At 41.2% G+C, this 144,179-nt stretch overlaps 3 protein-coding genes and 1 long non-coding RNA gene across 5 annotated transcripts; 2 read left to right on the top strand and 2 right to left on the bottom strand.

Annotated features, from left to right (window-relative positions):
- Window positions 1-6,141: 6,141 nt before the first annotated feature.
- fhl3a (four and a half LIM domains 3a) lies at window positions 6,142-16,836 on the bottom strand. Its single transcript, XM_042424295.1, has 5 exons — window positions 16,664-16,836; window positions 15,455-15,629; window positions 8,441-8,610; window positions 8,095-8,281; window positions 6,142-7,667 (listed from the first exon to the last, which is right to left on the bottom strand). The coding sequence occupies exons 1-5, from the start codon at window positions 16,817-16,819 to the stop codon at window positions 7,516-7,518; spliced, it is 840 nt and encodes a 279-aa protein (XP_042280229.1). The 5' UTR covers window positions 16,820-16,836; the 3' UTR covers window positions 6,142-7,515.
- Window positions 16,837-38,811: 21,975 nt separating this feature from the next.
- LOC121905788 lies at window positions 38,812-91,968 on the top strand. 2 transcript variants are annotated; one of them, XR_006098471.1, is made up of 4 exons: window positions 38,812-39,056; window positions 54,886-55,134; window positions 82,904-82,953; window positions 86,859-91,968. It is a non-coding gene; the product is annotated as an uncharacterized LOC121905788 (long non-coding RNA). The 2 variants fall into 2 exon arrangements; XR_006098472.1 differs by lacking the exon at window positions 38,812-39,056 and adding an exon at window positions 39,075-39,211.
- On the top strand, window positions 49,410-52,472 carry utp11 (UTP11 small subunit processome component). Its single transcript, XM_042424296.1, has 8 exons — window positions 49,410-49,649; window positions 49,845-49,906; window positions 50,039-50,141; window positions 50,288-50,407; window positions 51,299-51,392; window positions 51,556-51,686; window positions 51,908-52,018; window positions 52,179-52,472. The coding sequence occupies exons 1-8, from the start codon at window positions 49,590-49,592 to the stop codon at window positions 52,260-52,262; spliced, it is 765 nt and encodes a 254-aa protein (XP_042280230.1). The 5' UTR covers window positions 49,410-49,589; the 3' UTR covers window positions 52,263-52,472.
- On the bottom strand, window positions 79,397-82,064 carry pou3f1 (POU class 3 homeobox 1). The gene has a single exon (XM_042424294.1). It carries the CDS (start codon window positions 81,201-81,203, stop codon window positions 80,076-80,078), a length of 1,128 nt encoding a protein of 375 aa, XP_042280228.1. The 5' UTR covers window positions 81,204-82,064; the 3' UTR covers window positions 79,397-80,075.
- Window positions 91,969-144,179: the final 52,211 nt, after the last annotated feature.

Raw genomic sequence — 144,179 nt, 5'->3', positions numbered from 1 at the left:
GAGTAATGACACAGGCCAGGGGAGAGCATGAAGAAACCATGGAAATGTATAGCTGAGGGTTACATTTCTCCATTTTGACAGCTGTGGTTGCCACATATTTTTTTAAAAGTCCTAGCTGGATGATTTGATTTTGAATTCCCACGTGACTGAAACTTCTCACTTGCGCAAACATAAAACAGAAACCGAGTGATGAGTCTGGGGTAAAAGTATAGACCTTGCCCCCTGACCAGCTATTTTTCAGTTTTCTGCCATGTCATTGCTGATAACAGGGATGTGACTCACACACTTCCAGTTACACCCTTTGTGGTTGGATTATGCCTTACATGAGATAGTGAAGCAATATGAAACCCTGGCAGATGGTGCACCCAATGAACCCCTAATTTATAAATGACAAGCAATCTACTAGGAATTTTTGCAGTCGTAGTCAGTGATTCAACATATTCTAAGAAATGCTTACGTAACCTTTCATAGTTTTTGCTAGCCTGTCATTAAAGAGGTATTTATATATCATAAAATGTTGAGTCATAGATCAAATCTTAAACTCAACTCAAGGATGGAAAGTAAAAAAAAATGTCAGAGGCTGTCAGTGTCAAATCTTGAACTGACATGTATGATTTGAGTGAAATTATACGTTGATATTTGGATGTTGTTGTGTTTTTAGAGCTAATTTAACAGTATGAAGAATCAGAATTGAGGGTGTTTCCCATAGTTAATCCCCCAAACCCTAAAATTCCTCAGTCAGTTGTTTGTTCAAAGAATCATTAATTCATTGCAACATTTTGAACCTGTTGACATTTTCAGGCTGCGAGAAGACAAAATGACACGCCTCGCTACTTATGCACACCATATCACTCAGCACAGGTGTGTTTCCCAATCAGTAATCAACAGGTGAGACAACAATGATTGCTCCTTCTAGGTGTGTCGGTTGCTCTCAAGCCTGAGGGCAATCAGTGCACTAAAAAAATTCTGTGGATAAATTATTTGTCAAACAAGCATTATTTTGACGCACAAAGAATACAAGGGACCACTTCTTAGTCTATGTCCTCAGCCTAATAAGAAAACCTGTTAAGATGTTTGACATGTATTACCTGTAACACTTTACTGTACACTATCGGTACAACTGTACAACTGACTCATGCTGTCTAGACATCAAACAGGATCTGAGCTCGGGGTTGCTGCAACACTCACCACTGCTGGCTCAGACTTGATCTAGTTTCTCTTAATTCTATTTGCCTTGATCTTTTACAAATGAAAAAACAGGAGTCAGTGAATTCATTCATTATTTCATTCATTTACTCATTAGAAGCATTTACTCTCCATTCAGGGTCAAAGGAGGCTGGACACAAGCTGAGCAAGTTGCCAAACTCACAGACTGGCCAACATAGACAGACAATTACAATCACATTTTGACCAGTGGCAAATTAAAATTCAGGTCAAAGTTTGCAGTGATGAACTCTGGAATAAGTGCCTGAATAAAGGCTGAAAAGGATTATTTAATATACAACAGTATATGAAGTTTCCATTAATAATCAATGGAATATCTTGTCAGAGGAGTATTATTCAAGTCAAGCTGAAATTCACATACAACATGATACAGTAAATGTGTATAAAACTAAAAATGTAGTTTATGGTAATTTGCATGTTAAACATATAAAATTCTCACCCTAAAATCCCAGTTCCTATTCAGTTTGATACTTTTTGATTTTGCTCTGCATACCCACACAGGTGTACTCACTTATTCTAGCTTAGATTAGGCCTCTGCTCAGGTTGATACTGAGGTCTCAAAAACTTCATAAACTCATAAGAATAGGCCTCTTCATTGAAGACATTTTGACATGTCAGTAAAAGCACAAGTGTAAATGATACAATTAATGATGGCTGATTCCATTTAGCTGCTTTGGGTTCAGGATCCTGGTATCACTGTCCCACTTTCATGTCTTATTGTGACAATCTAACAGAGCAGAGCCATCATTAATGTTATCAGCAACATGCTGCTGTGAGAAATGAATAAGTTGTCCTGTCATAACAAGTCAACAAAACTAACAGCAAAGTCAAGGAGATGTCAGTCTAGGGATATATAGTTCTGAAAAGGTCTAATCAAACAAAATAATTTAAAACACCTGCATGGGTGTACAATGGGCATGTAGGTGATTTAATGAAGGACTGAATTGGGATAACAAATGATTTTGATTACAATTATTAATAGTTATTGAGTGAAGATAGATAAAATGTTTTTAAGATATATGATGCAGCTGAGCTAAATGGTAAACATTCGGTATTGGCAAAATTGTTTCTGATGAAGGAACAAACAGACATGTGACATATTAAAGGAAAAACCTGAATAAATGAGTGGAGAAACATAACAAATGCAGATGCTTCTGCATGGTACAATTAAGCAATTAATGGTATGTATAAAAATGCTGAGCAGGCCCTGATTTTGTATCAAGATGGCTACGAAAAACTCTAAGTGACTTTGAAAGAGGGTTCATTGTTGGGGCACGGATGGCAGGAGCTTCAGTTACAAAGACTGCTCAATTGGCTCATGTTTCAATAGGAACAGTGACTAAAGTGACATCTGCATTTAGATCTATGGGAAAGACATCAGTAAATAGGGTCAGAAATTGTGGTCGACAGCGCACATTTGATGACCGTGGTGCTTGGGCATTGGTGCGATATGTAAGGAAACAGAAGAGCAGAAGAGCACTGTAGGGGTCTTCTTGACCCCTACAGTGAAGGGATCCGGTGGCTCCGTTATGCTGTGGGGGGAATTTTGCTGGCATGGTTTGGGTCCATTTGTCCCCTTAGAGGGAAGGGTCACTGCAAATGAATACAAAGTTGCTCTGAGTGATCACCTTTATCCTATGATGAAACATTTCTATCCTGATGGGAGTGGTCTCTTCCAGGATGACAATGCCTCCATCCATAGGGCACGAGGGGTCACTGAATGGTTTGATGAGTATAAAAATGATGTGAATCATATGCTATGGCCTTCGCAGTCACCAGATCTCAACCCAGTTGTACACCTATGGGAGATTTTCGACCAACGTGTTCGACAGCACTCTCCACCACCATCATCAAAACACCATATGAGGCAATATCTTTTGGAAGAATAGTGTTCATCCCTCCAGTAGAGTTCCAGTTGAACGAATGCAAAGGCGCACTGAAGCTGTTCTGGCAGCACGTGGTTGCCAAACTCCTTACTCATACACTTTATGTTGGTTTTTCCTTTAGTTTGTCACCCGTTTTAGATACAAAACATTTAAATAACACATGGCGCCATAATGCCAGATCATGCCATGTGTCTGAGCATTCAGTTAGAAACACAAGATGCTAATACATTTAAAAAAAAATCAGTCACTCCACACAAATATCTTTCAGCAATGACAGACTGAAACAAAAGTGTTTCTGTGTGGATGGCTCTCATTCACCCATTCACATACACACACACACAAGCGCTGGCCACTCCACAACAGCCACCCCAAATCTGTGCAGATACACATGTATTCACTTTTATTATTGATTAAATCACATAATCAAGAAAATGCATGACATGGATTAAGCAAACTATTTCCTCATATCATATCAGGCATCAGTTCAATTAGGCTCTTTACAGTGAAATTTGATTAGTTTTTGTTTTCAGACAGCAGCTTTTTTCAGAAGTGTTTTCTCTGCCTTGTGACGGTATAAAAGATAATAATATAAACCAGCTGTCACTAAAATACTCACAAATCAGTTCGATTTAATTTATTCTAAATATGTAAACATGAAAGCCTTTGAAGCCTTTGAAATGAAACACTAATATGATTCCTTATGTGACCTGGAATCTCTAAATAGATGCTGAATAGTCAAAGTGACCATGAATATACCAGATATCCATATATATCTACTGTATATACAGTACATACAATATTTACATACTCCTAAATTATACAAATCTTAGAGAGGGCCAAGACTATTAAACTGACTGCACACAAAAATAATTTCAACCCATCACATTTACCTTGGATTCTGAGAATTAACTTTACTCTGAAACAGTGATAAGTGCTTCTGATTTTAGACTGAAAAGTGATCCAGCAGGGTGAGACCAGGGCAGAATAGACATCTGGCAACGATATGGATGGGGTATGTGCTAATCATCCCTCACTGCTGGTTTCATGGACCCAACTTTCTTTAAACCTCAGCCTTCACTCCTGTACTGATACTTTTTATGGACATTACGAGTAGCCCTAACCTTTTCTATTCAGGAGCAATGATTCGGTCAAAACTGTGTGTTCTTTAACTGCCTTGTGATGCATTGTTGGGTAAAGATAAGAGAAATGTTTGTCTATAATGCAGTTTTCATAGTGATTGGTATTATTTAAACCACTATACCCAATAGATGTTGCACTGGCGCTCTTGAATGTCATTGTCTTCTCTAAGCACATGTTAATGCTGTTTATCAAAAAGCTGCACAAGGTAACCCTACATACGGGGGCCACAAATGACCACAAGAGCAAACTGAATGTTTGACCTGACCTTAAATCATGAGATCCTGTAACATGGTGTCAGTATGAACTGAGCTAATCTCTGATCTCTTAAAAAACAAGGACACAAAGTGATGCAAAGAAGTACATGGTGAGTTCAGCACTGAGTTGCTATTTATGATTCAATGTGTGTTTTACAAAGAATATTTATGCGGTCATCGAGTAAATCTATGCATGAAATGTCTCAATTAGGATGGACGACATGCTCTTCAGCTGCGATTTTCCACATTGTGATTTATAGGCTGATATGGTTTTATTTTACATGCAGTGTAAACGTCGACATGCAGTTTTAATGAACATAAATATAAACCACATTGAGTGTGTGAACTTCATCTGAGTGCCCTCTTAGTAAAACTGTAAATGAAAACATTGGCTGAGCATATTATATCAACAGATGGGTGATGGAGTCTAATGTCTACTTGTGTTGGTTTTGTCCTGTTCAAATCCTCAATAAAAATCAGACAGTTTTTCAGTTGAGGTTGATGTGTTAGTGAAATGTTAGGCCTGGCAGTAAGATTGCATGCTTAATATTTTTGTGTGAAGTGAGCAACCTCTTGTGAGAGAGTGTGAGAACTTACGGTGCTGTTTTCAAATTGGCATCATACACTCTCAGCACCGAATGAAAGGCCATGCTTTCTCTCTGTTCTGTTTTCCAGAAACTTTTCAGAGTGAAAATGTACTGTTGCTGGAAATCAGAAAGAGATCAGGGGCCAGTTTAAAAGTGCATATAATCAGTCAGTTTTTGAAATCAATAAGCACATATTTCCCCTCTTACTAGTAATAGCTGTAAAATGCAACCTGCTCACAGATTACATGTGCTGAATGATACAGTTAACATCTCTGCAGCTCTCCCACTGACCCTTCCTGCTAGCCGTCACCTCCCAGCCTGTCTCCTTCTTCCCATAAATCCAAAGGGGCCTTGTGTGGAGCTGACCCCCCAGTGAAAGTGCCATGGAGCAACTCCAGATGTGAACATCCTCCCTGTCTTTCTCTCTCCTCTCTCTCTCTCTCTCTCTCTCCCACACTCTTTTCTCTCTCACTTCCACCACCAGTCACCCCCCCTCCATTCCCTCATGCAGCTACGAGTTTTCCATTTCCTTTTTTGGTGAAAAAATCTGAAACGGAGGCAGGGAGGAGGATATTTCACCAATGCCGACAGGAGAGTGTATCTGGCGGTCTGTATATGAGTGCTTCATCAAGGCGATGAAACAGTCGACTCAGCATAAACAATAGTGTATGTATACACATTCAGCCACACACACTCAGATGTGAGCTTGCTGTCCTTTTCACTCTCTCTCTCTCACACACAAAATATCTTATAACCACAGACACACACACACACACACACACACACACACACACATTTTTTTACACTCCTTCTTTATTACACATGTATGGTTTGTCTCTCTTAACACTTTCTCACACTCACACACCATCTTGCCCTTCCCCCAGTGCATTCAGGACTTAACACGCACACACAGCAATCTTTCCTAGAAAGACTTTTCAAACACACCAGAAGGGTTTTCTCTGGCTTAGACAGTAAACACAAGCCCACAGAAAGCTATGACCTCATAAACCAGTAATGGATATTCCACTATAACCACAAAGACAGAAGGAATATAAAAAAAACTGTCCAGCAAAGATCAGTCAATTTATTTCATATGACAAATAAAACTAACCATTGTAGCGTTTTGCCATATCAATTATCATCTGATTTACAGTAAATTCATACTGTTAACATTTCGATGACCTCTTAAAATGCATAGTTGCCAACTCTGACTCGCCAGCATCAAAGCTGAAATAATGACATATAGGTATTTTTTTTATAATTTGTCATTACATACCTGTTACAAACTAAAAATTAACAAAAAAACAAAACTGGAACAGCATTAACAGCAACAAAATAAAAACAAGGCAAATCAAGACAGAGAAAGACATGCATTATCCTGCATTACACAAAGGTAATGCATTTCAGCTTCTTTTGGGTTATAAATGCTGGCTCTTTAAGCAATGGTGATAAAAAAGATTTATTACAACAAATGAAAAAGACAGAGACAAGATTAAACTTAATGTAAAAAATAAGTGTCATTGCAAAGTTTGACAAGCAGATAAATGACTAAAAAGTGGTCTTTGTGTCTTGTTCCATGTCTTTGAGTTGTGTTTTTATGTGCACATTACATGGTAGCAAGAAAATATCTTATCCAAAGTGCAAATGACTGTATTGATCATTATTATAATAAACTTATGGAAGTGTAATCAGTAAAAAAAAAAAAAATCTGAATTTTCTTCTTGTTTTAACTTTGATGTGTTTTAATTTAGTAAAACATTTCTAATTTTTGCCACTTTTTTACAACAGTGTCGCACCTCCTTCTATGTCATTACATACAGTAACTTGTTCAAGATGCATAAATCTAAATCAAGACATACATTATAGAAAGATAACTGACACGTGAGGAAAAAGCAACATTCAAAATGCATAAAACTGCAGTTATAAGAGCATTACAACAGTTACACCACCATATTTTGAAAATACAGACTGTGGTTTACATACTAAACTGTCAGTGTTCTGTCTCTTCGTCAGAGCCTGACCTCTATCTGGAGTGGCAACTTATTTATATAAAATATGAAGGGTTTTTTTTGGCAAAGTGACTAGCATTTTGCATTTCTTTGGATTAATTGTACATAACATGTAAGATATGTTATTCTAAGGCACTCCATAAACTTTGTTTCACAAAATCGATTTGGTTAAGAGGAAATCTTTGTGGTGGTTGATTAAAACAATGCAGCATCAAAACAGCATTTTGCGCTCTCCTGGATGAAAAAGTTAATCCAGACAGGGACAACGAGGAACTGATCTCGAAAAATGACCTGAGAGGCAGCATTTGTTAGCCTTTGTTACCTTCCTCGGTAATGACTTGGGGTTCTTGAAATGCTGTGATGGAGGGTGAACGGTAAGTCAAGGGAAGGTTGCGGGGGGGGATGAGTTGCTACTCTATAGGTTGGTGTGGCACTCGCGGCACAGGATCCTTTCACCGTCAGGGAAGAAACCGGCGCCCACCAGTGATACAGAGCACTGAGAGCAGGTGAAGCATGGCTGATGCCACTGGCGATCCTCAAATGAGATGTACTTTCCTCCTCCGAAACCTGGAACAGGAGAGCAGAGAGGCAGAGATGAAACTATGTTGAGCTTTAGAGGGCTGACTGAGTTGCAAATCAGGCATAATTCAAAACATTACAACTCAAAAGATGTCTTTAAAATATTAATTGTGTTTAAAAATGAAAAGACTTTTAAAAAAGACTTTTTCCATTAACCTTTTGCTTCCTGGAATGGAAATGGAATAAAAATGTGTATCGTCCTTTAATATGTTGTGTGCTGTACATAAATTTCTAGTGCTGTACTAAACTCTACTAGAAGAGTTTGAGAAATCAGTCATGGCTGCCAATCTTATCAACAATCTTGTTTAAAGTATTTTTTCTAATTATTAGTGCTTAGTCTTACTCCAATATCAAAAACCGTAGCACAAATTTATGAATCAACATTTAAGAGTTTAACACAGTGACATAATCTTGCCTGTGATTGGTTTGCTGCAGGCTTCGCACTTCTTGGCGTACAGGCTGCCGAAGCACTTGAGGCAGTAAGGGCTATCGTCTCGGGAGGTGAAGTGTTCACCGGCCAGCTGCATCTTACAGCTGGTGCACACAAAACACTCCTTATGCCATGGCTCATCCCGGTAGGTCACACCACCTTTAGCCAGGGTCTAAAAAAGAGGCATGAAAAGATCCTTTTAATTCACTTCTATAATCTAATCCCATGCACCTTCCTGCAAACACGGGATTAAATCCCATTTAGTGTAATACGTGTAAGTACTATGTGAGTTTGTTTTTAAATCAACGATTTTTTTGATTGTTTTACTGACCTTTTTACAGCGCGTGCAGCGTGGAGCGAACTTGTCCTCGTAGCAGGGCACACAGTAGTGTTCATCCTTGTCAGGGATGAAGGACTTTGAGCCAATCGGCTGCTCGCAGCTGTGACAGATGAAGCACCCCTCGTGCCATGTAGAACCTGCGTACTCCAACTTCCTCGTACCTAACAGACGGAAACAGAGATGGCAGGAGGCAGAGATAGAAAGAGAGAAGAAAGGATGGAAAGAATGATGGAAAGCAGTTCAGTTTTTTGTTAGACATCTTTTACCCTCCTTCATAGGATTGTAAAGACCATTTTGGTATTTTTGGGGGGTAATTTTATTGAAGTAATGAAATAATACACTTGAATTTCATGAAGGCATATAAAACTCATTTTGTTTCACTGAGATTTATTTTACTTTAAATCATAATACCACAGGCCCCACACTTCTTTCCCACTACTGGAAACTGGCGACAGGCCTTACGGAAAGGGATAATGTCATTTTCCTCTCTGTGTCCCCAACCAATCCATCTTCTACCCCTTGGCTGTTGAAATTTTTATTATACTTGTTGGTTTATTCTATGGTGACGCAGTGGTTGGTGCGGGGCCGGCATTTCGTACAACTGCTGTCTGCAGTTTGCTAACATTTCACTGCTTCAGGCTGTGTGCTGCAGTGTTCTCTAATCAAAAACTGCAAAAATCCCCCTCCAAAACATTTCAGGTTATAAGCTCACAGGAATTATAGTGGCTCCTGGAGGACAATATTAGCATTTAGTTATGAGTATTTGGCAAATACAGAAACATGAATAGGCTGAAATGCAAAATACACTACTTATAATTAATTTACAAGCATTCCAAAAAGTTAAAAGAGCTCTGAAAGTCATTTGAAATTATTAAATATGTGTAACATAGAATGGAATGTCAACAAATCACAAAACCTCTGTGCAGAAAACAACCTTTGCACACAATTGAAGTCCTACAATGCTCACTAAGTATTTGTATCCAATTCATCCACTCTACTTCAATACTGACATCATACCTATCTCTACTACAGCTGGAAACTAAGCCTGCTTCTCCGACAGTCTATATGCTTTTCACTCTCTTAACCCTACATGTCCTCTTGTTCTTGTAGCATGTACTCTCATGTATTCTGCTGCTGCAGTATGAGCAACAGAACTGTCTGTGTCTGTGGATAAACTGAGCGAGAACAAAAGAAGACCATTGTCTGGGAGAGCACAACACTACAACATCTGCGTGACCATCTCTGGCAGTGTGAGCATTTCAGCAGTTTTATCAGATTAATCTTGGAAACAAAAAAGGCTTATGAGGAATCCATTTGCATGGCTTTGATATAAAGTTTCTTCTAGGGATGCACCGATCTGACTTTTTCAGTATTGATACCAATAGCGATACCTGGGCTTTGGGTATCAGCTGGTACCAAGTACCGATCCGATACCAGTGTTTAATTAATAAGCTGTATGCCTCACTGTATGGAAGAGACTGGGATCATTCTTTTATGTGTAAGGCAAAATCAGGCTTGACTTAAACATTGCTTTCCTAACTTTGTAAAACAAAATGTAACAAATAAACACATAAATATACATTTACTGAATTGTTATTTACTAAAATAATGGTATCTGATACCAGATCCAACTTTTTGAGTCAGTATTGGGCGGATATCCAATATCAGTATCAGTGCATCTCTAGTTTCTTCTCTCCTTCTGTCACCAACATACACCACTTCAGCTTAGCATCCAGTTATTAAACAAGGATAAGTGTGTGTTTTTGAGGGTGTACATATTTTTGTATGTAAGCAAAGGATAAAACTGTTAACTCTATTATTAGAGGAAGCAACAACACAGTCATGTTCAGGAGTGTGCAGTACTGTGTAACTATAAAATCCCATGGGCTGTCATAATTACTATCTGGCCTAATGACAAGATATCTTTGATCTGATCACTCCCTACAACAATTTTTACTTCTTAAGGTGACTCCTTTGTGTATAACTTACACTAAACACTGCATTGCAAAATGTGTGATCTTCACAAAAATAAATGTGATGACCTACAGGTGAAAAAAAGGGGAATGTTGTACTCTTCCTGGAATGATTTGCTGCTCCATGAGATCTGTGTAAGCTGCTACAGGGTTGCTGGAATAACTGACTTGCTTATCTCCTGTTATCATCAGTCTGCTGGCAGCCCGCCAGCCGTGGGGATCTGGCTTACAGACAACAAGTCAAGCAGACTGGCAATTACTCTGTCACATTCAGCCCTGGCTGCTGCTCACTCGCAGACCCTCGCCTTCATCATCTCAGTCCCTCTGTCTCTCTCTCTCTTTCTCGCCTCCCTCTATTTTCTTTTTGTATCTGCTTGATCTCTTACTCCAAACTTTTCAATTGTTCCTGCTTCCTGGAGTTTGCCATGTCATCATTTTCCAAAGTTATTTGCCTATCTGTCTTGAAACTTGAATTTGTATACTACATGGAAAATAAAATGTGGGACAGAGAGGCTAATGCTTAGTGGGCAATTTAAGTGCCTTAAAGGACCAGTGTGTAGGATTTAGTGACATCTAGCAGTGAGGTTGCTTGTGGTGCAACAACTGAATAACCCTCCCCCTCCCCCTCTGCTTCAAAGCGTGTAGGAGAACCTGGTGGCTGCGAAACTTGTGAAACATCCGAAAGGCCCTCTCTAAAGCCAGTGTTTGATTTGTCTGTTCTGGGCTACTGTAGAAACACGATTGTGCAACATGGCAGGCTCTGTGGAAGAGGACCTGCTCCCTATGTAGATATAAAGGGTTCATTCTAAGGTAACGAAAACATGACGAAAAAGCGATTCTTATTTTCAGGTGATTATACACTAATTAAAACATACTTATGAATATTATATTGCATTTCTGCCAAGTGTGTTCCACTAGATGCTGCTAAATTCTACACACTGCACCTTTAATATATGGCACTGTCAAATGCATTATGCGCAAGATATTTATTTTTTTTCTATTTTAATTGCAAGACAAAAGACAAAAGACTGACAGACCACCACAAAGAAGGCAAAAACGTATGTGTGTGTGTGCGTGTGTTTTCCACACTGTCAGTTGGGGATGAAGTGTGTATGATAAATGTTAGAGACGGGTGGGGGGGCGTACTAAGGGAAATCATAGGAGAGAAGGAAAAAAACAAAATAAATGCATACTAATGCTAATACTAATACTACTCCTAACTCTGTCGCCATCATTCTTACCACTGCTACTACTACTACTAATAATAAAAACAATAATAATAATAACCAAGTCAGGGGGAGTGCTGGCAGTACATCCGCCCCGGCCACTGGCAGTGAAGCAGGATCAGGGAGCCCCACAGCGGGTCAGCGGACTCAGGCCGGCAGGGTCAACAGGATTATTGTTTCCTTTTGTAATTATTGGTATGAATTTAAACTTTTTTTTGCCATTACTACCATGTTTTCAATATATATGGTATTGGTTGAGAGGAGGACTAAGGTGACCAAGTGTTCCTTCCCCATGCCACCCGTCCTAGAGAAAACCATCAGAGTGCCCTGGATGAAGCTCCAGCTGCCAGGGACAAGGCGGGGCACAGCCTTGACAGCTCCCATGTAGTTTAATAATGTTATGGCGGCAGGGGAGAATGAATATATATATAGAGAGAGAGAGGAAAAGAAAAAAGAAAAGAAAAAAGTGTGTGTGTGTGTGTGAGGGGGTGACTACATTAAAAAAAGAAAACAGGGAAGAAGATAATATAATATTGATGACAAATACCAGTATGCAAAAAATAAATAAATAATAAACAAATAACAAAAATTAATAAATACATTGGTTGATGAGCAGATAAGAGGATGTCAGTGTTGAGGCAGTTGTGGGTGTATATTTGCAAGTTTTTATAATAATAATAATTATAATAATAATAACAGTAATAATATCAATAGTAATAATACTGTTAATATGGTTGAAAATAACAACAGTAATAATAATTAACAAAAAGACATTGAAACAACAATAATTAAATAACTTAGTACCCCCCCCCCCCCTTTTCATTTCATGTTTGTATGTATGTATGTATGTATGTATGTATGTATGTATGTATGTATGTATGTATGTATGTATGTATGTATGTGTGTGTGTGTGCGTATGTATATAGATTTCAACGGAAGTGCAGGTGTAGATACTGATACCAATGTGAGTGTGTTCAAATTATGATTGGTAGACAGGCAAGAAAAACAACAAGTTGGATGGAGTCAGGTTTGTAGGAAATTAATGAGAGGTGACCAGATGGAGTGGGGTTCTGTTGCAGTGTTTTTGACGGGGGAGGATAAATTTTCCATAGAGATTTAATCTATGAGTAAGTTTTTCCAGCGTGCAATATGTGTGGTGTTCCTTGATTTCCAGTTCATGAGGATACTTTTGAAGGCAATAGTGACTCAGTGATTTCTTTCCAAAAGTGTTTAATGGGTGCGCAGTGCCAGGTGCCGTGAACATAGCTATCCTGGCTGTTTTGTTTGCAATATGAACAGATTTCTGATGAGAATCCCATTTTAACATATTTTGCCCAGTGAAATGAATTATGTGGAGTATCTTATACTGTATGATTTGTAGATTAGCATTTTTGGACATGAAGTAGATGTTTTTGCAAATTTGTTTCCAGAAACTAGCATCAGGAGTGATGGATAGCATTTCGTCAGACTGTGATATTATTCTATAGTTTTTGGAAAGAAGTTTTTTCGAGGAAGGGATGTTAATTCAATCTGAAGCTGATGGAGGATGATCTAGGTTGGTGGCCATAATGTTAAATTTCGATTGAACGGATGATTTAAGTTGCAGCTATTCCAAGGATTGTTTACAAGGATGCCATACCTCAGGACCAAGTGGGAGAATGAAACCAGGGTATTATTATGGAAGATATGTGTAAGATGTGTGATGCCTTTTTCAGTCCATGTGCAGAAATTTAGTGGTTTCTTGTTACTAAGAAAGTCAGGATTGTTCCAGATGGGAGTAAAATTAGATGGTGCAAAGGTGGTGTTTGTGATTTTGCGGAATTTCCACCAGGCTGTCAGAGTTGTAGCTATTGTTACTGTTTTGAAACAAGAATGGTGTTTGACAGCCTGGCTGAGAAATGGTATATCTGAGATCTGATTGTCTTTACAAACTGTTTGTTCTATATCTAACCATGTGTTATCTGATTGATTGGGGTGGATCCATTTGTATATATATTGAAGCCTGATTTTCCAGAGAATAATGGTAAAAATGTGGACTTTCCAACCCTCCTTGTGTGTTTGGTTTTTGCAGAGTGGCCAGTTTAATTCTCAGTATCTTGTTTTTCCAGTAGAATTTGGAGATGATTAAATCTAGAGATTTAAACCAGGTGAGGGTGGGTTGGGTTGGAATAATTGAAAATAGATAATTTATTTTAGGAAGTATTGTGTTTGGCACAGCAGGACTTGCAGACACAAAACACAAAACTAAGAAATACAAACAAATGGAGACACAAAAACATAAGCAACAAAGTAGGCTACAAAAAAAAAAAGAACAGAACACAAAGGAGAGTGTGGTACTCATAGGCACATACTGTAGTGTGCATTGAGACCTAGGTGCAATAATATATGTATAATCTTGGGTATAATATAATTGATACTTGTGTCTTCAGTAGAGTAAGTTGGAGAGAGAGAGAGAGAGAGAGGGAGGGTTATCAGGAGAGAAGAGGTGATTGTGTGCATTTGGGGGGTGAGGGGGTCACACAGGGATCTAGAGGAGCCAGGGGCGTTATGTCCTTATCCCTGTGCAACTGTCCATCGATGTATAATTTGTCCACTGAGATTATTGCTTTTTTTTTTTCTTCCTTCATCATCTGTTTTCAGATTGGAAATAGTTGTTTCCGTCTCTGTAGGATTTCTCTTGGATACTGGTCATTGAGTCCATAGTCCTTTTAGCTCTCTGCCTTGTTGTTGCACTAGTTCTTTTGTTTGTAGAGCTCAAATTTCGCGACGATTGGCTGCGGTCAGTTTTCAGCATTCTTTGATCCCATACGTTGTACGCGGTGGAATGTGATGTTGTTGACGGTTTCTGCGGGTAGTTTAAGCTGTTTGGTCATGAAATCCTTGACTGATTTTTCAGGATCGTCTGTGGGTTGTTCAGGAATGCCGGTGAAAACTAAATTGTCTGTGATGCTGCATGCTTGTATGTCCAGAATAGTTCCTTTCATGGTTTTGTTTTCAGCGATAACAGAGGTGAGCTGGATGGTAATAGCGTTGACAGATTGTTGTAGTGATTTGTTTTCTTTGGTGAGTGTCTCTCTTTGGTCCTGACTGAATTCCAGGCTGTGACACAGTACCTGAAATTCCCTGTGTAGTACTTTGATGAGTGCAATTCTGGCGTCCAGTTTATTTTCGATGGAGATGTGTACGTCGCTCACCTATGTGTAGTATGTTGGCTTTGGAGATGTGGATGGTGTTGTACCTGGGCTGGAGAGTGAATCCTCCAACCAATGTCTTTTGGGGTTTGGAGTGGAGTTTTGCTTTCCTCTTTTCTGCATTATCTGTTTTATCTTTGCTCATGATGCAGAGTCTGTTGAAACACTTGTGTATGTACTCTTCCAGATGGTCCAGGTCGCTTGATATTATAGTCTGATTTTTGAGTGGATTAAGGTAAAGAAAAAGAAATGGAAAAATGGAAAAAAAGGGTTTTCTGTCCGAGGAGAGATGTTTGTTTGGATCAGTGGTCTAGCAGTGGTGGGCTGCCATCTTGGGTCTCACACCGTCTCGTGAGAGTTGCATTCACAGTGGCATCAGAGCCCTCAAGATATTTCACAAGTCTTTTATTTCATTTTTAATCAGCTCTCTCCTCCCGGATTTTAGCTTGTTATTTCAAAATTCAAAAAACTGTCTAGCTAGAACCCTACTTTTCTACCGAGAGAATATTCTATACACATAAAATAGTAAAATGAGTAATTCAGAGAGAGCTACAAATCTCAACACCCAAGTTCCTGTGAATAAATACCTTGCCAAGGCCCTGTTTCCATCCTTACCTGGCATGACTATCTTGTCGCAGGCGACACACTTGGATGAGAACTCATTACAGTAGCAGTCATTGCAGAGCAAGGCGTCATCCTGGCTGGTGAAAGGCTCATCTGCCAAAGAGCGATCACAACGGAAACAGCGGAAGCAGTGCTCATGGTAATGCCGGTCCTCGTAAAAGAGCTCCTGGAAGTAGGGCAAGAGGAGACAAGGATACTGGTGGTCATTTCATACTGGTGTAAATACATCACTAAAAATGATAATGAGTTAAAGCTAAAGAATTTTTTTATGTTTTACAGTTTCAGAATGGTCAAGAAGAGGCAAAGAAGGTAAAGACTGCAAGACAAAACACCAATAAAGGCTTCTGGTTACAACAGGAGCACAGGAGTATGGGATTGTTCTGGGTCACAGTGACATGTCATGTCTGCATAGGCAGTAACAAGTATGCGATTAGTCGGTGTGCGCACACATACTGTACTTATGTGCATGCCTCTGTTTAAAAAAGGTCTTACAAAGATGGGAGTGAATTGAATGTCTACCAGACACAAAGCCAAGAAAATGCTGGCTTTATTTATTATGAGGGTGTTGATCCTTAGCTAATCAAACTACCCAGCAATGTAGCATGCCATATTCTGTAAACTCAACTAAGTAGCATATGTTGGTCTCAAATGATCCACTTCATGTTAGTGTTTTCCATTAAGGGATGATTAAATTTTAACTTGATTGTGGGGAAGAGGGAGATCTTCCCTCATGCTGCATTTTCACAATCATAGACAAAATTAGCTCATTGGCTTGTGTGGACTTAGTGGAAATTGCCTGTATAACTAGATGTTAAATTAGCCTTTACTGTGTCTGGCCACACAAAACATATAGAACACGCCTCATTTAGCATGAATTATGCATCATTAACATGACATAACTTCGGTTTTAGCTATCCAAACCCATGTCAAAACATGGTAAAAAATGGCTTAAAGCTAATTAGGGGAGATCTTTGATGTGCTTTATCACAGTTTAAACTGTTAATATGTGGCTCACAGTGTGGAAAACCTGAGATCATATGTGGGGTTAATTCCAGTGTATGTATTACAGAAAATAAATGTTACCAGAAACATTTAGGTATAGGCCTTAATGTTGCAATGTTCTGTTGACTCCCATTGTCACTGTTGCTGTGCAACAGATAGCTGATCGCATGTCTGATCATGTCAAAATGGATGCCTTACCCTTGCATCATGGCCGATCAGCTCCTTGCACTCATCACACGTGTTAGAGAACAGGCTGTCATAGCAGGGGATGCAGTAGGGACTGTCATCTGACTGGATGTACTTGCGGCCATACAGGGACTCTTTGCAGTTGTCACAGTCAAAACGGTCAGCCATTGTACTTTTCTGTAAGCCTGAAACACAGAAAGGAGACACTCTTGTTAGTAACAATTTAAAAAACAAATGCCAAGAAATCAAAATGAGGGCAAGAGATGAGGACAAGAAGAAAGGGCTGAGATAACTAACAGGGGAAGAGAGGAAAAGGAGGTAATCTTGAGTCACCTTCTCCAGCATGGCATTTGGACATCAGTATAGACTTTCACTGCCAATATTTATGCTGTAAATACTTATGCTTGTACCAGCAATGGAGCTGCGCTCAAACAAAACACACAGTGAAAGTGGGAGCAAGTGGAAAAACGAACGAGAGACAGTGAAAAAGAACGAGTGAGAGTGACATGAGAGGCAGTACAAAACGCCTATTAACTTTTACTGCTGTGCGATGATAGTGTGGTGTATGCAGAAGGAGGGGACAAGAAAGGAAGCTGTCACTTTGCGTTCTCTCAGTAACTACCAGACTCCTTCCTGTTGCTGTCAACTGCTCAAAACCTGCAACTGGAAGATTAAAGCGCTATTACAAATTGAGCGAGCTGTCTTTTTAAGATTAAGCTGTAATAAAGTAGTGAATCCGTACATGTGAAGCCCCCAGACGGCTTACACACCTGTAAATATTTATGAAGCAAGAATATATTTGTGAGCAAAGCGTGGACCACCAACAGATACAGAAACCCCCATGAAGCGTGCACATTTGTGAGTGTTTGTGTGTGACAAATGAGCAGACAGTTGAAGCTGTTTGAACATGACTCCCGAGCAAGTGGCTTCCTTTCAGCATGAAGATTCAACTGCAGTACATGCATATACAGATACAGGAGGTATACCATCAAAAACATGGTTTGTACTGTGTGATAGGCCCCTTGATCATGACTGAGCACACAACAAAGTGACAGAATAATATTGTGAGAGCATTATGGCAACAATATCAGGTTGCCAAAACATTACAGCATGGCTGGAGGAAAGCCCAGTGATAAGTGATACAGCCCTCTGGCAGGGTGCACTGCTGGCTATTCATTCCCACCACCCAGTAATAATAATCACCTCTGATATAATAATCAATTAAACTTCAAACTGGGCCTGTGCTGCCTGTCTTACACACACACACACACACACACATGCACCTATGCTAGCGCACAAGCAGCATGCACACAAAGAATATGCACATAGGAGACATACGAACACACACACACACACACACACACACACACACACACACACACACACACACACACACACACACACACAAAGACATAGGGTGACACAGAAAAAGGAAGACAGACTAAAAGCCAAATCACACAGGATCCATCATCAAAGAAAACATTAGTCCCAGACTCTCATGTTTCATCTGTCTCAGCCCTTTGCGAGACAAAAGCTCTTAATGAGCTGGGGTGAGAAAGTCAAGATCCAACAGACCTCACCTGCTTGCAGTCCTCATATTTAACCCAGTGACAGGCTTTTTGTTAATACAACACCACTTCCCCAAACTAGAGAGGCACTCTCAGCCACCTTCAATGACCTTAAGACATAAATTAGAAAGTGTAAATGCTCGACAGCCCTGCGGCAATGTGTATACACTGGCTCGCATCACTATAGTAGACTGCTATATTTCTCTGTCTAATGACGGAATGGATACATGTTAAGTATCTTATGTCTCACATTATAGTATCCATCTGAAGGTTATGGCAAAATATCAGAATAAGCAGCTGTGGTTGGCCTGCATAACCTATGGTAAGGTGCTGAACTTTCAAGTCTGCATTTTAACATCAATTTGACACACCATCTGTCAGAAAATTCCAGCCACGTTACCATCAGCCCACATAACCACAACATCGAGATTAGATCAACAAAGTATAGAGCTGAAAATGAGCACTATGACCTTAATGTTATCTGCAGTGCCAGGTAGGTATGTGCTGCCTTTGCTTGCCAGGTAAGAGAACGAGACGAGGCATGACTCACAAAACTGGGAAGCAAGTGCTATGACGTCTGATGTCAGCTTCAATTTCCAAAGCAAATCAGGCAGCTGTTTATTGCCCTCCCCCAATTCATACGTATCATCCGCATATCCACATACGAAAAGGCTGCAGAAAGTAGGTCAAAGAACCTTTTTAAATAGGCAGAAATATATATCTCCTGTGAAAGTTTGAACCAGGAACTAGCCAACATCCCTGTACCTGGAGTGGATCATTAAGGTTGCACTCATGACTAGTGAGGAAGTGTTTTCACGGTCTTCAGGGATGTGTGGGTTTGAGCAAAAAATAACCGGTTTGCCAGCAATCAGGTAAAATTAAGTAACAGAGAACTCACTAGAGCATAGATGGAAATGTTACACTCAGATTCAAAAACTGATGCATAAACATGTATTACTTTCGAAATTAAAAGGCTTGTTTTGACTTACAGGTCTTGTAGTGTTTCCATCTTAGAGTATCAGTGTTTGAGTGGCCAATTCAGAGCCTGAAATGAACTCCTGACGGCACATGATCTCACAGAGAGCGGCATGACGTCAGTGTATTGACCCCTGGGGCGATGGACTAAGACGTGACTGCATGCAAAAACTGCTGAACCAAAAACCCTCAGTCCACAATTGAAGAGAAGAGAAGAGGAGTGGAGTGGAGTGGAGAGGAGAGGAGAGGAGAGGAGAGGAGAGGAGAGGAGAGGAGAGGAGAGGAGAGGAGAGGAGAGGAGAGGAGAGGAGAGGAGAGGAGAGAAGAGAAGAGAAGAGAAGAGAAGAGAACAGAACAGAACAGAACAGAACAGAACAGAAGAGAAGAGAAGAGAAGAGAAGAGAAGAGAAGAGAAGAGAAGAGAAGAGAAGAGAAGAGAAGAGGAGAAGAGAAGAGAAGAGAAGAGAAGAGAAGAGAAGAGAGGAGAGGAGAAGAGAAGAGAAGAGAAGAGAAGAGAAGAGAAGAGAAGAGAAGAGAAGAGAAGAGAAGAAAAGAAAAGAGAAGAGATGAGTAGAGAAGAGAGGAGAAGGCATTGGATCTGGGTCACAGTGAACTCATCCAGATGCCAGTTCTCACAGGGCTTTGTATCTACTACTGTATATGCTAGCTTCCCGGCAAGGATCCATCTCCTTCATGTCCAGAACCCAATGACTAAGAACCCCACTCCGGGTTAATAACATTCCCAAATACCAGAGCTGTGACTGAATTCAGCCCGCTGGGAAAAGTGTGGGCTTTAAGGAAATCACCACTGACTCCACACGGGACAATGGTCCAGAAATATTGCTCTCAGTTTAATCATAGTATTGCAGCACAAAGTAGGGATCTCTGTGTAATATAGGCAACAGTGCATTCCATTCTCCATAATGATCCAGGGGGAGTTCATCTGAGAGGCTGAGCTATATGGGTCAGTGTGATTGACTCTGCTGAATGCTGAGCTGGTTTTCTTAACACTTTATAGTCTGTTGGATAAAAGGACAGTGTTGGTGTATTGGTCAGTCTGTCTGTCCAAAGCAAGGTATTGCCAAAACGGATGACAGAATTTACATGACATTTACTGTGAGTATTCATGGTCCCCAGAGGATGTACCTTAATGTTTTGCCGGCCCCTTTGACCTTGATGTCTATCACCACCATCAGGATAAAATTTCCACTTTTACTTTAAAAAAAGTATGAAAACCTAATAGGCATGTTGCAAGAAAAGAACACTGATACTCCCCTGAATATCACTCCCCAAAAATTCTACACAAGTCAAGTTTGCCACAAAATTTGCCAGGCTCAACCATGCTCAAAAGGGGATAACCCCTTTCAAGTCATGACACCATGGTCTTTTATTAAGGACAAATGTTACATTTTTAGTCCTACCACAAAGGCTCAATGAAAACCAAAACCTTAGTGTGTTATTCATTCCTTACAACTCTTTAATATTGTGGGGTATGACAAACCCATCTTCCTGGGGCTCCAAACAAGCCTTTAAACTATTCATTTGTTTTCACACATCCGGCTATAAGATAGGTGAGGAATGCCAAGGCTACATTCTACTAGTCATCACAACCCCTCCTGATTGGCATACTGAGGGAAGTTCAGGGCCAATTGTGAGACACCACAGAACAACAGACCAATGCAAGCAAGCAGACTGTATGCTGTTGCTGAGCAACATAGTCATGGTTGGTTACTGAAGGGCTAGCAGATACCCTGTCCAGTCCGGTCCCACAGGCAGGCTTGTTAATCCCCAGCCCAAACTCTGCTTACGCTCTGGTTGATTCCAAATGAACAGTCCGTATGCCCTGCTGGGAACAAGCCTGGCTGCTCTTCCCCCCTTCCCTGCTGTCTATTAAAAGAATCTGCTTGTAAAATATGTTTTACGAAGACTAGACAAAGCACTTGACATCATGTTACATCAACAGAGGAGCAAGATCATCCTGACCGCAGAAAGCAGATGACTGTGTCCTGCACCAGCAAATGACTACACACTTACTATCTTCTCTATTGTTTCTCTGTGCCATACAGTTCTAACTTATGCTAGAGGAGAAAAAGATTACATTACTCTGTAGTGCTCTAAACATCTTATGTGTGATTAGTTTAAAAAGTTTATTGGTTAATCACAGGTAAGATGTATTGTGAAATGCTGTTAAACAATTGTATTTAAAATGCTCTGGAGAATTATGATCTCATTGTAAATGCCACAAAAAAACAGACTGACTTCAGCGTTAGAAACTGGTTCATCTCTAAATATCTGGTGAAAGGTCAGATGACACCTACTGTGTGAGTCAGAGCTGAGGAAGGCAGAATAACATCGTAAATGTGAATTTGAGGCAAGAGCTCATCGATCATTATGTATATTATAAACACACAGTCTCATTCATGATACATTCAAAAAACAAATGAACTCATCATGCTGATCAGCTTAAAGAGGAATAGAGTGTTTTCTTGCAACCTTAGATGATTATTTCCATTTTAAGTTTTACAATAAATAAAACTTCAATTCTTACTTACTACTTACTAATATGTGAAATGTGTATTTACTACATTATTGTATTGTTATATTTCATCTAGCATTAGCTCCATGAAGTGAATTATTTTGTTCACAAAAGAAACACAGAAAAACACTAAAGCTAACACTCATGAATACACACATACTATTTCCAGGAGACAGAGACAGAGAGTGCCACAGTGAACATTTTCAGCGTCAAATTATATAGCGATTTGAAACTGAAAATATTAACTGAAAGAAAATTTGAAAGTTTAGGCTTTTCTATAAGTCCATACATTCACTCTCAGTTACTGTCATTGATGCAGCTGACACAAAAAAGAGACAAAAAGACAAAAAAATAAATAATGATCATAACAAAAACACATTTTTTTGGTTGTTGTTTCTTCTTTTTTTTTTTTTTCAAAACAAAAACCACATTTTGTGGGAACTCCATATCTCCAACATTAAAAAAAGTCACAGTGCGGAAGTGGTGCAACTGTATCTACCCTGATAAGACAACATGGGAAATGGTACAAAAGTTTGGCTACGCTGTAGTATCTATCTGGCCTATAACACTCTTGAGAAAAAAACATTTTAATACCAGAGCACATGCTTTATTTGTTAGGTCAGTGTTTATAGGTCTATTGTGACTAGTGTGCTTTTATGTCCAAGTGGATACATTCACAAGTGTGGATTTTACTGTTCGTATAACAGTTTGATTTACCTAAAAAGTAGCTGCTTCAAAAGCTTCTCAATCACCTTTAACTGTCTGTATCTTTTGGCAGCAAACGGGCTCACAAACCAGACCAAGGAGTGTGTTGTTGAGCAGGTCCCCTTAAAGTACACATGATTCTGTTTCCTTTCACACCAGTCACAGAGAGAGTGATGAAGGAACAGAGGAGAAATCAAACACAATAGTGGGACAAGGAAAAAGAAAAAGAAGTCTATATGAAGTCTTAAATCAAATTAGATGAAAAGTGAAACGGCTGCATTTGGATAAACACATACCATCACATTGCGCTCTGTCTGGTGCCTGGACATCTTCCAGACACAGTAAAGCTTCTTGGCTGACTTTGAGAAGAGGGAAAAAGTACAGCACTGGACACTTAAGTATATCATTTGAAGGCCTGGTCGAGCATATCAAAAATAAAGCACAAATGTCAAAAACACACTTCAGAAAAGTTCATTTGTGTTTCAGTCCAGTGGCCGTTTGAAAGGAGCCTGATGGAGATGCCGTCTGATATTATTTATTCCAGCGCCTCATGACAGTGGAAGATTTTCCATTTGGTGACTAATGCGAAGAAGCAAAGGCATGAATTGCACAAGAGTTTTTTAATGGCTCAGATCTTATGTTTATGACACAATGTCAGAGGGATTACATTTATATTATTCAAGATATTGGCAACCAAGTTCAGGTCCTGTGGGAGAGGCTTCCAGATCCGCATATTCTTTGAGACTAGTCATTCCACAAGCTAAATTACATCAACATGACTAATTGTTTTCGTGAACATTAACTAAAATGGCTCAAACTATTCAGGTCACAATAAAACAACATGAGTTAGACACTGAAATATATTTTTTTATATTTTAGTCAAATGTTTGTTGTGCTGTTGCTGCTGGCTTTCCCTGCATCAGATAAATGAAGTCCAGTAATCGAAAGGACCCGCTGAGGCAATGAATCTTATCACAGGAAGAAGAGGAAATTGCTCATGAAGGAGAGATAATGCTGCAGCCCCATTCATAAACAGATGTGCTTATTTGAACAAGCCTACAAGTCCTGGTTATGGAAATACAAAAACATTTTAATTGTAATTTTAAGAAAAGATTTTGCTTGCTGGTAATAAAGATCTGCTACAACACAATTCCAGTTTAGTAAAGTATCTTCATTGTGACACTGATTCTAAGCCAGAAAACCAGAACTGCAATCATCTTCATGGCATTTAAGCTTCTGAGCAATCTGCGGTCATCAGAGTTTATACCATGGGGTCGGCACTCAGTCACTGCTAAGATGGTATTGGTAAACAACCAGTGGCTCTAGTGCTGCTTTTGTCTTGCATTAGAACAAAAAAAAAAAAAAAAAAAAAAACCTGGGCCACCCATATTCTCAGGACACAAGGCATCATGAGTGTATGAGCAGGAAGATACAGCGAACAATTTAAGTTACTGAGTGTCACTACGCAACATCAGAGAACTAGTTGTGGCAGGGTGGAGGGGAGTAGGGGCGGGGGTTGGTGCGGGGGCACCTGAGACTGCGCCCCTGTGGGAGCCTGGGTCAGACTTGACGACAGAGTACAGGCTGCAGGACCAGACACTGGAACCCTAACCTGTTATTGTCCCTGAGCGTTTAAACACCGCCTGGTGTGGAGTGGGAGGCAACAGAGGGCTCAAATGAAAGCCAACATCATAAACATAAAAGAGGAAAATGACTACCTGCAGCGGAAAATGTCACTACGGCCTTTGTAATTTGTCCCTTCTTGGCAACTTTTAATGATCATGCATGCGTAGGATTATGACTTGATGTCTTTTAATATTAGTCTTGATTCTGTTGTGTGGTACACACTGCAGTGATCGAGGAAAGCTCTGGGTGAATAGCAGCTGGCTTGAAAGAACTGTGCATCAAACCTTCTGGACTCAATTATTAAAAGGATTTGATAAAGTGTACAAAAGAAAAACAAAATCACAGCACAAGCTTGCACTGATGCATGTTTAGTCAGACTTAAAACATAAATTTGTCATAATCTGACACTTACTTGGCACACTGAGACCCGACGACGTGCTAGCAAGGGGGACTGCATGTGCATATGAATGACGACTTTCTGAAGAGGAGCACAGCTGAAAATGCTATTGTCACATCTCATCTTCCCTCCTTCCACAAGCCTGTCTCAATCCCAGTGTTCAACAATACTCTACCAACACCAAACAATAACATCGCAATTACTCTAAATCATACAGTACTGTCCTAACCGCCATGAGGGAAAGTTTGGAACTCTGGAATGAATCTGAATTTATTTTTATATCTCTGTGTGCGGATGGCCAAAAGACTACATTTTTGGCCTACATTTGTCTTCCTTTGAAGAAAAAAAAAATGCTGCCATACATTAGTGTTTCACATCTGGTTTGCATTGGGGAAACTATGCAGTCAACTCCTGTGTGCCAGTGGAGGTTTTGGAGAGTCATTCTGCCTGGAGAATGCAAGAAAGGTTGTCTTTTTTCTTCCTCTGTGCTGGTATTTGCCGGTAAATGTTTAGATGGCAGAGGGAAAACTGGAGCGAGAGTGAGAAAAGAGAAAGCAAATCTTGAAAGCAAGCAAGAAAAAAAATAATCTTGACAGTCTGCTAGCTGATCTTTGGATACACTTTGAGGTGGTAAACAGTGTGGTGAGAGGAGAGGAAGGTAAGGAATGCAGAAACAATGGAGTTAAAAAAAGAATGTGTGATAAACAGCCAATATTCGACAAAAAGGATTAAAAGCTGATGCCAGCTGAAAAAAAACGTACTGTCACAAAGATAAGTATATTGTATATAGTAAAAGGAAAACCAAGAAAGGTGCTGAAAGATCTCAGGGTAACAGTTACATTTTCTGGGGGTCTCACTCAATGCTTTGGTGGGGCTGCTGGTTTTAGAATAAATAAGTTGAGCAGGGTTGTTCTAAGGCCTCTGTATAGCCATTAAGAGGAAGAGTATATTATTTCTCTTTGAACAAACATGGCCATTAATCCAAGGAACCCGTTTACTCCCAAGTTTCCCAGGGCAGATTTGTGCCCAAACATGGCTATCTCAGTCACTGTCCTGATATCTTCACATCCTCCCTGTCATCCCTCGCCCTCTGATCCAAGCGATATGGCATCCCTTTGAACTCTGAAGCCTTTACTGTTAGTGGAGACTCATCTCAAATTTGACACCTGCTATGTTTTGCTGAGAATGTGAACCTGCGCATTGTTCAAATTAATATATTCAATTTTAAAGCACCCAGTGTTGCACAGATACTTACAGTACCAGTCTCCATTCAAATCTGAGCAAAATGAGAAGTATGCTTAGTGAGGTCAGGGTACTTTCACTTGCAAACTGGGTGATTCAGTTACAGGTTTGCAAGCCCCTGGAGAGGATGTTGTTTTCACAAAACCAGCCAACAGAGGGGGAACAGAGAGAGCTCTTCTGATGCAATATCTTCAGCAGCAAAACTGAAATATCACTTTTGTCTGTGTCCCTGTGACTTTGCAACAGGCCAAACAGACAAAGCAAATGTCTCAAAAGTCATCACAATGGAAAATTATCTCAGGACTGCGCCTATAAATAAAAAAAACTGTTTTAAACTGTCAGGGCTAAGATATTTAGGGGCCAACTTGGCCTTCTTTAATTTTACGCAGGCCCTAACATGGATTAGAGGCACCTGCCTTTGAGCTGTTGCTATGGAGATTTGGACCATGAAATCTGATCACAGATTTTGATGTGATGGAATATTGTTCATGGGGTCATTTTCTGTTTTTCTTGTCTTTCTGCTATGGCTCTGTCTTTATTGTTGAACTTTGATAGAAGTGTATGTTATACTCTTCTTTAGTTTCTTTGGTGGAAATGGGGAAATTAACACTCACATTTCATGGTAAGATCTATCTCAAAAACTAGAAATGAGTCCATCAACCAGTTGTGAAGAGAGATCAAGAAAAAAAACATTTAACCTCTTATTCTATTTTAACCCAGCTGATAACTTTTGCTCAAATTCAATCTATCCTGGTTACAGTGGGATCTCAGTGGTTCACAGCAGTGGAACCACTGCTTCATATTGCTACAAAGTTAACAAATTATATACAGTAGTTGTAGAGTACGTATGTTTATTTTTAAATCTACTGGTTAAACATAACATAACTGCATCGTCATTTTGACTTAAACGTTTCTTGACCGCTGCTGTTTACACACTAGCTCCGTGGCTATTAGTAACCCACAGGGAATGAACACCAAGGCTAACTGTGAACCAAAAGACACAAAATGGCTCCTGCAGACTGGTCATTCCCAGGTGGTCTCCTAATGTTGCTGAGTCAGCACAACTAGCCAGGACATCAAGAGGCTGGGCTTAGGTTTCACAGGCCGCACACTCAGCAATCTAAGCATGCCACACACAACTGCGCAGTGCACACCCACAACTGCTAGCAATTATTTATAACTCATTCAGACTTGCGGCTCGTGGCTGCAGTGATGGCACCTGACCCTGAGGTTAATGCCTAGACAAGAAGGTTTTTTTTTTCTTTTTTTAAACATACATCCCAACATCCCCAGACATGAATATTCAGCATGTTGTTATAAGCAGGTGGATGTTTCTAATCTCTGTGTGCAGAGGACTTTCATGGGTATTATACATTATAAGCAGTTAGAACAATCCACATTCTTGACAACAGCTGCACAAATTATCTTCCACAACTGCAACAGACCGAAATACTCACTTCTCCCCCTGTCCGGCTCTGTAACCCTGAGAAGATGGGTTCATATGAAGAAAAATAAAGGCATTACGTTGGCTATGAAAACCGAGGGGGACCTGCCAAATGTGAAACGACTGGGATGAATATCTTAGAAGTCATTTCCAGTATATGCAGCCATTTTTTCCCTTCTCAGGCACATCTCCCTGGCAACGTGTAAACAGTGCCCTCATTCTGCAGGACCATAAACCTCTTGGCAGTGAGGTTTAGCTCTCGTTTCATCCTGCGCAGCGCTGAGTGAGGGCACAACCCAGCATTTTATATGGGATGCTGTGGCAATGTGCAATTTGATGTGTTGTGCCATAAAAAATATTGAACCCATCAGGGAACCCAGATATCATATTAATACATCCCAAACTGAGGTCATTCAGGATGATTTTAGACTTTCTGACTATTTCTAGTGTGGAGCCAGTGATGCATATGTAGAAAATTAGGTCAAGCTCCACTAAAATAAATGTGTCAGTTCACCAGTACAAACAGTTAAATATATATTATATGTGTATTTTAAATCACCACACTGTAAAATACAACAGCATAAAACCAACAATCTAAAAATAGACATGATAATGTGGGTTGACCTCTGAAACATCCCTGCACACCATTTTCCTGTCATAAAAACATATTGTCTTCGTCCTTTACTCTGGTATTTGCTGTGAGAACAAAATGTGGGTTCATTTCCTACTGGCCAATGACCCTTGTGACTGGTGTATGGTTGACAACAATGAGGAGTTCAAGTCAGTATGCACACACACTGTGCTTCTTCCTGTTACCCCAAACAGAGACATCTCTGGGACTTCTCAGAAAGATGGTCATACACATTTGCAAAGTCACAGTCACAATGAAAAACAGGCGTATTATGTCTAAACACACTGACAGTCCTGCAGAAGGACAGTCGCAGAGACAGACACCTGTGGCCACGTGCATGAGTAGTCACACACCTTCAGTATTATTCATACATGTGAACACACAAAGCAGAGGGTAGATAGAGAGATCAAACAAAAAAATAAACACAGCAGCCAAACTGGGGGACAATGGGTGACTTGTGCAGGAAGAGCAGACATCGTGAGCAGCTGCATACACACACCCGCAGTTTGTTTAAGTCCCTTTGTGGGGACTTCCTGTTGAGTGTAATTACAGCTCATATTCACAATCCCTGGCTTTTCTGCTTGCACAAATGAAGCTGATAAGATCAAACAATTTGATGTATTTAGGAAATGAGTTTCAAACAAAGCGGGAAGATCTTGGTAATAACAATCCAAACATATCGAGTAGATGATGAATTCAAACCGGACTGACACACCGGGACTGACTACTGCCAAGCCAGCCTCTTTAGTCTTCAATCTTCACCAACAGAACAGAGGATGGAAGATTTACGTATTCAAACAATGATGTCATCACTGGTGAGACTTCCGTAGAGAAAGATTTAAACTGAAAAAGATGATAAAAATCAGTTTCCATTCAGACATGACTGGAGATACTATAAAGTACCCCTGATAATTCTGCATACTGAAGCGAAAAGGGAAAACTAGCTGGAACATATCCCTGTTGACCTAATTTTTATGATCCCAGAGAGAGACCACCTCCTTTTCCTCTTTGTCATTCTCCCTGTTTGCTTTGACCTTCAAATGGGTTACTGAGGAGTGAGTCACGTGTCCATTGGATGCCTTGGCAGTTCATTTTTGCTTGTTGGAAACCAAACACACACTGATGAATTGTGGCAAAATCAGGACATGCATATGCGAGTGGTACACTATTGGAGGTCAGTGACCTCTGGGTCATTTATCCCCCCCGCCATACCGTCAGGAGAATGTCCCAGCTCTGAAATGCAGCAGGCAGGCCGTGTGGCTGGAATGAGCTCACTTCAAAGGTGTCCATAAATCATGCTGCCATGCATCCCAGGACTGCCTCCACCCTCCACGTCCCCCAGCCGTGCACCCACCTACCCTTTTCTCCTTCTCCTCTGTTGTCCTCCAGTCTAGGTTCAGACCTTGTGCCTTTGTGCGTTCACACAGACTTTACTAGTTCTTACTTGTTATTTGTGTTATGGGATTTTGCATCCACCCACATTGACATGATAGTTCAATCAGTCATAACAGACGAATGTGGGAGTGGTGGAGTGGTTGTGGAGATTGTAAACATGTACTGACCTAAAACTGATTAGTGCTGTATTGCTTTTTGATACTTTTTTTGGACAATGGATCTCAGTAGATTTATCTGAGGTTCATTTAAGTCTCAAGAAGAGCTGCAAGTTCAGGAATCCTATAGCTAGTTTCTCGACTTTGCCAGAAGAGAACTGCAATCCGTCAGGTCCTTATCTCCCAGTGTCACACACTGGGATCTCTTTATCATGCAGCCATGCAAAACACCATTCATCTTCCCCACCTAATTCATTATCAGTGATAAAATGCAAAGTCCCGGCTGCAGTTGTTAAATGGAGAGGCGACGTGAAAACAGGTGCTTTGGTAAACACTGATAGCATGGTTGAATTATGTTGCTTTGCAAGCAGACCTGTCTATCTCTTTCAATCTATTAACCACAAGACTAGTCCGACTCTTGTCCGACCTCATTCTGCTTTTATCCCGCTCCTCTTTCCTATATAGGAGAATTTCTGGCTTCGAGGGATGAAGCAACAGCTCTGAACAAAAACAGACACAAACAAAGCGAGAAGCTAGGTGAAGGCACAAGGTTTTCGTCACGGCTCTACAGCCTCCTCATCGATCAAGTGAAGTGTAAATGTATGTCGCACATCATGTAAATCAATAGGATATATTGCTCTGCCTTGATTACTGGACTAGCAGGATCGACTGGCACTAGTAAATGAAGTTTAAAAGCTACATGGCAAAGACTTTAATACAGTGATGAGCAGATGCACTGTAATACTCCTCTGAACAATCATGACAAGCATGACGTGGTGTGACCAATGACCACCATTATGCATGACCTTCCATACTATGGGATGCTTTTTCTTCCGTTCTTACTTGAGCAATCATTAAACCTTAAACAGTTTCCACTCACCAGTGTTGAGAAAGCGTGCGATGGGATGAGGGATGGGTTTTTTAAGGGGGGTTGAATACTTCCACAGTGAAGTCATGGTGCTTGTGTCATTGGCCCTCTGCTGTGCTTTGCTCACCGTCTGGCCCCCATTTTACCCATTGATCTAATTTCCATTGCCAACATTGGATGTGGTTCTGTTTGAAGCTGGATGTTTAGGCCCATTAAAGCAGTAACAGAATTGCTAACGTATGGTGGACCTTAGAAAAAGTAAAGGAGAAAACAACTTAGTGATGTATGCCAGACTTTCAAAAGGAATGAAGTAAACAGAATGTACAGTTTTGAGCAGCGTTCAGTAAGAAAATCTACGACCCAATTTACACCTGGCATTAACGAGCTTCTTCCATCCTGATAGTAGCTAGCTCTGAGCTGGTTTTAATTAACATTTGGCATTAAAAGCAAATTCTCTCTCCCTCATGAGATCACATGTAGTGCCTCTTCTTGTATTATTTAAAACTGAGCATTCACTTGGCCTATCTGAAATTCTTTTTTGATGCTATTTTAGTGCCCCGTTTCCTGTTTCCTGTGTCAACATAAAACAGTCTATGTCATTTGTATAGCTCCTATGTATAGATCGGTGGCAGAGATGTGTTACATTCGCACTTTGCTGCTGCTAATGTGGTCAAGCGCCATCTGTGTGGGTGGTTTGGCTGACTGCCCAAGACATACACACTACATCAAGTTGCCAGTTGTAATTGGGGATCTGTAGCTGTCACATAATTTCTCCAACATTACAGAGACGGCTTCATTTGTACACATAATGGCAGAGAACTATACAGGAACTCATAGCGCCTAGAGAAGACAAAGTACACCACATTATAGTTAACTGCATGATTAACCTAAAGAATTGAAATCCACACCTGACTGAAGACTGCTGAATCTCTTTTGCTTCTTAAGGTGATGATCAAGAAGATAAAAAGGTTTTAAGTGGAAGCTGTAGCTACCATTGAGGACAGACTTCTGCAATTTCTCCCAGTCAAATGAAATTAAATTGCTACAAAAGCACAGCAAGTCACTGCTCTTCTACTTCACTATACCATCTGTACATGTATGCTGTACCACATGCACCGCAGCAAGTGACTTTATGTGTGCCCATCTATGCTTTTCCAGCTGTGGCAGAGACAGAAGGGCTATATGGCTGCTGTTTGGAATTGTGTAGGATTCAGCTCATAAGCCAGCCCATCTAATAAAATATATATTAGTAATTATGCATGTGTGTTTTTTATAATTTCAGTGAAATGGGGTGACAGCTAACGAGAGAATGGTAGCATCACGGGGCTGCATTTCTTGAATATGTAGCTAATAACAGTAGATATATGTTAAAATGTATTTAAAGTTGTTAAGTACACACATAATTGGTTTGAATATGAGCTCATTTATAGCCTTAGTGAGTTCCATAGTTTAGAGGTTTATTCAAATAATTTTAGGGGATTACATGGATTACAAGATTGTCAATGGCTTCATGTATCTAGAACTAGAAATATAAAGAAAAAAAGCAGGAACTAGAATTGGAAATGCTAGAATATTCTTGGGGAGGACCTCAAAACGTGGACTTTTAGAGCTAAGGAAGAAAAACATCAAAAACAAAAAAAAACAGCTGGGTCTGGCTACAGCCCTGATGACTTTTGTATCTAATGGGGCTTCTAACACCAGATGATTATGCTAAATAACAATCAAATCAAAACAACTGTCATTTGGCAACTGTGTTGAATGCAAATGCTCTGGTCTCCCACTGGACTGAGTTATGTCCGATTACTACAAACATCCTGAGCTCAATATGATCTGCTAGTTGTGAACACACTGTCAAACAAAGCAGTAATTCACGGTAATGCACCAATTTCAAGAACTGTAATTGCATAGAGTGAGTGAGAGCTGACGCCAGATGCGTTGGGGAGTCACAACATGTTCTTTCTCTTGTGAACATTTGTTGTGATAAAAAGTTGATGGAACCTCTGTAGACTAACAGAAACCTTTCCAAGGTGGAGAGGTGGTACACACAGAATAAACTATACACACTATGGACATGCATTTGTCTTGGATTAAGCCTTTCTGTGACAGCCTGTTGACAGATGCGCCAGCGGGCAATAATGATGTTCTTGGGCCACTCCTCTCCCCAACTCATCCTTACATTCTCTTTCTTAACTTCAACTGATGAAGCCAAGAAATCCCTCCTTAGGTCTCTATTACTTGTCCCTGTTGTAAATCACTGTCATGTTCCGATTGAGGTGCTGACATCCTTTTATAGCCACACCAAGGACACTTTCAGCCATTTATGGCTCTGCCACAGCACTGTATGAGACCCGGGCAGTATCCCATGAAGGTGAGAGAACACAGGGAAGTAAAGAAATCCAAGAACCATCCTTTCCGCTTCCTCCTCCCTCCTCTTTAAGTTAACTTTGACAGCTTTACAAATTAGTGCCAAAGTGTGCCAGTGCCAAGTGCACTCTATGTTCTCTATGTACTCTGAAAAGGGGCAATTGCTGTATACAGTTCGATTTATGCACCAGTCACTGACATAAATCCACACCTCAGTGTACTGTATGTAGCAAGCCTGGCTTGTCTCAGCCTGTCTCCTCTTGTAGAGACTATTGTCTCTCAAACAGAACCATAGAGACGAAAGTGAGAGGGTGAGACTAAGTATGTATGCCTATAAATACTTGAAGGAAAGAACGATGATGAGAGGGGAAGAGATGTTGTAAGCAGGACTCTGCGAGACATTCTGGGTAAGGAGTCACATTCTTGATCGTTCGCTAGTTTCATCATGTAGAGTGGGGTGTTTACTTTCAGCGACGGGAATGCTCTCACTCACAGCTACACTCCAAATAAACAGTCTTGTATTTATCAGAGACAAGATAATACAAATCTAATCGGAACAACTAGCAGCTTTTCATGCAGTCCAACAGGTCATGTCCTTCTGGTTCATCCCTGGAAGACAGTTGCGCAACACAGAACAAATCACAGACAAAATAAAACACAAATGCACATTCATTAAAAATGTGCATGTACTAAACACTACCACCTTGCCATACTCCCACATTCTCATGACTGCACTTCCTCTGCCATGATGTCACAGTCTGGGTTCATTCTTTGCAGATGTGGAAGCCAGCACTATTAAGTGTTTGGGAAGCAATCAACACTAACGCAGTTGGCATTGTGACAAACTAAAGTTACTAGCCATATAAAGACACAACTGCCCAGCAGCAGGGGGTGAAGGTGGGGATACAGTAGTGGCACAGTGGAACAAACAACGCATGTATACACTGCCAAGGCTAAATTACCTCTCCAAAACATCTGTTATGAGAACAGGGTCCTGCTAGCATGCTGTTGTGGAGAAATATTTTGTTAACAGCCCACTCTCTCTGGGATTTACATGTTTTGAAAGGTGACATTTTGAGCCTTGAGTATTGTTGCCTTGTTTGAGGCCTGCTGTGTATCACTGCGTGGTTAAGGACTGCATGCCACATGGTCTCAAAGTATTGCCCAATTAAACCAGTGTGCAAGAACATCCAATGGGAAGGATGACGACACTGCAACTCCCATAGAAATAAAACCGCTCTGTCAGTTCTATGTAGGCGGATGGTTGCTATTAAACGATGGAAGACTTACTCATAATATAGCTAATCTTTCTTACAAGTCCCAAATCAGGATACTGTGTGGGTAGGGGTGTCAATCAGCCTCAAAATGTGGTATTAAATTCTTCTCCGAGTCTACAATAGCGATCCATTTCTGACAGAGGCCATGATAATTGTAGGTCAGAGGACCAGTGATTCCCTCAATAACAATGTTATACAGAAGATCACTTTTTTTTATCCAAGATATGAAGATGTGGTGTGACAGTACGAAGTGTAAGCCTTGGTTCTTTACTTTATCATCTCTCTTTGCAGAGATGTGGGTGAAATTACATCTTATTACTGTGTGTATTGAAGAAATTCTCCTCACCCAACATTCTTTTTCTCCATTAACCATAGGTTATCCTATGATTTAGCCATTAGCCATAGCCCAACATGACCATTAGTTATATGAATTCATAATACACATCACATTACCAGTTGTATAAAAACCACTGCAATTTGTCCACAGACTTTAAATTTGTGCTTCCTTCCTTATCCTCCTTTCTCCCTGCTACTTGATGTGACTTGCTTAAATGGTTTTGGAAGCCACTTTGCCGACAAAATATGCCCAGCTGTCATGCTTATTTATGTCCTTTTACGGCATTTATCCCCGTGTAAAAATGTAGTGTTTTCCCAGGATAACATCTTACATGAGTGCCAACGTATTGTGCAAACAGTAACATTAAGCAATTCTGGAGACATTTGCACAAAGGTAAGGCTGTCAAGCTATAACAGGAAGTGAAGGACTTCCTGGGAAATACAGGTAGGTTGGTAACCGCCACAAATTTTGCATCATAGCATTCCTTTTATCAGGTTCCATAAATTTGTACGTGTCGCGTACGAGCATGATCTTACTCCCATCCCTTTAGGCGAGGGTGCAGGGAAACAGTCATGTCTGACTCACAGGTTTCCTCATCACAAGTTCACAATGTTGACAGAATGTGATGATGCAGCAATGAATCGACAGGATTCCTGCACCCAAACAACATCTGTTTCATGTGAGACAGTGCATGGGAAAAGCTGATAAGGTGCAAAGGGGGCCATTAATTCAATGTGTAACAAATATAACAGACAGGCCAGGCAAAATGGAGAAGACCAGGTGAAAGGTGAAGTGAGTCAAAGGACAGACTCATTCTTTCATTAACATATAACAAGTTTGTATTAAACTAGTAAGTCTGCAGACACAAGGCATCTAAATTCTATGCTTGCAATTTGGTATTTCCTTTGAAAACAGCATTTCCTTTGAGAGGAGCAGGTAAGTGCTAGGTATAGGCCTGTAATTGTATCCCCAAAGAAATGTAATTACCCCATTAGTATAGAATCAGTTACCTTTTAGACTCCTTAGCTGCCTATATAAAGTTTAGGTTCTCTTAACATAAAATTATTACGTGAACACTGTGGCAGAGAGTGTACATAGAGTGGGAAAGAAGAGTTGGAAAGAGAGTGGGGCAAGATGACTGGATTGCGAAGGGGGAATATTACCTCCCACAGGGGCCCTGGCTCAAAGGATCAAGTTTCTGACATTTACCAACAAAGCATCCATGGAGGAAGTCTTGCGCCCCTCACAATAACACCACAGCACCTGGCCATCCCCACGCAGGAAACCTGAGGTCACTTCCCCCCTTTCAGGGAATGCAGACACTCCTGCTGCCAGCCACGTGCCTCCACAGCCCATTGAAGAGGGAGCTGATACAACAAACTAAAAAAGAGGAATTAATGTATATTTAGAATATCTGATTAGGAATTATGACTGAGCCCATATGATTTTCTAAACTTCTTCTACTGATCGAGTTCACCAAAGTGCAAGAGAGTTGTGTGCCAGACAAGTTTTCTTCACACCAAAGCTCAAAGGCTTCCAAATTCCATTTTTTTGCTCTCACATGTAACACAGATGTGATGTTTTCTAATCAGTCTGAACAGCTAAAAGCTGGATTGGGTTGCATTTTTTAATTCTGGTTGGAACCACATGAATAAGAGGTTGGAAAAAAAGGGTATGCACCCTAATTGCTGTACTGGAATGTCCAGATTGTCAAAATTAAGACAAGGAGGACAACAGGACACAAAAATTAAAAACAGGATGTGAAAAAGGAATTAGTGATTAAGGAGACACTACATTGGTTAAGATTTGACAACTTAAATAAATTTGTTTGAGACAAGCGGAGGATGAATTATAATCTGGTGTAAATATCATCAGATGTGAGCAGCAGTTTGGAACTCAGCGTGAAAAGCAGCTGCTTGACTGTAGCCTTAGACAGAATGTGACAGAAAGTAATGGAAACAAACAGTGTCCAGTGTCCTCTTAAAACAACTGCTGCAGAAAGTCAGAGGAGAACTGCTTCAACACAAATCTAAATTCTGCTCCCTAACCACCTGCAACCACTTGACCGCTGATTCTCCATCATTATCGTTGGCCTGGTTTCAAACGATGGCAACCCATAAAACCAGCCACAACCAGTCCGAGTCATTTAGTTGCAGTTCCGCTGCAGTTTGGAGCTGGCTCTGGTCCAACCACCATGCAGGGCTAACCTTTGGAAAACACTGAGACCTCTGAAGAATGTGACCGTGGTCAATGAAACAGAGAGGAGGAGAGGAAGAGGAGAAAAGCAAACAAATACATTATACAGCCAGTGGGCTCTGTCAAGGCAAACATCCCAGATGCTAAATGGGACAGAATGACTGGCTTTTGGCTGCTTGGGGATTATTTCTGCTTGTTACTGTGACAAACAATTTGTGTAAAAATAACCTGTCTCTAGTAAAAGCACTGCATGATGCCTCAGAGACCAAATTCCTCCAAGGTGTAATTTCTATAACAGACAAAAAAGAGAGGTGCTGGTGCAAACTCTGGTGTTCTGAGTTCAGAAACTGTCACCTGCACCTTCAAATCTACAGTGTTCAAATTATGATTCAGCTGTGACATACAGTAGTTTTAGGGAATCAAGGCTTTTTATATCACAATCTTCATTCTAAACAAATCTACCTTAATCTTCGTATTCAAATGATCTGTTTTAATCCAAAGTAATATATATTTCTATATTAACAATGAATCAATAGACTATATGTAATGTAAAAGCATATTTCAGCTCACTGTTTTGGTTTTACTGCCTAAAACTTCACCGTTTCCCACTGTACACTACCTGCCCAGTGCAAAACAACAGAGTGACAAAATTAGCAGCTAGCTGGTGAACATAGGAGAGCGTTTGACAGCTAAAGAGCCTTCAGGAGCTGGTGGAGACCAAAATGGAGCAACAAGGAGAGTGAATACTGGACTTACATTCATCAGGCTCCAGAAACACAACTCCAGGGGAATGCTAATGTTGCTTAATATATGCTGGATGTGTATATAGGCAACTGTTTGCTAGCAGCTTTATATGGTGGTAATATGTCAGTGTTGTGTTCACAGCATCTTCCCGCTGCGCATAGTGGCCAAAAAATCTGTTATTGTAGGATTAAAGAGCCGAAGCTTTTTATGAGATGTTTTCTGTTAAAATCTTAATTCTAGATAAAAACCTGAATGAATCTGTAAGTTAAACATTCATTAAAATAACTGAAATTACTAAATGTCATCCCTAACTAACAGAATTTGTATTGTATAAAGTTTGTATGTTTGTTTTAGACCTTCAAATTAATACACATGTAAGTAATTCTAAGTAATACACAATTCAGCACAAGAAGAAAATGGGTATTATGCTTTTATTTATTTTATTTATTATGCTATCTTTCATTCTCTCATGAAGTATCAAAAAAATATATTCTCTAACCCAACATGTGACAAAGCCCTAGAAAATATGTGAAATTTTGATCTGGTTTTCCCTTTTGGCAAGCCCTAATACGTTACTTTACAACCGTGCCCACTGCACCCAGATGATGCAACAAGTGAAACGGCAAACAATCGTCACGGGGATGACACTATTACTATGCACAGTTATGTGATGATGTATGCCCAAAACAAACCCAGAAGGCGAAGCAGACACACCCATCCCAGACACACACTGCCATATCCCACTTCCTGCTGCTGAAGAAAAGACAAGTTTAGCCTCAGGGACTTTGCCCTCGGAGGCCTCCACACACCGCTCTGGGAGCTTCTGTGACACAACAGTTGTTCCTTAATCCTTCCTACACACAGTTCAGTGGGTCACACAATCCAATACAGTGTGTTCTTCCTCTGAGGGGTTGTTATTTACTTGTTTAACATGTGTCTGTACATAGAGTGAAGGTGTAAGACTGTGATTACAGTGACTGAGAAAAGGGAAGAAGAAAATGAAAAGTGCACACAAAAAGAAAGCAGAAAAAACACAGGCAGAGAGAAAACGTCCAGACCCCCTCACTTGTCACAGGAAGTGGTTCCTCTTTTGTCAGGGTTTTATTTTGCAGGCTTCACCCCAGGCAGCGTGTTTGACTAAGGTGTGAAGCATTAGGCTTGTCATATTGTCAAGCCCACGCCTGCTTTCATCTTCACAGTCATAGATTTTACTAGACAGCAAAAGCTTTGAAGATGAATATGATTTTAACATGTTAATTAATATGTTTATAGGTCTGCTGTAATACTACTATCATCATAATCATAGAAGTAGTCATAATAAAGTATTATAAGTATTGGTATGAGTGTTAATGTTAGTTAACTTTGGCCTTAAAGACCCACTTTTTCCTACAAGATATTTCCAATAGTTTCCAATACTCTCCCATTGATCATGACGTTCAAAGTGAACTTCATTAATTGAATTGATTCTTTATGCCATTCATTTTCATTTGAAAACCTAAGCCACAATCACCATGATGCTTTAAATGACAGTTGGAATGAACAAGTTGGTTTTCCCATCACATAAAACACTTTTCCAGTAATTTCCTAACATTTGACGTCACAAGAGTGCCAAGCCCCACTGGAGGAGAAAAAGTGAACACTGAAAACATACAATAAAGTCGAGACGAGTGAAAAAAAAAGAAAGATGAGTCCTACCAGGAGTTATCGCTGAAGGCTGGAGGCACCTTTGCAACTTGACAGTGGTAACCCGCCTCCCTCTCTCTGTCAGCAGACACTCGCTCAGACCCGGACTGGGATCAGTTTGCAGGTCGCTACTCCGGCGGCTCAGGAGCGTCGCTCGCCAGCTGTAAAACTTTTGTGTTTCTTCTGTCTGTAGTCAAACCTCTGCGGCGAAGGGTGATGCGGCTTGCCGGCTACTTTTGTCCTACTACTGAGGAAGTTGCTGGTGAGTCACAAGATCCCGCCCCCCCAAAAAACATTCCTCCCTCCCTCTCTCCAACGACTTCAACTGAGAGCGGTGGAGTCCGTGCAATAGAGGGTAGGATGGAAGCTCCCAGCAGGGCCCTCTATCTCTGTGCTCTGGTGCCGTTTATATCCAAGGTATTTTAATAGAATTATGTTTTATTGGTGAGTATATGTGCTAAACAGATAAAGTCGGCTTTTCATAGGGTTTCTGAACAAAGGGGTGTTGGCCACTATGGTGCCTTTAGCTACTTTTGTGCTTCTTTTTAATGAATTTTCAATGAATGAATGAATGAATCAATCAATCAACCAACCGCTTAGTCAGTAAATAATGTCCACATGTGAATTAAAAAGTTGAAAACAAATACAAAGTGAAAAACTAAAAAGTTTTGCACTCTTACTGATAACAAACCTAAAATTCCCCAGATTCCAGATTCTTTGCAAAATGATTGCCAAACAATCTAATTTCTCAATAAAGTGTCTTTTTATGGTAATGACATTACAGTAGCTGCATTAATACTAATCTGATTTTGGTCTTTTGATAAATATCGGATGTTGGCAATTTCTTTGCAGTGGTGGAGCTTGTTATTTACTGAGGACAGCAATGTAAAACAAGAGAAATGTGAATTTTTTTCTTCATTATCTCAGTATATTTCACCTGGGAATTGATGGTGGTATCATCTTGGTCTAAGAGCGACTAACCTCCCACAATAATGTAATTACAATGGGTTTTGGTCAATCTTTGCTTGGGCAGTCTGAACTGTGTGTAACTATTGAATGTTAAATATCTACAAAACCTCAGGTGATGCTGTAGTGTAAAAAGTAGTAGTAAATAGGTTTCATGGATTGGTCTTAAACGTAGCTTTACAGTAGAATTAGATGTAGGGTTTATATGGGGTTGGGTCAGGATGAAGTAAAACTATAATGACAATCAGATAAGGTTGAAAGATTACCTGAAATTAAGGTCAGGGTCAGCGTAACATTTTATAGAGATTCAACAAACAGGCGTGTCTTTTTAATACACTGTAGTTGTTGTCAGCTTATATGTTGCTATTACAATGGCTATTGGGTCCTGATAGTTTTAATGTCCTTTGATATAAATGCTGTTTCAGACTAGATTAAAAGTCAGTGGAAAACATTAAATACATATAAATATTTTGGCATTAAATCTGGTGAGATTCAAAGACAGCAAGCAGCCTCATTATAAAACAAGACATATCAGCTTTCAAACTGCCTCATCACTTTGCATATTCTCTATGTATTTGTAACCTTTGTTGTTCTTACGCCCCGACATTACCAAACAGGGTAAAGACAAACCCAGCAGTTAAGTTTCACTTCCCTATTTTACTGTGTGGGTCCTTTCATCAGTCCTCATGTTTCGTTTTTGTCATGACTTAACAAGTGTGAGTGAATCTGGATCCAGCTGGCTTCTATTTTGTCAAACATGGAAGGAATCATACAGAACTTGCATGATCATTTGAGTCATTACTGATAATAAGTGTGTGCCCCCCGCATTAAAACACAGTATTGTTGACAGAAGCACCACCCCATATGATAGATAGCATTGTTCTAATGATACCAGTTCCAGCTCACCACTCACCATGCAAGTTCTGTGGTTGGTGTTTTCAGCCTTATCTGTAAAATAAACAGAACGAACACAGGAGTTTGACCGATATGAGATTTTGTAGGTTGATACCAAGACTGTAGTCACCTAGAGGAAATGCTTTATTTTCATTATGAGGAAATTACAAGAATTCAATGAGTAATTCTGTTCATAGGAGAGTAAAAACATTGACAGTACAAAATCAACTATTGTGCAAGACTTAAAGGAATACCTCAGTATTCTGGGAAAATCTCTTTTTCGCTTTATGGCACAGCGAAAAAGAGTTAAATGAGAAGATTGATACCACTCTCGGGATGAGACTGGTATCGATCTTCTCATCCAACTCTATCTCAAACTATTCTTTTAAGGCAGGGGCATGCTCCAAATTAACTGGTTCATTTACAACATGTTGTCCAAAGACGTCAGAAGGCAAAAGTGTATATGGCCGCTCCAAACAGCAAAAGCCTGCCATCACAGAGAGGTGCAGGTGAAACGCAATAAAAACTTTCAGCTGGGGATAGCAGTGCACACTTTCATCAGTCTTTCCTGGAAGGCTATCAAAGTAGTGCACTAAATTGTATATATGAAAAGAATTTAAAAAGATTGAATTTTCGGTTTCGGAAAGTTATGGACATTGTCGGATGGAGCTTCCCAGTTCTGACGTTGTAAAGGTGTGGGGGGAGGAGACTGTCCTCCCAAGACTGTTCTCCCAAAAATGACAAAATCAGTCTTTTCACCATGTGCCCCAAAATTATGTTTACATTCAAGTGACATAGCCCCTAGCAACTGTTGTAATTATGACAAGAGAAACTGAGGAAATCTGGTGACATTATTGTAGAGAGTCAGTGTCATTGTAGGGTGGATGAATGGTTCAACAAAACATCAAACTTGAACATGGGAGACTGCTGCTGGCTTCCTGGTTCTGACCACAAGTCAACATTGTTGTTTTTTTTAACTATGACCGCGTTTGTCACCTACTCATAACCATGAGATTATAATTGTAGCTATGATGACGATCATTCCCTAAACCTAAACAAGACACCATTCAAGCATTAGACGAGCACTTCAGTTGGAGCACACTAAAGTCTGTAAACTATCTACTGAATCCCAATAGAGAGTTGAGAGTCTATTTATGTAACTGAAGGAGGAACTTCTCATTAGTGAACTTTAGAACTGGCTAATTTCTGCTACTCAACAAAAGGACAACATCTGCCCAGTAACTGTTTTGTCATCCCACCCAAATCCACATTAATATCCCTGCGATGTACTTACAGTACACAATCACCAACACAATATGTATTTTCTCAACATATTGGAGAGAAAGTGTCGTCATTCTTGATTTCATCTCACAATTATTAAGATGACTCTAACCGGAAAGAAAACATTTTTAAGGGGGGCATATTATGTACATTTACAGGTCATTGTTAATGTGGAGCTCTACTGGAATATCTTTGCATGATTTACAATTCAAAAAACTCCTTATTTAACTTATACAGGGCCTTTATGCAGCCGCTCAGTTCAGCCTCTGTCTGAAACAGGCCGTTTTAGTTCCTGTCTCTTTAAGGCCCCCCTCCCGAGGAGTGTTTGCAGGGGTGCCCTGCACTCTGACTACCTGGTGTGTTATCCTAGATGCAGTGTTGGGCAAGTTACTGAAAGTTAGTAATTAGTTACAGTTACCAGTTACTTCTCTCAAAAAGTAATTGAATTACTTTACCAATTACTGCATATAAAAAGTAATTAGTTACAAGGGAACATAACTTTTGCATTACGTTTAACACAAAAGTGTAACTCTTCCCACAATCTCAGAGTTCAATCCACTCGGTAAAAGGTCTGTTTTGTTTTCCCCACAACCCCAGATTAGTTCAGTACAATCCAGTTTCACAAGTGTAAAAGACAGACAACTAAAAAGCTTGCTCCGGGTTTTACTGCAGATCCAAAACTCAAACCAGGAATAGCAGCTGCAGTTCAGTAACAGGTATTATTTAAATAAATATAATGTTATAACTCCGGACACAAGACTTATGTTTTACCACGAGTTGGCTACAATAATGTGGACTTTACAACGTGGCTCTGAGACACGGTAAAGTCAGATGATGTTTTGTTTGTGTTGTGTGTGCATTTCTCTGCTATCCTCTGCAGCTGTCCACTATTTTCACATAAGACAAAAGTAACGAGTGATGTACCCATTTAAATTTCAGTAATTGTAATTGCATTATTCAATTTGAAAAAGTAACTAGTTACATTACTAGTTACGGCCAAAAGTAGTGAATTACAGTAACGTTGAATTTCAGTAATTGTAATTGCATTATTTAATTTGAAAAAGTAACTAGTTACATTACTAGTTACTGCCAAAAGTAGTGGAATTACAGTAACGCTACTTTGTAATGCGTTATTCCCAACACTGCCTAGATGCATATAACCATTTTGTGAAAAGAGGGTCGCACTCAGAAATGTATCATTCACACATTTTGTTTGCCATCCGGCCTACATCAGTGTGTACAAATGAAGGAATATGTTCCTTATTTAAAGGGGGCAGATAGATTGCCAGGTGGACCTAATATCTAATTACTAATCACTGTGGAGTTCACAACCACATAGAAACACATCACATCACATCACATCACATAGAATTTCCCTGAATTCCACTTGTAATTCCAAATAATTTCATCCCAAGTACATCCACCATCCAGTTAGACATACTGAAACAACAATATTTAAAGTTAGCATTATTCACAAAATACATTCCAAAGCAACTATGGCTATCACTGTGGACCTCAGGTTTCTCACTGTTCATAAATCAGTTAAAACCAATAGTTGGCAAAAAAAAAAAACCTTTAAACATGCAAACATAATCAAGGGATCAGTACAATCTCCAAAGATACATCTGTTAATAAAGCCACAATTACTAATTCGGTATAATGCAACTTTGAACAATTTTCTTTATTCCTTACAAATATGTTATTGTAGTGACTTAACTTTCAACCCTCCCGAGGAGCCCACTCTGTTGTGATTGGCCCGCTTCAGGAAGCTGCCCCTTGGCAGACTTCCGCCGGGTCCGGAGGCCACATCAACAAGCCATGTAACAAACTATAGTAGTAATAATAGTAGGATTTCACTAAAATGGCAACTTCTCTGTTTCTTCTCTGTTTGAGTGGAAATCTGATCCGATATATAAATGGACAAGCAACGACCTTAGCAACAAAGGCTACAGAACTTTATGGGCATACGCAAGAAATAAATGTCACAAACGAAGTGTTCAGAGCAGGTTGAAGCCTGGGCTTTTGACTTTCAGGGAGCATTTCTACATATGTTAAGTCTTGGAACTATGATCAAGTTTAGAATAGATATCTAACATCATAACAGTATATAAATAAAGAATAATATGTCTCCTTTAAGTAGTTTTAAAAAGTGAACACTGGGTGACTTAAGGATTCTGACAGCAGCTGTCTGCACACATCTAAGAAACACATACAGTAAATTAAAACGAAGATGTAATACCTTTAAAACATGAATATCAAAACTGGCTTGTCACTAAACAAATCCTTGTGTAATAACATCATAGACAACGACACAGTTTTTCCAAAACACAATATGTTATGCTACATTACCATTAGATCATCCCTTGCAACGTCAACTTTTGTGCTCTAATTTTGAATTACATCATTGAAATGAGTAAAAGCATTCAAACACAACATTACATTCTGTAATTTTAAATAATGTTTGGCAACAATGGTATTTTTTCTGCCTGACTGATTTTTTTGATATTTTTAGACTTGCAAAAGCAGCCGCAAAATGTTACACATGAACTAGATCAATTAACATGGACCTTTATACATAACTGCCTCTAACATGTGACTCTAGTGTGTCATGGTCCTGTGACAACTGAAAGAGTGTGAGCTGTACTGGTCTGACCCCTCTATTCCCCACAACCCCCTAATTATAAATTCTAATTTTACACTCTGAGGCGTGGTCCTGTAAGACTGCGTGCAACAAATTAGAGGACAGATGCCTGTCAATTCATCATGGGAGAAATGGTCTGATGAGTCCCTCACTGTTTCTTTCTTTGTGTAGAAGGTTAATATTACTACTTTTTCACCTTTTACATAAAACATCTCTCTGTTTTAGTTTTGAAAAACAACTTAAAAGGTTAATAGGGGTTAACTGAGTAATAAGTTCAGAGTATGAAAGTGTCCAACACTGCATAGAGCACATAAAATGAAAAGCAAGTGTCAAAATGGAATCTGTAAAAGATTAATTTTATGGGATAGTCAATAAAAAACTTCACTTCAGTGAAGATGTTTGCAGCTGTAGGTGTAGGATACACTTTAAATCACACTATACCTTTTGATGCAGTGTGTGAACAGTGAGTCTCAGGTGACTGTCATGCTCTGCTAAATAAAACTTAAATTAGTGCTACACAGTAAACCTTAAACTCTGTTCTTGGATGTGTGGTTTTAGAACACCTGAGTTAAATTAACTCTAATGAGCATCATGACCCTGAGCTGCAGACTAATGAGACAATTAAATTGTTAAAAGCTCCTCTTAAGTTATATGTAGGTATGACTTGTAACAGTATGCATCTGTTTTCATCACATACAGGATGGTGGGTGGAATCTGCGGTTTGCTATGATGTAACAAAACATTATTTTATAAAGTGGGGTGATATGCAGAAAATCACATAACCAAAGAGAATTAGCTTCATACATGTGGAATCGTGTTGACTTTTAAAGATAAGCTCAAAAAAATCTATCAAAAGTGAAAGACCCTTTTTGACGATATTACCGGTAATTACTTTTTTTACAGAGCACTTGAAGTATATAGTGTCTCATCTGAAACTCATCCACTTCTCGCCAATTCACTGCTGTGATTGTCTGAGTATATTGTCGGAGTATAAAAAAGATCATGGTACAATATACACTCCAAAACTCAAGCAGGGAAAATAAGCACCGTATTGGTACTTAATTGTAGACAGTTTTGGTTTTACAAGAGTTTGTGGTTAAGGGACTATGGTGAGAATCCCACCCAGGAGTGCACCTACTGTCTGGCTGGTGACCAGGCATCGAAAAGCAGAGGGAAATTTTTAGAGCTGATGATGTCTAACAAGCTGTGGTGTATGAAGTTTTCAGGTCTTTTTACTAAGTAAAAAGTACCAATATCAGATATTCTGTTACAAGTACATAAAGTACAAAAGCACACAAGTATTATAAACAAAATGCACTTAAAGTATCAAAAGTTAGGGTCACAAAATAAATCTGGGGGGTCATGAAATGATTAATGAGGAAAGAAAAGAGGAAAAAACAAAGTTCTGCACACATGTGTATTTTTGGACAAATGTTTTTTGGACTTTTCTCTAATCTGCTTTTTGTAAATTATTGGATACATTCACTTCCTTTGGTCTCAATCAGTTATTTAAAAGAAAACATGTGAGAAGTTTAGAGGAGAAAACACTCTTTAATGTAACTGCTAACAACACACACACAACTGATACGTGACAAGGGACCCCAACTAGATTCTTTGGCTTGTGGGCTCACAAGCCAAAAAAAATTGATAATCAGTGGCATAATCTTTGAAAATGTGTTGTATTTCATAAGCTTATCATATGTTCCTTTATCTTACAAGTAATGAGTAGCTATAGCTGTCAAATAAATGTGGTAGACTAAAAAGCACAATATTTCCCTCTGAAATGTGGACTATAAGTAGCAGAAAATAGAAATACTTGAGTAAAGCACCTCAAAATTGCAAAGCCAAACCAACAACGAATTATGATCCTGCTTAAGTATTGTATGTGTATCCAAAGCCTGATATATTGTATCCCTCTGCGCCGCAGACATCTGTTGGAGTGCAAAAACTATTAAAAACACGTCAGTGAGCCACACTGTTGCACAGGGTGACATGTTGCCCGGCCCCAAAGAGTTTGGGCACATTAGTTTGTTTAGAAACGGCTCCAATGACTAATAAGAGTGATAAAGTTTTCTGTCTCCGGAGAGCAGTGCCTTGTAAGGCAGACGCCACTGCGCAGTTCGTTTACTAAAGTTATTTACAATGTGTAATGTAGCACAAAGTCAAGAGGTTGTGATATGTAACACAGCAAGCTAGCAAAGCTCCTCTGTAAACGCAACCACATTCCAGTGCATGCTCAGTAGCATCTGACTTACAAGAAACTACTCTCTGGAAACTGAAAATGTGATCGCTATTATTAGTCTTTGGAGCTGTTTCTAAACAAACTAACGTAACTGTAGTCTTCGTGGTGAAGGAACATGTCACCCAGTGCAATGGTGTGGCTCACTGATGTGTTTTTAATAGTTTTTGGACAGCGACGGAATAAAATATATATTAGACTTTGGATACACACACAATACTTGTAAGTAGAATCAATTAATTCTTGGTTTGGCTCTGCACATGAGATTTGTTGACAATAAGAAACATATGTAAATCGCCAGCCTTATCCTTTAAGTAAATGTACTTAAATATGTTCATCCTCTGCCAACAAAGATCTACTTAACAGGATGACTTTTGAACCTGTCTGATTATGCTTTTTTGTTTTGGGAATGCAACAAAATAATCACATAGGAGGAACTTCTGGCTCAGGCATATTTTTGACTGGGCTGGTCTGGCGGCTAGCTGCAGATGAGGACCAACCATGGTCAGGGGAGACATACCAAAGCCCTGAGCTCAGCCCAAGTGTAGCAGTCTTACAATATGCCAGCAGTGTTATTTTTACAGGGTCATATTAGAAAACCAAATGGCTCTGCATCTGCCCCACAAGGGCATTCCTCCATTGCTGACCCTGAACAAACCCACAAGCTTTTGTCCTACTGCTCTTGCATCAGCTTGTTACAAGCCCCTGATTTCCAAAGTAGTATTTACCCCTGCCGTGGCTCACCAGGCATTTCACTTGTAATGATAAATACTCCCATGAATTAAACAGCAAGGAGCCCTGTAAGTCAAAATGCAGACATTTAACCCGTAAATCCCGGCTGCCGTCTGTGTTTGCCCAGTTAAACACATGTTAGTGGGTGAGTGGATCAGTCAGGCCTTGGGCTGAAACCTTCACAGGAATCAGGGTCATTAGCCATCAGACTGATTAACAAGCCTGTGACATAATGTGGAAACACTGATCCCATTCATAGGTCTCATCACCCGCAAAACATTCTGCATGCCGGGCAAATCTCACACATATAAAACAAATTCCTTGCGGTTGGTGGGGGGATAGTGAGATGCCATGGGAAAAATGGCTGTTTAGTGGAATATCACTCTCTGTCCTATTGGCTTCTTCTCACATCCACACAGAGTTAGGAGTCTGGGTGAGATTAGGGGACTGGTGCCGTTGTGGCTTTGTCTTTGTCTCTCCTCTTCCCAAAATATCAGGAAGTCAGGAAGTGAATCTTTTCCCCCAGAGAAGGGTGGTGACCCCATCATCTTCCAAGTTTCTACAGCTCATTTCTGTCTCAAAATGGGAAGAAAGCCTTTCATATGTATATATTTACTTTCATAGCTTGTTAGTTCTACTTGTAGGTTACACACACAAAATGTTTGACTTTTAATGAGATGCCTGCAGTTTATTTCCTGTTTGAGGGTGTGGAGGTTATAAGAATTATTATGAACTTCCCATGTAATCTCTTTTAGGTCTATTGGTCTGGATATAAATCTAAACAGGGGTCTGGAACCCACACGGAAACATGTAGTAAATATCCATGTTGGAAAAACATAAACTTGTCACCAATTAGTGTTAACCGGTCGCTTTGGCAAACGGAGACCCTCATTATAGTGATCAAAATCATTCAGTGTACGAACTGTGCAGCCAAAACATATTAAGGCAGCAGCACTGTGATGACCCTCACTTGTTTCAAGTCTTTTTCGTGCCAAGCTGGGGTCTGACACAATGTAGTTGACTTGTTCTTCTAGTTGGATGAATATGATTAAACCCCCTACCCATTGCCAGGAAGCGCTACACAACAACTTTTGTAGACTATTTAAAGCCAAGTGAAATGAAACGAACAAAAGGACATAGAAAAAAAACAAGAAAAAGAAATTTTAAGTGTCAACTTGAGGAAGTAAGGCTTGAGGTGAAGTTTTTAAGAGTGAGCACAGATCAAGGTGTATGAGTTGGTGCAAATACTGTCATTAAAAAGATTTAAAAATTGTGCAGATGTCTAATTATCCTCATTCAGTACTTTATATACTATTGATCAGTTTAAACATTGGCTCATATTTTATAAACAGACTATTTGTTTTGTTTTTTAAAATCTTAATTTGCAAAGCAACTAGTGATCTAAGTACAGCTGTAACATACTTAAATGTGGTGGAGTAAAGTACAATTTTCCCTCTGAAATGAAGTGGATTAGAAATATAAAAAATGGAATGAGTAGTATAACTACCTCAAAACTGAACTCAAGTATATTACTTGAATAAATGCACTTACTTATAATACTATTATGAATTCACAGGCAAAGGTTCTCATTGCAGGAATGTGCAGCAGGCCATTGCGCATAACATATAACGTTTTTAAAATGTGACCAACAGCGCCACCTCGTGCTTTCACACGCTTCTACAGCACGCAGCATGAAATTCAAAGCACTTTATATTATCGAATAAATACGTCATTAGACTTCAGTTTCTTTTAATGAGACAAATGCTATTTTAAGGATTTTTTTTTATGTTAGTTAAGTGTCAATCAAAGTCATAATTCGTAATGTATGGGATTTTTTCAGTGAGATTTGAGTTGCGAATCTGCGGCAGAGAAATGAAAAAGCTCTGAACCAGGCAGGAACCCACGTGTCCCAGCTACTAGGGAAGCACCAGACCTGTATCAGGAGGGAGGTTTCAGTGCCTGTACATGTTAGAAAACTTCTACATTTATCTGCTTTGACTCTATTATTTTGTCTTTATTACGCTTGGAGACATCTTTCAGACATGTCTTCGTTCAGGAAAGCGCTGAAATCCCGACAGAGAAACCACCATGAAAGATCTCAGGTGAGCATTTCAGTGTTTTGTTGGCTAGCTTGTTAGCTTGCCAGCCAGCCAGGTTTTGCTGTTATGTTATGAAATGCCACTGTAGTACAGAGACACTAAAAAGCTAATAAATGTGAGGTTACGATGTGATACACGCATATATACTACTATTAAATGTGTACAACCTGGTGTAACTTTGTCATTTTGTTCGAACAGCCTGGTTTCAGGAAAAATTTGGGATTGCTGGAAAAGAAGAAAGACTACAAACTCCGTGCAGAGTGAGTTGATTCATGTTTAAGAAACGTGTTTTTATGCCTCCTGGCTGTGGATTCAAAATCATAAATCTTTCAATGTCAAATATGGTTCAGGAATAATTTCTGTAATGAGCTTACTTTGCCTTTTTTTTATAGTGACTACCACAAGAAACAAAACACTCTTGCTGCTCTGCGAAAGAAAGCTCTGGAGAAGAACCCAGATGAGTTTTACTTCAAAATGATCAGCTCTCAACTGCAGGTAAGATCAGCAGCAGCGGCACCAGAGCAACAAGATGAGAATCTTAATCCAAACAATATCAACTCAAGAGAGAAAATGCAGTTGCTTGTGTCAGTTCTGTCATGCACAACTTGTTTGTATGCTTTTGTTTTGTGTCACATTGACAGGATGGAGTTCACGTACCAAAAAAAGCAAAGGAGGAAGTGGAGGTGACAGAGGAGCAGAAGAAAGTGATGAGGACACAGGATATCAAATATGTGGAGATGAAGAGGGTGGCAGAGGCAAAGGTAAGTCTGTTGTCTTTATAATTGATAATGTTGTTGAGCCTGTTATGCCCAGCTGGCTTCATTTAAGACATTTAAAAATTTGGTAAAAATGGATGTGATTTTGCACTACCACAACTGAATAATTGCTGACAAAAAAATAAATATTCATACCTTGGAATAGTTTATTCATGCAAAATTGGACTCCTTTTTTTTTTTTTTTTTTTTTTTTTTTTTTTAAGCTCCAGTCCAATCTTTTCATCACATTCCTTTCACATGAACATTTGCATTGTCACACTGCCTATGCAAATGGAATTGAGTGGACCCAGTTTTTATTCAATAGGCACAATCAATAATTTTGTAAAACCTCTGCTGACAAGATTTATTGATTAATTCTATGCATCCTACTGAAATACCTTTTAGCCCACTTGGATGCGATTTACTTTGGAAGACAGTGTACTTGATTTACACACTGTCATTGTGCCAAATATATAATATTCAAATTGTTGTTGGTACGCTCAGAGCAACGAAAAGGCCTGTCAAAGGTGTCGGTTCTGAACTTGAGTTTGGCAACACCACTTTCAGATGCATCAATGTGCAGAGTGCGCATTAACATACGGTGAAAGTCCTTTCCTAGAGGTAAACAAAAAAAAAAATCAAGGACGGCAATTCAGACAGTACTTGTTTCACCTGAGGGTACTGTTTGTTTGTAGTGGCATTTCAGAAGAGATACCAGAGGCTGCAACTTCCTCTGGAACTGTTGCATACAGTCTATAGTGCTTTTTGACATATCAGTGTCGGAGGGAATTAAGTACAGATGTACTCTGATCATTATCTAACCTGTAAATTATTCCCCTCCCCTAATAGTGATTCTGTTTTTGCCTCATGTAATTTCTGCTTATCATTTGCTTTCAGAAAATTGAGAGACTGAAAGGAGAACTCCATCTTCTGGATGCAGACAGCAAACAAAAAAACAAGCACACATTTTTTGTGGATTCCAAGAAGGAAGGTGAATAAAAATGTTTTGTAGATCCTAGATAATAACTCTCCACTGGCTAATAGTGTTAAAATGATCTTCATAGAAACTCTCCTTGACATTGGGGGCTTCCAGTCATTAGGTTATTTAAGAAGTTGAAAAGTTATAATGAAAATTTTTTTGTGTTCCCTTTCAGTTGAGTCTTTTGAGCTGGCGAACCACCTCAACACAGTCCCCGAGCTGGTGGACAGAGTGTTTAACAGACCAACTCTGAAAACTCTGGAGACTAAGAGCATCCAGGGAGCTGTAGAGCCTCACAGTATCAAGGTCTGTGTATGTCATGAATGCAGATTAGCACTGTTCGTTCAGTCACCATCCTGAACCTCTGTAATCTTCACTGATAGATGCCTGTATTGAAAACTCTGCATTGGAAATTGTATTCTTGGCTCCAAAGTTGAACTCTTCAGAAGTGGATTATTCATTCATATTGTAGTGAGTTTTAAGGCTCTGCAGTTCATCACACTGATGTTTTCTCACTCTACCTGTAGAAGCTGGCCAGGCAAAGGAAGCACCAGTATAAAATTCTTTCCCAGAGAATTGACAGGGAAAAGAAAATGTACGTCATCAGCCAGAAGATCCAGACCCGCAAGGACATACAGGTGAGGACGAGGATGAGATGGGCTGACATGGAGAAATGCTCTTAATCACAAAAAGGCTTTTGGTTTCAATTCCACTTGATTATCTTCATTGCCTTCAATGTTCATGTATATTACAGTAGTAACTGTCAAATAAATATTTTCTGTTTCCTCTGTGCTACAGGATAAGAACAAGAAAGTTAAGGTAAAAAAGGAGACACCCAATGCTGCAGCTATCTACAAGTTTGAGGCCAAGAGGAAACGCTGAGAGGGGAGTAATCATCAGACTGGAAAATAATCACCACTTTTGCCATGTGATACTGGTGAAATAATGGACTTCTGCTCTGTATATTCATGGCAGATACACAGGATACTATTTTTTTTTTTCCCCCTTAAAATATTGTTGCAGGCGTCCAGTTTTGTACATATTTATCTAAGACTTTTAGTTTCTTTCAAATAAATAACAGACAAATATGAATTGACGTGATTTCTTGACTTACAGTTAACTTATGGTTGGCCTTGTTTTGGGACAGTAGATTGTGGACTTTACAATTACAGAGACTTAGAAATTGAAGAAAGAAACAAGAGGATGATATGTGAAAGAAGCCCCAGGCTGAATTTGAACCAAGGATTTATGTGGTATGTGATACGGTCAGCTGAGCCATTAGTGTGTAGTAGATTGTATTTTCTTCATGTACCAGTAGGTGGCATTAGTGTTCTTTATGACACTATCTATGGAAGAAAAAGTCTTGGTGGCTGAAGAAGACACTGGAACATACATAGATAAAGTAGACAAAGCTGGGTTCTGATAGTCACTAGAATGACCCAACATTTAGATTTTAGAGTCAAATTCTGGGGAAATGTCATTGAGTTCTTTGTGTGTGTCACAGCTGGCGCCTAGTTTAGTAGATTGTCAACTGAGGAGTTGAACACTTCATCCACATTTTAAACCTGTCATAAAAGACTGATGTTCCTTTTCAAAGGCATCTCCAAAAATGACTGAGAATTGCATTCTTCCTCTGGCATAATGTGGAGGACACAACTTAAGTGGCCCTGAGTGTCCCACAGCTCAATATGAGCAAGTAAGTTGAAATCAGGTTGTCCTAGTCTGTTCATAAAATCAGGAAATACCACATGCCCATGCAAGATTTGCCATGCATTTGCATCCATGGGGTCAACAATTACTGGGACATAAAGTGTAAATGATTAAAGCCAACTGTTCCTGTTAGCAGCCATGATCTGTTGTCAATAGAAAAATACAGTGTAATGCAGCTATTTTCAATTTCTGATTTGAGGGTAACTTCCTGGTGATAAATCTGAAAATTTTGATTTGATGAACAAGAGAGCACAACACACTATCAGTGTAGGTGTCTGAGACTGGGCCATCTTGTGGAGTGAGGGCACAGATTCAGCATAGCCTTCAGATCCTTCCAAGGGCACACCTTTGTAGGCTGCATCCTCCAAATACAGCCCTTGATTTAGGATGCAGCATACACCTCCAACAAACCATTTTCACATGTCACAGCAGGGTAGACACAGCTGCAGCTAATAAAATTAAGTATGATTTAGGTGTCAGTTAGCAAGCATTGATAATACTATTGTCAATGCTTGCTCATTAGCTTACTTTAATCAAAATTACCTATTATTAATTTTATTAGCGGCAGCTGTGCTTACGCAATGACACCTCTGTCGCAAGGCTCCCTTGAGAGGCAAATTTTACTTTCGTTACAGCTACATCAGTTTCCAGTTTAGTCTCATTTTTAAGAGGTTGATGTGATGCTGCTTAAAATTGGTCCCAAGTCATCAGGTATCCCATTATATATTAACCAAATCAGTACCCATACTCACCCATCACCATATAGCAATAGACCTTTTTCATAGCAGACATTTTTTACTTGTAACAGTAGGAAAAGCACAGGTGTTACTAATAATATTAACAATGGCTCCATTGTATTCAAGTGTCCCTGTAAACCACAACAGTGAGCCAGCATGCACAACACCGGGACCCTGAAACTAAAGCTGCTAAATGGAATTCAATCACCATTTATTTTATTATTTACACCTGTGCTTTTCCTACTGTGACACGTCAAAATGTCTTCTGTGAAAAGGGCTTGCTCACTACCTGCTGAAGCAGGCACCCACATGATGCTGACCCTTAGATTTGAGAAATACCATCAATTTACAAACAGAAGTGCACATGTTCTACTTAAAACTGAATCAATATCTTCACATGAATCACTTCTAAGTGTGCTACAATCATGTTCTCTTGTTCCCTCTTAATTAGAGTTGTGGTTTCCTCTAGGTACTTCTCAAGGTATCATTGCCCTTTATCTTAAAATTGGAGCTAGTTATCAGGAATTTTTAGGCTGTTTGATATGCACTGAAGCACCTTTTTATTTTTTGTTCTCTGTTGTTCTGGACACTTTTGTATCACCTAATTAGTACCCCATACTCAAACTCTGACATCTTCCGCCTCTTGCGAAGATGTGCAGTTCAATTCAAATGTTGATATTTGTTTTAGTTTTTTAAGATATTTAAATTTGTTACATATTTTTGGTCCAATGTATGTTCATAGTAACAACAGAGTCAGAGACTGTGGTTTATAAGACAGGAAAAAAAAAAGCAAAGTGTGTTTGCATGTCAACTACGCTCTCATCATCATCCCTTGACAAAGCTCTGTCTTCACAAATGAAATTGGTTGATTCGAGACTTTTAGGCTCTCTGAAATTTACATAAGCACCATCTTTCAGGTAAAGCAAGCACGGACAAAAAAAAATCCCTTTAAAGATTTCTGGTTCTTTATAGTGTTGTCTTTCTCTACCACCCTCAGTGTGTTAAATATGTGCATGTAGTGAGTACCAACAATGTGTATGTGTGGTTACTTCCTCTAGCCTATGGTGTGAAATAGACTGAAGGCCTGGCGCCCAGCAGCAGATCACAGTGACCCAGGCTTGATTGATCACTGTGGTGGCAGCAGCTTCATAAACAGGGCCCATCCATCAGCCTCTCCTGGGAGCCACTGGAGGGGAAGAGGGGAGAGAGGGAGCCAGGCGGAAATGTCACCAGGCGCAGAGAGAGGAGAAGAGGCTGGAGGAGAGGGACTAGAGGCCTTGGCCCAAACACTGCTGACCAGAGCAAAGGTGAGCCAACTGCTCAGAATGGGCCAAAACAGGGAAAGAGTGATGGTGGGTATCCACATGGACTGTTTACTCTCATTTAAAACTTAATGTGGAGTGAAGAGTAGTAAAAGCCTAAAGTCTAGCAATTTAAATCATTCTATCAGTTTCCTAAATAGCATAGCGATACTGATGAGTATGAGATTTTACAATAAAAATAAGTATGACTAAGTAGATACACGTGTAATAAACATACAGTATTTACATGTGTGGACCATACAAGCACAAGGCAGGGCAAGGTCCTGTGCTGGCATTTCAGTGTTGACCATTCCTGTCAGAATTGCGTTCTACCCAGTGAAAGAGTGATTGACATCCTCGGCCAACTCTCCCTCCTTCCTTCCTTACGCCTTCCTCCCACCCTCCCTGCCCTCTGCTACTGCGTCACACTACTGAGAGAGCGTGCGTGCATTGGGACCCTCGGGCCCAGCGTCCATAAGCGGAGGGGGTGGAGGTCGTCGAGGAGAGCCAAGGGGTCAAAACACTGTGTGCGCAGTTCCGGGACCCCTATCAGACTGTGAAACTCAAGCACAGACAAGCCACTGTTCGTCCTCAAGCTCTCCTTTCATTTCCCCCAGCAACGGGACTCTTGCGCCGGGGTGCAGCAGCAGGGCTCAAGGGTGGGCAGTGGGCGACCTTCTGATTTTAAAGATATAGACAGGCATTCCTCTATTGTCAAAAGCCTCATAACTCATTTGACGACTTGCACAGGCCATCCTGTACCCCCCAACCCCATCTCTAAAGTTAATGACCCTAGAGGGTTGCTAACGAATAGTCATTTTTAGAAAAGGGGGGTTAGAAGTGGAGTGCTCTGTGGTAGTCACACAGCTGCAGGGTATGACATTGACCCCAATATATAGTAACTGTTTGAGAGTGAAAGTGTAGCCTGGTTAAAAAGGGGTGCAATACAATAGATCTTTGTCCTCTAAGTTTAGTTATCAGGCGTATCCTGAAAAAAACCTATTCCTTTGGAAAAAAGGCATATTTTGTAATCAGAAAAGGGAATTCCTTGATCCAAGTGTCTATTTAATACCATATAGAACATTTTTAACAAATCTTGAGATACAGTGCATACATGTAGAAGTTTTGTATCAGATACCAATATTTAGTTTATAGTGTCAGCTCACCAAAATCACAAAAAACAAACCCCCAAAATGTAAACTTAAATGATATTTAGCCATGCAGACCATTTGGGTTTTTTCTTTTGCCCAGGTTATGAAAGATACATCTCAGTACAGTAAAGGTGACTAAAATTGTGGTTTTTGCCGGGTCTGAAAAATAAATTCAAAAAATTCAAAAGCAAGGGAGTCCTGGTGACCAAAGGGTTTAAGATCCTAATCATGTACTGTAAAGTCTGTCCAGCCAGGGACCTTTTTTGCATATGGTTCCCCATTTCTCTCACCTCTCATGTCCTGTCATTTCTCTACTGTTGAATAAAGGCAAAATACTTAGAAAGTCAAAAGCAACTTCTTTTTCCAGACACAATGCTTTCTGGATTATCTACAGACCTCAATGTGAACAGTTTTTATTGGAACTAGTTTCTATCTATCCTATAAAAATGCTGACAGTGTGTTCTGTGGATTATCCAAAGTAAAGGGGAAACTCTTTTTGGAAAGTGGTGTAGCTGGTTAAATTCTACCAGCAAAAGTCCCTTAACATTGTACTGGGCTGGCAGTTCAGACAGATATCTACAATCATAGGCAAATAAAATCAAAACAGTGTTTTTTTGTAATTTGTTTGAACCAACTCTTTAATGTAGTTCAATTTTCTTTATTTCTTTCATTATTTTCTTTTAGAAATTTGTCACACACCACTTTAACCTTCCCACATGGTTTTAACCTAGCACTTGATCCCTGCAAAGCAAGAGCACTGCACCTCCACCACTTGTTCACCAACACAGCTCTGCCATGCTCCAAAGCCAGTTTATAGAGCCGAGGTTAAGGATGGTTAAGGACAGTACTAATCGATCCCCCAATTACGGAGAGCTGGAGAGCGAGAGGTGCGGAGAAGAGAGAGGTAGCCTGGGGTTTGAGTGTTAGGAGGGTGTCTCAGAATCTGAGGGGTGGGGGATGAGAGGTAGTCTTTATCTTCGGATCCCTCTCTCCTTTAACTTGAAGCTGGGTGTCATGGGGCTTTTGAAGTAGTGGATAGAGAGGAGGGAGTGAGGAGGGACAGAGGAGGGGTGGGGGCTTGGAGGGGGTGGGGGGGGTGGGTTGGCGTGCAGGCAGGGTCTCTTTCCATGCCAGGGGGAAGATGTCTGAAGGAAAATCTTTACAGCCTTGACAGTGCCCCTGACGTGCATGCATTTTGGTGTATATGCGAGTATTTGGATATGTGTGTGTATCTTAGCATGTTTGTGTGTGTGTGTGTATGCCTGAGTTGAATGTCTGGCTCATGCAATGAGGTGGGGATCACAGAGCCCCCTTTTTAAATTGCCGCTAATGAGCCCTGGCTGGCGAGAGGTACTCGAATTGATTAAATTTGCATGGGAGCCTAAATCATGACGGGGGCCTCATACTTGTGCCCCCCACCTCTAGGTGCACACACACACACACACACAGCACCCCTGGTACCCCCCTCCGCCCCCCAGCTCCACATCAGACCTACAGGGGGTATCTCTGCAGGAGAGAGGGGCAGCAGGGGGAGGATATGTACGTGTGTGTGTGTGTGTGTGTGTGTGTGTGTGTGTGTGTGTGTGTGTGTGTGTGTGTGTGTGTGTGTGTGTGTGTGTGTGTGTGTGTGTGGTGTTGAACAGGGCGTGGAGCGCACCCATCTGCCCCGGTATTACTGTCAGTCCATCATTCAGGGGAATGCCAGGCGCGCGCCTCGGGGACGTGTTCATTACGCTTTAACTACCGGATCTGTCCTTGTCTCGCAGCCTCCCCGTGTCATTGTCTGTCTGAGATTGCGTGTGTGTGTGTATATTTATGCATGTGTCTGCTTGCATCACAATTGAATGCACCCAGTTCATGTGTATGGTGGGGTTCTTGTGTGTTTTGAAATTGTGCAATAATCTGACAATACACACACCGGACACTATACTTGGGTTTGATACTGTAGGCGTAAGAGTTTTTGAAAACTATTCATTATATTAGTTTCCTCTCCTGTCATGCTCCCTTTCTCATTATAATACTCAGTGTCTTAATTTCTAGTTGTATCTTTCACACAAACACTCTCCGCTCCTCCCATGCATGCACTTTTTTTGTCTTTCAAATTTGTGAGTGCGTTGCTTCTCTAATGGTTACCTCTCTTATGGCAACTACGTGCCGATGCGTGATCAGAACAACTTTGTGCGTGCACGTGTGCCTCGTATCTGCTCAGCAGTGAGGTGTTAGAATGAGTGTGTGTGTGTGTGCACGCGCATGCGGGTGGGGGACAGTGCTTGTGCGTGGTTAGCCTGGGTGATTGCAGTAATCAGATGGGGTGTTAATCAGAGTTTGTTCGTCAGTGGCCTGATGAGGGGCGATGAGGGCCGCTGATTGTAATGTGATTCTTCGATCGGTCTCTCTGACGACTACAGAGACAAACTGCCAAGAGAATCATTATCATAGCTTACACTTTTTTTTTTCTCCACTTTTGGAACACCACGACAGGCTGTGAAAGTGTAAACAAACAAGCAAAACAGCACCCTTCTATATGCATCGTGTATGTGTGTCACTGGGAAGATGCAGACTCAATTATTATTATACAGGATGTTTTCATTCCAGAGGACACAATGAAGCACAGTGACAAGATGGGTTGTATATCACTATTTAGGTGTCAGTGTCAACCCCATTGAACAACAAAAGCAGGGGGGAAGGGATGTGTTGGGGTTATAGGGTTAGAAAAGACGTGGCAGAGAGAAAGGTTGGGGGTGGGGAGGTAAATGTGACCCCATGGTTTATAGTCCTATCTTGTCACAGACAGGCTCGCATCAGATCCTTCTCTTTAATTTTTACCCCCTTCTTCTTTCTCTCTTTTTTTTTTTTGCAAGGGGGGGGGGGCAAGCACTGACGCTATTATGGCTGCCTCATCAGCCAAGTCCCTATAAGGGCTGATACAAATTAATTAACCTAATTAGGGGCTGTGATTGCGGGTGTGATTATAGGGGCTGGAAGGGGAAGGAGGGGAGGCATGGAGGGATGAGGCAAAGAGGGATGGTTCATGGAGGTGGGGGTGCGCTGGCAGCCAGGGCCCAGGCGATGATGAGCGGGGAGTTGTGGGAGAGGAGCCAAGATGCTCTGCATGGCTAATGAGAAAAGCTAGCTAGCTTCAACCTTCCCTCCCCTTTCTCTTTCCAATTCCCCACCTTCTATTTACATCCGTTTTGTTTTGTTTTATTCTTTTCTACTTTTTATATTTCACCTCTTCCTAATGCTTTACCTCCTTCTCTGCTTAGGCGTTATTTCATATTATTATATTATTTACGTTTTCCCAACTTCTGTTATGTTTCCTGTGCATTACATTTGTTATTACCATTATTTTCCCCCTGTTTTGCCCTTGTGTGTTGATGACACTGACTTGGGTTAAGGATTTACCAATGCACCTGTTGCTGTGTACAGTTAAAATTAACTTTGTTGTCTTTTCCAAGAAGGTCAGAGCCACTGGCCAATCTGTTGAAGCTCCTTTTCCTCATTTCGGTTTATCACTGATATATAAGACCTTTTGTGGCTAAAAGCTCACAACCTTTTTTGACCATTTCAAAAAGTAAAGCAGGTTTCCAGCTCCTTTTACAAAGTCTGTATTCCTCCTTTTGTTGATGTTCTGTAGTACCGCGCTGCATAGGGTGCAGTACAGCACTGCCTATTGTTCACTTTAACTGTACTCCCCACAAGGAACAGATATACCCTCTGGGAACACTCATACAGTCACACACACATATAAGCTCACACAATTTCTCATCCTTTCGTATGCACAACCAATTGCGACTCGACACACAGATGCACACAGTACACTCAAACACTCTCTCTGCCTCCTGCTCTCACACAGCCACACAGGCACACTCTAGAGGAGCAATATTTAAATCTCCTTCTATTTGTATTGGAAACAGAACAAAGATATTCTTCAGACCGAAGCAAAATGTGTTTTCTTGCCAGCATCAGCAATTCTAATGTTTCTAATGAGTTAGAGGAGAAGAGGAGAAACTGGAAGCGGTTAGGTATCAGTAAATAAAAAAAGAACCAAAAGAAAAGAAAAGAAACACCAGCAAAAGTTCCTCAGAAGTGGAGTTTGGTCTTCTACCTTCCTGGAAGTGCAGGAACTTGTGCCAGTATTGTCCACTGATTACAATGTCACCTTTGAATATTGTCGCTGTATCTGTGCCATACTAAACACGCATTGGATAGTGGCATTTGATTTCCAAGATTGTGCCTTTAGCTGCCTCCCTCTATCTCTCCTTTCTCTTCTTCTTGCTCACCCTCCCTTTTCACGTTCTGTGCTGCCTCAGTATCAGTTGCAGGGATGTGATTAGGAAGCCACTAGCAGACAGTGATAGGGAGGTGTTCATATCACCGTTCTAATCTGTAGCCCCGGGAAAAACGCCCCTTCTGTTTTCCTCTGCCAAGGATTCTGCATTGTAAATGGCTGGAAGGCTCTTCCTCATATATGAAAAAATCTGAAGAGGCTTTTCATCAAACAGAAAGGTTAAACAGAAAGGTTTAATGAAAATGAGACTGATGGGTAATAGTGTGAACATGGAATATTTTAACAATTATAACAAAAATAAAATAGTGCACTGAAAAGTACACATTATTACAGTTTTGATTTAAAACAGAAGTATATTTTAGTGAAATTATAACCTACAATTGACATTTTTACAGTATGATGAGTGTCAGGTGTGAATGGTTACTGCGCTGCAACTTTCCAATCTTTTGAGGTCACAATTTACTTGAACTTTGCCTTCTGCTCTTCCTGACCATCACAGCCTATTTTCTCATTGTGTTCATATGAGGGATTTGCCACTTTTCCACCTGGCTCACTAGTCGCTATATTCGGTCTGAGGCCTGAACTACCAAGGTTGAGAAAATTTCTTGACACTTTGCCCCAATCTGCCTACAGTTACGGTTTCAGTTGCAAAATTTACCATTTAATATTTTGGGGCATTTTCATTAATTTTTTTTTTTTTTTGCATTGCCTTTTCTCTTCCCATTTCTTGTGTCACAAATCAGTAATAAAACAAAAACTGATAGGAGTTTTATAAGCTTTTACACTCACTGTTCTTAACACCTGTGTGTCAATTACATCTTTCCAGGGAAAAAAATCCTCTGGCACACGGGAAGTGAAAGCAACAGTAAAAAGACTTTGTTTGTTTGGAATTAATAGAAGAATAATTAGCATGAATCACTACAGCCACATGACTGAACATAAGAAATTCCCCATTTTCACACACTGTTATGTTGTTTTGTTTTGTCTTAATGAGGTGTTACAAATGTTGATTTAGTTAAACTCTTTGTACTTATTGTTTGCTTCATTAGATAATTTAAATTCCTGAAACTGAAAAGAACAAATGTGAAGCACTTGTATTCCATATGCATCAAACAAGGAGAGAGGTGTCATAAGGTGGGTGATGCTCAGGTTGAGGAAGTCTGTGTGTGTGTGTGTGTGTGTGTGTATGTGTGTGTGTTGAGGGAAGAAGAGGGGCTAAGCGATTACTCAGGCCTTTGAGAAGTCGCTAACTCTTAGCTCTAGTTCTCTAGCCTCACTGATAAGCATGAGCCCTGTCAGGGGGAAGGTAAATACTGCACTTAAGGATTCCTCTCTCATTTTGTAGTCACACTTACGCTTTAATTAAAGCCAGGGAGAAAGAACGAGAGAGAGCGATAGCCCTGCAATGAGCCGATGCTATCTGGGGGCCAGGCAGGTAGAACCACTGGGGGATGAGGGGCTGAGATCTGACCTCCGACCAATGTACGCATGTGTGAGGAAAAAGAAATAAAGAACAATACACTGTATGTTCAAGAATGCATGTACGTGCAAATGCATGCACACCCCGGTAAAAGTGTTTGCGTGTGTATGTATGTGCGAGGCTCTGTGCGTTGCTCTCGCAGCTAAACAGCTGTAGCGAGGCTGCTATCAGATATTTATAAGCGGCTCATGAATATGGATGGGCGGCGAGATGGGACTGATGTTTGTCCTCTAAGAGGGGATGAAAGGAGAATGTGCTCCCTTCCCTGAGAGACCCAGTCAGGGCCGCTCACAGAGCTGGGGATGGGAGCTCTGGATTGGGAGTAAGACGGGGAAAGGGGTGGGTGCCGGTGGTACAGGACAGATGGTAAAATTTAATGAAATGTGATTTGGAAACTCAAGGCAAAGCATTTCCCTTATGGATTTCTAAATTAAAAACTTGTAGTGGAGTATTAACACTGTCATTGGAACGACTGCTACTGTACCCCCCTCACACACTCTCCATTCAACATTTTCACTCGCTTCATAAATGTTTTTTTGAATTGTGAAATACTTTTATTGTTAATAATGAAATAAGACTATAAAAAAGGCCAAACATCTGACAGTTGTGTTGATCAGTACTAATTACTTAATAATTACACAGCTGTGATTATTGGTTTTGAAAAATCACTTGTACTGTTCTGTTGAGTGCGTTATAATGTTGTATTAGTCCAGGGTGTACAGTTTCTACATGCACATCTTAGGTACATTTATGTAAGGTTCAGTAATGAGGATTAAACATGTGCCTTCCCCTCTTTCTAAATCATATCCTGCTGGGCAAATGGAAATTAAATATATTTTTCAGCCCCCCAAGAATTTAAAAAAAAAAAAATTCTTTATCATTGTCACAGGGAATAACGAACGTCCTTGTCCATAGCAATCACTCTGATTCCCAGTAGCCAACATTTGGTCAGGGACGTGCATAACTGACCTAAGTGTCCACAGTAGAGGTCAGCACATTGAGAGACGGGATCAGAGGACAGCAAGCATGAGGCAAGCAGCAGCGCTGTACTACAATGTACCTTTCAGTGCTAATCACAGAGTCATCTATCAGAGCTAATACATGGGCGCTAAGCAACCTGTACATGCATTAGACCTCCCCAATTACCATAATGGGTTGGTTTTTAATATGGCTAATAGGCTGGCACGACCTTGCCCATTCACTCAGCAGGTAGGCTACATTCAACCAGCCCATGTGAAATGGACATATTTAGAGACTAAATGACCATTAGGAACTTTTAGCTGTTATGGGTCTATAGTTATGCATCTGAAAAGGGAAGCATAGATGGATGCACAAATGGATAGATAACAAACAAGAGCATTTGTGCGCAAAAGTCAATAAAATGAGAGGAAAAAGCTGAAATGGTGCTGTATGCAGAAGAGAATGGATATTATTGTTGGCTTTGCTCTTTGGGAGTACAAAACAAAAAGTCTGTTTTATGGTGCAGCGTTTTGATTAGGCAGCCTTGTAGTAGTGCCCTGTGGGCACCGCTGGTAAGTACGTCAGTGTGGGTGCGGGATGTGGTACCAGGAGGGCGGATGGGTAGAGAAGAGGAGAAGGGGCAGAATTTGAAAAATGTGCCTCCGCAAAACCCTGGGGGGTTAACATTTTGGTTTTCTCTGAGCCTTTGTGGTAGTGGACAAATGATCCCAGGAGTCGGACAATAATGTTTTTATGGGACTCTAAATGTTGAGCTCAACAAGGTCATTGTGGGAGTGTAATGGCCAACACGTGGCCAGGCTTGAACTCCAGCAGCCTCGCAGTTGGTCCGGGGGCCAGAGGGGAGGAGAGGAGGGGAAGCAGGGAGGAGAGTAGGTGGGAAGAAAGCAGGGACTCACCCCTCTCGGTTTCTCCAACAAGCCCTCACTTTGTTCTTATGGGAGACAAGAGCCACTCAGAACATAAAGTACCTTGATGACCAAACTAGACCAGGCCAGACTGGGTCTTGTAAACTGGCCCAAAGAGATAATGTTTCCCTGTGGCTAATCTGTGCCTGGATGCCCACGCCCTGGCATCTAGTGAACAATAACCCCTTCCTGCTTCAAACAAAAATCCTTTTCTTGGTCTCTCTTGGGACATGTCAGGCTTTTACTGTCTGTAATTCCCGTGTGTGCGTGAGTGTGTGGGTCAGAGCTGAGAGATGTATCTGTTTGTTAGTCAGGATAAAGGACTTCACTGTAGTCTGACTGTCCACTTCACTGTCACTAATATAACATGGAGATGAGAGCTCTGTTGCAACTAAGGTGTATATGCATAAATGTGTGTGACGCTGTCTTCCCAAGAAAAACTACCCTATAGGTCGTAAATTCGGTCACCAAAATACAACCTATAATTACGTTTGAGTGACAGACGCCATCTAGCAGTCGCAGTAATTATGACCCAGAGAAGTGACACTGTTCAGATGACATCTATATAAGGTAACTTTCTTATTTGGAGGAGGTAGGTTGGGTGGATGGCTGGATAGTTAGATGGCTAAAAGTGGACTTTGCTGCAAGAGACCGCTGTTCACTTCCTGCTTACAACCATGAGTTGGGACATTTTTTTAAAAACCGTAATGTGGTGTTTACTGTTACCATTACGATGAAGATTGCCTAACTTTAAGGAAGTAATAACCATGTTTCAAGTGGACATTTTAACGCAAACCATGATCTTTCCCTAATCCCATCCTATTTGTAACGGTTTTGGAAAGTGGCATATTACACTTCAGTGAGTCATTCTGGAGTGCAGACAAACAACCTATGTGGTCATTAATTTAGAGGATGTGTGTGGTGTGTGTGGGTATTCACACATGATTTCACTAGTGTATTTGTGATGATGATGATCCGATGTGCATGACATCTTTTAGTAGTGTGTGTGATCATATTCTAAATCTGGGTGTCATCTCACAAAGCTGTTCAACTTGTTTGTTGTTTGCTTTCTTTTAGCTTATACTACAGCCACACAGTGTGAGGACAGACACACACTCTGAAATACTGTAACTCTAAGAATGTAGAGAATAATATTTGAATGTGTGCTTGTATTTACATCTATTGTTTACAGTGAACTGTCAGTAAATTCTGCAGTTAACTTTGTAGTGAGCAAAAGATCATCTCTCTCCTCTGAAAAATGTACTTTTAGTACACATGCAGTCAATTCTCCCCTCTGTCTTTTGTCATCAGTCATATCATTTCCTCTGAAAAATGCTCACATGTGACAATACATTGTGAACAGCCGTTGAGTCACAAAATGTGTTTGGCAAAGCATCGACTTTCTACATCGGCTGAACAGATGTTTAATAGGACAGAAATTGAAGAGGCAGCTTCTTCTTGTCCCTCTTTTGTCTGTCTCATCGTCTTGATGGTCACATGGTAAATGGATGGACCTATGCCGTGTGTGTGTGTGCGTATATGTGTGTGTTCCTCTGAGGCTCTAGCTTCATGGTCCCTTGAGCGAAGCCGTATGTCTGTTGTTAAAAAGGGCTGGAGCACCAGACAGCTAATCAATAGATCAATCATAACATTTCCACTTCAAATCAATTACGCTGTGACTTCCTATCCATCTTTGTTCCTTTGTTTCAATAGATTGTGCTTTATCCTTTAAGAATATTAAGAATTAATCAGTCTGCTTTTATTTTTGTCATATATACTGCACCGTATATGTACAGTAATTTTTGATGCTGAACAACAATTTTAAAGGTACCATGAAAGATTTGCATCACAATTAACTGCAGCTACATTTACAGAGGGGGAATGATTAAAAACCAAAGAAGAAAGAGTGAGAGTGACAGAGAGAGTTAGAGAAAAAGTAGTAAAGAGGGCACATTGTTTCCAGTCTGCACGCATGAGCTTGTCTTTTCGACCATGTTGAATTCCAGCCATTCAGATGACTGGTGTGCGTAGGCCAGGCCTCCAACGCGTTTCCCCGTCACCATCACAACAGTTTCCATTCATGAGGCTCTGCTGGCTGTGGGGACATCTGCACCACAACACTTGTCACTTTGGACCCTCCACTCCCCCCTCCCTCCCTACTGCACACCGCTCCGCTCAAACAAACACACACACACATACACTGACACACGCATACACACAGACTAAACTTCTCCAGCTAAATGCCAGCGCGGAGAATCAGAAGGGCATCAGAGATGGCCGTTGTCTGCGTACGCCCATGTGTGGTTTTGTGTGAATGGGACCCAAGTGTGGGGAAGTCTTTGATACCACAGGGTGCCCGGCGGGGGTGGCACATAGCTTGGCCCGCTCGGGTGTGTCACGATGCTAGAAGGGTTGGGCGGGTGACAAACCCAAGGTTTTCAACCAGAACGACCCCCTGGCATTCCACGCAGGCTTGTTACACCACAGTGACGTGGGTGGGCCAGGTGACCTTTGATCCTATGGAGCACTCTCATATGTATCCATTGTGCCATGGACTCTGTATCAATGTCACACATCTACACAGTATGGATCTCACTGGGTCCTTATACAAAGCTTAGTGCAAAGCATTCTAGATTTAGTCAAAGCTAGTAGTTACTTGGATGACTTGTGAGTTCAGCATCATTTTACAATATGTATTACAATAAATACAGTCAATCCATTATCATTCATCCATTCTCTGTTATGTTTTAGGTGTGCAGAGTTAGAATTGCTGAATTATACCTCAGTAAAGACAAGGTACTTGATATACTTCTCATTCATGATATTCCCAAGCTGGCTCTTCTGCTGGTATTTCACACCATCGGGCACTGGGCGTCAACATGGAGGTTTGTTGGATAAACATCCAACGCTGAGTAGGAGCTCCAAGCATCATTGTTATTGTTACTGCTTAATGCCATGCACCAGCATTGTTGTTTTGCAGCAATCAACACATACATATGTAATAAAGCTGAGAGGCAGTGGGACAATACAAACCATTGTAGCACCCAACTCCAACTCAGATCAGCACAAAGGCCCCCACCAGTCTAGATCGAAGCTGACTCTAGCTTTGCATAACTGTTGGCCTGGACTGGAAATAACCGTTCTGTAGTTCAGAGTGCAGATTAACGCAACTGGCCCCTGTTGGGAGTTACCTGGCATTTGTCACGGTCTTATTGGTCCTGGAGCCATCTGTTGATCGGCTGGCATTTTTGTGAATGATGAGGGTTGATGGATAGTGATGAGAGTTCAATGGAGGGAAGGACAAGAGGTGACGGGACATTTTGGAGTGACTGCAAAGATGTTGTAGATTGTCTATATGTGTGCGTCAGTGTCTGTATGTGTGAGTGTGTGTGTTTGTGTGTGTGTGTTTGTGCTTCTAAGGGCAAACGTCGATGACTGTGTCAGGGGTGAGTGATAACCGTGGTCTTTTCAGCACTGTGGGGCGGGTCAGACGGATGTGATGGATGGTTAGCAGTCTGGCCCCCTTCTTCACGCCTCTCTCCAGCCCAGTGTCTGAAGATCGAGGCTGGGGTGGAGGGCTGAAGAGGCTGAAATGCCGGGTGGTTGGGGGTGAACATGTCTGGCCCTCATTAGACAAAGGTTGTCTGCGCTCTTTTTTTTTCTTTTTTTCTTAAAGCTTATTCAGTGGTTCTTTCTAGGCTAAATTGTATTTAATAGAACAATTGCTATTTGCTAAACCACTTGAATTTCTGAATAGAGCTGTCATTTATTCAGTGCAGTACCTGGAGTTGCACTTGACAGCTAACAGTTAAAAATAGCTTCAAATTTGTATGGTTAGCTGTTTTTCTGACTCTATTTTGGTTTTACCTCTGCTTAGAATCTGTGAACTGCTAAATCTTTAGCATTATATATACTGTGTGTATGTAAAACAAAAACTGGTAATTGAAAGGAGGAAAAATAGCATTTGAAATTGTCATTTTGTTAATTATTCCTGCAGTTGATACAAATTGCACTATTGAACCATCCAGAACCCTTGTTGTTTACAGTGTAGATTGTTTGATATAAGCTTAGGAAAAATGGCTGTTTAGCTTGAGCAGCTTATGAAATTTGGTCAAGGTAAGAGTAGGCAAATATAAAACATGATGGAGCTTTTAATCCAGATTCTTTGTTCTCCGTGTCTAATTTATCATTGCCCTCTTCACTTTACTTTTCTCACACCCCATACTCCTCCTTCTCCCTGTATTATATTTTCTTCCCATAATTTGTCTTCAAAATTCCATCCTTTCAAATGGGAGAGAGAAAAGGCTCCACTGCTGTTTCTCTTTCCTTTCCTTTGTTCCTTTTTCTTCTCCTCCTTCCCCACCTACCCATTTCCTTATATTTGTCCTCTTTTTCTAAACCTAATCATCCTATCTCCTCTTTCTCTTCATCCTTTTCTTTCCACTCCCCTGTCTCCATCCTCTCCCTCATCTGCCTCCCCACCTTTCTCTTAGTCCTTAGATTTCTCTTTTTTCTCCTCCTCCTCTTCCTCTTCTACCTCCACCTTCTTCCCCTCTTCATCCTATACACACCACATACTGTGTGCTGTATATAGTGTACAGCAAGCAAGAACTAACACTACTGTCAGTTATTAATGATATTATACTAATACCATATCCTATGCTACTTATTTAAAACAATGTTTTGAGGTTATCGTACCGCTGGAACTAGTTTCCCTGTAGTGTTTCTATATCCAGTTTTGTCATTCTGTTATGATTACTCATCAGCTCTGATGTGGACCTGTAATGCTCCCATCTGCATTGGAGACAGAGTCTTCTAAGGGCTATGAAAGAGTTCTGTAAATCTCCAACAGTCTCAGAAGTAAAAGGAGAAAACATTATAGTCCTTGTCCTGTGCAGGCCGTCTTCTCTTTGTTAGTCGAGACTAACAGTATATGTATACATATACTATACATACAAATCACATGAACATTTTGGCCCTCTGCACTGTTAGAGGTGATGGTCATCCTTTCTCGACAGAGGTTGGCTTTCCATGGCCAGGCCTATGTTTTCCCTCCTGTGTTTGAAGGCTCTGTGGACTCTGTGGTCTGCTGCTTCAGGCCCAGGCAGGCTTACAGAGTTGCAGACAGCAACCAACACCCCAGAGAGGAGCTACAGCAACCTGCCTTGTGTCTTTCCTCAATCTTCAAACACGGGGGAGATAGAGAGAGGGAGAGAGGGAGAGAGAAGCAACAAAGGCTCATGTGAAAGAGCACAAGACCTTCGCGCACCCGGGCTCACTAATTGACGGCTGCAGGGAGTGGGAGAGACAGTGGGAGAGATAAGAAAGCCATGAGACCCTGCTTACACTCTGCACATAGCAAATACAAATGTCCATGCAGAAAAATATGGACACACATATACAAACGCATGCACATAACATATATTTTATGGTTAAAAACTTAACTCCCCATCACTCAGCTTCCTTGTGTCTTTGAGGGTGCCATACCTGTAGTCTTTTTCCCCTGTATTCACACCTTAGAAAACACACGTATGGAGAGAGAAGCCCAATTTGCTGCTTTGTCAATGGTTTAGTAATGGCAAACTGAAGGCCTAAGGCCACTATTTAATTGCTTTGGTCACGTGCACCAAAGAGGTGCCACACCAGTTAATCCCCTTGGTGGCAAAGTGTCCTGTCCCATGCCTGCACCCCCTGGCAGGGCCATCCCACAGGGGATAGGTGGGTGTGGTGGAGTGGGTGGAGAGGCAAATGGAAGCCCCCTACCAACAATGGGTACCAAATCCATACCCTCTGCTTCACCACCATCCCCCCTCAACATCAATGCATCACCTTTCATGTGCATATGCAAGCTAGCAACGCAAGCTGATTGGCGTGAGAGCTTGATGCCAAATTCACTCTGACAAAAACACATTACATAGCTGCATGAATCAAACTATGAACTGGGTGAAGATGGAAGCTTTCCAATGAGGATTTGTATGTTTTGCTAACAATATGGAAGAAGTATCCAGATCCTATACTTTAGTAAAAGTAACAATATCACAAGTAGAGCTGCAACAATTAGTCAATTAGTCAGTCGACAGAAAATTAACTGCTAACTATTTTGATAATCGATTAATTGTTTTGAGTCATTTTTTAATAAAAAATATTAAAATGCTCTTGTTCCAGCTTCTCCAACGTGAATGTTTTCTGGTTTCTTTCATCCTCTATGATAGTAAACTGAATATCTTTGGGTTAAGGATGGTGGGTGGGGACAAAAGAGGACACTTTAGGATGCTTTGAGAAACAGTGATCAACATTTTTCACAATCTTCTGACATTGTAAAGACCAAACAACTAATCGATTAATTGAGAAAAAAATAATTGACAGATTAATTGATAATGAAAATAATCATTAGTTGCAGACCTAATCACAAGGTAAAAATGAAGTCTGTGCATACAAAATTTTACTTATGCGAAAGTGCAGAAATACCATGCAGTTAAAGTATCAAAAGTTAAAGTATGCATTATGGATAATAGCTCTTGTTAATTTAGTATTGTATGTTGTATTATAATACTGTATTAATATGACTGACACATTAACATAAAAGCAGCAGTTGTAACTGGTAAAGATAGAGTTAAGTTTTACTGTTTTACATAATGTTTGGTCGTACCCCAACAGTACTTTATACAATCATTACATATTTTGTATTTAAAAAAAAAAAGAGAAACTTTAGTTGCTAAATGTAGTTGAGTAAAAACAGTATTTGCTTCTTAAATATTGTGAATAAGATGTATATAAGAACATAAAATGGAAATACAGTACAAATATCTCAAAATTGTACTTAAGTAGTATTTGAGTAAATGTACTTGGACCAGCTTGCTATCATCCAGTGGGATGTGAGGGGTCTGGATTTAAGGAGATTTATAGATTCCCGTGCCCCATCCTCTGTCTGCTTACCCAAGGGTCATGAGTCTTTACCCCAACAAAGGACCTGTCACCTCTACCCATCATCCCTTCATCCCCAGGAACCTTGACTGTGACTGAGGAGGGTAACCTAACCTAGTCTGACTATTGCAGGGAGAGCAGCATGCGGACAGACAGACAGAGAAAGAGAGGATTGGAGACGATTGCTTATTTGCCTCTCTACAAGCACCGCATAGGGAGGAAACCATTGGGGGGAGAGCGGGGGTGAAGAGAAGGGGAGGAGGACTGTGGGTGGATGGAGCATCTGGCTGATATGCAGCCATGTACTGAGGCGATGAGGCGCCTCCAGCCCAGGAGGAGGTAAAGGGGAGTTTGTATGAGACCAACACAGATAGCCGAAGAGATAGACAGTGACAATAGCTTCTTATAACCCACAGCACCAGTCACTGACAAACTCTCTCAGCCATATCATTCTGTGAACTTCCCTCTACGTCTTACCTACAGTATAACTTTGCTCATCTTTCATTCAGTTTGCAGCAACAGGACAGAAATTAGGATCTATCATGAATAAAGAAGAACTGTCACGTACTAGGAGGGAGAACACTGAGAAGACAGGGCAGGACGCCGATTGACCTTTTGTCTTATTTAAAAATCAAAGGGGTGTCACTGCCAGGCCCGTGAGGGAATAGAGGTGGGTTGGATGGAGGACAAGGGTTAGCGGGGGTGACTGGGTGCTAATCCATGGGACCGTCGATGACCCTTGACCCTTCAGGGCATGGGGTTGGGCTCTGCCAAAATGCGTCTGTGAAAGTCAGGCCTTCCCTCTGCGCTCGAGGCAGGCCAGAGCCTCCCCAGCCACTCCTCCTAGTAATGATTTATAGGGCAGGGTGCGATCGACACACGCTCAGCCCTAGGGATGAGCCTAAATGGTAGTTTTGACACCACTGAGAGACAGGGTTAAAGGTGATCAATAACAAGCCACTGGAGGAGGAGCGACAGAAGGACAGATAGAGCAAGGAGGAGAAAGGGAGGTGGTAGATGAGGAGGAGGAGGAGGAGGAGGAGGAGGGAGCAGCTCTTTTTAATTGGCCTCTGCTCATTACTTGGGTCTTTGTAGACCGTCGCCTCTTTTGTGCATGCCTCTAGCTCCAGGGCACATATGTGTTGAGATTTTAGGTGTGGTTGTTCAGTTCTTCTTGAGATGACCTCAAAATGTGATGCTTTCAAAAGACTGGCTTGAAGTTTGACCCAAAAGCTGACTTAGAGCAATGAAATTTTCTTTCATTATATTCTTGAATTCTACTTCCAGTCAAGTATATTATTACTCACTAACCATACTTCTCCATGATTCTCAGAAAATCTGTATGATTAGGGCTTCTGCCAAATTCCTACTCATACTCCTTTTTAATCTTTACCTTTGTTATATCAATATGTTTCTTGAATACTGCACCCTGTGTTTTCATTAATGCATGTCTTTGACACTGGTTAAGCACCAAGGGTTCATCATACATGCAGTTCACACAATTCTAGCTTCTCCTTCTATAATTGGTGGCCCCAGTTCTCATCATAAACAGATCTTGCCTATGTATTTGCATGTTCATAATAAATCTCAATGTCTATCTGTCTCCCTCTCTGTTTTTTCCCCTCTGTGTGTATGTCTAACTTTATGTGCATAAGTGTCTGTATGCCAGTTTCTCTAGTGTACCCTCCGAGAGGTTGTAGTGAGGGGAGAGATGCCGCGTAGTGTGTAACACACCCTCTATTTTTATTACACACACATACACATACACACCAGCAGTCTTGGAGTATCTCTCAGAAGTGAGCTGATTAGGCCTAAGACTGGGGACTGCTTTGCCTAATCATATCGCTGCATCCAAATCATCTGTGTACATTTCTAATTACATAGTGGCACGCGGTGTCCTTGAGCACAGTGGCAGGTCTCCATTTCATCTCTGTGCTGCGTCTACCCCCCTACTTCCCTTATTTTTCCCCCTCTCCTCTCCTCCATCCTTATTTATTTATTTCCATCAGCCTTATCTTTGTTGTTGTTTCGGTTGACTGTGCGCTGAGCAACAGCACTCATTTGCCCACCGATCTATGTCCTTTGAACTCAGCATTGCAGGGCAAAGCCAACTGTCAGGGGTAGCGGGATCATCTTTGATGATCTGTTTATTGTCCGGCTCCAATTTGCAGGGGTTCACAATATAATATCCATTCCAGCATGCATAACACGAAGGATCAGTCATGGGTAAAGGACAACCGCAAAGAATATTGTTTGGGTTTGGATTATAGAGATGGCACACAAGCAGTGTAGAGCAGAGTTGGGACTTTCTCAGTTAGTTTTGTACTGCCAAGATCTCTGTGTGAGAATCCTTTGCATTTCCTAGACTGTCCATATGTCTCCGAGAAACAATAGAACTGCTCAGGGTATGCAAAAAGATTGTCTTTCTGCTACTGTGCTATACATTTGTGATCTCTGAATAGCCATGTTTTTTCTTTTTGAATATCCTTGTTGGCAGGAAGGCCCTGAACATCTCAGCGTGCTCTATGGTTAGATGACCTTCCCATTGTTTACCGGTATGTGTCTCTTTGCTGCAAGGCCTCGTCTTTTCCGTTCCTCTCCTCTTCTCTGCAGTGAACCTTGTTATTAAAGTAAGGAGGCATTGCAATGCCTTTGCTACAGTTGACAAAAGCCAGGCTTGAAGGTGAAGAGAGGGGACAACCTTTAACATGGGACTGCCATGTCCTTTTAGACACAACAATTAACTTTGCAACCTTGTGCAGTAGTCTAAAAGCCCCCCTCAGCAGCTGTGCTGTATGACTTCATTGACTTAAATAAATAAAACCATTATTATTACTGTTTTGTTTGGTTAGTGTACCCCTTATACATTTTCCTGGGCTCTTTGCAACCTTGTGACAGAAATCCTACTAATTGAAGGCAGCTTGTGCGGTACAGATGATTGCATTTATCTCGCCTTTTCCACTCTGTTCTTATCACTTGCTAAGATTGTCACAGCCATTGTTTAATACCAGCTAGCTCACTGAATCAGTAGTAATTGCTGCTGTTGAATGCCTCTAAAGTATGCTTTTCTTCTCGTTGTATGCCACCAACAAGAACATCTATGTGCAGCTGCCTGGAGGCAAGTTCTTGAAATATTAGTTCTTCACTCTCAGAACTGTTAGCCACACTGACAGACACCTGAGGCGATATAAAATGTCCCTCAAAGCCATGAAAGAGGAGACGGGCTACTTCTCTTCTTCAAAACCTCAGAGTGAGGAGCAAAGAGATGCAGAGGGGAGGGGAGAGTAACTTTCTAAAGCTGCACTTATACCCCTTCGCATATGGGGGCCATACCACGGAGTAGACATGAAGAGGGAACCCATATAGCTACAAGGCCCAGTATCATAAATAACACAAGACTTCTCCTCTCCCTTCTCCGTCTCCTCCAGTTCACTGCTGGAGTGTTTCATATGGTAACTAGGTGTTCACTGTGTGGCCACATTGTTGCCCATCTTTCAAGTGGCTCAGAGGAGGAAACCTTGAGGTAGAGGAAGAGAAGGAATTTTTGATGAAAAAATGCATTATTCTGTTCTTTTTCCAGTCCCCATCCCCCCTTTCTCTGCCACTCACTGTGGGAGTGGAGTATTTATTACATAAACGGTAAAAAGAGGAGAGGAGAACTCAGACTGGAGGAAGAGGTAGTAATAGAGAGAAAAAAAGCTACAGGCTCTTTCACCTGTTAGGTTAAAAAAGGATGTTAGATGGAGGAATGAGTGCATTTTTCTCTTCCACATTCCTACAAAGTAATATGTTGTGGCTATACAGGGGGTGTTTATTGTAGATGCCCTTGATTGATGTCAATCATGTTTCAAAATTGACCCAAACAAAATTTACATTGCCTGCCCAAAAAATACAAAAGGGTGAACCTTATTTTGAGTGTTATTTGACGCAACAAATTTTTTCATGTGCTTTTTCTGAACTTGCCATCTGTCGCATCAAGCTAAAGTTAACATACCACTCTTTAACAAAGCTTACATATTTGTCCTCCTTAATTGTTAATAAATAATTTATTAATACATATAGATCAGTAATAACCAATTAATGGCAGATTTGGGGTTGCCAGGTTATGGACTTGGAGGCTGCACACCTGTTGGGTTATTAGGAAGTGAGTAAATCCTCCACTAAAATAATCTAATATGTTTGGGTTGTTGATGAATGGCTTTTGGTCCAAGTGGTCTTCAACTCTTGTCCAGGTGGCAAGTAGTCAAACTGTTCATTGGAGGCCTGTTTTTGATCAATTACATCAAGTTATGCTGGAGGAAGATGAAATTTCACAGCCTGGCAATTCAAAAAATGTTATTACAAATGGCTTATTCCTGATATCTAAAGCAGTAATACATGATTTAGTAAACATTTATAAAGCCATTAATTAAACCCCTTCAAGTATGCTTTCTTAGAAGGAGGTACCCAAAAACTATGCTCTTCTCAGCCTACCTGCAGCTTTGCTCTCCAGCATCACCCCACGTCTCTGTACATGAGAATGATCCGGAATCCAAAGAATCCCAAACAAGTACATTATTCAGCCGCTCCCATTATTTCCATAATTGCCAGCATTGTAGTGGTGTTTGTAATGTCATTAATAACAGGCGTTGGCGTATAATACGCTTAATGTTATTTATCTGTTGGCAGATAGCTTGATGCTGCTAATCCTCATTCATTTGCTGTGGATCAATGCAAATCCGCTAGCGTGAGTGAAATCCCCTCCCCCTCCCAGAGCCGATGGTTCCTAATGTATTTTCCCACCATTAACCAGCCATAATCCCTGCTAATCATCACTAATCCACATCTCCTGTGTGTGACGATACTTCCCTGATGAAGGAGGCATTGGTGCTCACAAGCGCCTGTGCACTGCTGAGGCTGGAGCTCCTCTGCGAGTGCTGCAGAGGGCCCACTCAGTGCAGGAGAGCAGACTGCTGAGAGGGAGGAAGAGGAGGAAAGGGGAAAGGGTTGAACTGTGATGTTTTATGGGTCAAATAGCTGGGTTTCGCTGTTTTGTGATGAGTTCTCCTCATGTATTATTGGTTAATCAGCATAATGGAAGTTGTGTCCCTCCATACAGTACAGAATCAAAATTGCATATCATCAAAACATAACATTTGGTACCAGTCAACCCAATAGATAAAGATTTCTTAATTGTCATTTCTCATATAGTCAACTATGGACTCAATTTCACCATCTTTTGTCCAATCGTGTGCTTCTGTGTCTTGCATTTCACTCGATTTCCACAGGTCTTGTAGAGGCCTTCGGTGGTTTGAGTGTCTGTTCTGATGCTGGGAGATTTTATGTTTGATTCCTGACTACAAATTTCATTTCATTGAGTGAAGAGGTACAAAGGCAGACATAATTGTTCAACAGGGGTGTAGCTACTTAAACTTCACAAAAACAATTGAAATTTATTTATCAGCCTAATATTTGACATGAAAAGGAAAACACACCTTAGTCTCTGTTCTAAACTTCTGTAGGTGTGACCTGATGGAGCATGTAAAACTACTTATGGTGCATGTTTTGGCCGTTTGTGTTTTAAGGACATAAACACGCACAAAGTTGAAATGATGACGACGATGATGAGATTATTATTAGATTAGCTGTTGTTTTTATTGTTGTTCATTTCTATAAATCTTTGAGGTAGGGCTCAGTCGTACAGTACCCCGGTTTTGCCAGCAGGGGGCGCCTAAGACTCACTGTTCTCTGGGTCTCGTTCGCTCCTTATGTTGGCCTCCTCTTCCCACAGTTTGACCACCTCAGCCACACTGCAAAGACACTTTTTTTTTCACTTGCATCACAGCAGCACAAAAGGCCCGTCAAAACATTTCAGCACACTTACATTGTGCGCTGTTTTTACAGTCTTTGTAGACGCACGGCACGGCTACACGAATGACGCACACAGATTCATCTTTTAATAAAAACCGCATTACGCACAGTTAGGAAAAATATTCGTGGATATTGGTTTGTGTAAATGGTATAGAAATTATACAACCGAGTAACGATGACATGTCTGTTTCCGGAATCTGATATCAGTTTTTCTTTAGAAACTGAATGCTTCTTCCAACTTTGTATTGCCTCTTCGTGTTTGATAAAAGTCCACTTTCGTAGAGAAAGAAATTCAATAATTCTTCCACTATAGACTTAAATATGCACCTGTTAACTATTTCAAATAGCCTTTCATAATTTGGGAAGCAGCAATAAATGAAGACAAGTTTACTTTTCTTCAGCAAACCTCAACTTTGTGAAAATTGTTGAATTTTAACTGTCGCTACGTCTTTTCATTTCTAACTTTTCACGGAGATTTTCACCCTTTATAAATGAAGGCGTAAAGGTGATTTAGAGAATTTAGATTTATCAGCACCTGTAATGAATTTCTCCACGTAACCTTAGTGTATCCTGATCTGATATTTACAGATGTAAACGTGGAAACAAGGCGCACTACCGCTGTGGCGTGAAGACACACCGGCCTAACTTTAAAACTATTGAATCTACGATGATATAGAGAAATGGAATATTTATTTAGGTGCAAAATAACATAAAAGATGTTGACTGTGAATGTAGGCCTCTATTTACTCATGAAACTTTAGGGCCTGCCGTTTTTGTTTATCCTATATGTGTTTTCTCTCTCTCTATCTTTGGAAAAGAGGCTGATTTTTGCCTGCAGGCACAGATCAAAGATTCATCACAATTCGCCTTATAGATGCTTAAAACATTACAAGTGATGATCGATGGTTTATTTAAGAGAAAACTGCTCAAATTTCAGTATGATTGAAGAAGGCCTATTTAGGCTATTCTAAATAAATAAGTCAGTCACATGGAGGATAATAATAATAATAATAATAATAATAATAATAATAATAATAATAATAATAATAATAATAACCACTCAATGAAAAGACAATAATTCGTTATTAATATTGCACAATTTAATACTGCGATTACACAAAGATGCGAACAATGTCAGAGACTGTGTGAACTTAGCAGGGAATGCCTGAGGTAAAATACTGTTGTCTATCCCCTTTAACAGCACAAATACACAGCTTCTGATTTTAACCGACCCCCTGTTACATAACGAATCACTGTTATTTAAACTGAACACATGATGTGCTCACCACCTCCCGATGCTCAGCACACTGAACAGCATTCAACTTTATGATCATGTTTATCTTGTTTGCCTGATGATGCTACAATAGACAGTAACAAAGGACGAGTGGTTTGGATCTTAATGAAGACAACAGACCATTTCTTGTATATATGTTTTATGTAAGTAATAAAATATTACTATAACATAAATATAAATGTGACTTTGCAGTCTACATTTAGCAATCAACATACAACCAATGTAGTAAACGAAAAGAAAAACATACTGAAATCCACTGCAACATAACCATTAACAGAGCTAAACAAAAAGCTCCAAACACGTTTAAGAAATAAATATATATATATAAATGGTCAGATTCATAAATGAAATCATATTAAAATATCTTCTTGGAATTAGTAAGTGTACAAAACTGCCCGGAAAGAAACAAAAACAAAACAATATCTCAGAACAAATACAAGTTTACATATTGGACATATTTACACATCGGAAATAATCCTGGCAACATTTTCTCTAAAATCTTTTTTTTTTATTATTATTATTATTTTTTCTTGAAAAAAAAAAAAGAAGTTTCCCTCAACTGTATTGAATAGCACTGCTGTAGGCTTTTGGACTGGTCCAACATTGAGAAATGACACACAACGCATGAGATTTTCAGATGTACTTTCAGGTCAGAAAAAAAATAAATATATCTAAAGTAAATCCCTTCCTCGCTTTCCCTTTAGAAGTTATTTTCTTTTTGTCCAGCGTTTTAATATAATACAGTGGATTTATTGGACAAAGGTAACGGTGTTGTTGTAACCAGATCAAAACATATGAAAACACAGAGGAACAGAAATCATGTACAGGCGTGATACTCCGACATGGGGCACTGAAGTTACCTGAGTTATTATTACTTTTCATTTCGTATTTTTGACCAATCTCTCTTGAAATGTTTTGGAATACAACAGGATATCAGGCAGTAAGCAATGTGAGCTGACAGCGCTCAGTGGTAACAACCAGGAACCTGTAAACATGGGATTTATTGTGTTTAAGCCTATATTGAGATCAGCTCCACTCACAATTTTATTAACAAATATCAAATTGCAATAATAATAATAATAATAATAATCAACGAAAGAATAAGTGCTCCATGCAAAGAAAACAACAAATCAACCCCCCGAAAGAAAAGAAGAAAATGTGTGTTTAAAATCCACATTGCCCTTTTAGCGTCTGGTGCTGTTTGCAAATTTTCGACGTGGTCATTTGAAAAGCTTTAAATATATTTTTTTAAGGCATGCAGTCAGAACTTAGACGTCCCGTTGCATTGAACATTTTCTGAAATGTTGATTATGAGTGTTTTTCGGGTGCCATAATTTCCATCACTTCCCCCCACCCCCCCCCACCCCCCACCCCTCCAACCATCAACTCCCACTGAGTACAGAGAAAAATGAGAGGCTTCTCTGATGAGTTACAGTACCTATAGCAAATAATGAAGAAGAAATCATAGACAGTCTGCAGTAAGAGAGACACTGAAGTTAAAGTATTTCCAACCAAAACATCACACTTAATATAACAAAGAAAGTATACACTAATATTCAGAAATCTGGTTAATCAGTTTAAGCCTGAAAAAGCAAAATGTTCATTCAGTGTAGGCTATTCATCTCCAGTGTTGATCATTTTCAGGCAACCACCTCATTCTGGTGAGCGCCAACAGTTCATGGTACACCAGGAGGAGATGGCCTCAGTTGCCACATTTAATTACTCCCCATTTGAAACAGCCATGGGATATCAAATTTACTTTATATGCATGTCTCCTCCATATAATTTTGGTAAATAAAGATCTTTGTTTCACTTTAAATGCGCACGGAATCAGTAATAGCATTTTTTTTCTTTTTTTTTCTGCATTTTTTTTTCTTAACATTTTCCCTCTTGCCATCTATTTGTTGGACATGACGATCTCCGAATACTAAGGGCAAAACTCATCTGTTCAACTTTTCCATGTCTCTTTTCTCTCAGGAAAACAAAAGCCAAACTTAAATACTGTAAACTCCATAGTCCCTTTCCCTTTTTCTATCCCCCGCGGAAATTCTCGGATTGTTCATGAAAACAGTCACTGCACAGGACTCTGTAGTGTGCGGTGTAGAGGAGGGGTTTCTGCTTGGGAATATACGTCCTCCATATTCGGGTGAGGGACCCCCACTGGTGTCATTCTTTTCTCTTTTTGTCTTCTGTTGCAAAACCAAACACGGACAACCTCTTTTTCCAACTGCAGAGTGCCGGCTAAAGTGCTGATTTCATGAGCAGATGGCTTTGGGCATTTTAAGAAATGATTTTCCAGCGCCCCTTTCACCCCTACTTCAATAGAGGTCCTCTTCTTTCGTTTCCTGCCCTGCGCAGCAATCTTGTCCAAATTGGTGGGACTGCCAGTGTTTGAGTCTGTCTCCTCCAGCCACTTGTTTAGGAGCGGCTTAAGTTTGCACATGTTCTTGAAGCTGAGCTGCAGCGCCTCAAACCTGCAGATAGTGGTCTGAGAAAAGACGTTTCCATACAGGGTGCCCAAGGCCAAGCCCACGTCCGCCTGCGTAAAGCCCAGTTTGATCCGCCGCTGTTTGAACTGCTTGGCGAACTGCTCCAGGTCGTCGGAGCTGGGCGCGTCCTCGTCCGAGTGGTCCTGGTGGTGGCTGAACGCCTGCTGAGGCGACTCCATCTGGTTGTCGTGGCTGCCCGAATCGTCGTGGAGTGGGTCCCGCATACCGTGGTGCAGGGAACCGGGCTGGGGACTCAGCATTGCGTTGAGATTTGTGTATCCAGGCTGGGAGTAGACCAGTGACTGGTGGCCGTTGGATGCTGGGGACAGCGGGGATAAGTGGTGTGTTGTGGTGGGCGCCCACGAACCATGGTGGCTACTCTGCGTCTGCTGGTGAACCAGGTGAGATCTGTGGTGGAAGCCGCTGCTCAGGTCCTCCCGGGTCGCCTGCACGGTGGCTTTGTGCTCCTGCTGTCCGATGTGGGTGCCGCTGGACCAGTCGGTGTTGGAGGTGGGCAGCCACTGATGGTGCGTCAGGCTCATCGGGTGCCCCGTGTTGGTAGCCGCAAGCCCTTGCAAGTACTCGTGGTGCATCATTTTCTGCACTTCTCTGTAGGTCGTCCCCTGGTGCATCCTATCCGAATCCGGATGCATGAGCGGGTTGGACGGTAAGGAGTTATTCCTCGGAATATACTGAGCTGTTGTCGCCATGGCTCCTACTTCGAAAACTGACGAGCACTTCGGAGGTCTCCAGGCTTTAGAGCCAAAACGCAACAACCTGCTCTGGGAGGTCTTCTGGAAGAGCGAAGACACGCCTCCCCTCCGCTTGTATTGGCTCCTCTCCGATTCAAGCCCACAAGGGACATATTCAATAGGCGCAGGGTTTCAGAGCATGCTACAGCGCATTTTTCGCACAGGATGGGAAGAGCTCCGATCTTACATATGTTATAGAAAAACATATGTTCTATTTATTAAATGTCTATTTGAGTATTTTAACAGGACCTTCACTCCACATACCTGCTCCCCATTGATAGGTCGCGCGCGCACAGATAGCCTATTTTCTGTCTATTAGACAGAAGATTTTCTTTTTTTTTCTCTTCAATTCTCTCTCTATGGAAAGTGAACAGGGCTGCAGCAGCGGGGTTTGATTAGGTTTCCCTGAGTTTGGATCGGTTGTTTTGCAAATAACCACGTGGGGGAGTAAGGAGATCTTTTTGAAGGGTTGCCCCCCCTCCAACACACACACAAACACACACACACACACACACACAAACACACACTCGTGCACCTTTATAATAGGTCAGTGATGATTATAGCGCTCCTCATTTTAAATAGATTATAAGGCGCGATGCTCCAGCTCTGCAGCCACCCACACAACTAGAGGCGTGTAAATAAAGCGCTGTGATGTGTCTGCGAGTGCTGCTGTAAATGTGTGACAAATTTGAAAGCATTTGCTCTATTTCAAAGCCTCCGCGTATGTCATTTATTTGTATTGTCTCGGTAATTTTCAATGTTGTATGATCTCATCATCACCACCCACTTAGTTAAGATAGGCCAAGATACGCTCCCTCTCTCTCTCTCTCTCTCTCTCTCTCTCTCTCTGTTTCTCTCTCTTTCTCCCCCCCCCCCCCCCCCCCCCCCCCACCCACCCCCTCACACACACAGTGCTGCAGGTGACAGAGGTGACAGATATTACACACAATTTATTCACATCATTCAGTATCTTCTTTGAAATCCTGATCGGACGTTATCAAGGCTTAGTGCCATACCTGATAACAATCATTTATAGCTAATTTATCATAAAACAATCTGATTTAATTTTTATATGACACTGTATCCTCGATGCCAGGATGGTGTGCAGTTGCTCTGGATTCCTTTTCCAACCCTGGAAATTTAGATGTAACCGATTCCAGAAAATATATTCTTCTATAATTTACCTCTTGAAGCATTTTACTAAGCAGCAACTTGGAGAGAGAAACCTTGTGTTTCTTCCTCCTGGCTCCCTCCTCACTACCTCTCCCGGTTGATCTGATTATTTTTCCCTTCACGTTTTGTCCCAATAGCAAATTACCAATTCTATGAATTGCAAAGCAGCCTCAGAGACGCGGAGGGGTAGAGAGAGGGGGGGAGATGCGAAGATTGAAAGGGATCTTTGCAAACACAATCACGTTCTTAAATGGAAATGCGGGGCTTTAAACAAATCTTACATCTCTCCCGTTCCATTCGCCTAAAACTCTGCAATCAGGCACATGTTCCACTCCTTCTAAATCAGGAGCTTTTTGGAAGGTTTTTCAGGCGCAACAGTCCCATTTTAATCATTTACCTGAAAGCAATGTTTTGCCTTTTTTATCTCTGCCGCGTGTTTGTTTGTTGTCATCTTCCCCATGCGACTATTCTCTTTCTATTTACAGGACGATTCAACTCAAGTATTCATTTTAATCCGGGACTACATGACTAAAAGGTAAGTTGTCTCCTTTCTGCCGTGACCGCGTCCTTGCTGTACTCTTGTCTCCAGCTTTAACAATGTAGCGAGTGTGTGTGTGTGTGTGTGCGTGTGTGTGTGTGTGTGTGTGTGTGTGTATGTGTGTGTGTGTGTGTATGTGTGTGTGTGGAAAATGTTGTCGGGGTCACAGGTGCTCGTCATCATCTCTTGAAAGGCGTGGTTTTTGTCCACCCATCCTTTATATATTTATTTGGGATGAGTGGAAGACAATCTTCGCGAGTTATCTGCGCGTCATTTGATGGTCATTTATTAGTGACAGTCAAATTATGAAATATTATAAGATGCAACGTGCATTGTTGTCAGTGCTGTCAGTTAATTTGTGTCATTTTAAGAAACACTTCTTATGATTAAAAACGATTTCGCAAACGTTTTTTTCTTTAATTACCGAGAAACAATAATTTGCGTTATTTTAATTCTAACGTGGAATAGATTTGTCTACAATAACATTACAATACCAATACACATATTTACTGATTTAAACAATATTTTGTGTAATTAAAAGGTAATAGAATATATCTGGGAAATCGAGTAAAATGCAAAAAAAATAACATGTAAGACAATGATGCACAACGCTTCTCTAACCGTAGTCGTTAATGGGAAATCCCAGCCAGGACATTTCTTATTGTCAGTCTCTTTTCTCTGCGCCCTAAACTCCTGAGAGACCTCAGTGGCTGCATGTGTGTCACTGCTGTAAGGGACCGGAGCTCCATGCAGCTCTCAGTTAATGAAGATGCGTAAGCCATTCAGTCATTCTTGTCTCCCAGTCTATAAAAAGCAGTGGTCTCTGCCACACAGACCCAGTCTTGTGCTTTGCCATGCCAGCGAGGAGCTGCTGGAAAAGAAAGATCCAGATGCTTTGGCCCTTTTGTAAAGAATATGGCCTTGTGTGCGCTGAGGTGCATTTTTGCCAGGACTCACTAGGTTTCCATGGTGCGCTCGATGAAAGGGATCACACAGAACTTGGTGGTGAATGACAGGCCGTACAGGAAAAGCGGCTGGAAATGAACACGATATGATGGCTTTAAAAAGTAGAATGAAAAAAAAGAGAGGAAATTACGAGTCGCACTGAGTATGAACCGCAGAGATGAGTGTCGTGGAACTTGGTTGACCCTTTTTTTTATACCAGAAATTAAGTGTGTGCACAAGTCTCTTCTTTGTATCACCCTGAAACCACAATTCTCTCATTTATTCTTTAGTATCTCGCGAGTTTGTTTCGTGTAGTGTCTTGACATTATGGGAACATGGTGAAACATTAAAACTAATATTCTGAAAACAAAAATTTAACACGGACAGGATACTAACTAAACATGATGCTTTTATTAACCAAACTTAATTTCCTGCCAATATATTTTTTGGAAAGAATGTTTAAATAAATTGTAAATTTAAGGGTTCATTTATTAGAATGAGGGGTCTTTTCTTTTTTCAGTCAGGCACGTGTTAATTCCCCCCCACCCCCCCACTCCCCCCCCTTCCAATCTACTTAATATGCAGCAGTTATTGTCACGACGCACCTCAACCAATAGATCCCCATCGACCCTTCAATTAATCAACTTTCCCTCTGTTTCTCTGTGCGCGGGTGTCAGTGCAGTGAGGATACACAGGAAAGAATAAATAATTATGTATAAAAAATGGCCCATAACAAATTCGTGTAGAGAATTATGAAAATTGTGTCACAGCATTTTCCGTACTCTCCAGTAAGATGCATCAAAATTATACAGAAAAGAAAAAAAGATAAATTGTGTCATTCATCAGAGTACAATCCCTATTTGAGAACACAATAATAGTAAAACTTTTAAAATGGGTTATTCTGGTCTTCCCTCTAAGGCCATAAATATGCAAACATTTAATTTGGAAATGAAATTTAATGTAGTCATTGGCTTTTTATTTTCCAAAGGTATACCTATAATATCACCCTCGCATTCTTAAACGGGCCTCGGCCTCTTATTAGATGTTAAATACAAGTCTTCCTCAATTCCAGGGGGAACATTTCGACCTGCCACAAGCTATGTTTGGATTTTAAAATTCATGTGATGTACTTCCAAACTACAGCGAGTAGAATAATATCCACCAACTCACTCAATCAGATAATTGTATTTCGTTTCTACGTTAGTTTTTGATAGACATGCGTAATAGGCACTAAATATGCAATAGCAAAAAAAAAAAAAAAAAAAAAGAAACACAAAAAAAAGAAAACCCTGTTTGCCCATCCATTTTGAAGACCAAATCGTCCCGTGCTTTTCAGGTAACTTTTTTCCCTTTCTTTTTTGGCTAATGAACTTGGGCTATTCTGCCAGCATCCCCCTGAGAATGCGACGGGGGGAAACGCTTCTCTTGTGGTAAAAGGTGCGAGTTTCTTCCTCTATCTCTCGGCTAATTAGGCGGGGTCTGAACACGCCAGAATGAATATTCATGAAAGGCACCGGAGCGCAATTAGTAGTGGAGAGAGTTCCCAACTTCAATCCCCAAACAACGCTTGCTTGCAGAGGAACGGGGTACCGGTCCCCCCTACTCCATGCGTCTCTGCTTCTGCTCAAGCACTCTTTGAGCCCTCACTTTTACTCTCAATTCTTATCAGCCAGTCTCCTGCTCCCCTTTTCAAAGCAGCCACCCAACATAAGTGATTTGTCCACTTCATGTAAATCAGCATGTTGGGAATATGGCTAATCCAATTAGATTTCTCAATAACTTCTGAAGTGGACAAAACAGATATTTCTGTGTCAGATAAGGTTTCAGAGTTCTCTTCAGTCACTTTTATGACAAATAAATTAATGTCGCTCAAAATTTCAACATTTTAAAGTATGAATTTTAAGACTTTTACAACTGATACGACCACTTATTTAACATTCACTCCATGAGATCGAAGGTATACATTTGTAGGAGAAACTTGCATGTGCACAAGTACACATGCGCACATCACCTAATGACACATATCATCTAACAACACACAATTTCATAAGCATCACACTTCACTATTCCAAATCCTCTGAATTGCCAATGGCCCTTGGTGCACACATCTGCTCCCATCCCCTAAAGCTTCCCTCTACCTGCTTCGTGGTTTTGTGTGTCACACCGGTGTGAGCCTTAGCCTGTGTGGCTGGCTGCCTGTCTGTCCGCCCACCGAGGACCTACAATCCTCTGCTTTGAATTCAAGGTGATTCTTATCCCCGACCCCCTCCTGGCCCAGCGCGTTTGCCTCTTGCCTCCATAAATACGTGTTTATGTATGTATGTATGTGCAGAGGGGAACACGGGGAGGTTTTTCAAGGGTTGGGGGGAGATAAGCAGAGGAATTTGAGGCCAGTGAATATGGATGGGGTCCCTGCTTTTAGAGAACACCGCTGATAGAGAGGTAAACAGCTCCTGGCCAAGAGAAGGGAGAAGGAGACAGGAAGGGTGGGGGTGGTGGGGGCGGTTGATGTACTGGCATACATTTGAGGCCTAACTCCATATCCCTCTCTCTCTGTCATCCACTCTCTGAGGACTATCTATCATTATTCCCTCACCCTATTTTGTTGTTATATTGTCGAGTTTTTGCTTTTGGACAATCTTGTGGATTTGGACGACGAGGTTCCATTATCAATACGCAAAGTGCGAGGTGTGCACGCAAACCTGTTTTTTAGGCTCAGAAGTTTTTAGTTTCTCAATGCTGATGCTGCATTTTTAAGGACAGTGAAATTGTTGCAGGTTATAGTTTACAGGTGGATAAATGCATGCATTGTTTTTGTGTATGTGGACTCAGTTATTACTGTCAATCTTGACAACTGTAACTTCTCTTCCTTTTGTTAAGACGATGAGGAGACCGGTAACACTTCTGACCCTTTCTTTTTTTTCCTTTTCTTTTTCTACCTTCTCTTCTCTTGACAGATCCTGCAAGGCTGAGCAGCTTGCCAGCGTGAAAGCTTATGACCCTAACAGGACACAGCAGGAGTGAGTCGTCGTGTCTCACACATATTGTCAGAATGTGTGTGCAAACATGTTGCCTGGTATGGAAAGTCTGTTGTTCCTGACTCCATTCCAGCATGTTCACCCTTTCATTTTACACTCCTCGACTACAGCTGAGTATGAACGTGCATGGCTTTGTGTGTGTGTGCGTGTGCTTGTGTGTGTGTGTGTGTTTGTGAGAAAGAAAGAGAGAGAGAGAGGGAGACCACAATTTGTGCACATTTGCACAATCACTTATGTAGACAACTTGTCATGGCTGCTGAGAGAAAATTTCGGTGATTGTCTTGTTTGATATGATTATGATTCCCATTTAACGTTTTTAAAAACAAGTTCACTAAACTCAAAAATGCATGTTCTTCAAGCAAAAAATCACACTATTTAAGTCCTGAAAAATTGACATGTTGGAGGTTGACCTGATAAAAATAGCACCGTGCTGCGCAGTTTAAAGACTTTTAAAGAAATTTTTCATCAGTCAAAATGGATTTCAGTTATGTATTCCTGCTGTTGCAGAATTAAACTCTGAATAAAGTTAACTTTATTTGGTGAAGAACATCATCTTTGCATTTGGGTAATTATGAGTAGGGTAGCTGTTTTGTTCCACAGGTAAGTCCTCTCAGGCCCTGACTTTCCTTTGGGGCACTGCTTAGGTTTATCCCACTTGATTGCTCTCTTGGCCACGACACAACACAGCTTCTCTCTCTCACACACACACGCACGCACACACACACACACACACACACTCCAGAGAACTTCCACACTAAGGCCCCACCGCAAAGTTATTAATGAGCTGTTTAATTTTAATTAGATAGTAATTCATGTTAATGCCTGCTTAATGGAGCCAAATAATTCCCCTCGGTCACTTGGGGTCTTTATGCTTCGTTTACCAGCCCCTGCAGTTATTCTCTGGCTTTTGTTTTTATATTACATTTCCAAGTCTTTTTTTTTTCCAAGCACTGAGTGAATGATGAAACAGTAAAAACAGGAAACATATGGGGTGAGTGAAGCATGTGGGTGTGTGTGTTTGTGTGTAAAAGAGTGTGTAACAGTGAGAGAGAATGCTACAGCAGTATCCATATGTTTGTGTTCATATCCCCTTTATTTATATTTCATTTTTATTGTAGCACTTGTTTAATCAACTGTGCTTGTGTCCATGAATGTATGTGCGCATGTGTGAAATTACTCCACACACACACACACACTGTCTCTCTCTCTTAATGCACAGGCCACTACAGTAAATTCCTTAAGTCAGACCAAAGAAAAGGTCAAACTCAGTATTGAACACTAAGCAGGGTTAAACCCTCAGGTTGAAGTGCAGGTACCGAGACATTTTTCAAGAGAGAGGTCATGACCTTTCTGTCCAGGCCAGGCGTCAAGGTAAATTGCCCCCGCTTCATGTCATGGGTGCATCCACCACGCTGCTGTTTACCGTGGTGAGCATTTGTTCGAGACACCCCCCCCTTAAGGTTCATACATCGGTAAGGCTGCATAGGAGTTGACCGCACCAGCTCGGACCTGTGTGTGTGCATGTATGCGAGGAGGAGCAAAGGGGTCAATGTAGAGTCTGTCTCGGTTCTGTCTGGGTGCCTTGGCTCTAACGGAGCACTAAGCTGAGTGGCTGAATTGAGTTAGTGGCTACAGACAGGCTTTTAATTGTTGATTGACCAGTCTGAGTGCTTCCTGGGCTGGGGTCATTGCCGAGAGCAGGCAGGGAGGTCCCCAGGCCCCAGCGGCAATTTCAGCCACACACACCCAAGTGCCACAGAGGGGCGGAAAGTGATGGAGAGGAGGATGGCAGAAAGGTACTTAGGACACGGCAAAGGGGGGATAGATAAGAGCTAAGAGACTTTAGAAAGTTTGAAAATTTGTTGTGCTTCATTCTACTTTTTTTTTTTTATATATATATGAAGTTTGATCACAAGCTTTACAAGGGCTGTGCAATTCAAGCAAGCAAACAGGAACGCATATTGGTGACATCGTTACAGTCGCTGTGAGCAGAGCAGGCTTTGAGGTCCACAGATTAGCAAGTTCAATGTTTACCCCTCCACAAAATCTCAGCTCCTTCATCTGTTTGACAATTACAGATTTACTTTGTACCCGTTCCATCCACTTCTTTGCCCCTCCACTCCCTCCCTCTTTATCCTCTCTTCTCTGTCCCCCCCCCCACCCCCCCACCCCCCTCAGCCCTCTTTCCTCTAATTCTGCACGGGGCCACAAAAGCCCATTCTGCTGTTTTAGCGGGTTAGCTCTTCTCTCCTCTCCTCCCCTCTTCTCCTCCTCTCCTCCTCCTCCTCCTCCTCCTCCTCCTCTCGGCTCACAGCAGGTGCCCATCCTCGGCTAACATTTGTTATCTCTAATCCTGCAGGTTCGGCGCACAAAAAGAGCGTAGTAAACTCTCTCTCAGACCTAATCCCACCACTCCTTTTTTGATGGCGCTCCCCCTCGCCCTCCTCTCCTCTTTTCTCCCTTCACTATCTTTCTTTTAGGCTGCTGGGGGGACACTCCACTTCTCTGATTGCCACATTGCTTTTTATCACCATGGCCTTCAATTTGGGGGGCAGCTGTTGGTGGTGGGGGTGTCCTTTTTTTCCTTGTTCTTTATACCTCCGATTCCAACTCACTTTTTCCTTTCTCTTTCCCTCTGTCTCCTTTTTTGCCCCCTTCTCCTTCTCTCTCTGTATCATTTACAGTCATTTTCTGGCAATTAAAATGGAGCGCTGCTGCAGGATTTTCGCCTGCAGTGCAACACTACAGTACTGATGAATAATTCTTCACCCTGCAAACTGGAAAGCTAGCCTTTCTTTCATGTCGGCCCTTTGTTGATTTACCATTAAAACTTACTGCACCGTGCTATGAGCGAAGGGCCCGGCTCTGCGGGAACTGGCAAAAAGCAAAACTGAGGATGAAGCAGATATGTGTACATATGCTTTAGGGTCATTTTTTTTCAGCCTAGGATGAGGAAGTCTCTGAGTTACGTATGTGAGTTGTATATATTTGTGTTTATGGTTTAGATTTATGATGCCTGAACCTTTTTATTTATATTCACTGTCTCGTTCTGTACCATTTAGGTTTTATGTTAATTTTTCTTATCAACGGTTTTCATTATGGGGCTTAGCTGTATTGTGTGAGTGATTAGACGGTCATTCATCTCTGTTCCTCTTTCTCGCACACACAGACACACTCTTTCTCACCCTCTCTCTCTCTCGATCACACACACACACACACACACAGAGCGAGCAGTGACTGATGTTTGGATGGAGTGTGTGGGGTGCTCGGGCTGCAGAGGCGGGGTGGTGTTGGCAGTTTGTTAAATGACGTGGGTCTCCAGGCCAGCCCAGCTCTGCGTTGTTTTATGTTAGTAACATCCTGGAGTGGACTATTCACCGCTTTGACGACTTAGGTTTATTTGTTTATTGTTCCAGTGAGGAAAAAAAGTTTACATTTGATATATTTAGATGAAGGTAACTAAAAACACAATAAAATAAACACACTAGATAGATATATAGATATAGATGACACTGATCAATCATCACATATTAATCTTATGTACCTACAGTATATCCTGATTGTAATTACAGTTACTTAGAGTACTACTACTGTTAAATCTAAATCACTGTTTCTGAGAAAACCTGAGTATCAATGATTATTTTTTGAAACGAAAAAAACAAGCCAAGGTTACGTTTTCCTTGCAAGAGATTAAATCATCAAATAATTACTATCTTGTTTGGAGCACATAGTATTTTTTAAGCAGTTTAAAAAAAAAACTGCTTAAAAATATGCTTCATTAGAAAAGCAAGAAGTAGAGTTACCTTCTTCTAAATCACAATGAAAACTCTTTAAAAGGAAGTGAGGTTGGATTTTTGCAATGTGTCTTTCTTCAGCACTATCCTATCTTCTACTGACAGTCAGTGTTTGTTTGTTTTTTAACTAGCCATGAATACAGTCTTTACCTGACCATAACCAAGTAGTTTTATTTGCCTAAACATAAATTTTGTCTTACCACCAGGGGCACTAGATCAGCAAAACACCCCTGAGTCATTTTGTTTTTCTAGTCAATTACCACCTGCAACCTCCAGTCAGAGGGCAGCAGGTTAAATTAATTTTACAGGTGATGAGTTTAGCTGGAGAGAATGTTGCCCAGTTTAGTAATTATAATAAATGAACAAGACGCCCAAGACACGGGAAAAGGGAGAAGTTTGAGGAGCTTTAACCCCGGCTTGAGGGGTTGAATTAGGGCCTGAGAAGAAGCAGCTTCACGCCATGTCATCTGGCTGAGCAGTTATCTCCTAGTCAGTTATATGGGCTTCAGCATATTGAACAGCAAATATGAACATGCGCTCACTCTGATCTACTGACAGGCACACACATGAGCAAGCAAACACTCCGACACACCCACACACACACACACACACACACACACGCACTGTAAGTAAACAAACAAACACTCTATTTTTCACACTGTCACACTCACATGGACATAGTCACACACTGAAGAGATAATGGTGGCCAGAGGCGGTCTTAGTGCTCTCTCTTTCTCTTTCTCTCTCTCTCTCCCTCCATGTCTCTGAGGCAGAAAGCGTGCTCCGGTCGTCACTGTCTGTTAGATTTGATCACCATCACCCAGCTGCAACGGACAGTGCACGGCTAAGCTCAGCCATTGGCACACACACACACACACATACACACACTCAGCTACTGTGCCAGAGGATATGCAGTGTCTGACACCTCTAAATAAGTGTTTACTCTGTGTGTGTGTCTGTTAGTGTGTGTATCTGTGCATGTGTATTTGCCTTTGCATCTTATTTGTCTGTATGGTTGCCTCTCCATCCATCCACACCGTGTGTGTGTGTGTGTGTGTGTGTGTGCCACACGACAACATGCCTAAGAAATGTATCCAAAATTATTGTTATCCATTCCCTGCCTCTACATGGTTGTCTTTATCATTACCATAGACAGCATGTAATTCCTTGAAATACAACTGCTCATTTGAATTGACAATGTCCTCATCATGTTTAAGCAAGTGAAGTATAATTCCACTGTGTAATGATTAAGCAAAATAATCTAAATAAAAAATGTGAATGAATCTGTGTATGATGTGAGTTTTTTAGATGTTTGGTGTAACGTTTCTTGAAATATGAAGATGTGTTGGTGTAACTGTGAAGGTAAAACACATTAATTCATCTTTCATCTAAATATTTTTCTATTTGTCGCTCTCTTTTTCTTCTCTCACCTCACACGCTCACTAACAAACGCATACATAAGCTCAGACACACGGGGTCTTCTTACACATCTGTGACAAACAAGAAGAAGCAAACTATATGCACAGTATGTGTTTGTTGGTGTGTGTGTGTCTGCATCCACACACATGTGTACATGTATCTCTGTCTGTCTGTAAAGAGGTTTTAATAAGACAGAAAAGAGGGGGTACAGTAAATCCTAAATCTGAGCACGCCCATCTCAGAGACCCGAGGGTGCCATGCTATGATTGACAGGCCTCCTTTCACCGGCGCTGTTGGACGGGGTACGGATTAGGGCCGTCTCGCCCTAAAGGGCCATTGTAGCTCCACGTCTCCCAGCTGCTTCACCATACACCCCTCTCTACAACCAAGGAGGGGCCCTTATGAGTGTGCGTGTGTGTGTGTGTGCGTCTGCATTCGGGTGCATGGCATGGGTGCTCTTGACCTTCTGTCTTAATTCTCAGATCTGTTCAAATCACAGGATGTTGCCATTTAGTCAAAGCTAAGCATTTGTTTGTTTGTTTTTTTCTGAAAAATGTCTGAAGTTTTCATCAAAAAAATTGAAAAAAAATCTTTCAAATCTAGCCAGACCAAATCACTTCTAAGTTTAACTTCACTGAGGAAATCTTATCATATAAAACAATTTGTTAATTTAGATTTTAGACTCCCTTTAAAGTTATGGTAATTATTTGAAAGTAACTTTCAGCTTTGTTGACCTATTCCTTTTTAATATTGAAGAGGACCGGCAAATAGTTAATTTTAAAAAATTACTAAACATGCTATCACACAGTTAATCCAGTTTAAAATGAACAAATGGTTACACTTGTCAATTCTCACCATTTTTATACAGATTTGAGCCATGTTCACACTTGGCTTGAAAATGTTTCTGAACCATCTACTTTGCATTCCTTTCAACTAGTAAGTTTAATGGGACAGGTCCCCGCACTGTGACATGAGCCGCTGAGGTAACATTTGTAGGGACGCTCACATGGTTATAAAATCCAGGTGTTTAGCTATAGTTGCCCGCAGCTCTCCGTCTACTCTGGCATGGATCGGAGGGCACCTTAGATCCATACTTGTAAAGTTCAAAAAGCTTTAAGTTTTAAGCCTTTAACCCCATAAACCATTGTGATTAACGACATCAGTTGGACAGGTTTTGTTCCTTATTTAAAAGAAGAAAAGTACTTTTAAATGGTTTAATGACCTTGCTCATTAATTGGAAGTATATCATCTTCCCCCCGTGTTCTTGTTTTAGAGTATATGACTTGGTTTTTATATTGACATATTTAATTTAATTATATTTAAAGATAAAGACATAACTCAAAAGTTGTTCTTTTATGTTTTTTAATCAAAAGTGTAATACTAAGTCCTGAAATAGAATTATGGTTGCTATATGAAGGGATGTGTGTGTGTGTGTGTGTGTCTGGCTGTGTGTGCATGCGTAAATGAGTGAGTGAGAAAAAGAGAGACCGCACTACATGTGAGTACATGCCAGTAATATGACCTTTCCAACCTTTCTACCGCTTCCCTGGTGTTTCCCATCCGTTTCCAAAGGGGTCTTACAGGGAGTGCCCATCATGGGGGATCCTTCTGGGTGATAAGACCCCTGGCGTGGATGCTGGGCAGGGCAGGGCTGGCACTGCAGCATTACTGGCACAGAGCTTTGCCAGGAAAGGGAATGCCAGAGGCCTGCCACCCTCCTGCTGAGAACCTCCCAGGCAATTAGACTGCTGCGGTACTGAGCCGCCGTCTGAGCTGTAAAGCAGATGAAGAGTGAACAGGGCCGGCGATTAGCGATATACAGTTTGCGGTGACACTGTGGTAACATTAGCTAATCGACTGAGTGTAAACACATTGTTTCAGGTTAAAGTGAGCATACTGTTAACATGCACCCCCAGTCATACTTGTAAGCATTTTGTTCTCAAAGTGTACACAACATGATAAGTCCTTGGAAGAAGGGCCTTGATTTGATATGTGCAAAGGGTGAAAAAAGTTGCCCTCCTTCTATCCATGTCCCTGTCACCCCAACGGAAAAAGGAGTGGATCGCTCTCACTCTCACTGTCTCTCTTCCTTTCTCTCCTCTCCATCTCTGTCTGATGAAAGAGGAGCTATGATCGCTTCGACAACAAAGGGCCCAGCCGCCTGTGTTTGGATGAGGCTCTCCTTTCTTCTCTCCTTCCTCCTCCTCCTCTGTCTATCTCTTCTAACCCCCTCTGATCTCACTTACTCTCTCTTTCCTCTACGCCGCCCTCCACCCCCATTTTCCCTTCACCCTCTCCCTCCCTTCCTGCTCTATCTCTCGCTGCCTGATGCCACTCACTGGCGTTGCTCCTCCGTTCTTCGTTAGGGCCTCAGCGATACAATCAGGGGACGGAATTAAAAATCAGAAAGTGTCCTTGTCGGAGAGACACCCCGGATGGCGCACTTTGATGTCTCCTCGGAAATTTGAAATTCATATGTTGTCACACTTCATTTTATTCCCCCTCTCTCTCTCTCTCTCTCTCTCACTCTTTCTCCTTCTGCTTTCTCCTTTTCGTAGTCTTCCTCCTCCTCTTCTCCATCAAGTGCCATCATGTACTATTCAGTTAGAAAGAGAGAAACGAGCGGAATGGGAGAGGAACGTAAAACGCATTGTACAAGAAAGAAAGCCCTTTCTTGTCTTTTATTTTTCATGTTTTTACTTTGTGAAGAAGGCGGGAAGATATAATGAATCATTTAATTTCCTTTTGATTGTAGGTACTGGGGTGCGTGGGCTTAGAGGTAGATGACAGGGAGTAAGGGACCACAGTATGGGGTGGAGATGTGGCAGCGGGCCACTTTGATGCCATTTCAGAACCCGGCTCCAAGTCAAAGCTATTTGACAGAGTGAGGAAAGTGTGGCTGCCACACACTCTGTGGCGTACACACACACACACACACACATTAAGACAGGCACATAAACTCTCTGGCAGAGCCCTAGCCTGGTCCCCAATGGAAACAAATAAATGCACTCGCTGCACGAGTTTCTCCCGGCCCATGATTTTCACAAATCTTGAAAATGAACGACAGGAGTTTGTATGTAATCCTGTTAGGATTTCAATAAGGAAACATCAAAACATGTTAATTTTACAGTGAATAGTATGTGAGTCACTGTGTGAGTGTGTGTGAACACACTGTAGAGATCTGAAGGAATTCCTCTTGTCAGAACTGCGGCATAATGTCTTGCGTCAATGCCATTAATAAACAGTAGCCATCCAAAAGACATGTAAAGAGCTGCATTTGGAAATGACACATTTCTGGACAGATTTCTCATCCTTCCCTACAAAAATCCCAAGACAGTTACAAATGGGCATGAAGGTGGGGTGGCGAGGGCTAGGGATAGGGTATGGGGTGGGGGGAAGGTGGATGAGCAGGATGAGGATGGAGACGGGGATGGGGAGTCCCACTGGTCCACTATACCCCAGATTCATCATTAATCACTCCTGCTGAGCCCCTCAGACCCTCCCAACTCCTCCTTACCACCCCTGTCTTCCACCTATAAGACCCACTCCCCAAGGTGATGGCAACCCTCCCCTCCCGCCCCGCTGCAACCATCAACACCAGCCGCAACACTTGCCCCCTCTGAAAACAACAATTTCTGTTATCTATCTGCAGAAAGTCACCCCTCTTTGTCTGTACATCTCTTTCTCTCTGTTTATATCTCTCTCTTCCCCCTTCCTCCTTTCTCCTCTCTCCCCCTCCATCTGTGTCTTTCCCCCCTCACTACTTTTTCTCTCTCCTCATTTTCTCCCTCTCTCTTTGTGACAAATGGGTTTTAATAAAAGCTGACAGAGCGATGAAATTAAAGGAGTGCATCCCATGGCCAGCTATAGCTCCAGCCTGAGCTTCAGCACTGACATATTTAAAACAGGGCCTTAATTCAGTAGCCTGCCCATGTCTTACATCACCAGGGCTCCTCAGTGTTATTGGAATCATTATTACTGCCTGACACTGTATTGTTGTTGTAAAAAAATCATAGTTACAACTGGCACCAGAGGAGACAAGCATTTAGCAGCCCCTTCGTCCTTGTGCCAACAGTGACCCCTATAAAACAGTGTATTCCATTGACCCTATTAGCAGATATTAGGCCCCATCTCCCATGTTGCCTCATTACAGCCCCGGATCATAAAGAAAGGGGGTTGGGATGGAGGAGGTGGTCGGAGACAGAAAGCGAGTGTGCGTCTTTTCTGAGAGAACCCTTCCATAAGGAATAACTGACATGGAGGACTTACCCACGCCCCGGGAGCTCTCGCTCAACGTTAGAAAGCATTGTTTTGTTGGATTACAGGGTTAGGAGGGGAACATAATCCCCTAATTTTTAATCTCTCCTGATTCCAGAGGGATGCATAAGAGACTGGGGGGGCTTCCCTGACACAGCGTGGGTAGGTGGGTTACAGAGAAGGAGGACTGGGGGTGGGGTGATGGGTGATTGGATAAAGAAGAGGGTTCTTAACAAAGGGCATATAATATTATTGGTGTGGCATCACTCAATTGCCCTGAGAAACTGTGAGGAGAAGGTGAGAAATCTAAAAATTTTGCAAAAGTTACTGAAAATTCCATGAACTGTTGAGTCAGAAGGTGCTAAACAGTACCCAGAAAAGTTCTCAAAGTCAAAAAATCAAAAGTAAAATCAAAAGTAAAATGATAGTGGCTTAGGAGTACCTTGTAACAAGAATAAGTCCAATCCTATTTGTAGGCTGTGCACTACACAACATTCAAAATCGTTCTGTGACAGCGATAACATATCCTTCTACCAAAACATTTCTGCTTTGTCATTTCATACCCTCACCACCATGTGTCTGGGTGTGTGGATAATTTCTCAGACAGCTTACGGTGACAAGCTTTTGGGACGGCGGGATAAGTTGTCTGGGAGCTCATCCCTATAATCTGTGAAGGATATACAGGGTCTCCCCCGGCGGAATTCAGGGACTGTTCACCTGCAGCATTAGCTAAATAAGATTAGGAGCTGGACTGGAACCCAGACACTCGCTGTGGGTGGAAATATATATATGAGTATATACAAAATCACATAGGGGAAATTTGTTTGAAATATTTAAGCTGAGAACACAGTTAACACCTTTTGCAATGGGAATTTCAAAATCCAGTTGATGCACAAAATGTATGAGGGGAAAGAAGGGACATCAAACCTTCAACTGGGTTCAACTGAAGGCCTCTTTCAAATGTAAAGTTAGCTGAGACGGAGCAGGAGGGAATGAAAACAGGGGTGGAAAAGGGAGGGTGGTCGAGGCGGACACAGGGAGTTAGAAATCATTGCGTCCATTGACGAAGTAACCTTGGGCGGCTTCCAGCATGACTGAGAGAGTGAGTGAGCGACGGGGTCTTGGAGCTGGGCCAAGCTGAGCCTTTTGTGCCAGTAGCCGCCACATTCCAATCAGCCACGGATATTTATACTCCAGGCCTAATTGAAAGGTTGGCTTGTGAACCATCTGCATGCACCCACACTCCAACTCCTCCTTCAACACACACACACACACACACACACACACACACACACACACACACACACATACACACAGACACACTCCTTTTACCACCACAGACACAGCCAGCTTTGACCCACAGAAGAGGGAGGCCAGACATGCTGCATCTGCGACGGCTAACATCCCAAGAGGCAAAAAATGCAAAGTGTGACTTATGGCAAAACCATCTCTGCCAAAGATTAAATTCAGGATTTGTCTGTTTCTTGATATTTACTTCTCCTTGGTAGAAGAAACTGGCAATTTCCCTGAGTCATTGGCCTACATTATGATTTGGAAATTCGACACTTACAAGCTCTAAAAAGCCACTGTGACAAACCACTGTCTTAACCACAGAGTAAATCTGTCAAGTGGTTGTAATCACACTTACAGTAAATAATAACCACTACATTACATTTCAATTAGCCGATTTTCCTTTCAGTACAACTAAATTGTTCGTGTTCATAATAACAACATACGGCAGATGAGCATGGGAACCTGACTTTTTATCTAGTGGTAATTTCTACAAAGTGAGCCAACAAACCTGTAGTCAGTAATACTGTGCAGCTGAAAGAGCTTCGGGCAGTTGATAAAAGGAACTCAACATCAGTGTGAGATAAATGACTTGATGATTGATTGCCGCCTAAAGCAGAAAAATGAGCAAAGCACAAAACTAGTCAGTAACGTTTGTGTAATGAACATTTTCTCACAGCACCTACTCTATATCACACAGTGATGACTGGGTATTTAGGGTTGCTAGCTGCTATATTTCGGGAGGATCTTATAATGATCATAAAAAAGCTAAATGTCTTTTCAACAGCCTCATATCCACTCTTCTGCTGCATATATTTTTTCTATGCTCATTCTAGTAAACCCTTACCTTGAAGCAAAAACAAAGACCATGTACCTTCTGTCTTATTTTAACTTCTCTCCTACACACTCAACAGTCACAGGAATTATGTCTGATCCTTGCACCTCATTTAGTTGTGACATTGTACAGAAGGAATTAGAATTTCACCTGTAATCACTTAATAAATAGTGGGAGGCAATAATATTTTTGAAGTAACTACAAAAAAAAAATGCAGACAAAAGGAGTTGCTGAGCACTGTGCAATAAAGATATATGGCCTTAAACAAATCATGTTAGTGAGATATAAATGGATAACATCCGTCATGCTGATGGTCATAAATAAAATATTTACTTTTAAAGCTTGCCAACATTTCACCTAACCCCAAATCTTACCTTTAAATCTAATTACTAAAACCTACTAGAAGTTTAACCGACCCACTACCCACATGCCACACAGGAAGTCAAAATCAGCACTCCAAGGAGCCATGAAACAGTGAAACACAAATATCAGACTTCTGTTTCACAACTACTGAAATGCACCACAGGCTCATGGGATCGGGTAACTAAACCCACTGATTAATGCACAATTAGTGTTGTGTTGTGTCAGTTAACAGGACGGGATGATGGAGTTTGCAGCAATGGTGAGGAGTGTGTTAAAGCTCTCGGCGGGCATCCAGCTGGCCCTTCGCTCATCTCTGGGACGTGTTAGGCTTCCTCTGCCAGCTGGCACCGGAACACACTGCCATGCTCATTCATGACAGGCATCTCCAAAAACTTGAGAAAAAAAACTGGTGATTCTTGAATGCTCCTTTCACAAGATGCTCTCAAAAGGGGGAAAAAACAAGAAAAAAGAAAGACACCTTTTCATGTATTCTGAGCCAAGGACATTTGGGGCAACTCAGAAAAGTTTATTCAATACGCTGCCCAAAACATTATTTATGTGTTGTGTATGACGCCTCTTATATTTACATTGCCACAAAGAAGCAGTCAAAAACAGACAAAAAAAGCATCCGGTGTCCCTATTACAGGCTATATGCTAATTTTTGTCCATGTTTGGGGTATGTTGTACATTTACTCTGGATAGATGCCAAAAATGAAGCACATTTCAAAATTTTAGCATACATACTAATAGCTCAGTTTTCAAATGTGATGTTGATGGACACTATTGTCCCACAAAACAACATAATGGAAATGGGAGAGGTGGAGAGAGAAAGTTTTTGAAGGATGTGGCAACAGTCTGGAAAAATTAAGAAAGAAAAATAAACTCTCTCAAAGTCAGATTTGTATTGACATCAGTCGACACATGCCTTGTAATTCTTGTCAACACTAAACAGTAAATCATATTAATTTCTTGCCAAAATCAGGGTTGTAGGAGGATTTCAGATAATCTAAAAAAGTACATTTACATTTTTTTTTAGATCTTCTAAAAGTACATAAATACAAGCAGAAAAATGTACTCAAAAGTGCTAATTACAAAACATTTTTCATGGTATTTCTTGTTGATTAGTTCATGAATATGCAGCATTTTAATGTTGAAGCTAGCCCAGGTGATACTGAGTCTAACTATTTTGCGGTATGTCTGCGCAATGTATCCTATTTCATCTTTTCATATGTTTCATGTGTGAAATCTCTACTTGCAAAGGAAGTAAAGCTGTCAGATAGTGGAAATAAAAGTACAGTATCACCCTTTGAAATGTAGAGCCAATGCAAAAACATCCAACTGAAAAATCCAAGTAGCTGAGTTGAATTATTTAAACTTTGTACTTGCACAATCCATATACATACAACATACTGTAGCTACTTTGTTATTTTCATGACTGGCCAGAATATTACACATTAAACACTAGAGCACAGTGTACACTTCGAAGTATTTGTATACAGTATGGAATTAGGATAGACTGAAGCAGCATGTGGACATAGCAAGCGGCTCTATCCAGGGTACTGAATCTCTGAATTTAGGCTTTTCACCAGGAAATGAATCCATTGGCATGCTACTGGGGAATAGGGGACAGCCTGCCAAATGCAAAATCATCCTCTGTTCTCCCTTGGCTTGCGCCTGTGATAAATCAAAATGCCGAACAACAATTAGCACTCTGTTGACACTCTATTCACATCCAACAGTTGATACAGGAAGTGAGCCAAGTGATGTAGAACACAACTTATTGTCTTGCCAAGTGCATCTGCTGTTATCAGCGGTGGAAATCCATCCACTTGTTATACGAGCCTGTGAAAACAGGTCTACAGATTCCACTTAGCGCCAATATAAACTGCGTTGTACAATAGATTACTGGCATTGCAAATTTACACTACATACATACTGGGGTAAAACTCAAGGGACAATTAATCCCCAAGTAATTATATCACTCCAAGAATATGAACTCACTGCATATGCCTTACAGGTCAGACATACAGCAGCGTGTCCCCCTTCTTTACATTCAATGGGAAATCATTCGCTCAAAGCAATCAAATATACTTCAATAACAACAGAGATAAACAACACTCATCCGGTCTAATCTCTCTGCGGACCACCCAGCTCAATCAATTAATTACCTAGTCTCTGTGTTTTACTTCGGGGCATTGGTAATGATCTTTAAATATTAATTTGGCTTTGTCCAGGGACTGATACAAGGGCCCTGTTGTTGTCTTCTGGATTTCTAGTTGTCAAGTCAGAGGCACTTTGCTATGGGAGGTAAACCTGAATAGCCAGAGGAGGGTTTATGCTGTTTGGCTAGTATGTGCAAAGAGAAAATACATAATTTGTTCAGTTATCACAAACAGGAAAAAGCATATTCCACTGCTGCTACTGTAAGATTTCATTTTCTTTCCTTTGTTTAAAAATGGCCAAAAGTTTGGATTTGTGGTAATTGTTGCAGAAAGGTTCTGTGTTTCTTTTTTGTTTTTTTGTGGGTGGCTCATGTTGTGCTGAGTAAGAGTGTGCACCCACAAAAGATTGTTCAAAGGCCTGAAGTCTGAACTGAGAAAGACTCAATTCAATTATGCCCTTTGATCCGTTTTATTAGAGCTGTCATGTACTCACAGTTAATTTGGAATACCTGTTTGAGGCACTATTGCAGGTGGAAGACGGTTTTTCTTTGCACATTATCCTGATTGTGATTTCATCTACTCAACTGTGAGTATCTTCCCATTTCTTGGAAAAACAAAGAATAAATTAGGGCAAATAAAATGGGCTAAATATGGGAGATTTTTCTAAAATGACAGAATAAAGGTATGAATACGCATGTTTCCTGACCACCAGTGGGGCAAACAAACAGCAATCACAACAACATGTGAGTTAAGATCAGGCTTGTGGAACCCTCTTGCCTTCAGAGGATAGTATCTATCTTCGTTTAGGCTGTCTTTAATAATTAACCCAGTACATTTATTTATTACCCTCTACCACAGAGATACCCAGGTGAGTTGAGTTTCTCTTGGGATGAATGCTCAGGGGAAGGGAGGGAGTGGAATATTCCTCTCCTTTTTCTCTTCTATCTCTTGCTCTACATCAATGTTTGTAGCCCAGAGCAGAGGAAGCCAAGAAAAAGCTCAGATTTGGCCTCTGTCCACCTTACCTGCAAAATATCCTGCATCAGCATATTTCCCAGAGTTCCAATGGGCCAAAAGCAAAGAACGGAAGAAAACTGAAGGGATGGAGGCAGTGAAGCTAATTGGCAGATGTATTCTAAATAGCCTGATTTCTATTTTCTTCTTCATGGCAAGTGGATATGAAATTTCTGGAGAGTATTTTAATTGTTGTCTATGTTAATTCATTTCCTCAGTATAAATTAGATAGTCAAACTGAGGAGTGGCCCAGTACATGATACTGCCAGTCTGCCACTAACTTTCAATATTTGTCAGATCATAGATTTTCAATCCTGCGACATGCTGTGATCAAAGACTTCTTTCAACTTCAACCTATATCAAAAACCATATCATTTGCAAACACATCTGCATAGGTTTTAAAGTACATGTGCTCATGGTGTAAAAGATATGTGTCAAAAGGTGTTGAATACAAAAAAGCATATACAGTAACACTTGCTTTATGATGTGTTCATCCTTGCTCTATTAAAACATCCTTTGAGCCTAATTCAAGTTGAAATATATTATTTCCTCTGATCTTGGTATATCTGCTGCTCATCTTCAGATCCGACCACAACTTGACCGCATGCCAAGTTGGGGGTGAAACCAGCGCAAACAGGGAACAGCTTAACAAATTACCACTCTGCTGCCAAGTCCTGGGAAGGAGGAAGAGGCACAGAGGCTTAGAGAAAGAACTAAAACCCCTGCTACAGAGACCGAGAAACCCCAGAGGGTGAGGGGTGAGGAGCAAAAAAAGAAAGAGGAGCGAAGGTGGGTAAAGGCATATCGAGAGCGGAAGCAGAGGGTAAAGAACGAGAGAGATAAAGTGGCAGAGGGAGATGGAAAGAGTGAGAGGCAGAGCAGAGAGTACAAAAATGAGGGAACAGAAGAGGCTTGATATGATTTCAATGGAATGTTTGTTGACAGTGCTCCGTGGCCCGGGGCCTTGGGATAAATGATTGAACACTGCGCCTGTCAAAGCCAGAGGATTTCTGTGGGCTTGTGTTTCTCTCCGCGCTCTTTTGCTGGAGGGAAGGTAGCAGTCAACTAATTGACACAGAATTAAGCATGAAACGCACTAAGCGCAGCCCTCTTCTGCCATGGCTGGCCTCTCCACCAAAGAGGCGGCTTCCAGCCAGTTAAAGGCTTCAGATGAAACACACATGTGTACACACAAACACATACGCCCATATTAAGATGAAATCAGACACGTGCAAATATACAAGCATGAATACATCTGCACAAAAAAAATGAAGATAAACATCCAAGCAGATGGCCCACTATTCAATTACACTAGATCAGTAATTCAACGTTTTAACACCCACACATAAGCAAGTGCACATGAGCAAATCAGCAGAGGCAAAGAAATGCAGGGTACAGGAGGATATACACACACAGTACATAAGCAAACAGTATAGACTTTTTCTGTGACAAATTGCTCCATGAGAAAGTAATCCTTCAAGATTAACAGTGTCATTCTATGCCACACCTTGCATATTATTCTCAGGGGGCTGCGATCTCAGCCGCAGGCTTCTTGCAAAAGGCTTACCAGGCGTGTACTTGTCCTAACTGTTTTTATCGTGCCCTGAAATGCAAAGCACATGAGAGAGAAAGAGAGATAAACCTGAGAGGAGGACAGGGCAGACAATAGAGAGGGACATGGAGAAGGAAAACCAGATGGAAATTGTGATAGGGGAGTGAAATCAATAAGTAGAGAGAAGAAACAACATAAAAGTAAAACTAAACGTGTGCGGGTGGAGGGGGGATTGGTAATCCACAGCACTGTGCACAGGTATATAGGTGGGCCTTTGTTTTCCATATACTCGCCTGTGATTGAGCGAGGTATGGGTCGATTAAGGTTGAGCGGCACGGACCTTTAGCTGTAAATAAGCAGTACCACCTGCTGTAGCCCAGCCAGTAACACGGTGGTATACAAGGAGTCTCACCTCATTAAAACTTGGAGCTGTGACAACAAAAACAACATGGCTAAGCAGCAGGTGTGTGGGGTGGGGCACTTTCAAAAACAAAAAGAAAGGGGAGGGGTTCATGCACCTCCTACAGAGGTTGCGGTAATGGGGTGCTTTTCATTATGCTAACTTGTCTCCTCACTTCCCTCACTTGTGTCTCTTCCTCGTGTCTTAGCTCCTCCCAGCGAAGATGTGAGAGAGAGAAGCAAGGACAGAGGAATTTAATTCATCAAACGGGACATCCTCGCTCACTCCAGCATCATTTTGAGGAGACAGCAACTACTCATGATGCACAGCACCTCAACTGCCAAAATGTAGAAGTCAGCTATTAATATGTAGAAATTATTAAGTAACAGATTAAACTCTAAAGTTTTCACTTAAAATGAATGCACAATTAATTAACACTTTATACTGTTAGTTAATAAATTCTACATAGTCATAACTGGAAGGAAAACACCTGATAACTCCAATTATCAGGTGTTTTCAGCTCCAATTTTTATTATTTGATTATAGATCTATAGCAACATCTGGCTGTCACAGAATAAGACACAAATAGACTATTTAAATCAATTAATTATTGAAAGAACAGAACTGATGAAAAGGAACAATAAAAACAGCTGTAGCCTGTAGAATATGTTTAAATAAAATAATGCTTATTTAGTTTGTGACAGTCTGACATTGTTTTCATGCTCAGGATAATTTTATAGACATGCAGCTGTGCGGCATTATATTTTCCTGAAGGAGCTGACTTGAAACGGAAAAGAAGAAAGGAGAAGCCTTTGGCTAATGAGGAACAACAATAAAGTTAAAAGACTGTTTTTTGTGATTGATTCATGATTCGGTAATTTTTATTTTATGAATAAATATGATCAGCTGCTGTTGGTGCTTTCATTCCTGTTCCACAGGTAGTTTTCCTGATCTGCTGTATTACAACAACAGCCCAACTGTTTACTTTTACTGTCCCGTCAGATCAGCTGACCAATCAATAAACACATTTGATCAAAGGGGTGTTGCTGTCCAGTAAAAAACTGCCACGTAGGATACACCTGTGGTTCCTCGCACTAAGCTCCTCCAGGAGCCTCCTCTCTCCTCGCTCCTCATCTCCTCCAGGTGTATTTAAGGGTTTGGAAGATCCTCCATGATGGCGGAGGGAGATCAGTTTCCGGGGCACGGCCGGAGGATACAGGAGAGAGGACGCGAGGAAGCATAGCGTTGACATAATGAAAAGCACCCATGATCTGGGTAGTCGTGTCATGATCTGGGTAGCTGTGTAAGGCAGATTCCTCTCCTCTCTTCTGCACTGGCCGCATCACCACGTGAATGCCCTTGTGAAGGAGCTGGAGACAAGTAGAGAAAGGGAGACGCACTGAAGAAGGGAAGGGAGGCTGCAGGGTCAAAGGGCCAACCCCATCCCGCTGACTACCAACCAATCAGGGGGTGTCCTGTGCTGTCTTAGAGGCAACAGGGGGGGAAGAGAGGAGGAGGTAAAAAAAGAGGAGGAGGTAAGCAAGAAAAGAAGGAGGTTGGGTGGACTGCAAGGCGGATCCCCAGGGTCAATTATCCCCGGGAAGGAGGTACTGTAGCCAACACTCTGCATCTCATTTGCAAGGCAGCAGCAAAGGTGCACCTGAGCACGACTAGTGAGCGTCCTGCCATAGCACCAAGGCAATTAATGTCTCCTTTCAATGACATGTGCTTCTCAGTGTGACAGTGGCTGGGCAGCTGTGGGCTGGGCCAACTGGCTAAAAGAGAAGACCTCAGTGATGCCTCCTGTCTTCCCACAGAGACTAATTTCAGGTAGAGAGCCTTGTCTCTGTTTTGCTGGCAGTCTGAGTATGAGGGCTTTGGGTTCATGCCTAAACACACACACACACACACGGATAAATGCACACATGCAAAGAGGTGTATGCCTAAAATGACACAAGCAACCCAAACGCCCCACTCAGTCTCTCATACACTTGTACACCACATGAGCATACACAGATATGCATGCTACAACATTACACGTGATGAAGTATACATGCATAAATACATACACACATATACTCTCTTACACATACATATATTGTTTGTGTTATGAACATATTTTTAACTTAACAGATACATTTCTGGATTTTATTTTATCTCATTCCACTACATCAACACATACACACATACTATATACTGAGACATTTATTCACCTATGGAGCAGGTTCAACAACGTGCCAGCACATGTGAACTATGCCCCACCCATGCCCAAGCTCATCAGCTGCTGCTTACTGTTACACACACCTTTGCCAAAACTAATACAATTATGAATCATATTAAAACTCTGTGATGGAGTGTTGTAACTTTCACTCACATTCCCTCAACACTACCTTGATGTCTCTTTGAACTATGTTGTTTTTGGGGCAAATTAGTGAGAATAAAAATAAGCCTTCACTCTTTCATTCTAAGGGACTGACACATGAACATATGCTTTAGCAAAAGACTTTTCATCTGATTGCTGGAAGTATCTTGACATGAAGTCATACAATGCGTGTACAGGAGTCTAGTAGTAGTAGTGGCCTCTAGGAGCTTTAATGTTCATCAACCTTTCACAATATGAAAGAAAGAACAAACATCATGTTGACAATTTTGAGATTCTTAGAGCGTTATCAGTACTGTGCCAGAAATTCTTAATTTTGACCCTGAGGGTGATGCTGGAGGAAAGAGGTCGTCCTTTAGGGAGCATGAATGTGTCAGTCAATATCATATATATTTTTTATGTAGTAAGTGGACCCTGATGGTTGCATTGGAAGAAGGGTCAGGGGTAATCAAAACATTAGAAATCATCCTCTGTGGACCATGAATAACAACAGCAAATTTCATGGCAATCTTAGTGATAGTGGTGCTGTGAACACAAGTGTGCGTCACCATTAAAACCTGGTTTCAATATTAAACAAAGGGTGAGCTGTAGAGAGTAGCTATAAAATTATAGCATAGAATAAAGCAGGAACAAAAATCAATGTTGATGACAGAGAACACAGAGTACCCTCAGGCTCTTTTTTTTCCTTTATACCCACATCTTTAATTTAAAGACAAAAGACTGAGGAATACTGAGAAGTGAAAAATGTGTCATTTTAAAAGCTACTTCTGAGTGTCTAATTTGGGAGAAAACAAACAACAAGTGTATGTGTTATATCTTAATACATATGGTCTGTCTGTATGACTGAACAAGCATACATTTTAGGCAATAATACATTTTTATATTTAATAAACTTAAAAAAAAAAATCATAAGACGATCAGCCAAATATGTAAGATATTTGTTGATTTTTGCTCTGTTAGGAGTATTGAAACTAAGATATTTGCAGAGAATATGTGTTACTTACACACCAATGTCAGCAAGTGCGTTACCATGTAATCAAGTCATGACCTTGTATGTGACCTCATTGCCGTAGGGCATTGCAGCTAGCAAAGCTAACATGAGGCTAATGAGTGTCATTCATTGCATTTGGGTGCACAGGAGACATGCAAGCACACTTACACACACACACACACACACACACAAACACACACACACAGAAAGAGACACATATTCAACAGATCCATCCTTCCGATCACTGCTCCCTATAGCCCTGGAGCTCACAATGAAACCTAGTGTTTCCCTCAGTGGGTAGTCTGTGCTCTCCTCCCTGACCATTCCCACTCATCCGAGACAGAAATAGACATCGCTTTGCTTCCCTGCTCATTCTCCAAGTCAACTTGTGGTTGACACACACTGGATGAATGACTACTTCCTCCTGCTTGCCTCAGCCGACTACTGAGGTGCAGTTCCGAGTTGTCGAGCTTGCCACCGAGAGTTAAAAAGAACAAGTGAAGTTGGATTCAGCTCGCAATGCAGAGGGGGAGAAGAGAGAGAGAGAGAGAGAGAGAGAGAGAGAGAGAGAGAGAGAGAAGGAGTATGTGTGCTAGTTTCAGCAGACACGTCATGCACACACACAAACACACACACTTACAGCAAAGCTAGCTGGCTTTTGACAGTGGCAGAATTATTATGGCGAGGTGAATATTACCCCCCTGGGACTTCATTTACCTCCAGCATATTCACTGAGTTTCTCTGTGTTTTACTGCTCCTCATAATCCAAGCCAACCACACACATACACATGCACACATACTTGCACTCATATCACCATATCACACACTATTTTTATGTCCATGAGTGTTGTCAGGGTTATTATTGAGATCATTATGGGATGTGGATAGTATTCAGATGCCGCCACCCCCCCCCCCCCCCCTCTCCAACCCCACCCTTTTTGTTGCAGCTCTGAATCTTGGAGCCCTCTCATGAAAGGTTACCAAAGCTTTCCATTTCCTGCTTCTGTTTATCAATAAAGCACATAGTCAAACATTAACACGCGCACATACGCTCTCACAGTGGTGGTTTTGTATTTTGCAACTAGTATTATTGTAATTCTCCTCTTGGTATTTAGCCAGTAAAGGTCACTGATGGACTTCTTTTGTTGTGCTGTTTGAGGTCTCTTTTGCCCATTGTATTAACAAGTCATTAAAAATTGAGGGAAGTAAGGCAGGCCAGGAGACATTGCATATGTTTGGAAGCATTATTATTATTAAATAATCATGTTTGTCTCCTAAATTGAGAGTGACTCATGCCACAATATCAGTAATTAGATAAATTATTGATGGGCTAGTGGGTGGGTGAGAGGATGGTCGGTGGTGGAAATGGAATTGCCAAACCCAATTACTGTCTTTTTCTCAGAGTGGCCCCATTAGAGTTGTCACTTAGACTACCAAATGGCGGCACTAATAAAACCGCAACTAGCACTTAACCAGCTTAATTAATAGTAAGATGATTAATATTTTAATTGCCTCAGATTAAATACTGCTCGCACCGAGAGGGAAGCTTTACACGAACAGAGCCTGACATCCTGTGCTCTCTGTTTTAAAATGTCAAACATGTCATGTTTCACAACCAGCTTTCTCACAATGACTTGACGTAATCCACCGCAGTACACACAATCCTAACATAAAAACATGTAACAATATTTCATGCTTGATTCTGAGCATAGAAGAGACATTTATGGCTTTGCAATAACGACTTGATTGATGTTTCAGAATTCTACTGCATTTTTCATTAATTGCAAATGAACTTACTGAGTCAAATTTCAAATCAAAATAAAATAAAATTTACAGTTCATGTTAAATGTCAGATTATTTGTACAAAGGGAGTTGCAAAATTGCACTAAAACTCACATGTTAAGTTATAACACAACCTGTTTTTGTAAGCAATTTTAAATGACATGATTAGTTTATCACCAAACAACATGCTGTCAACTGTCAAACACCCGGCGACTGGGCAGTTTTAACAATTTGACATTATATTGACCTATGCAAAAAAAGGAATTCAAGAACAGACTGCCCCCAAGCAAACACAATGCTCCTGGGTTCAAGTGTACTATGAGCGCTATGAGGCACCTGCACACGCCACACACACACTGGTGTGCACCACAATAAAAAAGAGACTATCCCTCTTCCGCTAATACCCATCAACCCCCTCTCTCAGGAGGGCATGGTGTCTTCCATCCCCAACATGAATAAAACAAGTTGTTATTCTTATCTAGATAAACACCCTCCATGTGCCCGCAAACAAGAGGGGGAAACGACGCCAAGCTTTGGTTTTCCTCCAGCAATTGCAATGGAGATGGGCTCCCCAGACACTTGCTGGGCTCTGCGAAGTGGTCCTACACTGCACAAAGTGTCTGCTTTGCCAGAGGCACAGGATGGAACTTCTAAGCACAAACAAAATCTACTAAATACCTAGGAAGGCTTGTTCGCAATTTGAACAAAGCATATTATTCATTCACTTTGTCAATTCCTTATGTACATGATATTATTAATCGAATTCCCCAATGAGATTTGAGCTGTTGTTTGTTCATTTGAATCTACAGAATGACTCTGCTGGTAAGTGAATCATTAGGATGCATCACTTTGGCCCAGATTTGACAAAGAGGCTGGGAAGGTGTACATTAGCCGATGGAAAAGGTTAAGCATGGTAAAATGAGAGAGGAAATGTGGCGGACAAATTGAGAAATTAGCAATGTGCGGGTGGGGAAAGTCTCAGAGGACTCGGCGCTGAGGCGAGACCTATTACGGCACATGGCACCAGGCAGCTGGGTGGGTAATTATCATCATGTGTTTAGCAAGGCACCCTTATCCAGGGCAACATATATGACTTGTGCTTTAACCACTTAGTTGGCCCATTTAGCTCTATGCCGTGGTGTGTATATGTGAGTGGGGGGGATGAGTGCTTTAACACTAGGCAGCGCTTTCCTGCTACAGGTGCTAGTAAGTCAGCCATAGCTGGCACTTTGGACTGTGATGCAGGTGTGTGACCCATACTGTGGTGCCAGGGTGGCTGAGGCGGCCTCGCTGTGAACTGGTGTAGCTTGGTGTCCTTGGGGAAGGTGAAAGAGTGACCCCATGAAGATCCAGCTGGGAGTACAGGGGGCCCAGATGTGTGTGTGTGTGTGTGTGTGTGTGTGTGTGTTTACATATGAGCGTGAGTTTTTTAGTGTCTCCATGTGTGCCCACTGCCAGCTTGGTTCGAAACAGCTGGCTCCCACCATCTGCTACTCCTCTACATCAGCAGCCCCAGAATGTGTATATACGGTATGTCTGTGTGTTTTCCATGTGTTGCATATCTTTTTTTTTCTCAGTATAATCCATTATGAAAAAAACCACTGCGCATAAATGTAAAATGATTTGAGAAGTTATAATTTGAAGGAAAACATGCCAAGTTAAGTACCAAGGTTTCACTTTCCTAATAGGAGAGCAAAGACTTGTTCTATCATTTATTTTTGAAAAGAAAAATCCAGTGGATGTACATTTGTTTGAAAGCAACACACTATTTTTGTGTATGTGAGCTTTTCCCTTTGGTTGTTAATCATTTGCTCCAAGCAAGCCTACTCTATCGAACAGACTCAGGGAAAAGAGAGAAGGATTGGGAGGTTGGGGGGTTAGTATGCTAAAATCCACCCAAAACAAGACACATGAGACATACGGTTCTAGTGTTAATTAGAGAGCCAATATTACAAGATAAATCAGAGATGGAGGGTAGGTTTGGAGGAGAGGGAGATGAGGGAGGAGGGATAGATGAGGAGGAAAGGGAAGGAGGGAAAGAGAGAGTGAGAAACAGAGAGAGAGGGAGGGCATGCTGTTGATTTGAGCAGGGCCTGGGGGCAGCCTACGGGGCAGAAAGGGGAATGATAGACTGGCTAACCAGGCGTTGATCAGGCCTGTGCAGCTCTCCTCTTTTCATCAATAGTGAACAACTAAAGTGGTAAGAGAAAGTCTGTTAGCTGCTCACTTATTTGCTTCAAAGTCAGCGTTAAACACCATCAAGTGTCACTCGATTGTAAGCTAATCAATTATGCGTTTTGATCTACTGATGGCTGAAACTGTATTTTCATGGATCAGCACTCAAAAGCGTTTTCTTTTATGAAAATTGATGCCATCTGAGGTACTTGTGCATACGCACTGCCCAGCAAGTATCATGTTGCTCAGAGAAGACAGTAATGAAAAATGATGTCCCTTTACCTCCCCAAATTTCAAGTCTAGCAGCGGCAGCAAAAGTGAATAATCTGTAATCGGAGCGATGTGGAGGAGTGCAGCGCTGCTAATGCGACTAGACCCTGCTGTTCTCTGAGGAAGACAGCGCTGGAGGGGAGGAAGAAGAGGAGGAGAAGGAGCAGCAGAGGGATGAGCAGGAGGAAGAACACACACCGAGGCAGCTGGGGGATCGCTTGCTCCAAACATGGCAGAAGGTATGGAACAAGGCGCTCTGTGTGGGCCCCATTATTTTTACACCCCATTCTCTTTTCCCCTCTCTCCTTTTGAAGACGGCAGGATTTTTCTCCTCCTCCCTGACATAAAAGTAAACAACGTTGCCTGCAGGCACAATTTTCCCGGCAACACAATAAAATGTGCAGTGAATTTATGATGGTCATCCATTAGCTCTTACCAAGGAAACATCACCCGTATCTGTCGTCCATCATTATAATAGAGGGTTAATGCACTGAATTTACATAAAAAAGTCATATTGTCTGCGTGAATTATTTACACCCTCAGCTGTTTTTTCCAATTTCGCTTTTTTTTCCCTCTCCGTCCTCTCGTTCGTGGCGAGGGGGTTTTTGGTCCAGATTCTCATGGAGAAAATCTGACAGTAAATTCCGCCATGGGGTGGTCCTATCGTTGCCACCTCTCTGTCCCAATATTTCTCTCCCTCCCTCCCTCCCTCCTTCTATTCTTCCCTCTCATCCTCTTCTTCTGTCTTTGTCTATGAGGGACAGTGAGAGCTGGGGGCATTGTGATGTGCTTGTTTATGGCCGTCTGGTTGTTACCGAGTTAATCAACACACTGAAAATCTTTCACAGCCTCCCACTTCTAAGTAGGTTTCACTGGTAATCACATTTCATTAGATTATCAACTCAGTATTTGACAGTGCGTTTGTAGATTAACTGAACTGCATTGTGAGTAACAACAGGGCACAATATTGCACAGATATAACAAATGTAAAAAATTATCAATTAGTGCAGTCCTTTGATCTAAAAAGCAAAATAGTCATGTTAAAGCTAGTTTCAATAAATCACATAGTACAGTTAAGATTATTTCAGCCTAATTCTTTAGTGGCCTAATCTGGTAACACACACAAAATGATCACTGCCAGTTGTCCTATTGTAAGTGAATTATCCTGATATCACACCCCTGTAATGAAGGCTTGTACTGCGCTAACAGTTGCCTCTCAGACCCCGGGGAAAGGCTCCGTGATTGAGCAATTATGACAAGCTCAATTACTGTCATCATATTATCATAGCTAATCCAACTCCGCCATGCTGCGCCTTCCACTGCACTGATCACAGCGCCTTTTTCACTGTCACTGAGGTGAGAAAGTGCTGTCACTGACACCGCTTGTGCTCCCATGAACACGCTCAAATGAATATGTGGCAAATATGTCAATCTACTGGTGCCTGTCTCTGTTTCTATCTTTCTACTGGATGTCTCTGGGATGGATGTTTTAATTTTTTCTAATTCCGCTTGACAGTGCCACAGGCGCTCTTGCGTGCTGAGCTAAATTTGTGACAAGCCTTGACAGAGTGCAGGTTTTGTGAGTTATCGGCTTCCCTGATATGGCTAACATGCTTCTAAGCAACAATCACAGCAGCAGGCACAGTTGCGACTCGTCCTGCTGTGCAGTGAAGCGTCAAAGGGGGCTTGAAGGAGTAAAAAAAGGCTCAGGAGACGTATACGGTAAAGGTAAACAGAAATGCAAGGAGAAACTTATACATATCAGTGACCTCACAGCCATGCAGATAATCCTCCAACAGAGGGAGTGACATGGGTCAGTCAAACAGATGTAGATGAGGAGGTCAGTGTTGAAAAAAGTCAAAGATAAAACTTGCACAGAGCAGGTGTTTTTCAGAGACAGTAGCAGTGCACGGTGGAGTGGTGCCAGAGGTGTGAGGGAAGGTGAATGGATCAATTGGAGCTGAGCCTCAGGTATAACCCATTCTCATCCATATAACATCCCTTTATACCGCCTCGCTCTCCCTCCACACTGCTAACATTGTGTGTTTTCTTTCCTCTGTGCTCTTGTTTATTCCTCTCACTGGTATACTTTTCCTAAGGGTCCTGATCCCTGCTTGCCTCCAGGCCCACTTCTCAGTCCTGTTAAGGAGTTGAGGATTAGAGGTCAGAAACGTGGCCACCTCCTCAGCTTGCATCGATCGCCGTCCACATGTTTCAGGAAGTCATGAAGGCAAGAGACGACCTAATGAGGTGTAAGGTTATAAGTTTGTGACCTAATGACTTCCTCTGCGGTATTTCTTGACTGGCTTACGGTCGTCTCACAAAATTCAAAAGCTTTGATGTTTGTAAAATTGTGTCTCCACAGCTACGTGAAATGCCAACATAAATATGAAGTTCCAACACTATATGACTTTTTGTAACCGTTTTTGTCACATGTAAAAACTAATGCAGACATCAAAGAGGAATTACCTGCTATAATCAACAATTTGGACTTTTTATGAGCTGATATCATAACAAAACTAAACAAACTGTAGTCTTTGGTTGGCCGATCCCCCACTTGAATCAAATGTACCCATACATTACTTTAAAAACTACAATTACTATGTCTTACAATGTAGTTTTAATCATTTTGTATATTTATGTTCTGAAATAACGTGCATTAAGTTCCATATTTTGGACTATTGAAATGTTTTTATTGAAAACTATAATACCTAATAATATAATATAATAATAATAATATCATGGGATAGTGTCATATTTACAGATGCAGCAATACATAAAGTGTAGTCACTACATAATGTTGTATAAAAGTTATGTATGTAAGTATGTAAAGTTATAAAGATATAAAATCAAATCATATCAAATTTGAAATGTTTTTTTGTAAATGTGAAAAAGGAAAGCACAGCTACCACTGGACTACTCTCTCACAACTTGCCAGGAAAGTAAACTAATCACTCACTTTGAAACAAAGTATCCCATGATGCTAAGAAGTGCTGAGAAGAACGCAAGCAGGTCAACTTACTGTACAAATAGGGTGGCAAACAAATTTGCATGTCAAAATTAAAAATCAATGTGTTCCACCTCACCTAATGACCAATCTCCCTACTGCTGCTCTTGGGCTCTGATTAACATTCTGGGGGGTTCAGGAGAAAATGTTAGAGCAAAGCATTAATCTCTCTCAGCAAAAAAGCTTGTATCTTCTGACAGGTGGGTCAAAGTTGCTGTTTAATCTAGCCCATAATTTCTGAAATGTGCTGACAGAGTGTATTTTAATACATTAAAACATGGCAGTGTTTGAGAAAGCTCAAAGCGCGACACCTCAGCAGGAAGTCTGTGTCCCTGGATCTATGGCATGTTGAGAAATGGGAGAAATGCAGCAAAATAGAGAGGAAAACCAAGTATCCGAGAGTTTGTTTGCTCTCATATGATATGATTCTTTTGTGGTGGATGATGTCCAAACATTTGGAAGTGGAACAATAGAAGTGAGAGAATTTTTTTTTTTTTTGATAAAAAAAATCTCATACTGTGTAATTATTACTGTCCATGTTCTCTTACATAAACATACAGATCAGCCTGAGGCACCATTATGATCCACATTAAGGCTAAAATAATACAATCCCTAGATTGTAGACCCTGACTGCATCCTTAATTCATTTATGTTTTAAATTGCAGAAATGTTAAACTTTACTGTTCTGTCTTTCAACAGAACATACTAAGAAAGAAAAAGTTGGGTGTAAGATATTTACTTGTATAAAAATCTTAACTTACATTTTTTACAACAGATAGTAAAAATGCCTGGATTTTTATCAAGCCCTTAAAGACCCTAAACCTGCCACAACTATTTATTTGTTTGATGGCTTGCACTTGACTTTATTGGCCATTGGCAGGGAGGTGCCTTCAGAGGTGTCCTGCCTATTGAAAAATGTGTCTCTTACCTCTTGCCCAACCTAGTGGAAATAATATCACTCACACTGAGAGATCATGGTGTCAGGGTCAATTGTCCTGCAAAAGATGGGGGAGATGGGAGACATGTATTGATTTTTCATTTTGTTGGGGTAAGCAAGCATGTTGCGGCTGGGCGCGGGTGCAATGAGGCAGACAGAATGTGCTAGACTGCTCTTCCAGCTTGTCACCCATGAGCTGTGACTGTTGAGAGCCACCTTGAAAACAATTATCAAAGAAACTATGAAAACACTATCAAAATGTTTTTTTTTTTAATCTCTCTACATTCAAGCCAGCACAAATGCTCTGAGCAATAATCCGTCCGATTACATTACTCAAAGCAAAAAGAGCTGGTTGAGAAAATTTGGCAGGGGATCCAAGGAGGAAACTAAGCCAGCATCACCCCAGATAGGGATGAGCCAGAGCTGGCAATCATACACCATGCTGGGCTTTCCAGAGCGGAAATGCTTGTCAAATACATTACATGATGCCACAGGTCACAGACGCGTCCCAGCAGTCCAGCCCATGCCTAACAGCTACAAACAATGAATGAATGCCAAATCTAAAACCTCTGTGAACCTTACTTAATGTGTTCAGCTAGAGCCATCTAAAGTAGTTCATCACAACACCAAAGACTTGGTTTGATAAAGAATGCATGGGATTCCTATCAACTCCTCTATGTTCCTGTCCTCTCTGACTTTGCAGTGGAGGACACGGATCTCACTTTGGGTCATAACCTAAAACATATCTTTGTAAGTGTTGTTGTTGCAATGGGACACAACAAAATATCTACAACTCATTCTTGAACATGGCAGGGTATAAAAGCCCTTGCGGTCAGTTCACTAGCTGAATATACATGACCTGTTCGAAGAGTGTTGTGTGCTCCTGCATCTCTGCATTCCTTTACCTCTCACGTGCCATCCCATCACATCTCATGTATTTTGTCCATCGCCACTTTGCTCCTCATTTGCAAAGGCTACAGTCTCGACGGTGGTCAGAGGCGTGACAGACATGCAGGGTGGAGAACATAGCGGTCATCCGCTGCCCTCTCTGTGCTCCAGTCACCTCGATGACCGATACGGACTAGTCTCGAGCTCTCTACCCCTCTACCCTGTGCCACCTTCTCTTCTGTCTGTGCTGTAAGGGTCAGAGTTGAATGCGGACAATATAAGCTCATCGGTATACCTAACACTTCCTGTTAAGGTGCTAGTAATGTTTTAGATATTAATGCAACCCACCCCCCTTGTAATGCCATACAACAAAAAGACGGGCCTGTGACAGGAGTAGAGTGACTGTCATTTCTGCGGGTCAAGGGAGAAATAAATGTACCTCAGAAACAGCCTCACATATAGAAAGGGATATATATATATATAGGTCAGCCTGTCCTCACAAGAAAAACGACAGTATAAGTCAAAAATTCAGCCAGCAAAAACGACCTATAGTTATGTTTGAGTGACAGACACCATTTAGCGGCTGTAATATTTATGACCAGAGAAGTGAAGCAGCTCAGATGACATATATATAGGGTGACAAATTGTGTCATGTCTCCAACCATGAGCTGGGACAATATTTTAAAAACTTTGATTTTCGTGGTGTTTACTGTTGCCAAGATGACGAAGGTTGTGTAACTTTAAGAAAGTAGGCTTTAACCCACACCACGTTTCAAGTGATCATTTTAACCCAACCCATGATCTTTCCCTAACCCTAACCAAGTGGTTTTTGTGCTTAAACCTAACCAGATCTTAACCACAGCATTGTTACACCATAAAACCTAATTATTTTTGTATGATTACTGCTGATAGAGGCAGCATATTAGAAAACAGTCCTATGGGTCATTCAGAGACATATTAGAAAATGCTTCTGTGGGTCGCTCTGGAGTGTAGGTATAATCGACCTATGTGGTTGTTTCATTATGTGGATGTGTTGGGTAGGTTATATATACAGCACCATATTTAAGGTTTTTTATTAACCAAAAGATACAACACAATAGAATAAATACTGCATTTTTAAATTAATGATGCTTGAAGAAAAATCTGTTGTTCTTTTTTTTACAGTCTTGGTCTTATGTTCGTAGTTTTAGCCATCATTCCTGTCTGTTTTGATAACATTTTACTCATAAAGTTAATTACTGACATCTGAGGATGTGGCGGCATCGCTACAACATAGTCAAACACAAATATAAGCAGTCAAATGAACACAAAGCTTGTAAAAAAAACACCTAGTTCAGACAGACATATCAAGGAATTGAGCATTTGTAGCAAAAGGTGATATGGTTCAATTCAACGGAAAATACTCTGCTCTTTCAGGGACTTCTCTCTTTCAAAGACTCCAAGCAACAACAAGGATTCTACAAATCAATCAGTGTGCTCCAGTTGTTTTTTTTCCCAATGAAACTTTTTTCCCAATGAAATTTGTTGCCCTTACTCTGAGAACCACCTGATTCGACTGATTGTTGCCGGAGGTCCAGTCAGCTGGTAGCCAAGCAGCTGCAGAATGAGCCACTCATGGTGAATGAAGCAGCTGGTATCAGTCATCTAATGCTAACATGATGCCAGTGCTCTCCCTGAACTAATGCAATACTCAGTTTTAGCTTTATTACATAAACCGCTCATTCAGAAGTAAAACTCACAGTGATAGTAAGCTAAATATTGGTAATAATCCTTCATGGCATGGGGAAAAAATGTGCATGTCAGTTCAAACTTGAACCAAGAAGAAGGTTGGCAAAATGGATTTGAATGCTTACAATGGACATATTGGGTTAAAGATTTAAAGCCTCTCTTTGCTTTCTCTTCTAATGCATGGAAAGTGTGTCGTACAACTCTTGTTCCTTGTCCTGTTGAACTTGAACTTTTTTTGTTCTACAATCTCATCAGTAAAGTGAGTTAGTAAAACGTAATTATAACTGACAACACTGGTGGCTAAAACTACTAAAATATGACCCAGGTGGTGGAAATGGTATTTTCTTTTAATTATTACTATTTCACTGGGCTTGCACACTCCTTTCATGAAACACTTGTGCTGATGGGTGCAAAATTAAAAAACATAAATCAATAAATCAAATAAATCAAATTCCAATCATAGTATATCAATCTTTGAAAGGTCTCCAAGATCACAAGAGTCTCCTCACACACCTGCTGGGCATGTCAGTGTTTGGGTGAGGCTGGGTATGTTATCACAACACACACACACACACACACACACACACACACACACACACACACACCTGTGGTACTTCCTAACACTAACGCTGTAAGTGTTCCAGTTCTTTCAGACTGAGGGGGTGAGAGAGGGGGCAACCTAGCAGCTGGTTACCTTGGCTGACTCTCACACCTGTTAAAGAAAGAGGCACATACCACACTATATTACAGTGTTAATGGCCTGTAATAAATGGCTGATGCAAGCGTGCAGTAATGGCCAGCACAGTCTTGGTTTCTCGTGTACTTATTCTGTCATTAGTGGAAAATTCATCGGCCATTTAATCCAAAGAGCATGACTGTAAGGATTTCTACTACGCAAGCAGCTTTTTATTTGTGAAGAAGCCACTTGTGTACCATACATGTCAAAATTATACCATCTGATAAAATTTCTTGTTGTGTTTTGGGGAAAAAAAGATTCTCTTTTATGTTTCATTTTTTGAAAAGTAGTTCAGAACCGAAGCTCAATGTACCGTATATGTGAGGCTCAGTTTGTCAAATTCACTTTCTGCACAGTGACAGGGTATATTACCCTGGTGAGCAGCCAGGCTCAGCACAGAGGCGAGTGTGAAATTGTGTGAACATGTGTATCTAGAGGCTTGTGTGTGTCTTTATGTGGAAATGTAAAGATCTATAGAAGGTTTTATGACATAAAGCAACCATGTCCTCTTCTATAGAAAACTATTCATGCCATGATGCATCACAAGCTCTGATTGTTGCTGCTCGTGGTACAGCAAAACGTGGGGTGGAGTTTCAGCTTTTAACTTTTGTTAGAAAAGCAATGGTGGAAAAAAGTATTAACATCTCAAACTTAAGGAAACAAGACTAGGTCAAAACCTAGTATGTGGCTGGAGCGTGTATGGGTGTGCAAAACTGTGGCCAATTTGTTACAGGGATAGTCAGTGGTAGTGTCTATAATGTGAATTCCTGGATATTAAATGTTCATCTGGAGGCTGCGGTGGAAATTATAAATGAAAGTTTTGACAGCATTGGGTGCAGATTCAGGAGGCTCATCTCTGCCCGGGTACTGCAGTTACAGCAAGCACACCTACACTAAACTGATACAACAGCCTATGAATCGCATGTTTTACCTGCAAGACTCATATTTTAATGCTGTTGTTTATCGTTTGTGATGCAAAAACGTCAAGAGAAATAAAAAAGTTTGTGTCATGGTATTTAGTTATAAAATCCAAACGCACCACGAAGCATCTCTCCTGCCGGCTGCTGACAGCGCTGCCAGCCGGAGAGTCGAGCGCACTGGACGGTAGAGGAGGAGACGGCAGAGATGCTGGTATGTATCTGTTTAAACAGGAGTGCATCTGACCTCTTTTAACACCAGAGCTGAGAGCTCAGAGCAGGACCAACATGAACTCAAGGAGGTGCTTCAGACTAAATTGAATATCCACTGAACTCCCTGCACTTCATCACACAGCACTTTATTTCCTTTTTTTTTTTGATGGGGGGGGTTCTTTTTTTTTTTGTGCCTCATGTACATGTTTTCATTTTGTAAATTGTGAACCTTGTTAAAGAAAAAAATAGCAGAGGAGGAGAGTGAATGTTTGCACTTTGGCATTGGTTGCACTTTGTTTTATTGTATTTGTAAATTTTTTATTGTAAAATTCAATAAAGATGGTTAAACCAAGACACCGTCGCTCTGCGTAGCACTATCCTCTGTTTCCATCACAGTTATGGGGGGGTAGGGTCATTTCTAAATCACTAAATACTAGTCCCATGCGAATAGGGCTATGAGTGGAAGCGCTGTAAATGCCCCCTGTTGACAATGTGTTCCTCTGAAATATAGTAGAACAAAAGTATAAAATGCATAAAATGGAAAAACTCAAATAGGTAGGTGATTTTTAGTACCTTAGAATTGTACCTAAGTACATTACTTGAAAGAATGTACTTATTTTCCCACCACTGAGATAATATTATACAGTAGGTTAGTTAGCCATCATTTGTGTAGAGACATTTCACCATTGTACCTCCCAGATGTAGCCATGTGCTTCCTGTAAACCCAGTGTTCATATTATACAGTATGCACATATTTGCGCATCTATCCGTGTATTCTGTGTGTTTCTTTCTGAAGAAGCTCCAGTGGTGTCTGCCCTCTATCACCTGGTCTATGGTGTTTGCAAATACTGCAGTGAGTGTGTGTGTGTGTGTGTACCTGTCCGGCCAGGCCCTGCAACAAGCCCTTTACTAGTTAGTGTGTGTGTGGTGCTTGTGTTTAATAATGCATGGCCCCAAGCCCAGGACGGGCCCTTTGATAAAGTACAGCTCCGCAGCACATGCATAAGCAGCTCCAGCCATATGCAGAAAGCGGAAATTGATGGTGGAGATAAAGTCTATGCTGCTGCTGCTCAGTGTGTGTGTATGCATATGTGTGTGCGTGTAAGAGAGAAAGAGAATGAGGCAGAGAAAGATTTATGGATTGTATCAATGTCTATATGCAAGTGTTTGATCAGGTGGCAGTTTAGAGCTTTTTAGGAATGAGTCTTTGTGCTGTGTGAACATGTTTGAAGATTGGTACTTTTCATTATGTTTGATTAGCTGATACTGTACAAGCAAGCAAATATGGAAATGTACATAAAGAGCTGTGGCCATGGTATGTGTGTGCATGTGTGTGTGTGTGTGTGTGTGTGTGTTTGAGAGAGAGACGGCCTTGTAGAGGTGTATTTATGTGAGTGTCTATATACCTCTGTGCAGGTGTGTGTAAACGTACTGTGAAAGTGTGTTTCAGCTGCCAGTCAAATTCAAAGGGGTCAGAGGCTAGTGTGGGGGGTTCAAGGTCGCTGCCACCCTCTCACCCATCTCACCATGCAGCTCTATTACAGGCAGGAGAACAAAAAATGAGAGCACTCACAAACAAGCCGGCAAGGTATGCATATACATGCAAACAAGCCTGTGTAGATTCATTCTCTTTCTCAGTTCTGGCATACATGACCTCAGACCCTTTCAAAATAATACTGCATCCTGTGACTTTTCCCTCGACTTCTTTTTCTCTTTTCCCTTCAAGTGTTTTCTTACTTCTTCACATTATCTTCATGTCTTCATTCTCTTTCTCATGTGCCTTACTTATCAATTTTCCTGATCTCTTCTTCTGGAAGTTCTGAAGTCGTCCAGCTTATGAACACCGTCCAAAGCCGTGGCAGCACAAACTTCTCTACGCGCTTAGTTATAAGACATGTCATACTCTCTTCTGCCACCCACCTTCCTCACCTCCTCCCCTCCTCTATTCATCCACCCACTCCCTCTCTTCTTCCTCTCTTGCACCGACTGCCACCCCCTCACCCAGTCATAAAGAATACACAGTCAGATATACAGGAAGAGAAAGAGAAAACCCTATCTCTTTTTGTTGCAGCTTTAATTTACTTTGTACATTAATATTTCAGGGCCCTCTGCAGGCTTGGTGTGGGAGCCAGTGGGAGCTACTGTGTGTGTGTGCTGATGCGTGCGTGCGTGTGTGTGTGTGTGTGTGTGTGTGTGTGTGTGTGTGTGTGTGTGTGTGTGTGTGTGTGTGTGTGTCACATTCCAGCTGGAGGAGGGGGAAAGGATTAATATTTCAGCGGGCCTTATTGGAGACCCCTGTACCATCTCCACCAAACCACCATGGCAAGGGCAGCTCACCTTGCTGCTCCAACCCTTTGTGTCTTTGTCTCTGCTCCTGTCATATACTTCATTCTTTCCTCTATCTTCATATTTCATTTCTTGTGTTTGTACATGTGTGACTGTATTTGTGTCATCTCTCTCAAATAAGTATAACAACTTCTTTTTTTTAAAATAAGCTTTAATATGCATCAAATTAGTAATCAAACCAACATGTGACACTCATTCTCATGAAATGATTGATAAGTTAAAAAAAGATGTCAAATATCAAGGTTAACAAGCAACTTATGTCATTGGTTGACAAAATGATGGATGCTATATTTTCTCTTCCTCATTCTCTCAGATCATCTGATAACTTCTTACTGGTTGATGCTGGCAACATATCAAATACAAATTCATAATTTTCTTCTTAGTTGTCTTTTGGTTATTTTCTCCCACTTCCTACCCTCCAACCAATGTAAATATAGATGTTATGCGTCTTTTACATACAGACATACAGTATATATAGATGCTTTTGTCCAAAATCACATTTTCTATTTCCATTTTCCGTACATGTACATTGATTAACCCTATGATTCGTAGCAAAACCGCTCTACCATCTGAGCTACCTGTATATCGGCAAACATACTACATGCTACATAATATAAATGGTCAACTATCTAAACTACAATGTCATAAGATAAGGAGCATCAGTGATGTTATGGTTATGATGTGAAAGGATATTTCTGGATTATTAGTAAACCTGTATGAAATAATATGGTGAGTACAATCTTATTACTACTGATTGGGATAGTGGCCAAAACTATGAACATACTGTATGTTGTAATAAACCAGAATGATCCTTTAAAGGTGCATTTAAAGAAGCAAGAATCTGGTAAAAGATGACCAAAAAACAATTGTGAATGTGTCCTGGTATATGAAGGTGCAGTGTACCGAAAGAAAAAAGACCCATAAGCAATTTGGAGGAGTTGGAATTGGATTTTGAAGTTGGAAGAGGATGATGAGGATGCAGGGGCAGCTTTTATCACAGATCAGTGGCTCTCTGAGGGGGTGTCTCCTAGTCGCTGCATCAGGGGCGCATGGCAGGAGGCCATATTGAAATGAGGTGCCTTCCCCCAGGCTCTTAGCCACCCCTGACATTTGGGTATATGTGTGTGTGTATGCATGTGTATGGTGTGTGTGCAGTGTTTAGGGTGAAGGGTGGGGGCTTGTGTTTCCACCCAAAGACCCGATTGCCTCCGCTCCCCTGCTACTTGTTTCCCCCTCTTCTACCCCTGCCCACCCTCACCCTCCTTCGACTGGACCCTGTTTCTCATTTGCCTATTCATTTAAAAGCACAAAATGCCTACTGAGATCCAATATGGGGTTGAGGCAGGGGGGCGTGAGTGGGCCCTCAGCAGGGGTGGAAAACACAGCAACAACACGATGAAGAGAAGGAGGAGGTGGAGAGTGAAGGAGAGAGGTGGAGGATGCCCAGACCTCCGACAGGAAATGGCTTCCTGGCTCCCTCTCTTCTTTCATTCCTCATCTTCCCTCCAAGTCTCTCTCTCTCTCTCTGCCTTCACTCTTCCTGTGTCTTTTTTCCTCGAGTTCTCTGTTTTCCTCACTGATGCTTTGCTCACTGGGGTGGTGCTGAGATTAGGAAGTGCAGCCCGCTTGACCCTGCTGCCAAGACAAAGCAGGGGTTCGAACCAGACCCAGTGTGTGTGTGTGTCTGTGAAGGTGTGCATGGGGGTCTGTTTTTAAAGAAACCACCTTCTGTCCACCTCTCTGTCATTATTTCTCCCTTTCTCTAGCCCACCTAAGAGACTTTTGAGGCTCTAAAAAGCCAAAGCAGAGTCTAACTTCTGAAAGTTCTTTCTGTGGGTTTGAAAAGTCAAATAAGATAGCACTTTGTATAAATGCTAAAGGAAAACGTGGTTAGCCCTGAGTATGAGCGCGAGCACTGTATGACATGTTTTATGCATGGCCGCTGTGTCTCTAAGGTTGGAGAGTTTCACATCAACAAACTGCAGAGGGTGGGTAAAGGTGAGAGGCATACTGGCAGAGGGCATAGGTGGGGTGAGGAAGGAGGAAGGGAGACAATGGGTCGTGAGGAAGAGGATTCAGAGTAAACAGTTGTAGATTCAAGCAGTGAGGGAGAGAGCACATTTTTTCCGCAAGAAATGGCATTTATCTGTTGGAGAATGCTTGTAGCTAGTAGACAAATACAATTCCAGAAAGTTTATACATTCACAGGGAAAAGTCAACATGAAAAGTTAATAAATATCTGAAAACACTGTCAAAGTGTCTGAATATGAGGGCTATCATCACTTAAGCCACTCTTTCTTCGCTTTGTGTGAGGGAGTGATTGTAGGAGAGTGAGGTTCTGAATTGAGGAGAAATAGGGCTGATATATCAGGTGGCTGACCAATCAGAAACGACTATGTGCAACTTCGGAAAACATAGGTAAATATCAGTGAGCAAACATGATTGCTATGGAGTAGAATTTAGAGAACAGGTTCTATCTTAGTGGTACTGTACACTGAAAGAGTTATTGGTTGCTGTAATTATTCCTCCTATCCATACTGGACATGAAAAAATCCCTCCTTGAAGCAATTACAATCAAAGTGATGGAGGATATACAGTATTGATCACCTCTATAGTTCAACCTGCTATCAGATATTATTAGAATGAGATGTTTCCTGCAGAAATGAAATGTGTGTGGCAAGTCAGTAAATGTAACCGTGCAAGATGGTGGAAGAAAGTTTGTTATCTGATGAGAACAAAGGAGAACAGGAAGTATCAGCTGGGTCAAACAATACTCAGAACACTTAAAACCCCCTCTTCTCTGATCTCCCTCTTTTATCTGTTTAAGTACACATATAAATAAGCCCTCACACACACACACACACACACACATATTGCACCTCTAATTGCAAAGGCGATGCAATTTCCAGAACATAAACAAAATCAAAGGGAGCTGCACTTTCTCCCTTCCACATTCTCTGTTTAATGTTATTCAGTAAGTGAATTTGGGTCTACCTCACAGAAACACCTCTCCTTGTTGTAAAACACCACATTGTTCTCCTTTGCCACAGCAAACCATAATGGAAGCTGTTTAAGAACACAAATTACCATTAAATCGGCTTTCTTTTATAAAAATGCAGCTCTTCCAGAGACCAGCACGAAACCTAAAAGTTGAAATTCAAACAGGGATTTAATTGCTTGCTCAATCATATCCATTTCGAAACAAAAAGTTACAGTATTTTATGTTTCTTTTATTCCTCCCCTGCAATATGTGGTTGCTTATTCAGTGTTTTCATTGATGCCGTGCCTGGTATTTATTTTCCATGTGAATATTTAAAGCATCAAAATGGTGAAAGCACTGCATTTAGAACTACATTGTCCCAAAACACAGCAATCAGGAGATGATCTCATATATGCAAAAAAGGCAATACAAGCAGACCCCCTCGCTTTCACGTTTGACAGAGTACCTTTCCCTGTTGAATACATTAGAGGACCCGTAGAATGAGAGCAAATGAATGCCCGCTCACTTCCCCAGCACTCCGGCATCACGGCAGCCAGGATGGAAAACAACGATTCGTCCCCATTACATTTTTCATCATACCTTTGGGAGCGGATATCCACCTACCCGCCCACCATGAGACAACCCTGGAAACGCATATCTGCTACCTATAGTAGTTACTTATGCACTACTCCTGTGCCCACACCTTGACCCTTGCAGAGTGACTCCATGACAATCCTGAATGATAAGACTGGGGGTTAGGATTCAAAGTCTTGCACATGCAGGCGAAAAAAAAAAAAGAGGGTGGGAGAGAATTAGTGACAGCCAGCAACAAACACAAGGAGAGATGATGGGGGTGAAGGGGGGAGTGGAGGGTGGGAAGAGAACAAGAAGGACATTTATCCCCCTTTAAGTCCACCTTATTGGCGAGTGGTGACCCTGGACGTGGGGCCATTGTCTAGGCTCCTTATCATAATGTAGGCTGTGTTGTCTTCTCCATTACACCTCGGCCATTCAATTAGACCCCATTACCATAGTAATAGAGCACTGCATCGCTAGGGTCAAGACTGACAAGGGGAGGAGGAGAGTGGTCAGAGTGAGAGAGAGAGGGAGACAGAGAAAGAGATGTCAGTATACCTGTAGTCAGACCGATGTCAGCTTCTATTACAGCCAAAAAAGGGAGGCCAAAGTCAGTAGTGGTGATTTTGGGAGGTGATGTCATACAAGTGAAGGACAACCCTGAAGGGGTCATCTTGCTTATCTCAATGAAAGAGAATTTCATGGGCCAAATGTGGTTGAATGAGCCACTGGAAGATGACAAATTTTGCAATGCAGCTCCTTGATGTCACCTTGGGATGCGGACACTTTGATAGATGCAATGACCTTGTAAGACATAGAGCATTTTGAACAAGCAATGAATTTATTGTGGATATTAAAGGAGAAAGCAAAAGACAAACGACCAATTTGACGTGGCTGTTTTCCAAGATGTCAATAGTGACTTACAACTACTGGCACTAAGTGTAGTGATTACCAATAACAGGGTGTTGTACAACACAAGAAGATGGAGGAAAGAGAAAAAGAGGGTAAATGGAGATGATGACACTGTGATAGTGTGAATACTAGTTTGAGAGCACTTCATCTGTTTTTGTTTGTTTGTTTGTTTTTGTTTTGGTTGGTTGGTCGCAACCCTTTTTTTTTTTTTAGGAAGTGACAGCACTGAAAGTGAGTAGAATCAGGGTGAAAGATGACAGGCACAAGGTACATACCAATATGGTATATGCATTTGGTATAACAGTGCCTAAGACCTCTCCTTGCAACTTCACTTCCTGTTTCCCTCTCTCTGCTCGGGATCTTATCACCTTTCTTTCGTCCCTTTATCGCCATCATTTATTCATTATTTATCTCACCCTGCTTCCATCATCAGTCAGCCTAAAACTACGTTTCTCACAAGATTGTCCTTTATTCCCTCAGTTTTCTCTCACATTCTATCTTCCCTCCAACTGCAAACTCTTTCAAACTTGCTTTCCCTTCCTCTTTGCCTCATTTCCCCCTTGCCAGTGCCTGTGCCAGGGCGCGTGCCAGGCAGCCAGTGCCTGCCTCTTGTCCCTGTCTGTATGTTGCCATGTTCTCGCTGCCACTTTCTGGCATTGTACCCATGCAAGAGAGAGAGAGGGGGAGAGATGGTGAGAGAGAGACAGAAAGAGAGAAAGGCGAGGGGCAAAGAAGAAAGACAAGGAAACAAGGGAACGCATGCAGATGCAGGGCCCATCTCGTTTACAAATATGCAAATGCTGTTGCCTTTGTGATATGCAAATGAGAGATTACAGAGCGCTAATTAGGGTCAAAAGAACTGTTCACGTCAATTAGGGGAGAATGAAAAAACGATCCCCACTCTTGCTGGCCCCAGCCCCCAACCCCTGCCACGGATATCCTCAGCTTTTGTCTTAAAAAATGGCGACATGAAAAAGACAAATAATGAGAGACATGAGTACAAGGGGCGGGGCACCAGCATTTGGATAACGAGCATGCATCTTGAAAAGGGCAGAGGTCCAGGTTTGTTTCAGTGGAAGGGCATGATTGGCTTTTTAGTACAAACATGATAAGCATAAATGAAAAAGCAATGCTACTTCTGTTGCTAAAGATATGTGGTTCTGATATTTATCTGCCTTTTCGTCCGCTTGTCCTTCATCTCCAGTCCATCCTTCCAAATTTAATTCCAAAAATTCAAAGTTAGTTATTTAGTTATTTATTTATTTATTTGGTTAGTTAGTTAGTTAGTTAGTTAGTTAGTTAGTTAGTTAGGAAAATACAAATGTTATAATTATCCATCAACTGCATTCACAATATGACAAATTCCCATAGTTCTTGGACCCCACCACCTGCCACTTATCTATTTTATTTTAATAAAAAAATATATCTAGCTAGTTCAGTGTGAGCAAGAGTCTCTAGGTGAGATGAGGTGAGGCAGCAGCATATTTAGATAAGGACAAAAGACTGAAACTTACATTATATTATACAGGAAGTTGTAGACAATAAGGAGGACAAAAAAGATCAGAAGGTGAATGACAGAAAGAAGCAGACACAATTTCTCTGTTTCCCCTGTACCACTCCTTTCTATCATTTCCTCTATTGTCAGTGTGTCTGTCTAGAGTGTGCAGGAGGAACACACTGTTATATTTGCATCCTAATGACCCCTCCAGTGGCCCCCGAGGCTGGGCCCTCTGCACTACCCAGAGATCAATTAGGGCCAGGGCCCGGCATCTGCTGTGCCCCATTATAAACCCCTACCAACTTTCTCTCTCGCTGTCACTTCCCTCTTTCTCCCACATGTGTCCTTCAAATGCACCTCTACCTTCTCACATCTCCGACTTGTCTACCCCAGCTTACACACACACACACACTTACAAGCATAGACATGTACATTTTCTTGTGATACAAACCAATCCCCAATCACATAATGTAGAAAAACACAAATCTTTGTTAATGATACACACAAAATCTGCCTTGACATATGCATATGTACACACACACACACACACACACACACAGGCACATAACTGCTGTCACTCTCTCCATGAGCTTGTGCAGTGCAGTGAAGAGGTGAAGGATGGGTAGGATCGGTCCACAGAGTTTTCTCTGTGTGCGATTCCTTCTAACCCTTGTTGCCGGGCAAAGCTGCACAAAGACCAGGTTGTGAAATGTACATCCTTTTGACAGAGTCGGGTGTTCATAAGGCTCTTGTGGCTGCCAATCACACTGATATAAAAGCACAGTGATTCAACCAGGGGATGAAGAACTTGGCTGAGGATATACAGTGCTGCAATGCACCTCACTTCTCCCTTTTTCATCTACATGTTGCATGTGAGCTTTGCCTAAGACAGAGCTGTACAGCTGTTTGATCATTCCAGGGACAGTGAACTCATGCTGATCAAGCATGAAATTCTTTTTCTAGCACATAAAATGTTTAGATGTTCTGTCTGACCATAATGCAGCAGATAAAAACACAACAATATATAACAAAAGAGTGTGGACATGGACGCAGCTTGCTTTTCATCTGATGCAAATATACCTTTGGAGTTAAGGTGATGGGAATGAAGCAAGACTGAAGTCTGGATCCATGAACAGAGCTGTAATACCTATTCCTAACATACAGGGTTGTGTCTGAGTAAAGACTAGAGTGCCATAAAAAAAATAAAGTCACCCCAACAGTTGCCAGTTTCTCAATATTTGAAATAATTTAAAATATAAACAATTAAAGTAAGTACATTCTATATTAGGCCCCTAAGAGGCATTCATTCATTCATTCATTCATTCAAAAACACAAAAAACACCAAATACTAAATGTTAAAAGTGGTCTGTTTGACTGTAAAATAAACATAAATTTGCCTTTGACTGAAGGTTAAAAAGTCAAACAATATCAAATGCTAAAATTGATTATAGGGCTTATGTAATGCAATTATTTAGGGTTAACACGTGATTGCATTTACACTATAACATCTTGTCCTGGAAGGCCAACTGTCCAGCTTCTGAGATGAAATAACTGGCAGGCTTTCTCCTTCAATCAAAGAACTGTTGGGATGCTCCAGGATTCTGTTCATGCCTCATTGCAGGGCCTCTTCCTTCTTTAGCCAATGCTTGTTGTCAAGACAGAGGATACAGGTGGCCACAGACAGTGAATCAGCCCTCTCAGGTTTTATTTGACTGGACTGGCATCTAAAAAAGAATCCCAAACACTTTCTCTGCTGTTTTGTGAGCCCCTTGAGAGTCTGTAGTTAAAGATGGATTCTGTCCAAAGAGATTTCTTCTCCAAAAAGCTTTAGATAATAGCTGTTGCCTCCTTTGCGCAGCAGTAAACTTGTAGTTCATATCATCAAATGCAGAGGGCATAATTGAAAAGACCCTTCATAATTCATATTGTGACTTCCATATCTGACAGGTCTCATTATTGTTACGGCATTCACATACCATCTATCACTCTAATCAAATTTGAAAAAAATAATTCTAAAACTCTTGACTGATTTTCCTTCATCTTTCTTCTCTTATGAAGTCTTACAGACTAACTTCTTCTCTGTATAGCCCTGCAGAAGTTCATAACACATATCTGATACCATCAATCTGTGAATAGAAGAAGTATATTGTCAGTGGTTTAGTGGGAGGAACGTGAAAAAAACAGTGTACAGTTACCAATGAGTCTGGAGGAGACACAGAAACAATAATCAAGTGTTAAATCTGTGTACACCTCCTGTTAAGGAGGTAAGTCATAACACAGAGCTTTTGTGTTAAAAAAAAGTTTAATTTAAATGTATGCATTGCTTTATAGTGTTCGACTACATTATGCTACATTTTGGCTACTATCTGTAATTTGATCTTTGAAAGTTATGAACAATGCCAAAGTGAAACTGCTGTGCCAGCAAAGGCATCAAAACATTAATACATAACAATACTTTCCTAATGCATTTTGCAATGATCAAACTAGAATATAAACCTCATACAACCACATGACCAACTGAACCCTCAAGGCTTCAGATATGTAATAAAAATAAAACGGCATAAAAATACATGATTAAAGGATTAGTCCACTGATTTTGTACAAGAAGATCAGTTTATTTGTGAGGAGTACTATCAGCCTGTGAAAAAAGTTGTTTTATGTCTTCTCTGTCAAGTTAGAGAAATTAACTTATGTGGTGACACCAACCACGCTTGGGCTCGGAGACAACAGATCTTTGACAAAAAGCCTGCATTTCAAACTAGAAGTATGTAGTTTATTTCATGTCTCCTTGCTCCTGGGTGACCCAGAAATTGATCTTGTCCGCCATCATGAGGGATGCCTTGATTCCGTTATTTCTGTTTGGAGGAGCAAGGACGTTGCCTGGAGGAGGCTAGAGTGAGAATACAAGACACCCTTCTTGGTGGAAGTCTTTTATCAAACCCATTCATTCCTTTGGTAATCTGTAGTGATTGGACACTGCAGCTGATCAGACTGCTCTGATACCACAGCACTAACAACGCAGATTTACTGAGACCAATAACAGTACCAACTCAGGTGTAATTTCACTCCCAAGTTTAGCACACCTGAGAGGGGAGGACATCTAATTTCACTGAAAATACTTCCTCCTCCCTCACATCTTACCCTCATGTCTTACGTGGGAGAAGACATTTAAGACAAATGAGAAGCACCAATGATTTCCACGTTTTAATAGTTTGAATGTTGGCACATATTCTATTTGTTGTTTTGAAGCTCTGAATAAAGTAACTGGTTATCTATGTGGGTAAATATAACTTTTGTTTTCATATGGTTCTTATCTTAACACAAAAATCCAGAAAGAACGTTTATAGGGTTAACACATCGGAGAAAAGCAACGGCCGCACTTCCCCATTACCTAGAGAAATTAATTCCAATAACGAATCACTTAAGCAAGTCTTAAGCAAAAAGAAAGAAGCAAATTGGCGTGCCCCGTAGCCTATTGATTAAGATGCATGACACATAACTGCAATGTCCATGATTCGATTGCGGCAGCGGACATTTGTTGCATGTCACTCGCCATCTCTCTCTCCTTGTTTCCTGTTGCAGCAATACAAACGTTTCCACAAATAAAAAAACTTGACATTCTTCTTTCATCAACCTTTGTTAAAAAAAAAACAAACCATTATATGCAACAGCAACAGCAATATCCAAACCTGTCTGCTTATTCCTTGATGAAGAGATTCCATGCACTACTCTCTCTATGCGCAATGCCATATGATTTTTCCCGCAGCCCCTCCACACATCCACCAACATCTAGGCCATTCTACACTGAAGGTCAATTTTAAATTATACTGTTTTATGTATTTTCAATGCTAAATTTATTGTGTTTGAAGTTGCTTAAAAGGTCAAACGGCCATTCATCGTTTAAAGAGTCTACTGAATAAAGTCATTTTTACTGGTATACGTTATTACTTTAGAATCATTTTTACACTATCAAAAGACTTTGGATGAGCACTATTGAGCTTTACTCTCCTTGATACTGCCTACACCTGCATGAATTTTAATTGAGATATTTTAGACAGCAGGAGTATTTTGTTTAAAGGTACTCTGTAGAGTTTTCTTATAAAACAAATTTACATGTAGTGTTTCACACCAAAATGCTTTGTGGTTTGTTGATAACTTTCCTTCTACATAAGATGTTTGAGAAGCGGATTTTTAGTTTACATACTTTTAAAAATTAGTATTTATTGTTAAATCATGAAGATTATCATTTTTTTGTCACTGGCAGTGTGCAAGATAAATGGATGTGCCTTTTTAGGCTTCTAGGTTTGCGCCTTTAATTTTTTATGCAACAGATCCTTTTACCATCATGTCAAAGCAAATTAGTGTTGTGGCTCAGCTCAGTTGCCTCTTGGAAAGCTATTGCTTGCTTCCTCAGATCTTGACCCTAGAATACAGAAACCTGTTCCATTTGGCTTGGATGTACCCAGAAGTAGTTAAGATAATGTCTTTTAGTCAGTTGTTTCACTAGGTGGTGAAAAGTCCCCTTGTTATTTCCTCCTGAGATTGACTGAGTGTGCACTGATTCTGTCCTGCTGCCTCAGCTGCCCACCCTCCTGTAATATTCATGGACGTTTCTGATACAAGATTACACCTCTTTGTGAATAATACTGTTTTCTAGTAATAGATGTCAAGTTTAAAAATAAATGGTTAATTGCGCAACTGCTTTATCGTATTAAGACGGTTCTCGCCTGGATAGGCTTGAATACATGACTTCATTATTAATTTCTCCCTTCAACTGAACTCCCTGGTAAAATTTGTCAGGACGAAAGAGCTTGTCACATGTCACTGTTTAGGATAATACAGTCATTTTACGTTTTTGATAAATATCTCACACCTTTATATACTTGAAGAGTGCAGGTTTAGTGCAAAAAGCTGCCATTTGAATTCTGATGAGTTCTGATTACAAATATTTAAGTTGTTGATAATCTGCACCATGATGTATACTGCTGTTATTACCAATGCAAAAATGATAAAGCAATTGCTGCAGAGAGAGCTAATGCCAGAGTTTAATGACATCTTTTTGGTGAAATAATAATCGTAAAAGGTCAAAAACATTTAAATTTAACATTAACACTTCTGTTAAATTAAAAGCATGCACTAATAATAAAATGACATGTTGCTCTTGCCCACATTTTCAAGTGGAGTCGGTCACCCATGCTTTACATTCACTGCACTAATCCAAACCCACTAAACCACAAGTCACCTAACTTTACATTAATGCATTATGTAAAGCACTTTGAATTGCCCTTGTGTATGAAATGTGCAATACAAATAAACCTGCCTTGCCTTTATCATGCATGTGTGGGTTTATGTGCGTTAGTGTGATAGTCTGTATGAGACTGTACCAGCTGAAAAACTGTCTGTTAGAGAAACACAGGCTGACAGTAAAGACAGAAAAACAAAGGCATACTCAAATTCCATATAGAATTTACTTTATGCTTTCCTTTGAGGTCTATCCTTATCTGAACAATAACCACAAACCCTTGATTTGTCTCTATCTTTATCCTGCTTCTAACACTGGTCCTGAAAGCAAATGCTAAACATTTTTCCCTCCCTCTATGAGGACCAGTTGAAATGTTCTCACAATCCAAAATCTTTTGACATGATCAATGGACTATGTAGGTATCTCAAATATGGCTAATCAGACCACACACTTTCACAAATGCAGACAAGTCAGAGTATCATCCCTTAAAAGTCTTCCACTGCAGACAGTTCTGTTTGAGATGAGGGACAGATTTAGAGTGGCAGTAATAGAGTGGTTTGTAGTGTGGAGTGTGTTTGTGTGCGCGTGTGTGTTTGTGTGTGTGTGTGTGTATGTGTGTGTGTGTTTGGCTGAGTATGAATGCCTGTCTGCTCATGCAAATGCACACACAGGCACACAGTGGTGCACCATGAGTATATTTACTGTATGCGCACCTCGCCAGAAGACATTTGTATGTGTGTGTTTGTCACTTAGACTTCCCACAACATGTCACAACACTATTTGACTTTTAGCTGTGACATGTGAGGGCCTCACAGACAATGCAGGTTTCTGATCAGCATCTCTCGGCCCCTGCACGGGCCCCTCGGCCTGGAATAGAGGTGGAGGAGGAGGCAAGCCCCTGGGGCTTGGGGACTCGACCCCTGCAGCCTGCCTTCTCATCTCTGCACTGAAGGTCCCTTTCCACTTCTCAGCAGCTGTCAATCAAAAGCCACAGATGGAAAGTGTAGGAACAGAAGTGAGAGAAGCTAAACGCTTGATGTGTTTTATTTAATCTGGGCTCTTTGTTACTGCTTACTACGTGTAAGTTTCCAAAATTCTAAAGCAAAACTGACTGTTTCTTTTTACGATTTAGTAAAGACTCAAAGGAAACTTTTTGAAATCTAGAGAAGGGAGTGCTGACAAAACAGAAAATGGTTTACCATGTAAAGGACCAAAACACTTGAGACATCAGGTGGTAGTATGACCACATATGCTGTTTTATGCTTATATTAGAAGCATATTATGCCAGTTTGTATGAACAATAGGATGTTGAATTGGCTGAATAAGATGTATGTTTTAACTGAGCTCATGCATCAAAGTTTTCCATGCTTCATTATTACAAGTTTAGACTAAAAATCAAACACAGGAACACATGGAAATATTTAAGGTTAATGTAATGGAATTTTACTTTAGATCACAATTGATTCTCACAATGAATAAAATTATCACATGAAAAAAAGTGTTGATAGCACAAAATCATATTCTGCATTTTATTAACAGTTGCACTGAGGTCACATCAGAGCTAAAAAAAGACGAACATCTGGTTAGCTAGAGAACTGAAGCCATTGTGCAAATTATTGGACTTTGGGGGCCTGCTGATCACTGACATTGATTCCTGCCTCTCCAGTCAATTAGATCAATGGGGCATCTTTAGGCCTGCTTAGCCATGTGTCAACTGTCACACTCTACCATCCCCTTCATTTGTACTTCAGCACATGCTACCAGTGCACAGATGGTAACCTATGCAGTCCACTACAGCCTGTAGAACAATAATTTGAAACTGATGAACAAAACAAAGGTATTGAGAATTGAACACCACTATTTAAAAGGGTTTTTTTTTCTTATTAGTGTGAATTCATGAGTGTAACCAAAATCTTTTTCAGTGTTTTAAACTTCTACAGATAATTATCATCAGTGGAAATTAATATGAAAGTTTGAAATCATACAATCACTAAGATGTAGTAAATGATTTGTTGTGCCACATGTGTTTTTATGCTTAATCTTGCAAGTTATATATTTCACTTCTAACAACATAGCTGCACTAAACACTGGCCAAAAATGTCAAAAAAAAAACCTACTGCCATTTGACCTCTTATGAAAGTAGAATTTGTGAGAATCAGACAAAGAATTAAAGATTAAGGAAGAGGGCTGATGACAGCAAGAAATTCCAGCTTGTGCTGGGAATATGTTGACAGGACACTTAGACAACTATTGACAGTATCGCTCAAAGGCAATATTTGACAAGTGTTGTCAACTACTCCCCTAGAGCAAAGACATGTGCTATTGAGTGTTTGGAAGGACATTTTTGATTTCCTAGGACAACATGTTATTGTAGAATTTCTCTGAACTTCAATTGTCATGTTTCCTCTGTGTGGGAGCCTCTTTACTGGCTTGAATTCGCATTATTTAGTGACTGCTACAGTGCATTCAGATTAAATTTGTTACATCTCTACTATCAGAAAATATACCGAGACAGGACTTATAGACAATAAAAGCAGGAGGCTTGGTGCAGTAATGAGTTTCCAAAACACAGGCTTACAAACGTAGACCACATGCCAACACTGGAGTGCTGCTGTCTTGTGACCTCCTTGCCCCTCTGCAGCCAGCATGTGTGCACGTACACCTACACACACAGACACACACACACACACACATTTTGGCTCCCTCCCGACAGTGGCCTGCGTCAAGACCCTGGGAGACTGACCCCCCCTGCATACCCCTTTCCCCTCTTCCCTCTCCCCTCCCACTGACCCCCTCAGCGATGGACCATTGTTTACTTTCACTCTCCTCCACAGCCCTGCTGGTCTGGGGGGCCGGCCGAATCGTTACATTATTGTCTGGTCCTCCCTTGCGCCCCCCTCCCCTCCCGACCCGGCCTGACCCCATTCACAGCCCTCAAAAGCACCATCTGTATCACCCAACAGTCAGGGAGTGAGAGAGAGGGAGAGATGGGGCAAGAAGGGGAAAGAAAACAAGGCGGGGAGAAAGGAGATGACGGCCGAGGAGGGAGGGAAGGAAAGGGAGAGAAAGGGAGAGAGAACGAGAGGCATCTGCCTGGGTGTTGCGCTGTCTGTCGGAAAGTATCTGTCAAATAGTTTTCACAGTGTGAAGGCTTCCCTGCTGCTTTCCTTCCTTCAAACATTGTGCTTATTGATTTTTTTACTGCCTCTTTTTATATCTTCCTTCAATTTCTACTTTCCTCAATCTGCTAATCCTCCATGCTTTTTCCCACTCTGCGTATTTCCTCTCTTAAAGTTTTCTCAGACTATCCTATACCGCTGTTCCCTTGACCCGCTTCTCTGCTTTCCTCCCTCTCCGTCTACATCCTTCCCCCCACCCCCCTCCTCGGAGTACATCCTTCATCTTGTTATAGTGTTGCACGAGCATTCCAGGGCCTCTTGTATGGCTGCATGTGTGAGGAAGGCGGATTTTTCCCATGGGGCCGCAGGTGAAAACTGGGACTCACTCTGTCCGCCGAGGGACGCCATCTGTCCCTGTCGCTGCACTTGCTAGAGGGGAGCCCTGTCACCCCTCCTCCTTTCCCCTCCATCCATCCATCCCACCCTCTGTCCATCCACTCGCCGTCCCTCCCTCACGCTGGTCTGCCGTGCTGAATCACCCAGGAATGCACTCCCTCTTTCCCTCCCCCCTTTCTACTTTCTTCCTTCTCGTTCTCTCTTCGTCCCATCACTAATTTATCCCTCACCCCCCCCCATCTCCCTCCCACCGTCCCTCCCACTCTGCCTCCTTTTGCGTTACCTCCACCCATCTCTCTCCCCTTTCTCTCCATCTCTAATCAATCATCCATATACTGTATGACACCAGTGGCAAAATTATTAAATTATCATACATTTGTGATGAGCCTACAGAGAACAAGGGATACTGTTTTAATTGCCTATCCATGACCTCTAATTATGCGTATCAGTGTATTAGTTTGATATTTGGAGAGAATGAAGTCAACCGAGTTTGACATTTTCCAGTAGATAAAGCAATGATATGCATACAATGACTGTGATTTATTTAACAAATTGCCAGACATTACTACAACAATAGCATAACATCACACTAACCTGTGACTGTTTGAAATTTAAAAGATTATGTCAACTTAAGAAATTTGCCATATGCCATATTTACAATAAATATTCAAGATGATGCATTTTATGGATAAAACTTTTACAAGATCACTTTTTGACAATGTTTTGTTTGAAATGTGGTATTTTAAAATACCAAAATTTAATTTGAAAAGTAGACTTTTTTATTTTGTATCGCACTATAGCCACAAAATGGCATACAGTTTAATTAGTCCTTCAGGCCCAAGTAAACAAAACTCATGAGGTCTCCAAGTGGGCCGCTAGCATGGGAACCAGAGGGAGTCCCTCTGAGGTGCTGTAAGCCTTGCGTCTGCAGACCTGAGCCCAGCTGTCAGTCTCAGTATATGTCCGTCTCAGCTCTGGTTCTGACTGCTGTGATGCCCAACGGTCAGATGAGTGCAAGAGGACAGTGAGAGCGCACTTTCACGTGGGAACCTGGTCGAGGCACGCAGACAAACAAACGCAGGGGCAGCTAAGTGTGAAACCTCCAAACTGTCACGGAGAGGGTGAGAGAGTGAGTGGATGAACCCCCACCCCTCCTCTTCCCTCTTCATCCTCACACTTCTTCCCCTCGACTCTCCCATCCTACCATCAACCCTCCTCCCTCCTTGCACCCACCTCGGTCTGGAAAACTCCCACAATCCCCCCCACTCAAAGCGTCCAGACAGACATACACAGAGACACGCAGTCACTTTAACCCCCTCCTGAGCACACAGACACACACGCACACATATACTTCCACGCCCACTGTCAATCAGCAACCCAAGTGTCACACAGTCACAGACACTGTCTGAGAGAAAGGGAAGACAGAAAAAATAGAGGGAAAAGTGGCCCGTCAGTCACTTTATCACTCTCTGTCCCCTCTGTTCCCCCTCTCTGGGTGATTGGACAAAGAGGGACAAGAAAAGAGTGTGAAGGGAGCAAATGAGAAGGCGATAGGGTAGGAAAAGAGAGTAGAGGGGTTGTTGGAGAGAGAGGTGGATGCAGAGGAGAGCTAAAGTGTCCCCATTTTCTCACTGGCCGACTGCAACAAAGAGCCAGGCGGGACACTGCACTGGGGTGGCGGTTTTTTGCCTGGGCCTCCCTTCGATCCCCACCCCCAACCCTCTGAGGTCACCCCTCCGGTGACCCCGCCTCGATTGTTTCCCGTCGCTCTGTCAGCTCTGATTGTTGCTGACTGGTTAAATGGCTGAAAACGAAAATGGAGGGGCTGGGGGTGGAAAAAAAGTGGAAAGGAAAGAGAAGGAGGGTGAGGATTTGGGAAAAGGGATGGCATGAGTGAAAGACGCCCCCTCTTTTTTTTCCCTGAGATAACTGACTATTTGACCCAAATAAACAATCGCTCTCCACCAAAAAGTGGCAGGAGGTGGTGGAGGAGGAGGAGGAGAAGAGGGTTCAGAGGGTTTGAGGTTCGAGTTTCTGGGTGAAGATAGTGAGACAGCGCCCCCTCTGTAGCAATACTTATAGGGGGAGAAAGAGGGATCATCATGGAGTTCTGACAGGCCTTGTTGACCAAATATCCACAAGAATTAAGAAACCAAACTAAACATGAACTAAAACTCCCTTCAGAACACTCATGTTTGTGTTTACATTGAATCTCAAATGACGATTAGACCAATGAGACCAATAACTAAAACCAATGACTTTGAGTTTTGCACATGATAAGACAACAGCATGGAAGAGGTTGAAGTCAAAGGCCTTTACCTTGAAGGCCAACAAGTCCTCCAAATTAAACAACAGAATACATCATTTGCAATTGTGCTCCAGAATGTGTAAGCATTTTTTGATCTAATATCCCATATTGATAATTCATCAGCGCCTTCCAAAACCCTTACCAGTGCAAAATATAAAACAGTTTTCTGATCTGACACCACTATGGTTAGGATTTGGTTAGGTTTAGAAAGACTGTAGTTTAGGTTAAAATAACAACTTGATTAAAGGTTAGTGAACAATTGTGGTCAATGTTGAGTGTTGGTTGGAAACGAGAAGTGAACACTGGTCTCCCTCGTCAAAAGTTCAATGGGTTGTTGCCTCATCCAACCACCCCGACCTCCTTCCTCTCTGGATTTTATGGTTCTATAACAATGTCACACTATATCCTCCTTTTCTCCCAAAAGACAAGAGTAATATATCCTAAAGCCACTAAAAGGCTTTGTGACTTCACAACATAAACATGTCATTTTGGGGCATTCGCTGAAACGACTGTTGCTATCATTTTTCATTTGGAAGACAGTCTCAAATTGGCCCAATCAGTTGATAATGCTCCAGCAGGAGATTATCTATGAGTTGACTAGCGCCAAAATTGTCACCACAATGAAGAAGAATGGAAGAATATACTAACATATTTTGGCACCTGTGTTTGGTAACTGAGGACAACTGAATGGAAACCTCTAAGAGATGGACCAGCTGTTGATCCATCAGCTGAACAAACTATCATGCATCCTCTTCTATCTTCTATCAACAAATGCAGCAATTTGTTATGCAAATGTTGTAACTTTCAAGAACAGTGACAAAGACCCAGAAAACACACTTGATTTCTAGGCAACAGATTTTCTTGGTAGAAACCTGAATGGCCTCACTATCTGACTTGGATGAGATAAGTGTTTAAAGACCTGGTCCTGATCAATTATGCAAGCATATCCATTCCCTCCGCTCCCTTCCAATCAAACAGCTAAATAAGCCATGGTCCGAAAGGACCCTTTGCTCTAATTGGACAAATGGCTTGCTTAATTGATCATTGATTGATGATCAATAGGGAACATGTGTTCTTGTTCTTTACAAGGCAAGTGATTGAAAGCGAGCTATAAAATCAACCAGATAGTTTGACAGATGCCAATGGGCTCTCATTGCCTTACTGTAAGAAAAAAAGCAGAGTGTGAGCAAGACAGGAAGATATAGACAGGCTGCTTTTTCTTTTTCAGAGCTTAGTTTAGATGCTTCTACCTCTGAAATGCATTGAACTAAAGGAATAACTTCCTTCACCTCAATCATGCTATAGGTAAAAGAGATATGAAAGAGAAACGGAGTAGACTAAATGCTGAATGCCATGTCGAGTGAGGAAGAATGAAGATGAAGGTAAAAGAGAGAATCCACATTCAATTCTCCTGCTCCTACATTTTCATTCCATATCTCTTTGGCACTCCATATGTATATCATCGGTTAAGACACCTGTTTGAAAGTGGGCAAGTTTGTGTGTGTGCTTGTAGAGAGGAGGGATGTCTCAATGACTGTGCCGTCCCAACAGAATAGGGGGACATCATTGTGGATCCCTTTGATCTGCTGCTCATAGATTCTCTTGAAAGGATCGTAGGAGAGGGAGAGAGAGATGCAGACAGAGACAGAGAGAGAGGAGACACTTCACCTAGGCATCAGTAGGCCTTCGCCCTCAGCCTCAGGTACCTATCCTTGCTCTGTTTCTGAGCCAGGTCTATTAAATATGAAACGCTAAGACAAAAGGAGGGAGAGTGAAAAGGGAGGGAGCGGAGGCCACAAAGGGCACCACTCAATGCCTTTGAAGAGGCAATGAGGCGAGGGGCGTCGTGAGCACAAATGCATGCACCTTGCACACACACACACCGACTCTCCAAATGATGTGGGTGGATAGGATAGCAAATATCCACATTTGCATCTTGTGTTTTTTTAGATCACTTTTCACGGATGTATCACAAAAGGAACATTGGCAATGAAATTAGACCTAAAAGCCTTGGTTAGCAGATGAAAATACATGCATACATGTGTTTGGAGTGGTGTATGTGTTTTAATGGACATTAAGACAGCTGAGATTAAAGCATCTTTAAAGGTTGTAAGAGAATGGGAGATGTGGGAGGAAACAGATTATTTTCCATGGCAACAAATGAAGATATTTACCATCTAATTGCACAATTTAGATTATTATTTTGAAGAAACTGAGGACATTCTTTTGCTTTTCATATATTGGAGAACTAATTGATATTGACGTGTTCTTTAAGGCAGAACATGAAGCTGCAGTTCTAAAGACTTAAGCATGTAACAAAACAAATTGAATATAAGATGCTTTTATTTAATTTTTGTTTACTCACTCACTTTTTTGTTAAATAAACTGCTTGTTTTAGTCTTGTGTTTTTACTTAGTAACTACTTTTGAACCAAAAAAGCAACCTTTTAATTTCAAGGTCTTGAATGTTTTTGTGATTGCTGTTATATAGATGTAGACACTCAAGTGCAATTGTGAGAATCTTAATATTAACTTAATATGCTACAACATCTACCCAGTGGTTAAGAGAATTTTCAAAAATCAATTAATCTGTGAAAACCACAAACCTGTACATGTTTGTTCACTTTCTTTGCAAATGACAAAACTTGATTGGGAATGTGTGCTTGCATCTGTTGGTGGTCATTACCTCAGCAAAATAATATATTTGTGTTCATAGAACCTGGTCAGTCAAAGACATTTTCACTACCTGATGAAGATTTGAAAGAACAAAGGTTACGATAAAATATAATCCTAGTCTATAAACACAGGCCCCGCCCTCTACTGGACTCTATGGGTATTACTCTCCTCCAATTACACGCACGCAATCACCCACTGAAATTTGCATGTACGTAGCTGGCCAATCAGGACATGCCTACTGATTCCGTGTGTCTCATTGTACGTATAAGTATAAAAGGCAGCGCTTCGCTCGCAATGTCATAAGCTTTGTTTTATCTCACACAGGCTCCACCCTCTACTGGACTCTATGGGTACAGTAGGCAGGGCCTGATGATTGTTCGCCCTGTCGCGACATGTCATCAGAGCCTGACTGGCTATAGCTTAGTCTCTGCGGCCCTCCTACTACTTTATAATCCCAGACGCTACAGCGGAGAAGTAGGAGGTCCAACCCAGCCAATTTACATGAACATGAACTGTGTGAAACCATAGCCTAAACTTCCAGGGGTCACAGGTCATATAGCAAACACCCCATTCCCCAAGTCATCTTGGATCACTGGAGAATGCAGGCATATGATTGCCCAGGGAGAGGGGTGTCAAGTGCACCACATCTGACACTCAAACCACGCTTTTCACAAGTCCTGACTCTCCTGCGAGCATGGACCTTGAAATGGAGCCCATCATGTCCAAGAGACAGAACCTTATGAACAGACAAAGCGTAGACAAAGACGGTGCTGTGCATGTTGTTGACACTCACCCTGCTGACCAAGGCTGTAGATGCTGCTACACCATGTGTGGAATGCGCTCGGACCACGGTTGGGGGTCCTTACCTGCCTGTGGGCTTGGGAGATGCACTCACAAGGCAACTAGGTAGGCTCTTCTTGGATAGGGCTTTAGCAGCCACTCTCTCTCCATATAACACAACAGCTGTTCAATGCGTCGAAAGGGGGCCGTGCATTCAACATAACATGCCAAGGCACGACCTGGGCACAAGAGGTGCAGTTTTGCCTCCCTGTTCTCCGAACCTGGAATGCGAAGGGCTCTCAGAGACAGAAGGTACCCACAACAACAGGCTAACCGCCATCTTCAACAGGGCTGCGGATCGGCCTCTGCTCTGCCTGTTGATAAAGGCAACAGGTGCGGTTGTCTGTTCTCACCAACACATGACTCCCCTGAACCCAGATATGGATAAGGTGTTGCAGAACCAAGAGCATCGACTGAGGTTCGAGGAGATTGATGTGTCGGTTTTCCCCTGAAGGCCATACACCACCTATCGCTCTCCCAAGGCAGGTGTTCTCCCCACCCCATCAGGGGAACATCTGTGAACACCACTATGTAGAAAGTCACTTAACCCAGCTGTGTTCCTGTCGACAGAGGAGGGGGACCTCTGGGGACCTCCTCAAGAACGCAGGTTGTCCTGCACTGACGGGGGAACGCTCACCATGTATGTGCCACTTGGGATCCAAGCGGCCAGCAATCTCCTGATGGTGAGCATAGAACGTCTGTAGGGTAATGCACTGGTTCTGGATGCGGAGATCCAAAATGGGTTTGAAACCTCCTGTCTTCTTATGAACCAAGAAGTACACGGAGTAAAACCCCTCAACTGCCAACTGGGAGGCAGCGGCCAGAAAGTTGTGGTACTCTGATTTGGCCCTCACCACCGCCAAACCTTCCATAAACTGAAGATTGGCCCATGGGGCAGCTGGTATTGAAAGGGCCGAGCCAATAGTGTGGTCCATGAACACATCACTATCGGTTGCCTTAACAAAGTGTTACATATTGTGTCAATGTGTCCGTTTCTCTCCGTATTTGCCACAGAAATAACCAGAGGGAAGTGGACTAAACCTGATGTCTCGTCTCCTCAGTTGTGTGTGGGCCTGGTGCATTATTCTCTGAAGAGGAAATAACACTATCATTAACCCGAGAGACAAGCTATATATGCCAGTCCCGTGAAGGACAGCAGGCGAAAACAGTGGGAGACAGTGCTGACACTAGCCAGACATTGTCTCATCTTCAGTGAGAAGATAATGCCGCTCACCGCA

This window comes from Thunnus maccoyii, chromosome 10, assembly GCF_910596095.1.
Source record: "Thunnus maccoyii chromosome 10, fThuMac1.1, whole genome shotgun sequence".
Classification (NCBI taxonomy): Eukaryota; Metazoa; Chordata; class Actinopteri; order Scombriformes; family Scombridae; genus Thunnus; species Thunnus maccoyii.
The sequence above is the reverse complement of the archived record's forward strand: the minus strand, read 5'-3'. Positions and strand labels throughout refer to the sequence as shown.

What these genes read in the sequence shown, in the direction of transcription:
- fhl3a (XM_042424295.1), bottom strand. Translation starts at nt 16,819, where the DNA reads ATGGCTGACCGTTTTGACTGTGACAACTGCAAAGAGTCCCTGTATGGC. An exon ending in TGATCGGCCATGATGCAAGG is followed by an intron (nt 15,630 to 16,663) that starts GTAAGGCATCCA and finishes CCCTACTTCCAG; the next exon opens with GAGCTCTTTTACGAGGACCG. An exon ending in CGACAAGATAGTCATGCCAG is followed by an intron (nt 8,611 to 15,454) that starts GTAAGGATGGAA and finishes TCCGTCTGTTAG; the next exon opens with GTACGAGGAAGTTGGAGTAC.
- pou3f1 (XM_042424294.1), bottom strand. Translation starts at nt 81,203, where the DNA reads ATGGCGACAACAGCTCAGTATATTCCGAGGAATAACTCCTTACCGTCC.
- utp11 (XM_042424296.1), top strand. Translation starts at nt 49,590, where the DNA reads ATGTCTTCGTTCAGGAAAGCGCTGAAATCCCGACAGAGAAACCACCAT. An exon ending in TGTGGATTCCAAGAAGGAAG is followed by an intron (nt 51,393 to 51,555) that starts GTGAATAAAAAT and finishes GTTCCCTTTCAG; the next exon opens with TTGAGTCTTTTGAGCTGGCG. An exon ending in AGACCCGCAAGGACATACAG is followed by an intron (nt 52,019 to 52,178) that starts GTGAGGACGAGG and finishes TCTGTGCTACAG; the next exon opens with GATAAGAACAAGAAAGTTAA.